This window comes from Centroberyx affinis, unplaced genomic scaffold (genome assembly GCF_046629955.1).
Source record: "Centroberyx affinis isolate AG114_WGS23_722 - 3 ecotype Tasmania unplaced genomic scaffold, CSIRO-AGI_Caff_v1 ptg002386l_1, whole genome shotgun sequence".
In the NCBI taxonomy this organism is placed as follows: domain Eukaryota; kingdom Metazoa; phylum Chordata; class Actinopteri; order Beryciformes; family Berycidae; genus Centroberyx; species Centroberyx affinis.
Genome location: NW_027280641.1, coordinates 18,639 through 162,063, shown reverse-complemented (window position 1 = coordinate 162,063; position 143,425 = coordinate 18,639). Strand labels below are relative to the sequence as shown.

General features: G+C 42.3%; 9 protein-coding genes across 13 annotated transcripts in view; 3 read left to right on the top strand and 6 right to left on the bottom strand.

Moving 5' to 3' along the window:
• Positions 1–51,088: 51,088 nt before the first annotated feature.
• LOC139656132 (DENN domain-containing protein 2A-like) lies at positions 51,089–62,584 on the bottom strand. Its single transcript, XM_071533634.1, has 19 exons — positions 62,526–62,584; positions 60,640–61,737; positions 60,041–60,141; positions 59,359–59,453; positions 58,949–59,158; positions 57,971–58,064; positions 57,722–57,772; positions 57,333–57,556; positions 56,854–56,963; positions 56,110–56,179; positions 55,423–55,500; positions 55,137–55,277; positions 54,467–54,615; positions 52,745–52,922; positions 52,252–52,293; positions 51,974–52,082; positions 51,419–51,688; positions 51,249–51,335; positions 51,089–51,120 (listed from the first exon to the last, which is right to left on the bottom strand). The coding sequence occupies exons 1-19, from the start codon at positions 62,582–62,584 to the stop codon at positions 51,089–51,091; spliced, it is 3,198 nt and encodes a 1,065-aa protein (XP_071389735.1).
• Positions 62,585–66,496: 3,912 nt separating this feature from the next.
• Positions 66,497–85,034, top strand: slc37a3 (solute carrier family 37 member 3). Its single transcript, XM_071533639.1, has 14 exons — positions 66,497–66,561; positions 67,930–68,172; positions 70,107–70,221; positions 71,462–71,554; positions 71,981–72,064; positions 72,187–72,332; positions 72,964–73,060; positions 73,176–73,260; positions 73,616–73,815; positions 74,245–74,386; positions 75,119–75,220; positions 81,055–81,254; positions 81,943–82,008; positions 82,507–85,034. Exons 2-14 carry the CDS (start codon positions 68,096–68,098, stop codon positions 82,597–82,599), a joined length of 1,500 nt encoding a protein of 499 aa, XP_071389740.1. The 5' UTR covers positions 66,497–66,561; positions 67,930–68,095; the 3' UTR covers positions 82,600–85,034.
• Positions 85,035–85,368: 334 nt separating this feature from the next.
• Positions 85,369–92,606, bottom strand: cdkn1d (cyclin-dependent kinase inhibitor 1D). Of its 2 annotated transcripts, none has more exons than XM_071533642.1 (3): positions 92,550–92,606; positions 89,168–89,673; positions 85,369–88,946 (listed from the first exon to the last, which is right to left on the bottom strand). In XM_071533642.1, the coding sequence occupies exons 2-3, from the start codon at positions 89,667–89,669 to the stop codon at positions 88,888–88,890; spliced, it is 561 nt and encodes a 186-aa protein (XP_071389743.1). In that variant the 5' UTR covers positions 89,670–89,673; positions 92,550–92,606; the 3' UTR covers positions 85,369–88,887. The 2 variants fall into 2 exon arrangements, with proteins under 2 accessions (XP_071389743.1, XP_071389742.1); XM_071533641.1 differs by lacking the exon at positions 92,550–92,606 and adding an exon at positions 92,080–92,244.
• An 11,348-nt stretch (positions 92,607–103,954) lies between these two features.
• Positions 103,955–108,028, top strand: LOC139656146 (suppressor APC domain-containing protein 1). The gene is made up of 4 exons (XM_071533651.1): positions 103,955–104,192; positions 105,999–106,169; positions 107,223–107,372; positions 107,871–108,028. The coding sequence occupies exons 1-4, from the start codon at positions 104,097–104,099 to the stop codon at positions 107,958–107,960; spliced, it is 507 nt and encodes a 168-aa protein (XP_071389752.1). The 5' UTR covers positions 103,955–104,096; the 3' UTR covers positions 107,961–108,028.
• A 3,501-nt stretch (positions 108,029–111,529) lies between these two features.
• On the bottom strand, positions 111,530–113,330 carry LOC139656144 (achaete-scute homolog 4-like). Its single transcript, XM_071533648.1, has 2 exons — positions 113,189–113,330; positions 111,530–113,085 (listed from the first exon to the last, which is right to left on the bottom strand). Exon 2 carries the CDS (start codon positions 113,079–113,081, stop codon positions 112,539–112,541), a length of 543 nt encoding a protein of 180 aa, XP_071389749.1. The 5' UTR covers positions 113,082–113,085; positions 113,189–113,330; the 3' UTR covers positions 111,530–112,538.
• A 1,731-nt stretch (positions 113,331–115,061) lies between these two features.
• On the bottom strand, positions 115,062–115,563 carry LOC139656131 (small lysine-rich protein 1). The gene has a single exon (XM_071533633.1). The coding sequence runs from the start codon at positions 115,561–115,563 to the stop codon at positions 115,285–115,287; it is 279 nt and encodes a 92-aa protein (XP_071389734.1). The 3' UTR covers positions 115,062–115,284.
• A 639-nt stretch (positions 115,564–116,202) lies between these two features.
• On the bottom strand, positions 116,203–128,530 carry dhx57 (DEAH (Asp-Glu-Ala-Asp/His) box polypeptide 57). Of its 4 annotated transcripts, none has more exons than XM_071533636.1 (22): positions 128,297–128,530; positions 127,860–128,081; positions 126,657–127,582; positions 126,278–126,468; positions 126,032–126,153; positions 125,484–125,679; positions 124,884–125,008; positions 124,248–124,381; positions 124,096–124,150; positions 123,760–123,974; positions 123,235–123,351; positions 122,876–122,972; positions 122,337–122,510; positions 121,731–121,931; positions 121,069–121,345; positions 120,675–120,770; positions 120,448–120,531; positions 119,897–120,034; positions 119,208–119,282; positions 118,953–119,087; positions 118,664–118,864; positions 116,203–118,052 (listed from the first exon to the last, which is right to left on the bottom strand). In XM_071533636.1, the coding sequence occupies exons 1-22, from the start codon at positions 128,437–128,439 to the stop codon at positions 117,909–117,911; spliced, it is 4,068 nt and encodes a 1,355-aa protein (XP_071389737.1). In that variant the 5' UTR covers positions 128,440–128,530; the 3' UTR covers positions 116,203–117,908. The 4 variants fall into 4 exon arrangements, with proteins under 4 accessions (XP_071389737.1, XP_071389736.1, XP_071389738.1 ...); XM_071533635.1 differs by having other exon boundaries at positions 126,278–126,453; XM_071533637.1 differs by having other exon boundaries at positions 126,278–126,453; positions 128,303–128,508.
• A 1,762-nt stretch (positions 128,531–130,292) lies between these two features.
• On the top strand, positions 130,293–131,741 carry morn2 (MORN repeat containing 2). The gene is made up of 5 exons (XM_071533630.1): positions 130,293–130,330; positions 130,523–130,585; positions 130,723–130,829; positions 131,124–131,260; positions 131,639–131,741. The coding sequence occupies exons 1-5, from the start codon at positions 130,324–130,326 to the stop codon at positions 131,739–131,741; spliced, it is 417 nt and encodes a 138-aa protein (XP_071389731.1). The 5' UTR covers positions 130,293–130,323.
• A 3,848-nt stretch (positions 131,742–135,589) lies between these two features.
• strip2 (striatin interacting protein 2) overlaps positions 135,590–143,425 on the bottom strand; it is a gene marked incomplete at its 5' end in the record, with an annotated part of 21,217 nt that continues 13,381 nt past the window's right edge. Inside the window, 9 exons of the mRNA XM_071533647.1 lie at positions 135,590–135,840; positions 137,710–137,914; positions 138,372–138,476; positions 138,622–138,688; positions 139,386–139,486; positions 141,320–141,446; positions 142,478–142,575; positions 143,052–143,126; positions 143,349–143,420. Coding sequence (XP_071389748.1) covers positions 135,590–135,840; positions 137,710–137,914; positions 138,372–138,476; positions 138,622–138,688; positions 139,386–139,486; positions 141,320–141,446; positions 142,478–142,575; positions 143,052–143,126; positions 143,349–143,420 — 1,101 coding nt within the window. The remainder of the gene's footprint in view (positions 135,841–137,709; positions 137,915–138,371; positions 138,477–138,621; positions 138,689–139,385; positions 139,487–141,319; positions 141,447–142,477; positions 142,576–143,051; positions 143,127–143,348; positions 143,421–143,425) is intronic.

Below are 143,425 nucleotides of genomic sequence, written 5' to 3'. Positions count from 1 at the left end.
TTAAAGTAATAACTTGTGACATTTTCATAGTAAATGTCCGTTTTGCTACTCTCTATCAGTAGTTGATATATCACAACAGTGATTCAACCTAGACTCAGTTCATGAAAGCTTTTACATTTGCTGTTCTAAAAAAAGCGCCACCTACAGAAACTCAAACTTCATCCACAGAAAAAGATGTCACAGTCCTGGACACACTGTTTGATTGACAGGTGATCTCTGGGAAGTGCAGTGCAGAAACACCAAAGCAATGAACGCTGAGCACCAAAGATGCCATCAAAATTACAAAAAAAACACAAACACAAATTTCATCAATTGTCACTTTAATTGTATTTTTAAATTACGTTTGGACTACAAATCTGCCACCCACTCAAGAGAAAAACTTGATGGTTCAAAACAAAACAAGCACATTTCCTGTACAGACCCACAGTGTGTTCAGTTCAATTCAATTCAATTCAATTCATTGAAGCACTGCGACACGGTTATCGGTTAAATAATTCCACTAACGTTACTTGGATACCACAAGGTAATAACGTTACCTACCGTTAAAAGTTTGTATGGCAGCAGAAAACGTGTTATTGGGTTACTGTTTACAAATCTCGTTGCTAACACAGGCGAGTTTGGAGCAAATGGTGGAATGTTAAGTTTCACTTTTGTTGTCACACCGGAGATTCTGTTGGATTGAGTTCAATTCTGCTGGTCTGCTCTTTGTACATCTCCAAATGACAGACATGGCGTGATGCGGACATCAGGCCCATTAGAGATCGATTTAGATCAATTTCTCTACACATTGACCAATTTGATTCTGTGCCTATCTATGGGAAACACTGCATCTCTTAGTCAAAGACACCCTCTAGAGGCCATCTGACGAAGCCACATCTCACTAAGCAACAGGTGACTGACTGACTGACTGACTGACTGACTGCCTAACCTGAATTTGGGAAAAATTTGGGAAAAATAAAGGGGTAAATCATTTTTGGCATGTAATTTTTATATTTTTGGGGCACAATTATTATGTTATTACCAGTTTTAGAAATTATTATGAGACCTATTTCCATCTGTTGCATCTAGAAGCCAAGAGGCTATGAGCGAGTGATGGAATCTGCACTGAATGACTGAAATGTCTTGAATCATTAATGGCTTCTTGATTCTGGTTGATGTTTTGCCCTCTAACATAGTAAAATCCAAGGCGATGGAGTCACTTGGGTTTCCCTACTCTTACGTGTGGAATTTGGGTGTAGATGAAAGTTCATTTAGTAGGAAAATTCTAAATTAAGACCCATAAAAAAAAGGAAGAGAAAAGTTTTTTTTTTTCTTCATGTTTGTTGACCATCCGTCAGAGTGCCATGGAAACCATGGGTGTTGTCGTTGGTAACCGCAGAGAAGTTTGTTCGGTTCACACAGATGAGACAGCTTCACTATCTCCTTTTCTACAGCAGAGTCCAGCCTCATTTCATCCCCAAATCATGTCTACTTTGTTGTAAATTTTCCCAATAGCAGTGCTGAAGGAAAGGTATGAGCGAAAAAATTTAAAGTGAGATATCTATTAAGGCTCTTTGCCCAGGTGTTGATATATTTGTTAAATCTGACTGGTTTAAAATAGAAACTGTGTGTGCTTAGGATAAAAACCCAGAAAAGGAAAAGCAGTAGCGGCCTAGTGGTTAGAGAGACTGTTCTGTAACTGAAACTTCACAGATTTGATCACTGTGACAGCCAAAGTGTCCGTCAACACCATGAGACAGTCTGCGTTTTCTCATTATAAACCTAAATGGAACTACAGTTGAACTTTACTCAGCGAAAATCTCTTCCACGCTACAGGGGAAGCTGACTTTGTGATTACGAATCAGCAGGAGACCATCCAGTCCAGAGACAAACTTGATAGCTCAGCTTTGCCAAAACGGCCAAGAAAAGGGCAAACTGCAGAATAATTTTAAGTGCTCCTGACTCCGGGGTAAGTCAGCCGACAAATTTATCCCTCATTAATGATAATAATACCCTTCCCGGTCTATTTTCAGCCAACGGTGGTTGCCATCAGATACATTTTTAGCCTGCTTAAATGCTCCGTGCTTTTTTCCAGCTCTTAGTTTCTGGGGGAAAATAGATGCTGGTGGAGCGACCTCAGACCGCAGCATGGAGCTACGTCAGGCCCATTAAAACGCCAGCAGTTCGCTAAGTATAGGGAGCACTCCTCACGTCGCACGCCGTTCCTCTCTCTCTCTCTCTCTCTCTCTCTCTCTGTACACGTATGTCTTTCCCTCTCTCTCTCACTCTCTTTGCATATCTCTCTATCTCTAGTTCTTTCTCTTCCGCCCTTTGTGTACACATATCTGTGTGTCGCTGTGTTTTTCTGTCTCTCTCTCTCTTTCTCTCTCTCCTTCTCTTCCCTCTCTCTCTCTCCAAGAGTCTCAGTCAGAGAGTGTGGCGGTTAGGAAATCCAGGTTTATTTGTCATGTTAACAGTCGGCCCAGTGGCCTTCTGTCTGAACACACAGTTTAGTGTGATGTCATTCATATGATATACCGTCCTTCAGCTTCTCCCAAACTGTCTATTTTGTGGTCTACATTAGCCTTGCTATGGATGTAGCCGTCCTGCTCCCACTTCCTAGATGTTTGCTGAACCTCTGTTGCACTTTTGCTCCAAGAGGATTTTTTTTTTTTTAAATCTCTTCTCTACAAATGCATAATACATTGGCTACCAGTACTTATACAGTACTTATGTAGGATTGATGCAGGATGGGAAAACCACTGTTTTTGCCAATACTAAATCAAAGACTGCTTCTCTCAAAGTTAGGTGTTTACATGCACATCGAATAACATGTAAAATCTGAATACTGAATTACACCTTTCTTGAGTTCCTATTTATCTCTATAACAGTATATCTCAGATATCCTGTTATCTCAAGGAGAGCACGATAGTTGGGGTTGGATGTCCTCAATGCTGGAAGCCTGTTAGAGTTTTGTTCTAAAATTAGATATCCACCATTTGTATCTTATACAAAATAGAAATTAAAGCAAAATTAAGGTACTTTTACAGTATAGTAAGTAACTGGAGTCTTTGGTTGATAAAATAATACATTTAATGATTGGATACTGTGTATTTTAGAGATATTGAAAGATGGACTTTAATGATTTCTCTTCACCATGGATCTTTACCATTTTGCAATCTAACCCTTCACATCTTACTGCATTTATTGTTTTTTTATTGTTTAAACCCTGCATAATATTCTGAACGCTCTGAATATTCATGTATGCAAGGTTTTTCATCAGCACGATAAGACTGAACACATACTGGCAGCTTAAGAAGTTGAACAGGTTATGAACTATTATGCACAATATAGGGTGTATACTTGTAAACATTGCAAGATTATGTTAGTGATCTCGGCATTTGCACTCTGCCACAACAAGCTATAAACTAAAGTGTAGGGAACTTTGCTGGCATGATTATCCATTGGCAACAGTTATTGGAACGAAGCAATGTGAACAGGAATTACCTGGACCAGTTCTTGCAGCGTATCTTTTAGTAAGTTTATAATGTGGATGCTGTTGCCAAGGGACTTTCCCTGTCAGGAATAACAAAGATCAATCGGTGCTTGAACTTGTGGTATGGATTCATATCAACTATGCTGTGGGAAAACTATCTCTTTTTATACACGTGATCGTGTGCTCCACTTTCTTTTGAACCGCCCATGTCACACAATTCAAGCATGGCGACGTGACATTGTTTTATCCTTTTAATGAACTGCACACAGAATAATTGCAATATGAAACTGGTTAAATAAGAGTCCCTGCCCTACAATGGGTGATAACAAGAAAGAATTAGGGTGGGTCTTAATGAAGGTAATTGACAAAGGGTGTTAAATACCACATGCGGCATTGCTGCCAGGGACAGTACAGGGCAGCGGTCACACACACACGCACACACTGGGATGACACAGCTATTTTAGCCTGATGAGTAATAAGAGTAATAGGTGCTTTCGGGGCTGGGCAGTGGGCAGGACAAAGTGGGGACTTTCCAAGATGAAAGATTGCGCTGTCTTGAGAAGGAGGGAGCTAATACTGCCATGGAGAAATGGATTGCTATCAGAAGAAATGAAAGGAAAACTGAACCCTCATTTCATTTACTTGTAAAATTAAAGGTGCGAGATGACTAACAGGGAACTACTATTATATGTTGAGAATGTTTTCTAGGTTGGAAAGGTGTGACAGCTATTTTGCATTCATTAGAGGGTGAGGGCATCAGGTGATGAAACACACCCTCTGGTGATGTCATCGAGGGCCACACCTCTTGGGCACAAATCGGGTTGCATTTAATAAATGTAATTCTTAACTTACTGTATGATGGCACATTAGTGAGGATTGTAGTAGTACAAATCGAAGGTGATGTTAGCACTGACTGCTGCTACAATTATGTTTGCTCACATTGTTGCTGTACGCTCTGTACTGTCGATGAGGCACTTTGATGTACTCTCCTTTGATGTACTCCTCCTTATTCTGTATGCTTTTTATCTGCTGGCTGCAAGACAAATTGCCCCTCGGCTATAATAAAGATTTCTCTACTCTACTCATTTCTAAATGTACGACTTGGCCATCTCAATAGAATTCGGTAAAATGGTCAATTTCTGTGCTGTTGACTGATCATATCCCCACTTAATTTTGTATTTACATAATGTCAGCTTGCTAACTAGCAAATCATAATATCTGGTCAGCTAACTTTCTCTGTCCTGTTGTTTGCACACTAGCCAACGCACTGTATCTAGTAGAAGCCAGTTAATAGTGGCTAGTAGTTGCATGTTAACATTAACATTGGTTACTTTGCTTAATTAGCTCACTGGCTAGTTAGCTATCTAACAAAGCCAAAAACCAACTGTCTGTTTAGATTAACCGAGCCACTCTTTTCAAGCTTCAACAGTAGAGACTCCTGCATCACAGTAACCTAAATTTGGAAGCAAATCAATCAGACTTTTACTTTTAACATTATTGCACTAACATACGACCACACCACAATCTTTTTTAGGTAGGCTTTCTCTCCTTTTCTAGCCAGGTTATTTATTTACACTGGACCTCCATGATGGCGCCAGGTTGCTAGGAGATACAGTATAATACAGTTTAATGGAATGAATCACTGAATTACATTTATCCAGCATAGTACAGTGTAATGGGGTGAGTATTGTACTGGATTATCTGGTTGTGCCAGATAGGGCAGTAAGATTCTTTCTGTAATATTTGGCGGCCACTTCAGTTCCATTCTCAGTCAAGTCGTCTTTCACCTCTACAAGGTGTGACCGTCAATTAATTTGTGACGGTGGATACAACATAGGCGAGGCTCTGTGCTTCAAGTCTGACTCTAATGACACAGTGCCAAAAAGTCTGGAAAGCTTTTTTGATATAGCAAGCAACCCAGTAGCTATCAGTAATAAGGAGGGTACATATTTTTTAATTAGTTAATGACATGTTGATATTGTTTGACTGTATTGAAGCTATTCATCAGCACATAAGCTATAAAAGCTCAAACGTTGAGCAGAATACAATTAGGCAAAATGATTCATCCACTGTCTTCTTGCAGAGACTCACTTTACGGGAAGTCTACCTTGCTCAGCTACTTTCATTCTTCTGACGTGGGAAGGCATTATTTTGCTGACTTCTCTCACTCTTTGCACACAAGACAGTTTTTTGTTTTTTTTTCATTTTTGTATTCCTGTTTACAATTACATGAATATACTCTCGCCCCAAATAGTAAAAACCCCAATAAGATATTTGTTGGACCAAGATTTGGGGATAGCTGGGAGACTGAGGCATTTATACATCTCATCCCATTTGTCTGCATAAGCTCTGCTTCCATGGTAATATCCACAATATTGTGGTCTATTCTGTTTATTCAAGCCAAACGCGAACTCAAAAACCAAATGGCAACAGCGGGTGAAAGGACATTAACCTTTATTCAGTTACTGCAGTCCACTGAAATCGCATCCTATGATCAGAGGTCAGGTTTACCACTAAACAATATCATCAAAGATTTTCCTTGCCCTTGAGAGACACTTTCCACAATAACAGCATATCCCGTGGCAAGAAAGTCCTTGGTTGCTACAAACTACACTTTGTTTACACACAGCTTAAAAAAAAAAGAAAACATTCTCTATTTTCTGAGAAGGTCTAGGGAGAAAAACAACATATATACCTTATACGGTCCGGGCGTTTGGGGCCTTTATGGTTGCATATAAAAATAAACAAGCGTACTGTCATCACAGAGGCTGTTATATTGTAAAGCCAGGCAATTAAAAATGTGCTGATAGTAGCAGGGCAGCAGCCGAGAGCTGAGACGGTGCCAGTGCTCCATATGTGCGAGGGAAGAATGAACTCGCAGCTGAGGTCACAGGAGAGAACAGCGCACGTGTGTGTGTGTGTGTGTGTGTGTGTGTGTGTGGTGGATTGTCTTCTGTTGTTTGTGCACGTTGGGTACGTGCATAGACCTGCACATTCATGACAGCAAGCCTGCCGCTGTGTTTGGATGTGTGTGTTTGCCTGTGTGTTTGCTTTATGTGTCCGTATGTAGAGGCTTAGCACTGTTTGCATACTATGTGTGTGTGTGTCTGTGTGTGTGTGAGTGAGTTTTAGCAGCACACCAATTACTGTAAAAAGACTGCCATTATGGTAAGGATTATGGGGTAAGTTCAATGGTTACACCATGACAGCATAATAGGGTGTGAGCAGTCCTGCATTGTTTGGTTTCTACCAGAGTTACTCAGGCAGTATGAATGGTGTCTTACACACACACACACACACACACACACACATACATGCATGCATGCTTGCTTGCTTGCTTGAGATGTGGCGTGCGAGCTGGCTTATGTTCTCAATCATTCATCAGCACCGATGACAGGTTGCACACACACACACACACACACACACACACACACACACACACACACACACACACTCTCTCTTGGGCTTAGAGCCTCTCACAAACAATCCCCATGGATCTGCAGCAGCCTTCCCCAGAAAGAGCAGATTTAATACCTCACACTCTGTATTACAAGACCTACCAGGCTCTGGATGAGAGGAAACTCTATTAAGTCTTACAGAGGGTTTGCCTTCCCACTGTCACACTTCCAACTGTTTTGAAACTAAATTTAGAGTTAGAGTTGAGGAAATGCTTCACGTGAAATTCTGTCCAACTGATTCACAGCGCAGGGCTTTTGATGAAGAGAGTCAGACAGCAAAACACACAAACGCACAGTAACTCCTGTTTATCCTGTAATCAAGGCAAGTAAAAACCTTGGTCAGATTTTTAGTGTGTCATTGGTTATGTCATGCTGGTCAGTGATAATACACTGTTTCAGGTTGGAAATTTAAGTTGTTCTGTAATTAGACTTAAACCACGATGAAAATGAGGCAGAAGAGAATAAAAATGACCACTAATGAATTAAATTGTACTTCTAGATATTATATGACATACTAGGAATGCTGATAGGTTGCACAAATTTACCCTTCCACATTTTATTTTTTGATATTTTGGTTTAAGACATTTCTCGATAGATTATCTGGTAAACTATGGACGCATTATTAAAATTAAATCAGTTTTTTTTATTTAATGTCTAACTCATCTAATAGTAATTCAGAGAGCTGATCAGTTGATTTCACGTTTGTACTGTAAAAAAACAACAACAAAACCCCCCCAAAAAACTAAACTTTACAACGTTTTAAATGTATAACGCTTTGTACTGTACAAAGGCTTCTTATTGTTCATGGGACGACTCCCTGAAAGCTCACAAACATCAGCAACCCTTGAAAATACAGTTTACAGGCACACTGCTCAAAGACACACACACACTCACACACACACACAGACACACACCGGCCCGCTGAAAGATCTCTCTAACAACCAGGGGTAAGTCTAGAGTCTGTAGCCCGCAGCGCTCATCCGAAGACAGGGAGTGAACTCATCCTCTCGCAAATACAGAGCAAACCAAACAGAAGACTATTGGTGTTTCTGAGTCCTGCGGTCTGAGAAAAAGAGTCCTGTTTGATAAATGATGTCACCGAAACTCAGCCTGAGGAAAGTACCAGGAGCAAACACTGATGTCGTGCAAAGGGAAGGAGTACACACACACACACACACACACACACACACACACACACACACACACACGCAGATAGGTCCGTGGCCCTCATGACTAATGCCTTCCATGTCGTAATGAGGTCATCAGGTATGGCAAACACCCTTTCTTGAATTCCTCCACCCTGTGCTGCATCCCAGTAGGCTGTAACTTCTCTGCTTATTTGACCTCTTCCTTTACCATCATTTGAAGAATTTTGCTCCAAAACAAGAGGTTCACCATTGAAAAAAAAAAGAAGAAAAATCACATGCTGGTATACAAAAGAATTGATTGTTTGACGGTGAAAAGTGTGGAATGTTATTAAAGTTAGTAATAATCTATGACATTTTCATATAAATAAATGTGAATTTTGCTACTCACTAATGCCGATTCGTATTACACAACAATGATTCAACTGATTCCTGTTTCTAGTTCATGAAAGCTTTGACATTTGTTGTGTCTGATCGTTCTTTCCTAAGAAAAATACTCTGATGCACAGGAAGAGATGCGCTTTGTGTCTCCAGTAGCAGCAACAGCAGTTTGTTTGGAATAAATAGAAGAAGAACTGGGTTGTTAGCATGAGAAGTGATAGCCACCATGACTGAACAGACAAAGAAAAGAGACAGAAACTCAAACTTCATCAACAGAAAATCCAAGGAAAGAGATGTCACAGTACTGGACAATTGTTGTGATGTGATCTGTGGGAAGTGCAGTGCAGAAACACCACAGCAGTGAGCGTGGAACAAAGATGTCGCCAAAATAAAAAAAAAAGAAAGAAAAACAAGGAACTCAAGGATTACCACTATTAGGCCTTTGCTTACAAAATAGTTAGCCAAACATTTTAAAATATTGAGTAATATAAATAATTCCCCCCCCCCCCAAAATGGATAGTGTATTGAGTTTTGGAAAGAAACCTTCTGCTTGTTTTTATTTCAGTACAGATGAAGGCAAAGAGGAGGTGAGCGGAGGAACCCACTTTGGACAAAGCCGGTCGTTTGTTATTGTAGGCGTCCCTGGCTCCCGGACCGTATAATCTGCAGGGTGGAGTGCCAGAGGGCTTCGCCAAGAGCCTCTGCCCTGTTTGTTATTTGATCTAAAAAGCAAATAAACAAGGATGACAGGGAGAAAACGTGGTGAGGAGAAGAGAGAGTTTTTCCCCTTGTGGTTTAGCACATTGTCGCTGAGGTAGTAGAGAACAGATTGGCTTAATTTATCTGTATAGTATTGGTTATTAGTAGCTGTGGTCTTGCCAAGAGACACAAAAGGCCTCATTTGCCTCGCAGTCCGTCTGCCTACAAGGGTCAGAAATTAACGGCTTGGGGAAAAATGCCCTTAAAAGATCATAAGATGCTTAGGAAATTACAAATGAAAAACTGCCCACAATAATTACAAGTATTGCTGCTTGCCCTGTTCTTATTTTATTCATTCAATTGTCATTTATTCATGTGTGAATGCGACTACTGACCCCAGAGGGCCATCGTAGCTCAGAGAAGTATGACTGGACGATTCTTTCCAGTGTGTTCTGCACAAGAAAAATTGAGCATTTTTTAAACAGAAAAAAAAAACAAGAACGCAGCCTGAAACAGTAGAAAATGTCTCTGGCTGTTACTCTGTTTATATGATTTAAAATAAAACAAATCTTAGTGGTACAAAGTGAATACTTATTTGTCGATATGCAATGTATTCTTTCATTGTTGAATAATTTTGGTAAAATTGGTCCTAAATGGACCCCATTGGCCATAAAAATGAGATTGAGGGTGAAAAGGGTTCATGTCTTACCTTGCTGCCTATCTACATGTATATGTGTGTCTTTCTGCCTAGTTGACTGTCTGTGTTTGACTGACAACCTGAGCTACTGAACCTAAGCTGTCATGCTGCTATGTCAAAATTGCCTTTGACAATGTTGGTGCCATGCCACCAATTACATGGTTTTTATGTCTCTCCACAGCCACAGCCAGCACCTAGACTGGCAAGGCTCCATGTTAAAGCAGCTAAATATGGATACGCTCGCGACAAGCCTAAATTTCATACACCAACGCAAGTCTTCCAGTTGGAGTTTGGAAAATCAATCATCGCTCACTCAAAGGACATGGAGGGGGAGAGGGAGGGAGTGTGACCACAGTTGGATCTTTGCAGAATACATTTACCTGAAGTAATTTCCAGATTTCCAAATTAGACGGGTAATTGATCCTACAAGTGGCTTGAGACATGATGAGAGGAGGAACGGAAGAGAGAGAGAGATTAGAGGATGAGGAGAGGAGGAGGGAGAAGGAGAAGGAACAGATGAGGTGGTTCAGTATTTCTGAACATCTACATCTGAATTTCTGTCTCTCAGTCGTTCTCCGTGTCTCTTTCTAGCTCTCATTCCTTCTTTCCACTGTATTTATTTTTACGTTTTAGCCATTTAGCTGATGCTCCTTTCCAGAGTGACTTGAATAAGCATAAATTCCTAGATTGCCAACATTACAAGTAGCCAGTATTGAAGAGTGCAAGGATTACAGCTACAGTGCCCTGACAACAGCAAAGAAATGAAAGCCAATGGAAAAGGGAGAAGAGTTTGAAAAATTCAAGATAGGAGCATTTTCAGATCAAACAGAGGAGATAATTGGTGTCAAAGAGAAAAAGTATTGGACAGATGAGTTTTCACTTCTGATTTCTTCCTCTACTTCTTGTTGAAATGTTAATATTGACTGATTGCCTGCCACTATTCCTCAGTCTGTCCTTGAATGACAGCTAGAGCAAAGGATGCAGAGACAATAGTGGATTTGTCTTGTGTCTAGTGACAAAAATCCCTAAGTTCCTCTTCTCTACACTCTCACCTTCACCCCTTCTTTCCTTCCATCCCTCTGTCTCTCTCTCGCTCCTTCTCTCTATCCTTCACTACTCTTGTTTTTACTGTATATGTCTACCTTTCTCTATCCTTTACTGCAGCCCTCCACCCACACCCACTGTCTCACCCTCTTCCCTCCCTCCCTCTCCCCCTCTTTGCATGCCCAGACCCATCTCTGCTTTAAAGGCCTGAGGAGAGGGGTGTCAGGGCTCTCTCTCTCTCTCTCTCTCTCTCTCTCTCTCTCTCCCTCTCTCTCTGAACCGCAGGCAGCACATGCGACCTCCACTCATCCATTAATGCCTGCGGATCGGGAACAGGTGGTTAATATAATTCCATCTGAAGGCTTTTCCAGCGCTTTGCCGCACGCTCTGTAAGGACGTCTAAAGTGGAAAAAAAAAAATTCTGGTAGTTATAAAGATTGTGTGAGCAAATGTTTTCGGTGCCTAAGTGGGCATTATGGCATTAAATGCCATAATGCCCACTTAGGCATGGCGTGTTAGACACAGTGTGTAGACACAGTGTAGACATAGTGTGGCTCTTTTGATTTTACATTGATGTTTCTAGTTATGGAGAATGGACATGTACTGACAGAACACACACACACACACACACACACACACACACACTGCATATCATGCCTGCATGACACTTACGCATCATCACTTCAGACCAAATCTGTCCTTGCCAAACAAGTACAACATGAATCTTGTTTGACTAGACAGCAGCATGCAGTGGCTTTAATCGCTTTAATCAGATTGTTTGTTGTTTTTCCAGTACATAACTCAGATAAAAAAAGATCTGTATCAGTTTGCTTCATGTTGTGTTGTGTTTCCTTGTGTTATGTCTATTATGTCTATACCAAATTGGTACAGTGCATATGAATCAGGAAGCAGACCTCTCTCTTCATCATGTCATCCATACCCAGTCATGAAAAATGTCTCAACCGCAGTGTCTGTGACTAAGCATCAGCAAATGAACCACAAAACTAAACTTAGCATATCAGTAATTACTGCAAAACAATGTTGGAGTTATGAGCATGAGCATGTTTTTCATATTGTTATGGTGACGCTAAAGCTGAGGTCGAATAAATGCCAACATACCTCAGGCTATCTTCTCACATTAGCATAAGCTATAAATTTGGAGAACTGCTGCATATTCAGTGAACAGGCATTTGCTGGAACATGAATTATTTTCCTGGGAGTTAGATAATAAGTCTGAGATGTGTTTCCAAATATTTCCAGCTGATGTGTGGTAGGGTGGCCTAGTGGTAAGAGAGCTTGAAAAAAATTTGAAAAAGTGGTACAACTTGGTACACTGACAAGGTGCATGGAACGGGCAGGTAACACTGGAAAAGAATAGATTCCAGCAACAGGTGCAGTACTGAGATCAGATATTTCTTAGTAAAACCACTAACCACTAACTATTAATAAAAAGTCACAGGTCTGAGCTATGTGTCCTGTTTGCAAAGTGTAAGTCACTTGTGACTTACACTTACATGTGAAAGTCCATTGTAATCACACTTTTATGGCACCCTGGCTGATGAAAACATATAATATTTATGAATACATATAATACTTGTGTGGACCCAAAAAAGATAGATCAGTGAACCATATTACCTGACACATAGTTTTAAAGGTAAGTAATCTTTGACCTTTTTTTTTGGCCTCTATCAGTGACCAGTAGGCATTGCAACAACATCGATAGAACATACCCAGTGACGGTGGCCTGTAAAAGACAAAAACAATTAAGTCACACTTTCACAATAGAGACGCATAAGCTAGCTAATTAAAGCAGAGATCCAACAGAAACGTTTAGTGCAGAGCCAATGTATCACAATGCAAAACAGTGTAATAATAATGATAAATAATAATGCTTTGTCTTTTTGTTGTTGTTTTTAGGCGGCTTGAGAGTTAGACTTATTAGCCTTCGAAGCTGAAATGTGTTGTGTCGACTGGGTGTGTCTTGAAACTCCAATGGGTGGGGCGACTTCGTTCCAAAACAGACACTACAGGCTGGAAAGTGAGTTTCTGAAAGCCAGAAATCACAGCAGTAATCTTTGAGTCATTGGTTTTGATCACGAAACCCTATCAAACCCCTGCAGTTCTATTATGGTCATTTTGTGCAATGGGAGGGGGGGGGGAGCACAAATCTTACTTTGTGCCTCTTCAAGATACCAGGGCTCCAGTGAATCTTGTCACAACAGACTTCCTACAGCGGAGTCACGGCACACTTCAAGTTGTAGCAACAGTGGAAACGCTGACACTAACTGTATTTAAATTCACTGTAACAGAAGCTGTTATACAGTTAATGCGTTATAGGCTCTTTGCAATGTAAACCTACTTCCCTTCCTGTAAGTCCACTATAGTCAAGGCTAAGACGTGGCACACTTCACCCACGTTCCCATAGTCCTGTGTGTGTGTGTGTGTGTGTGTGTGTGTCCCATGCAGGAGTGTGTGTACTACTACTACCCTTCACCCTGCTGGATAGATAGTTTCACAACCGCAACTCACCAGAAGCATTGAAGGCCTGTTCACCAACAACCCATGCATCACACCAAGAAAGAAAGAAAGTAAGAGGGTAAGGGTATAAGTAAGTAAGCGAGTAAGTAAATGATTGTAGAAGGTCACTCCTTGGGTCAGTAGGAGACATCAGACCGTGACCAGGCCCCAGTCACCAAATCAAACAGCAGCAGTGGTTGATTGAATTTACACAAATCAGTGGAAAAGCCTGTGCCCATGCCTTGATGTCTGGATTTATACAGGAACAAATAATGAGCTCAATGTGATCTATACATTGTAGGCTAAACATGGAAAAGCCATCAGACCTGGGTCAGTCAGGGGTGAATAAAATCAGGCTTTTGTTCCTGTGTGAATCCAGCCCATGTTGGCTCAGGGAAACCTCCAAAGTGAGTGAAGCGATGCCAAACACAGTGCAACAAAGCTGATGTAATAACCAATGGTCTTTGACTGTGTTATTAACAAAGGGGAAAAAACATGGTTTCTTTGTTTTACAAATTGAACAAAAAAAAATAAAGTTCAACCGTTCAATGTGTTATGAAAAGAAGCTTTCTTTTTCCCCCTTTGTCTCCGCAATATTCAGAGTATTTACGCACATTTTATCCCACATTTTTGGATTATTATGACCATGTTTTGACCCTGCGGACGGGACAGAGAGAAATGAGGCTGACAACAGAGAGGGATCCGAATGGTGAAGTGATAGTGATGGAAACGTGAAGGCAGCCAGAAAGAAAGACCCTGTGCTTTGGTTGGAGGCCGACCAAGACACTGAGCAGGGAAAACAGGGGCGGGGGAGCCGCTGTGAAGACGGTTGGGATATTATCCACACAGGACATGTATGGTGAGGCTGATTAATAACAGCAATGTGGAACTTGGCAAGCTTTATTTTTCAATGAATATCTGTTTTCTGCCTTCTTCCCTCCCCCCCCCGTACTCTAGATTTGTTTGCTGGATTGCGCAGACTGTGTGTGGACGTTCTTGGCACTCGTTTTGCAAGAAAGTAATATTTCTGACGTTGAATTGTTACGTCTACTTCCATTCAACAGGAAATTAAAATTCATTCACAAAGACATTTTGTCAGCATTACTAATGTGACTGTCAAATCAAAACTGCTTCAGAGAGCTCAGTGTGCGCTCCCCCTTCTTTCTGTGGTTTTGATGAGGCGTGCACTGACAGAGATAGCCACAAATGGAAACAAAACAGGTGCTGTTGGCAGGGGATGAAGCTGCACAGCCGAGCAAACAGCCCAACAACATGTTAAATAAAAATACATCGCTGAAGGCAACTTTCTCCACATACCAAAGACCACAGTGTGGTTACAGAGACCGCCCCGCCACCGTCAAACTGCAAGGTCACAGGTCACCGCAATACAAGCAGCAGCAAATACAGTCAATATGTCAATATGTCGATATGTCGATATGTGTCAATATGTCCAGATCAAATCAGAATAAGAATCAGAATCAGAATCATTTTATTGGCCAAGTTGCACATACAAGGAATTTAGCTTAATGGTTATGTACCTTGTTAAAATACAGAGAAGAATAAAATACAATATAAACCAATAAAAACAGTAATATAAAAAAGAAAACAATATAGAAACAGTAGAAGAAGAAGATAAAATCAGACTCAAATAGAGAATATAAGTATTGCACTGTATATATCCAACATTCATGTGTCCTTGAGCAAGACACTGGACTGAACCCCCTACCTGCTCACTCACAGTAAGTCAGATGTGCAATTTAAATGTAAAGACACTGTGAATGAGAGTGTGAAAATCTTTAGAAACACTTAGAAAACACTAGAAGGGCACTTGGGGAGCGCAGACCTCCGCCAAGGTTTGTGCTATTATTGCTCGTTCGTGAGTCGGATCCAGATCCGCTCCAAAATTTAATGGGTTCTTCCTTCGCCCGTGCTACACCCTTCCACGAAGTTTCATGAAAATCGATTAGGATTATGAAAAAAGTAGTTTTTTCGTAATCCTGCTAACAGACAAACAAACAAACGGCACCGAAAACATAACCTCCTTGGTGGAGGTAATAATGAAAGGTTTCCACAAAGTCTAGAAAAAAAGCATTTCTTCAAGGATAAGGCTGGTGTTATTTAATGCATTGCTTACCGTCAACAAATCCTATGAAAATAACAAAATCAACAATGCGTTTGCTCTACTCCTGTTACTTTCTGACTTCCCACATACCGTTTTTAGCCGTCAACCCAGAAGTCATTGGCTCCAATTGTAAGCTAAAAACCTTTAAATACAGCTCACAAAGACATAGTTTCAATTTTAAAAATCGCTGTTACCACGAAAAGTCAGGCTGTTGTAGTTATCACCAAATCAAATTCAAATGGGAACAAATTCTTCATTACGCCGGGGACTATTTTTGGTGCTACGGAACTACTTTCCTGAGATCGCAAAGTGTTTACAGCCGGCTTATTAAGTTGTTTGAGGAAAAAGTCGGCTGGCCCGGTGCATCACGATGATGAAATATGCTGCCCAGAGCAACGGCATGGCTCTTTGATGTGTTTTTAATCGTTTTTTTAATACAGTGGAGTTCTATGCCTGCTGGGACATGGCTTCATTGGGCACCGGCTACATGGGCGAGACTTGTTGGCAAAACAAAATCATTGCTGATTTTGTTATTTTCATAGGATTTGTTGATGGTACGAAATGCATTAAAAAACACCGGCCTTATCCTTTAAAAGTTTAGAAAAACTTTCTTTTTTTGTCCCATGCAAAGGTCACTGAGAGTGTAAAAGAGTTGCAGACTTTCTATTACATTTAGTGCATAAATGAGGCTTTTATCCAGAAAATCAGATTTTTTAAGAGGAAAAAAAAAAGAGTGGAAGGCCCTCTGTGTGCAACAGAGAGTGTTGTGGATATTTACGTTATCAGAGAAATAATTATCATGTGACTTATTTCCCATCCCCTAGATGCCATTCACTAAACCATATCAAAACCAGATTTCTGAGATAGCAAACTACGTGTAGTAGCTTAATCCATGGAGAAGATGTGTGTGTTTACAAATTTTTGATAGGCGTGTGTGAATGAAAATGAGCTCCCATCTAACTACATTTGAATGTATTTGAATGAATGTAAATGCAAACATTGGAACAAGGAAGTAGGAAAAACATCATAGCTGCATTGCTGTATCATTGGAGCAAAGATGGAAATAAAAAAATACTTCTCCAAATGCTAACATTGACTAAAGCTGAGGAAGTCTTTTTCCGCCTTCCTATGAAATGGATTAGGATAAGGTGCTGAATAAGAAAGGTTTATTGTTCGTCATGCAGACGCCCAAATGAGTCAGACCTAATGATAAGTAATAAAAAGCTTTATTTCTTCTCCGCTATGAGACACATTTCAAAATGTAGAAATTATAGGTAACACAAAAAACAGAGGGCACACAGGAAAATGGGCTTAACATTATTCACCATGGGCAAAATGATCCTTTAGGACGGGTCATTCAAAGAGCTGGAGATGAACGTCAAAACTCGTGATGGGTATGTTGTGTCCATGTACACACACACACACACACACACACACACACACAGATGACAGATTTTTAATGTAATTTTTAGAGGCTAGACGTCTCTCTCCCCCACCTTCCCCTCCAACGGGACAACAACTGCTCTACCTTGGAAAACTGAATAATCTAATTGAATCAGCAGATTTTCCTTAAATGTGAGAAAGGCCAACCGGTTTAATCACATTAAGTCCCTGGTCGGGTAAAGTAATTGGTTAATCATGTAGAGAAGTATAATGTGCAAGGCCTGTGAGCCAAAAGCAATGACTAACGGCTGATGAGTGGAAATATCTGTACAATAAACGCAGAGTCCAGCGCTGCGTGTTGCTTCCCTCCTCCTTCCCTCACTCCCTCCGTTTGTACTTCCCCTCCCTCCTTCCCTCCACCTCTCCCTTCCTCCCTTCCTCCTTTCCCGCCTGCTGAAGTTTTCTTGACTTCATTTAACAGGCATGTGCTCTCTCTCTCTCTAGATCTCTGTCCCGTCTCACTTTCTCTTTCTTTTACTCTCTATCTCTCTCTCTCTCTTCTCTTCTGACAAATAAACAGGTCTCACGTGAGCTCCTCTTCCAGTCAGTCTGCACGCGCTCAGAAGGGACCCCGCCCTGTCTGGCCTCCGCGGCGACCCGAGCCGTCCCGCGATTGGCTGAGGCCGAGGGCTGCGGGGAGAGGAACCGAGTGGCAGACGGGCCTGGCGTGTCTGAGACAAAAACACAGGGCGTCCTGCCAGCAGCTGGGCCTGAGGGCCGAACGCTGGAGATGGAGAACATGGACTGAGTGCCTGGCTGGCTGCTGGACAAGGAACTCTGAAAGGTTTCAGTCCAATACACTTTATATCTGTTTGGCATTTAAACAGTGTTAACCTCATGTTCAATATTTAAGTGCAGTTGATTACATCAAGTATTTTATATGCAAAGAGATAGTCAATATATATGATTCAGTAGGGAGTTAAACTTTCATTATGTGGAGAAGGCGTTAGAATTTTCAAATGGATATCTAATTTTGGAATTAAACCCTTCCCTGGTCGACCGGCTGGTGATGAAATGACTGGCTGTTTGTGAGTTCAGCTGAGCATCTGACCTGCGCGCTCACTGTCTGAGTGATTAAATGGCTGCTGATAGACTGGCCGCCTACCTGATGACTGACTGACTAACTCACTGAATAGCTGGTTAATTGGCTTGCTGACTGAATAACTAAGCGTCTGTCTGGCTGACCGGATGACCAGGTGGCTTTGTGTGGGCGGCTGCTGCTACTGAGGCAAGTAGCAGTAAACTGAGCAGTGGTTCTGTCATGCAGGGGTGCTGAGAGGGACGCGCCCAATTCTGTACTGGTGATTGACTAATTAAAGCTTTAAATGAATTTGATCTTTGAGTGATGGAGCAAAGATGTGAAGGAGCGCTGTGGAAAACCCACAGTAAGAAACACAACCAGATCAAAGTGTTCCTTTATCTATGATTAGATTAATTTGCTTTAAAACACACAACAATAGTATAGCGCTTTTATTAATAAAGTCACAAAGTGCTTCAAAACTGCCTATAATACAAGGAAGAAACTGCTGACTCCATTAACGCCATTAATCATTTTCAGCAAAAATCAGAAATGTTGCTAATTTGTTTATTGGACTCCCAATAAACAACAATCAGTTAAATGCAAGTTAATGAAAAAGACTTTTCAGTGGTGAAGGTGCAGAGTTTGCTAACTGTATTTCTTCTTCCAAAGCTTAGTAGCCATCATCACAAAAGCTTGATGACGCTTTAGTCTTTAATCTCGATTTTGAAACTGTCAAAAGAGCTTCGTCTAAGACTCCTAAATCTTCTGTACACTGGGAGTTAAAACCTCCATAATCTAAGCTGTCTTCATGTCTGATGTGTGTTTTTTTTCACAGCTCTTGTTTTAGGAAGGGGGAGTTATGGTGCGCCTGTTTTATGTTTTGCTTAAGAAAATATAGAAGCAATACAAGACACAAGAAAACAAAAATAAAACTATACTTGGAGACAAGCCAGGTTGGGTCGCCCGGAGGTTGATGGGAGAAAATTGGCTTGCAGGGTAGCAGAAGAGATGAGGCGGGCATCCAGACAGTCAGAACAGGACTGAACAGGAACAGAGAGAGAGAGAGAGAGAGAGAGAGAGAGAGAGAGAAAGAGAGAGAGTGATTTTGCAGACATCACCTTGTCTCAGCCAGTCTCTCCCTGCCGCACCCTGAATCTCTCTCTCTCTCTCTCTCTGTCTCCCCTGATAATTAGCATTTTCTTTTTTGTCTGAACCTGCCATGTTGGACCTGCTTTTTCTGATGTCAAAATTGTGTGTTATGCAAATACTCACCAGTGATTGGATCACTTCCTAGGCCAATAACACAGTATTTTATTTGGCGGCAAAGAGGCATAGTGGTTAGACAGACCTTCAACAAGCTGACCTGTGTTCAAGCCCTGAGTTGGCAAGCGTCCGTCCTGCTGAAGTGTCTTGGAGCAAATTGCTCTGTGTGTGTGTGTGTGTGTGTGTGTGTGTGTGTGTGTGTGTGTGTGGGAGAATCGATAAAGTATCATATTACATTAATCCTCTGTCCCTTAAAATTCAATTTTCATTTTCATCAAATCTCACACACTCTTAATTCAATTTATCTGTGCAGTGATGAAACACAGATAAAACACAATGATGAAACGCACTGGTAAAAAGAAAAAAAAACAAAAAACTAATTTATTGAGGTGAAATAAAAAAAATTCTCACCTCAAAACAAACAAACAAAAGACAAATCCAGGTGACAAGCAAAGGCACAGCTGAATGGCATAACAGAGACTAAATGATAAAACACAAGTAGGAGGGAAACAGTATAACAACATCTCTTCTCCCTCACTCTCACATTAAATCATCCCTGCAGTGTGTTCCTCCAGTTAGATGGGTGCCAGGGGAGACTCGCTCTTTCGCTACCTGCCAAGGTGCTGAACTGAGCGCCGTCTCCTCGTTTGATTAGCTAGCAGCTAGAAAAACAAACACCATCATCTCCCAGAGCATTACAGAATCACAAAATCATGTCTGGGGTTGGAGCCTGTAGGCCATTGAATTAAGGGGGATTTAGGGATGGTTGGTGTGTGTGAGTGAGTGGATTTTGTATGTAAATGTGTGTGTGTGTGTGTGTGTCTGTGTGTGTATGCGTGTGGGTGGGGAGGGCTGTGAAAGCTCAGGTAATGTTATACTGTAGCAAAAACTGAAGAAAAACTATATAGCCATTTTGGAAAACAATCATTACCTGTAGTTCATGATTTAATATCTCTAAATATAGACAATTGTTTGATAATGACATTGTGTAATAATTTCTGTTCATGTTGTGCTGTCAATCATTTTGTTAGGGTCACTTTGTTCAGATGTCAGACGTCTCATTTTGGAACCAAACTCTTCACTTCAAGGCCAAAGTATATGAAAAAGAATTATCTTTAATCACGGATGGTAACATGATCATATCAACATTACTACTCTATGTATGCTATGTATGTATATGTATTACTATATGCATAATGCAATGGTGAAGAAAAACAAATGCTCAACTCTGAAGCACCAAGATAAGGACTAATGACCACAGAAATCATTACTGCCAACATGGCCTGAGTTTAAAAGCCTGTCATTCAAAGAGATAGGGTGCTTTGTATCTATCAAACTTCCTGCGTTATTTTGGACTTCAAAAGACCCCCCCCCCCCACACACACACACACACACACACACACACACACACACACACACAGCCGCAACAGGATATGATGCGCGATGATGTCACCGAATTCCCAAAACGTTCCATAAACTGAACATTCCTGCCGCTGGAATGTGAGGAACGTTCGCCGTCAGCCGTTTCCCCGCAGGGTTATCAGGAGGTGACTAGAAATAGAACAAAGTCTTCACAACGGGGCAGAAAAAACCCCCCCAAAAAAACCATCCATCTATCTTGTCAGCGGCGCGTCTGTTTCAAAAAGGACCAGCCGGGGTCAAAGGGCGCCGGGGTCAGGTGCGACGTACATGACAAACGGCGGTTCGGAGACAATGGGAGGATCTGTAAGAAGGAAAGCTTGATCTGCTAAGTGTGGCCGGGTCGAGGCAGATGAAAGTGAGCGCTCTTGACCCTGAATATCGAGTAGCTCGGTGATCTCTGTGTGTCTCGTATTGCACGCGTGTGCTGTGTAAAAATGTCCAAAAATTTGTAGCTCCAAGTTGAGTAAGTTGAGTAAAACTAGTTTATTTTCCACCATGCAGTGCAGTTTCTATGGTGTGGCTAGATCACAGGGTCCTGCAAGATTTTTTGCACAAAGAAAACAATGTCAGCTCTCAATTACTATGAAATAAACTGAGAAAATAGAGGGGTATATTTTTAGTTCTTTAGTTGATTTACATTTTTAGCACATTGCTGTTGATGGACAAATTGGCTGTTGTGCGTTTCTGCAGGACATTAACAAAATATTTCTGATAACCACCAATGTTGTATTGAGCATATGAAACACAGTAACGCAGTATTTATTCATGTGGTACTTCTTGGAAATGCCGTAACACTGACAATGCGTCTGCTCTAAACAACAAACAAGATGCTATTTTCCATTTGCGCACATTTGGAAGGCAGAGGGGCGAACATGAAGTTTCCACAACTCCTCGCATGACTCACGACCGAATATGAGCCTCTTCCTCCTTCTCGTTCTCTTTGTTCTAATTTTAAAAGCCTGACATTGACAAATAAATAACCTCTCCTTGGGGTTTCAAATGAGTCAGCAGGGCCTTTCATCACACGCCGATGTGTCAATGGGTTCAGACGTCTGCAATGCGATCGCGGCTCAGAGAGAGCGCGCTCTGACCTTTGACCCCTAGCCGGGCTCTGCATCCTCTCATCTCTCCTGAGACGTGATGCAAAGCTACAGAGCTTAAACGCTGCCAGGCGTCCCGGACATCTGAACGCACTTGCCTCTGTCCTCGGTGTGCACCCTAGGGATACAGACGGGTCCCAAAAAGTGTCCTTTTGACTGACTGTTGGACTGCATCTCTGTTTAGCTCTTGTTCTGTTGTTTCTGTTTTTTAGCATGCCTTTCCTTCTGTCTATTTCTTTCTTTCTTTCTTCTTTCTTTCTTTCTTTCTTCTTTCTTTCTTTCTTTCTTCACTCTGCTTCTCCCTTCTGCCTCCCCCTCATCTCTTAGGTTAGGAGCAGCATGTTTATGATTAAGCCGTCGTCCTCAAACCCTTCTCCCCTCCTTCACTCCCTTTCACCACTGCCCTATCGCTCTCTCTCTCTCTCTCTCTCTCTCTCTCTCTCTCTCTCTCTCTCTCTCTCTCTCTCTGTCTGTCTCTCCCAGTTACATGTGTTTCCATGTTAGAAGACAACAGTGGACGGCTCAGCTAAACCTCACATAGATACCGCACACTCCAACACACACTAACTCACACACATTCAGACAGGCATAGAGGAAACATGCATGCACGCTAGTTAAAACATGGAGTTGCTGCATGCACACACACACACACACACACACACACACACTCACACACACACACACACACATCACTCATGATCAAAGACAGGCATTAATGAGTTACAGCCAGGAGAGGGACAGTGAAGAGGCCGCAGTAGAGAGCGACTGAGAACAGCTGTGACAGATTTATGTGGCTCATGCCTGTCATTGCCCAACACACTAATAACCATCGTTTTTACTTAAAGGGATACCTTGACATTTGGAATTGTACAGTTCACTAGTGGCTAGCCGAGGCCTTTGGTTAAATTAATGAATGTCGAGTGTGCTGACAAGGCATTTCTTAGGAAAACTGACAAAGCATTATTTGGAAAACTGCAGGAACAGAAGTTAACATTATGAATCATGCACATTATGAATCATGCACAATGTGTCCGATGAAGAGAAACAAGTAAAATCCCAAAATGTCAAGATAGCAATTAACGTGCAGAACATGTTTGCTGACACTCATGATATATGCATACAGTCTGGAGAGAAGCTGCACAAAATGCAACATGAGAGAGTTGTGTTTGGTTTGTATGTGTGAGAGCGAGAGACAGAGAGAGAGAGAGAGAGACAGAGAGAGAGAGAGAGAGAGAGAGAGAGAGAGAGAGACGGGTGATAACTGCTGTCTAGTTTTGCTAACCGCACAGGGCTGTGAAACCACTGCTGAGGTCTGAATAATGAGGAACTATAACTGTCAAGTAGAGACCCCCGCCACACACGCACGCACACACACACACACACACACTCACGCACACACCAAACCTACACTCTCTCTAAAACCCTAACCCTGACTCTAAAACCCTAACCCTGACCTTAACCCTCACAACTTACCAAGCCCAACCCTACCATATTTGTTAGGACCTTTTGAATTAAAGTGGTGATCCATGATATCCTCTTTTTTTATTTTAGAGACATCTTTGGTGCTAAGCGCTCATTGCTGTGGTGTTTCTGCACTGTACTTCATAGATCATCTCTCAATCAAACAGTGTGTGTGACTGACTGTGATGTCTTTTTCCTTGGATTTTTGTTGATGAAGTTTAAGTTTCTGTAGGTGGCGCTCTTTTCTTTGTCTGTTCAGCCATGGTGGCTATCGCCGCTCATGCTAACTACCCAGTTCTTCTTCTATTTATTCCAAATAAACCGCTGCTGCCGGAAAAGTACAATGCATCACTTCATGTGCACCAGAGGATTTTTCCCAGTCAAGACCTACCAGACACCGGGCAAAAGCAAATGTAAAAACTTCCATGAACTGGGTATGAATGTTGAGTCATTTGGCAGTAGAGAACAACAAAACAAACTTGTATTATTTACAGTATATGAAAATGCTGTGGATTATTACTTTACACCTGGTTTGTAAAGAGAAGCTGAAGACAGACAAAAAGGAGGAGAGTAGTAGAGCCAAAAAGAGAGAGAAGTAAACGAGCGTGTGGAGCGATTGCATCACTCAGACGTGTCCTGACCAGCCCTCCCTCCATCAGCCGCAGACACCTGATCGACAACACACACACACACACACACACACTGTACGCACGCCAATACACTCTCACACACAAAGTCCACTGATCAACACCACATACACAGGCACACACCCTTACCCATGCCAAGGCACTCTCGCACATGACTCAGTACACACACACACACACACACACACATTCTCTGGCCTATTATTAAAATTGGGAACATGGTAGACGTGGTGAAAGAAATGGCAAGAGAGGAGAAGAGGTGGAGAAGGAGGATAAGAGAGAGAGAGAGAGGTCGATGGGTTCATCCACGCTCTACTGACTGGCCATACCACAGTATCACTTCTAGCTTCTCATCCTCCTCTCTCTCTCCCTCTCTCTCTCTCTCTTTCTCTCCCTCTATCTCTTTCTCTCTCTCTCTCTCTCTCTCTCCAACAGACACGCAGCCTTACCACACACCAACGGTCTGACTCAGAGAGCGGGCCGGTTATGAAATCCAGGTTTGCCACACCGCCCCTCACTCCGCTAGATAAAAAGAGCCATAAGTCAGCTTCGTCTCTCCGCACTCATCCGAACTGCAGGACCAAGCTCATTCACTGCCATTACATCCCCTCCTGCCTGACAAAGAACAGAGACACTATGGGCATTGCACAAGACAGGTGACGTGTGTGTATGTGTGTATGTGCATGGACGTGGGCCTGTGTGCCTGCGTGCCTGCATGCTTGCGGCCCAGTTGTTGATATACGCTCCATTTAACTTTCATTGCTCAGCTTGGTCACAACAAGCTGGCCGAACAACTTGAAGCGCTTGGCGCCCGTTCAAAAGCAATATGGACTGACCTATATATCATAAACATAAATGGCGCGCACAGCAGATATTACCACTCAGATCAAATGTGAGGCCAAGAATTTACGGTGGGAGAGGGCATTGTTGGTTTCACTCCGTTATTCTTTCCGTGAAAAAAACACATGCCGGGTTCAGATCCAAGCGTTTTGCACGGAAACGTGCAAATAGTCCGTGCACAAAGTGGCGCGTGGGGGGATATCGGAGAACATAATCAAAAGCATGAAGGAACATAGCGCTGCTTTATACAAATAAAATAAACCGACCACACAATTAGAGTCGAGCTTTTTGGGTTTCCTTTCTGTTAAATAAACAAAGGAGAGTAACAGAGCAATGTAGCGGGCATAATTGCACACAGTTCTTCTCTTCAAAGTTTACATGGTGGTGTAGTAAAAGTTTCCCATCATTTTCTGCATTCACGTTTTCCTCTGGAAAACAAAATTGAAGCCTGAAATCTGCAGCGATGATGTAAAGAGATCGTTTGCAAATGAGCTGAATGAGATACCAATAATAAGACTTTGAATGCTTAGTCTACTGCGTTCCCCGACGTAGTTAGCAGCTAAGAACTATAATTAACCGATAATTACAGCCTATGTTCCAGTTATACAAGAGCACAATTGACAGTTATCACGCTTTATTTTTATTTTGCCCTGAAAACATGTTTTTGAGCAGCCTCTGCTTTACAGAGACTGTGAAGGTCACAGGTTCAATCCCCACAATAGCCGACATGTCCATCAACAGCTGTGTATCCTGTCAGAGTGTCCTGGAGCAAGACATCGAATCCCTCAATACCTGCTCACTAAGTTGTTCTGGATAGCAGCACCAGCTAAATGCCTAAAACATAAAGTAATGTTACAGGAAAGACACAGGAGAGAGAGAGAATGACACATGTGACATGCATGAAGAACCAGACTCACTTTTTCATGTACACATGGGACACGCCCTAACCCATATCATCCAATTACAGTAAATGCCCCTGCTCTTCTTCTCATGTACAGTCATATGTTGCTGTCACTGGAAACAACAAAAGGATCCAGTTGTCCTGTGAGTCCCCGACGCCCCTCAAACATCCCCCTTATTGATCTGTGTTATCTGCATCGCATCCAGCTGCTCCTTTGACCTTTGACCCCATAGACGACAACACACTAATGACAAATGACAGCAGTCATCAGTTACAGCTGTGTGTGAAAGGGTCACTCAAGTGTGCATGTGTATGTATGTAACTTATGGGTATGTGTGTGTCTGTGTATATGCATGCATGTGAATGTGCATGCATGTGTGTGCTTCTGATTGAGAAACAGCATGAAAAAAAATTAAAAAGCTTATTGTAACAAGTTATATAATTAATTGCATTCAGCTGCAAAATATAATTTTTCTCTGAAAAGTGTTTTTGGGTTCAGATGATTTCACTTGTTTCCAAAGCACTGTCACGCAAACAGATGACAATATCTTCAAATAAGGCAAAACACGACCACTCTTGTTTTCAAGCTAATTTAGCTTGATGCATGCAAATTGTTGAAACAAGTTACATGGGAAAGAAGTGAAATGAATGGCACTAAGGCCCAGACTTTGTACTTTTTTGAAAATTTTTGGTTACTTGCAGGTTTTGGTGATCCAGGATATAAAGTTTATTCCACTGTTGCATTTGCTGTAAGTCACTCTGGATAACAGCATCAGCTGGATGATAAAATATGAATATAAATGCTAAATTAACTCCCTCCACTAGCAGATGTTTTCACTTGTTTTAGGAAAAACAAACGTTTACGACTGACTGTGAAATTAAATGACTTGCACCTCGCGTGACCTCACCATCCTGTGGGGATGCTACTCTATATTCACTGCCAGCTTACTGACTGAAAGGAATCAGCAGAACAAGACAGGGAGAGTTAATGATGGGAGAACGCCTCAGGTTCGACACCGACAGCCCGCTGGGTACAGCAACCGCTGCCATCACAGCAAAGCTCAGGGTACAAACACCCAAACCAGAACTAGAAGTACAGACTGTCTCTCTCTCTTTCTCTAACTCTCCCTCTCTTCTTCCTCTCTTCCAATCTTTGATCAAAATATCAAAACAATATGCAAACCAAAAAACAAAGTTTCAGCTGAAACTTTGATCCCCAAATATATTATGCAAAATATATATGCAATATATGCACATATACATTTGCAATTATGTAAATAGTATGCAAAAAACCCGATCCATTATACACTTCCAAGGTCTTTACCCATGTGGGTTTACTGTACCCTAACCCATTAAACCCACAAAACGGTCCGAGTTCAGGTAAGCTCTCCCAGCACCCTCGGGTGATCAGGATCCCAGCTCCCCTTGAATCACAAGAAATACTGAAAAAACAAATGTGACTAATGGTCCTGGGAGCTGCGTGGTCTTTGGCAAACCCTCCACCCTCCTCCCTCTCCCCATGAAACCACTTCCCCCGCTTGAATAAGAGTGAGTTTATTATTATGCATCTCTTTTTAGAGATGTTGTCAGGATTGGCAGGCAGCAGACTGATGTGCTTCTCCGTTCTGACAGGTTTATAGACTCAGGGACACTGAGGATCGCTGGATAACAAGCACCACCCAGCCCCATCAAAACAACATGCAGCCCCACTGAGCACATACACAGCCACTTTTTGTCTAGGGAGGAAAGCAAGAAAACAAGGATCTTCTACCGCTGTCTCGCGCCCAGTAATTTTCCTTCAGGGCACCCGTGGGAGCCATACATTTTCGCATATGGCAAGCTGAGACTGACTTTTATGAGGTGAATTGTTTTGGGATTCTGTGAGAAGAGAATGAGTAAAAATTTTAAATGTCTGTGGTGAGAGAGAGAGAGTAGAAGAAGAAAGAGAGGGAGGGAGAGAAAGAGATGTTTTGAGCCTACAGCTTTTCTGTTGTGACATGAAGAATGGTTCCAAGCTCAAAGTGACGGCGAGTCTATTTTATCTATTTTATACACATTGAGATATTTGATTGTGAGAGTGGGGACTCAAAACTTTGCTGCTGATGCGTGTTTCCTGGAGATTCTCAGAGTGATTCTGCCTTTTGCAGAGAGCATATTAACCAAACATAACACCACCTCTGCACACACACACACACACACACACATAAAGGTTAAGCTCAGGTCAGGGCTGCTGTTTGCAGAGGAAATGACACAATGTCTCTTCATTACTGAGACTCCAGCTGGAGAATTTGATTCCAAAATTATAAAATTGAAATTAAAAAAGAAAAAAATAGTCAATCAATAGTCCAAGGATATATATGAGTCCAACGTTAACATTTTTAATATTGGAAAAGTCCTAAATTGACAGATAACATTTTTTCCTGAATGAGTTTTCTTTTCTTGGAGGTAGTACATTTCTGAGAGAAGGTGTCACTTCATTTCTCCTCAACTAGTTAGTTCAAGGCTTTAGAAATGTGGCTTTAGCAACTTAGCCGTGAGACAAGCAGACAGGCTTGAATGCACTGCCCCCTGCTGGACCTTCAAACAGAGGCTAAACCATTTGTCTGAGATTAACTGTGGTTGAAACGATCTCTACAAAAAAGAAAGAAATCTCTTAATTGCTCACACTTTCTCCTATTAGCTCATTCTCAATGTGCATTTGAAGAAAAATATTTTTTTTGCGTGTTGAGAAAGACATCTACAACATATCATGGTGGAATATCGATAAAGTTGAAACTGGAAGATTGGAAATGTCCATTTGTGTGTATTCATCTTTGGTAATCAATAACTGCAGAGTAAACACCACATCCAAGCATACACACTTTCATGCACAAAAATTATCTCTCTCTCTCTCTCTCTCACACACACACACACACACACACACACACACACACACACAGAGGAAGGGGGGGGGGGGGTTATGTAAGTTTGTTTGTCTTCACCTAGTATGACCTCACCTACTTAAGGTGATGAAACCCTACATGCATACTGTAGGGCAATTTGGGTAATGGCATATTTAAAGTGTGTGTGTGTGTGTGTGTGTGTGTGAGAGAGAGAGAGAGAGAGAGAGAGAATCTCACCTCTTACTAAACCATAAGAGGCATGAAGAAATAGAGTGACTTACTTTAGTAAACAGTCTCCCAGCCTTGGTGCCCAAAAAGTTCCCTATTTCTGTGGCAGGAAGAGTCAATGTTCAATTTTAGCTACAAATTCTTGATGTCACACATAATGACTCTGCAGATAGCTAATCTGTTCTCAATGTGATTGTTATTGTTTTATGGTGAATGTAAGTCATGTCACCTGCTTTGGCAATGGATGTGACCCCATGTCAAGCCAATAAAGCACCAGCTGACTTGAACTGAATCTAATTGAGTGTGTGTGTGTGTGTGTGTGTGTGTGTGTGTGTGTGTGTGTGTGTGTGTGTGTGTGTGTGAGAGAGAGAGAGAAAGAGAGAGAGAGAGGAATGGGCGTAGACCTTTCTTCCCATGGCGGTCATTTTGAGCTTATGTTGCACTTGGGGTGGGAAACTCTACCGGGAAAAGCAAGTCCAGCCCAGCTAAACAATTGGTATTGGTATTATTTCACAGATTCCCCACTGAAAAACGTATTAGAAAGGAATGGATCTGAAGAACCATTAGGCTCCATAGGTCATGCAGGTCATTAAAGGGGCATTACGTAATGTATGACCTTATTCGACCTCTCTCGGTGAACAGTAGGAATTTAAACATAATTTTGTCATTTGCTTTTTTGGCTTGAGAATGAGGCTTTTTAGTCCTTGTAGCTGAAATGTCTTGCAAGGACAGTCGTTCACCGTCCTCCACTGTTGAGCAATTGAAAATGCAAGTAGCTGGGCTGAGGTGGGATTGGGAGAGAACTTGAAATGCCAACTGAAGTGGAGCTTTTGTTCCAGGACGGTGTTGAAAGCCATAAATCTCAGCACTTGGCGAGGTAATCGTTGAGTCATTGGTACTGATCAACAACCTTATCAACAGCCGGTCATATTCTGGTCATTTTGTGCTATGGGGCAGTAAAAATCTTACTCAGCGGCCCTTTAAATTTCCTCCAGGATAAGGTACTATGAAGTGTGTCATTCTTCTCCAATAAAAACCCACCCGAGTCTGGGAAGAAAAGAGAACCCCCCCCCCTAGACACACACGCACACACACACACACTACTGTTTCTTCAATGTCACAATCACCACCGGCTCAGTCGCCCTCTGTCCATCTCTCTCTCTGCCCCTTCTGTCAGCTGTATTGTTGCTTAAGCACATTGTTATAGGCTGTTTCTCTGCAACTTTTGTGTTTGTCTTTAACTGCACTCTTTTCTCATGTGCATTGTTGTATGCTCTTTGTCTACAACTTTGATGTTTGTTTTTAGGTTGTTTTCTTAGCCAGGTCTCTTGAAAAGGAGACTCCTAATCTCAATGGCACCCGGTGAAATGAAGGTGAAATAATATAAAATTCCTCTCCCTCCTTCCTTCCATCCCTGCCTCCTTCCCCTCCGCCCTAAACAACCTGTAAACCTCTGATTTATTGTTATTACAGCTGAGTTGAATCGCAAAGTGGCAGGGGCAGAGGCAGGAAAGGCGGTGAGGAGGGAGGGACGCGGCCCGGGGCGACGAACCACAGACACTACAAGTGCTTTTTAATGGGAAAGGTTGATGTGACGCTTTAACGCGTCTGTCGCACTGACCCCCACTTCCTGGCATAAGCCTTTTGTTGTCTCCAACCTTCTGCCTCCCTGCCTTGCTCTGCTTCTGTTGGCTGCCTCAGTCAAAAAATACCAGAAAGCTTCAACATTTTGGACAATTTATGATTGGTTTTGTCAGAAAGTCAAGAGTCCTGAAGCCAAGACAAAAGCATCTTGAACTTATTACATATTCATGAGCATTATGTGCATATAACCATGCATTTTTGTCAATGCCAGCTTGCTGGAACCTTGGAGTAAGACAAGTCAGATGGCACAATGGTGTAGTTCAAAAGCCTGCAGCAATAATTGTCCAGATGTTTCATAGTTTCCCCCTCCTTTCAACATGATACAGCCTTGCTGATTGACTGACTAATTCACTTAACAAAAACCTGCTGACAATATGTTTGCAATCAAAATGCAAAATCTTTTCAATATGGTTAATAGCACTTCTCAGTTCTCGGTTCAGTGATGTTCTGGCTATCCGGGAAATTTGTATTTTGTTCACTGATGTGAAAGTCCATCAGTCAAGAGCCGTTAAGAATTTACGGAGTCCATGTGCGAAAGGCTCATGTTTTAGTCTCAGTGTGTGTGTGTGTGTGTGTGTGTGTGTGTGTGTGTGTGCACATGCCTTTTACAAAAAGCATATAATACATATACATATTCAATGCATTTATGACATTATCTGATGGGTTTTGAAAGGGTTTCATAAGGCCAAGAGGTCAGAGAATTTTCTCAACCCATAAAGGACCTGAAGGAATTGAAGTGAAAATATGAGAACCACCAAAATTTGAGCTATAAGGTTTTCACACGACAACAGCAATATAAAACCATCTATGACAAATATCATGATGCGATTCTGTAGCGAACATCTTCATTCGATTTCCGTAAGAATAGTGTTTGCCCCAGCATCCATCTGCTTGCCCCAGCAGTGCCACTCACAGGGGGGCAGGGTGGAGGCGCTTCTTTGGGGCCAAATTTCAGCAGAGTGGGGAAACACATAGCAATGCAAATCTCATGCCAGTAAAAGCACAAATTAATGAATCACCTCAGTTTATTTTTAAAATTCAGTTATTACATGTAGATTTGATCCTGTTTGAGGTTTCCCGTTTCCATTTCATAGCTTCAGTTAAATAATGCAATTGTTAAACATCATGCAGTGGCCCATAATTCACGGCTGTTCCACCATCTTGGACTGAGCCAGCTGAGCCATTCAGGATTGACCCTGTTGTTAATATAATACTTCTGGAGCTGACTACAGGCTCTTGGCTCACAAAACCAATATGGCTCAGGCTTATTCCTGAGCCACAACACAAGGCCGGTTCCAAAAAAAAAATAAAGGGAGATTTTAACAGGTGAAAACCTCTATTTCACATGTGGAACAGGGACTGGTTGGGATTGGAATGGGGAAGTTGATGAATTGTCTGATGAAAACTCTGTATCTCTCTAAGAAGTACGCTTTTGATGCACTGAGAAAGTTATAATTTTTTCATCTGACATTTGCATTTTGGACATTACAGCCTGTGTTTTAAATGGATTCCAAGAGTTATAGCATTTACTCAGCATACAGAAGACCGTGTAATCTTTCAATTCAAATGAGAGAATGAAAATCAGAGCAAACAGAGTCGTGAGGTTTTCTTCAACATCATGCCATATATAACCAGAACACATGGTTAGTGAGCGTAACACTGTTGCACTGTGTCCCCTCGACCTGCTGTTTCCTGCTCTCCTAACGCTTGGAGTTTCACACGCTATGTTCCCACCATCCACCCTCTCCTTTACTACTTTTCCTCTCCTCCATGCAACTGTCTCCTCTTGCCCTATCCACTTACTGCCTCCTTACACACCTAAATCCCTCCTTTCCGTCTCACCACCTCAACCTATCCCCCCTCTCGCTTCCTCAGCTCTCTGCTCCGTCCATCATTCCTACCTTTACCTCTCTTTCCCTCCTCTCTTCTTCCTTTCCCCCCCTTCTTTCCTTCCTCTCGCCTCTCTCCCTTCCTCAGGCGTTTCCCACCATGCATACTGTACACCAGATTCCCCCCCATGACTTCTCCCCTCTCTCCCACCATATCTACCTTCCGCCCTCCTCCTCAACCGTGAAATCCAAGTCCAGCTGAGTCCTGCTTAAAGCCAGAGCTACCAGATGGCACCAGGCGGGACCCAAACATCTGCGGCGACACGCTCGACCCAAAACGGGCTCCGAAGGATACGCAGCTGTACAAACAGCTTGTGTGTAAAAATGCAAGCTATGCAGCCGAGCACAAGGGTCCTCGCCGGTCGCTATGAAAAGAAATATTATTAATAATGATAATAATAACAAAGTGAATACCTTAGCTGGATACGTGACTGTGTGGCTGTGTGTTTGTGTGGCTGTGTGACAGTAGGGCCTGGGAAAAGATGACAGTGCCCTTGGGCTAAGATTATAGAGTTATACTTCATTGGAAGCATGCACGTACACATACGCACACACACACACACACACACACACACACACACACACACACACACACACACAAACAACCATGCTAGTGTGCAGGGTTGGGTAGGTTATATTAAAAATGTATTCCATTAGTTACTTTTTAACATAATCCCAACTCAGTGATATACTAATTACTTTAAGACTACTTTGCCATATTTCAAGTATAAAGGTATAGCTAAGTGAAAAAGTTCAGGAAATTTAATTCAGGGTTGCATACAAACACACATTTTCTTATGTGTCACATTTTATAAAGATGTAGAACATGTGCCACTATTTAAATAGCATTCTGAGTGTCTTGCTTTCACTTCACACTTGGTCCATTTCAGCCTCTCAATTGGACTCAGTCCAATGACTCAGCAATTTTTTGTGCATATGTGAACTCGCCAAATGAACTCAGACCCCTCTAAAGCAAATCAAACTCAGACCACCCCAGGAGGTGGTCTGAGTTTGATTTGTTCAGTTCGGTTGTGGTCAGTTTTGTGGTCCGATTGATTTGTGCAATGTGAAAACAAAGCGGCCCCGGGTCCGCTTTGAGGAAGAAAACTACCCACAATGCAACGTTATACAGGTGGGGTCTAAGTTCTCAAGGAGTTGTGGTGTGAAGAACAAGTGGTCTGAGATCTCATCAATGCTTGTGGACCAGAAAAGAGAGCTGAGTCCTTTTGTAAGTCCACTTACATTGTCAACACAAAGAGTTCATATGCAGCTGGTTCACGTTTTGGTTCAAACAAAATGTGAAAACACCCTTTAAGTATTCCCACAAGTAATCCTGTAATAAGATAAGATAAGATAAGATAAGATAAGATAAGATAAGATATAGACAGTTAGATTTTTTTGTATTTAGAATACATAACTCTGTTGCAAGCATCTTTTACTATTACTACTCAACCCATCTAATATGTATTACTATGTATCAGTGCTGACCGACACAGATAAGGATCCATACAGTCAACGTGTACGAACACAAATATTCACACAGACACACACAAACACACCGAGACCCCAAAAAGTCCCTTCGGGTCAAACTCATAGTGCACACAAATTCCAGGATATAGCGCAACAATGGGACGGCATATAGTACAACAATGACTAAACTAAGCTTGGCTAAACTCAGGCTAAACTAGGATTAGTTACATGTAGACCGTAACATAGTAAACTATTGACATATGCCCTATCAAAATTCAATAAACGCCCCATCAGTCTTGTGACCGTCCAGTCTGAGTTTTAACTTTTGAGGACAAGCAGCTTCAGTGTTTGTGTGTGTTGAGTGGATTATAATAGCTTATCTCACAGGGAGCCATTGGCCTATTCTCTCTCGCTTCAGACTCCAAAACAACACTCAGGCCCACTTGAGAGTACTCCGGTCTTGGACGAGCTCTGCCTTTGGCACGGAGTCACCGGCACAAGAACCTGGCCGCCTTCCAAAGACAATATTTGTCAGAGTAGCCTCATTTCAAACCTTTACTGTTTATTAGATTCTGCAGCCCTCTTTCTTTGTTTTTTGTTTTTTTTTTAATCGGTGATGGGGTTTCAGATTCAAACTCGAGATTCCAGTGAAAAGCCCTTTCATGTTTTTAATCACTCTAAAACGTTCAAAGGGTAAGTGTTTTTAATCAGTCTGCGCAGCTGCAGAGAGATTGAAAAAATCTATTAATTTTTCATTCGCATCATATGGTTCAAATCATTTTCATTCTGAGCTGCTCATAGCTTTAAAACCTTGACTTGAAGACTTACCCCTTCGCATGACAGCCCAGCGGAGAGTAAAGATGTAAGTAATCTGGACTTCAGTGCAATTATGGACGCTGCAAAAAAAAAGGAGCATCTCAGCCAGTCAGTAAATGTCGTTTTGAGGCTAGCGTTCTTATTTTTCTACAAAATCTGCCAGCTGGATGGGAGAATTTCACTCGATTCCAATGCAACTCAATTTATCTCAATCAGTTACTAAAGTGATATTATCTTGAAACAATTGGAGCAATCTAGCTTATTTTAAATTATTGCCACTTGCTTTTATCAAGAAAATTCTTGAGGCAAGTGAAACTGCATTGGCAAGCGGAATTAGACTATAAGTTAGACTATATTAAAGACTAAGATCTGTTGAGAAGAAGTTAGACATTTTTTGTTGTGCAACCATGGTCATTTTGGCCTGAAAAATCAAAAGGAAACGGTCTAAACGCTCTGACCCTTGCCTCTGTTTTGCTACAGAGAGAGCAGGCTTTCAAGTGGAAACCCCAGAGACATTTGGCTGGTGGAAGTAGTTGGCTCCCGTTCAATAGAATGCTTAACTGAATGCTCAAAAACATCACAGACAATGCAACAGGCCTTTTAAGTCAACACATTGGGTTGAGTATCAAAAAGCAGCATGTGAGTAGTGTTTAGCGCTGTCAGTTTCCTGCACCTGCAGACTCAGCTGCATGGCAGAAGTCTGGACCTCCCATGATATCTAGGTCAACCAACCAAGCTCACTCACTCCCCCCAAAATCTGTGTGTGCATGTGTGTGTGTGTATTTGTGGTTGTGTGTGTGTGTGTGTTTGTGTGTGTGTGTGTGTGTGTGTGTGTGTGTCCTCAGAAGTCATGTTCTCTGGTTAAATAGACTTATTCATTTCACTGCTCTTTGAGCTGCACTCATGAAACCACTTGACTGGAATCAACACGTCATCTCAAGAATCTCACCGCAAATTTCAAGAGAAATTTCACCAAATGGTTCACCTACTGTATATAGTAGCACCATGCTACTAAGATGCCAAAGCTTCTCTTGAAAATAAACCTTAGTGAACACTATTTTTTCCCCCAAGTTTTTCTATTTTGCTTTTTTAGCCTTCTTCTCTATATGGAAGTCGACTCACTGGCATTGTCCCTAATGGATAAAACACACCACAGGACCAGATTATTGTGTCTTTTCAGCAAAAACATCAAACTGCTTTGAAGATCAAAGCGGTGTGCGTGCCTTCGCGTCTGACTGTGTGCCCGCACGTTCATGCGTCTCGTGTTGTTCCAGGTCCTTCCTCTTAACTTTGTGCCTATACACTGTGGATGGCAGGCGGCCACGGCTCAGGTGCTCGATCATAAAGCAACGGAAACCCCTCTGTCCATTGTTTGAAAGCATTCCCGATGGCACGCCGACCGCAGCTCTCAACAGCGCGGCCTCGCAAATGTTCTGTGTAACGTTAATAGAAAACGAGTGCCGAGTTCTCCCTTGAATGACTTTCCAGCACATTAGCGCCAGGAAGCCGTTCATTTTAATGTCAGAGGTGTATTAGCGCTGCTATATAGTGTTTTGACTGTAACTATCCCAGCATTTACTCTAAATATACACACGGCATTCTTCTTCTGCGGAGCGTATCTTTAAGGCATAGTTAAGTAATTACTGCAGATCTTAAAATAAACACATCCGGTGCACAGACCCGGTTCTGTTAACAGGACAACGGTTACTAGCCTTTCATGGTGTAGATCCAGCACTGTATAACACTTGAGTCCGTGCCCAGAGATGGTGCAGCGGTCGGGACCCCGGAGGTGCATCAGTGCTCGCCAGTTTTGAGGTGGTTTTTTTCCTGCATCTCAGCTATAAAGCATATCCTTCATAATTCCTACTGTCTCAGTTAAAGGTAATGGTAAAGGCTAAGGCTTAAATGTAAAAGTAAAGGCTTTTCATTTTTATTGTCCTGGTGACTCTGGCATGCTACGTGTTCGCAATGTTGCGGGTTCAAATGCGGCCCATGTCACCCTCCTTGCACTGTCTGTCTCTATGCATGGTAAAACAGAAATGTCTTAAAAAATAATCTTTAAAGAAGATGAGCAGAGATGACTACCCAATTATAATGAAAAACAGGCCATAGAGTCAGAAAAGGCCAATGCATGGGAAGTCTTTGTAAATGTATTAAGATCCAGATCCAGTCAAAACCAGTAGTTCCCAGCAAAAAAGACTGTCCAAGGCACTCTGTCTCTTTGAAAAATGAAAACACCTTTCAGACCAGACAAACAGGAGTACTTACACACACACACACACACACACACACACACACACACACACACACACACACACACACACACATAGACACACATACACATACGCACTCGTTGATCCACAAGTCTTGCTGTCCCCCACGATGAAATGAGGGACTATGGATCAGCCTCCGTCCATCTGTCACAAACAATATCTTGGACACCACTGATCGGATTTTGACAAAACTTAAGGGAATGATGTGTCTCATTACTCAGTTCTGGCATTTTCAAAATTACACTGATTGCCCGAGGGGGGGACGCTACAACTTTTGTTTAATTGTCTGTACGTCACACACACACTATCTCAGACACCACTGATCGGATTTTCACAAAATGTAAGGGAATGATGCAACTCATTGCGGGGCGCCACAGCGTTTAATTGTCTGTGTATCACGCACAATATCTCAGACACCACTGATCGCATTTTGATGAAACTTAGTGGAATGATGCATCAAATTGCTGTGTTCCCATATTTTCAAAATTGCACTGATTAACCTAAAGGGAGCACCACAACGTTTAATTGTCTGTACATCACGCGTAATGTCTTGGACGGCAATGAATGGCTCCTCCTTTTCCCCTTTCCCTACTGCATACAATCAAGAAACATGAGGGAACATATTTTCTACTTATTGCACCACTGGGGACGATGTTTACTGTCGTCCCCACTGTATAACACTTGAGTCCGTGCCCAGAGATGGTACAGCGGTCGGGACCCCGGAGGTGCATCAGTGCTCGCCAGTTTTGAGGTGGTTTTTTTCCTGCATCTCAGCTATAAAGCATATCCTTCATAATTCCTACTGTCTCAGTTAAAGGTAATGGTAAAGGCTAAGGCTTAAATGTAAAAGTAAAGGCTTTTCATTTTTATTGTCCTGGTGACTCTGGCATGCTACGTGCTCGCAATGTTGCGGGTTCAAATGCGGCCCATGTCACCCTCCTTGCACTGTCTGTCTCTATGCATGGTAAAACAGAAATGTCTTAAAAAATAATCTTTAAAGAAGATGAGCAGAGATGACTACCCAATTATAATGAAAAACAGGCCATAGAGTCAGAAAAGGCCAATGCATGGGAAGTCTTTGTAAATGTATTAAGATCCAGATCCAGTCAAAACCAGTAGTTCCCAGCAAAAAAGACTGTCCAAGGCACTCTGTCTCTTTGAAAAATGAAAACACCTTTATTTCACATGACATGAATAGGTCAAAAACATTGCACCAATGCAGCCTAGTCTGGTCTTCATCAGGACAAAGGCATATAGGTCTATAGGAAGCACTATAGGAGTCAGACCTACTGTCAGGTCACATGACCTTTTTTTTTTTTTTTATTGCTGGGAACTACTGGATCTTAATGCATATTTACAAAGATTTCCCATGCATTGTCCTATTCTGACAAAGAAAAAAATGATTGACCCTGAGCTAAGGAAAGTTTACCTAATTAAAGTTTAATTACAGTTAGTCCTAACAGCATGAGTTGGTGGATACCCTCCATTGAGAAACAACTTTTAAGGCCTCATTGGTATTTGTTAAAAGCATTGCCTCCTCAGTCAGCATCGTCTGTAAATTCATTGTCTTGGTATTTGGCCTGGCATCCACCACACACAGCTATCACAGGCCGATCCCCCCAGCTTGGCACCAGTCAAAGGTATTAACATCCTGTCCTTTTTTCACAAGGAATGCTTGTTTTGGCATAACGCTGGCTGTGCTCTGTGTAAGAACATATTAGAGGCTATAACACACTCAGTCATTGTACTATCTGCCCTCATTAATGACTGTCAAAACAAGGGAGGAGAGCTACACTGCCAGATGTAGAGCAACATACTTGCCATCCCTTCTCAACTTCCCTTGCTTGAAGTGCCCAACAGAAGTAGACAAACAGGAGTACTTACACACACACACACACACACAGACACACATAGACACACATACACATACGCACTCGTTGATCCACAAGTCTTGCTGTCCCCCACGATGAAATGAGGGACTATGGATCAGCCTCCGTCCATCTGTCACAAACAATATCTTGGACACCACTGATCGGATTTTGACAAAACTTAAGGGAATGATGTGTCTCATTACTCAGTTCTGGCATTTTCAAAATTACACTGATTGCCCGAGGGGGGGACGCTACAACTTTTGTTTACTTGTCTGTACGTCACACACACACTATCTCAGACACCACTGATCGGATTTTCACAAAATGTAAGGGAATGATGCAACTCATTGCGGGGCGCCACAGCGTTTAATTGTCTGTATATCATGCACAATATCTCAGACACCACTGATCGCATTTTGATGAAACTTAGTGGAATGATGCATCAAATTGCTGTGTTCCCATATTTTCAAAATTGCACTGATTAACCTAAAGGGAGCACCACAACCTTTAATTGTCTGTACATCACGCATAATGTCTTGGACGGCAATGAATGGCTCCTCCTTTTCCCCTTTCCCTACTGCATACAATCAAGAAACATGAGGGAACATATTTTCTACTTATTGCACCACTGGGGACGATGTTTACTGTTTACTTGTTATTATTGTTTAGTAGTTACAAACCAATACGAAAAGGTGGTGTGTTTTCTGAAGTACCTGTTCTTACTGAATTACCTTAATAGACTGGAGGGCCAGGGAGTGTAATTATTGCCTAGAAGTGGTGAAGTACCATTGATTAAAAGACTCAAGGAAATCTGAGGACTAGACCTCCCAGGCATTTCCTCTCAAGCACCTGCGTTTGAAAACAGTTCTTTATCGGGTCAGGTTAATTTGACCTGACACCCCCCTCACATGTGGTGCAGGTCCCACCAGCTCCCCTAACTGCCTGTGACGGCGGAGGGGTGGAGCACGCCATTAGCTCGGAAGTGGGGTGGTGGGGGGGTGTGGGGTGGGCAAACCACTAATTCTGCTGGTAATAGGTAGCCTATAGGTCCATAAATCATGCATGGGGCTGTACTTAAATGTGGCTTCTCTTTAATTATTGTCCTTTGTTCTTTGATTGCAGATTTCATTCCTACTTTTCTCACAAAAGACGCTTTTAGACTGAAATTTTCCAATCGGAAAATGAATAACCCTTATATAATGATGAAATAAAGATCTTCAACTGCGATGTGCTCACATGTAATTATTTAGCTATTTTGTCATTCAGTACTCTCATACCACGCCCTAAGACTGTAGCACCCTATGGCTGATTCTACCATAAAACCGCATTATAAGTTTCTTTTTTTTAGCTAAAACCTTGGCTTCCCACTGCAAAGCTCACAAGAGATTCTTAAAAGACAATCCAATGTGAAACTCATTGTTTTAAGACATAAACTACCAGATAATATTGATTCAAGATACACCACATTTTTGCAATTCATTCTCTCAGCTCTGTTTTCTATTGCCATTATAATGAGCTGGTCCAGGGCCCAAACCCTTGGGAGCGGTATAATCAATGTTTAATGAGCTGTATCAGGACCAGCGCTAAGAGCTGGGGGACTTGGAGAGTTCCTTATGAGGCTGCAGGCCTTACCTGTTACCCCAAATGCTCCCTTAACCAACATCTGGATTTAATGGCAATAAAACACAGTTTGTATGACTGTTACTTAAGCCTGTATTACCTTTGGCCAAGTCAGCTCCTATTTATCAGCAAATTGATTCCAAAATAAAAAGGACCACAGTGTTCAATTGCTTCATTTACCTAACGATGAGTGTATATTACCAGAGTTTTGTTTCTAGATGAGTCATACTATATTGAAAGAGTTTTGTTTAAAAAATATGACATCTTCTCTGGCAAAATGATCGCTAGCATTCAAGTAAAACTATTCATTATCACTCAAATCATTACCTATCTTGAGCCAGGAGCAATGAAAAACAGGTGGTATTTTTATTTCTAAAGTAGATATACTGTATAGTATTTTGGAATGAAACCCTTAATTTTTACCCTCTAAAAGGATACACAGTTCACCTAAATTCACACTAAATTCTCTCCAGGTCTTTGTGCATCTCTCTCTCTGTTACGTACACAGAGTCTGAAATGGGTCAGGATGTTATATGGTTCCTCCTGACTGGAAACTGACTGGAAGGAGACCCTTCCCTGGAGGCAACTCTCCGAGAGACGGACGGCCGAGACGTATTTAAAGGACAGTCTGTGTTTGTACAAGTGTTTCACATAGGGCCTGTCCCAGACATATTTCTGAATGAGTGTAAGTGACGGACGGTTTTCGGAATCGCCACTTTTTCCTCCCTCAGGATCCAGGCTCCGGTCAGATTCCAAGGTCTAGAAACGCCTGCCTCACTTCCCAGGAATTCCCCTGCAGGCCCTGCTGTGCTACACCTGTTTCTTTGCAATACAGCTACTTTCTGTGTTTACATTTGAGGCATTTAGTTGATGCTCTTATCCTCGCAAAGAGTGAGCAGGTAGGGTTTGACAGGACACATGTCTGCTGATGGACACATATAGAGGGTGAGGTAATACACTCTCTGGCGGCCATATTGGAGATCCTCAACTCTTGGGCAACAGTAGCTAAGAACAGCTAAACTTTCGTCTTGGCCGACTCAACAGACTTCGATATACATCCGCCAACAATATTGCAAGGAGAGTATCGTTTTTTTTTTCCTGTCAGTTTCTCTGTTGCTTAGCAAGATATCTGAAAATGGATTTAGCTGGAATTTGGATGAGAGATAACCCTCAGCCCAAGGATTAGTTAGATTTTGGTGGTGATCTGGATCTGAGATTGCTGCCATTAAACATTTTTTGTTTTGTAGCCTTTATGCTTGTTGGTGGTGGGAAAGTCCGACATCTGGGACTTCCAAGTTGGCTGCTAAACAGCGTTGCATTCAGGTGCTATTTTGTCAAATCAAACCCGGAAGACATATGGAAGAAACCTCTACGTTGGTGGAGGTTTGCGATCTACAGTAACGAGTGCTCTCGACTTTCTGTGCCGTTTTTGACCGGAGACTGATCATTTCGCCACTGATACGCATCTTGCCAATGTTGTGTTTAGATAATCTCAGCTTGTTAACCACTAGCAAACACCTGTAGCAGAAGTTAGTGTAGTAGTTTATGGTATTGCTTTGCTAAATTAGCCTGCTGGCTAGTTAGGTAGCTGACAAAGCCAAAAAACAACTGTTTGTTTAGTTTAACTGAGCTGATGCTTGTCAAGCTACATCTTGTACTGCTTTGAACTAGTGACTATAGGACCAAATTAGGGAAATGGCTAAAGACAAGACAGGTTACTTTGTCACAATAACCACAATAATTTGGAAACATCTACCTCAGACTATTCACTTTTCTGAATACACCCACACCACATTTTTTTTTCCCGGTATCTCTCTTTTTCAGGCCTGGTTGTTATGTATTTAGACATTATTTATGCACAGCTAATTCACCAAGGACCTCCATGTGCCAACCATGGTTGCTAGGAGATTTATGACGCAACTGCTCCAACCACTAGGCCACCCACTCACAGGTCTACATCGCAAACTGCGATAGCTAATTGATTATAAAAGTTGTTGACATGTAAACTACATTTTGTAGGTCCATTCTGTTGTTTACTACTGTTACTCTCTGTTCACATGTCTTTGGGTTTCACTTGTCATGGAAGAGAGAAGACAGGACGGAGCAGAAGGGAGAGAAAAATGATGAGCAGTCAGCTCCACCACATTGCAGATCTATACTAATTGATAGCATGTGTATGAGAGGTAACATGATACCAGGCTAGCTTATGACCCAAACACAGGCCACCTGCTGCGGTTTTGGAGAGAGCACAGCGTATCTCCCGCCACAGCGGAGGCCTATCTGAGTCAGAGGGTTCACATGAGGACACGCTGGCAAGAGTCCATGAGTCAATCAATCAGTTGGTTTAGTCTAAAGTCCGAAATTGAAGGGGTTCGGCCAGAGTTGGAATGCTGCCTTCCCAGCGATAGAAAATGCAGAGTAGGCTACACTTCCAAAATGCTATATATTTATTTTCAGGGAAAAAAGGCCTTTGGGGAAAGTCATTACTCAATATTTCTAAAATATAGAGGATCTGTAAGTGTTTTGTCAACCAAAGATTTAAGTGCATTCCAACTATCCTTTAAAAAGTACCATTATTTGTTTTAATTGTGTGCTGTCAACCATTTGGTAAGATGAGGTTTCACCTTTTTAATGATGGATATTTCATTTTGGAATATAACTCCTCTAATACTCGAGGGTCAGTGCAGCCAAGTTGACCCATACATCACCATAATTATTTCATTAAATGCCTCTGGCCTCTAGTCATTAAATGTCTCTGGTTTGCTCTTTGGCCAAATATGATCTTATGAGCAAAATTAAATTACGCTACAGCATTTTTTTTCTCTGTCCGGCCAGTTTTGTACATATCAACACGTAGCGCAGTGGAACATCCTGGGGAGAATTAGCTAAGACCTCTGCGCTGTCTCTCAGACTCCCTGTTTCGCGCTGAGAGTCGGGCCTGAGCGCGCTGCCAGCTACCACACACACAACTGTTCTTGTCACTCCCAGGACATAGCACAGTCGGTGGCTTGGACGGTACACAGATAAGATAAAACAGCCCAGCCACTTCCCCTTTTCCCACATTTATCAAAACGACGTCCAGCTACCTCATGTGAACCGTGCATACATCTTCCATGATGTCTGTCATAGGACAAAAATGATGGTGTCTTTTTTTTTCTTTTTTTTGAGAGTTTCATGCCAAAATTAGATTAGAGCCACCATTTGAAATACAGTTTGTGACAGCAACTATTCTAAAATCATAGCAAAAAGTTAAAGCAATTTTTGAAACTTTTTGCACTTGAGTTGACAAAATCCTAACAATGTTATGCACCGGATTCTCTCTATTTTAAAGATCTATTTATTGAATGATGATCTTCCAAAATGGATATATAACACTTTGGAAGGGAACTCTTCATTTCCAAGTGGTGACCCTTCCCTCCGCTGTCCATCATCTCTTGTGGTCTGGCAGAACACAGCTAGCTGGAGAGCACACAGACAAACTGCCAGATGCTTGTTATTCTATATATGAAGTGGATAGTCTACATTTTCCACCGCATAAGATTATGTTCCAAAAATGTTTTACAACAGGAAAGAAAACAAATATGTCCTCTACAATGGTATTTGTTCCAGGCCCACTGCGCCTGTTAAAGTCTTATTGCTGCAGCTGAGTTTTATGAAAGCTTGCTAACATTTTTTTGCACTTTCAGATGGATCCTGATGCTGCGTAGTGTCTCCCTTCTCTGGAATAACTTGAATTTTTCCATTCACGCCGAGACTAAAACCTTGGAATATGGACATGCAAAATCAAGTATAAACTCAACTCCTTTATGGAAGTTGTTTGAATCTCATTACAATAAGGACTTATATATGTTCAAATATCTGTGATGGTATTATTGGTTGTAATTTTCAGTGTGCACCTAGTGGTACACCATGAAGTAAATACTAAAAATACAGTTTTCCAGGAAGTAAAAGTAATGTGATTTTGATATAAAAACACAAGAAAGTAAAAATTGCCATTATTTTTTGGCATGTGTTGTTAAATAGGTGTACGTTTTGATATTGAGAATTAACTAATGAGGTGAAATTCTACTGCTGCACACATTGTAAGTCGCTCTGGATGAGAGTTTCAGCTAAATGCCTAAAATGTATGAATGGGTGTCATGGGGAGGCAGAGGGGCAGCAGGGTGGGGAGTGGAGAGCAGGAAGGATGGCAGGTTTAACAAGTGACTGATGTCTGCCAGGATCTTACTGTATAACGCTTAACTGAGCACAGACAGTACTGTCAGCACATCCACTATGGATGTGTGTATGTGTGTGTGTGTGTGTGTGTGTGTGTGTGTGTGTGTGTGTGTGTGTGTGTGTGTGTGTGTGTCGTATGATTATGTCTATTACAATAAACTCAAAAGTTCACTAGTAGATGAAACCTGATATTTTAGCAGAACTGCACTCAGAAGGGGTCCAATTACAATCCTCTCTCTCCACAGACACACACACACACACACACACACACACACCTCCCCTTTATTACTGTACTCTGAAATCTATTTGCCATGTGCTCAGGAACCCTCCGTGCCAAAGTTTTACTGTTCCTCCCTCTCTCTTTCTCTAACTTGTCAAATCATATAAGTGAAAACACGTCGCATATATTTAAGTCCTTCGTTTTTACAATAATGGATTTTCAATGCTTAAAGCATTGGTCCGAATGACATCATGGTGGGGTATTAAAAATCTATTCTTTCACCAGCTCCAACAGACAATAACTGATTCAATACCATCCATAATCTGCACCGGTGGAAAATGTTCCCCCATAACTTCTCCAGAACTTTCCAGACGTGCGCTGGTTAAAAACATATAGGAGCACAAATCACTGCTGAGGTGGAAAATGAAGAGGACCAGAATATAGCAGAACCATGCTTTTTTTTTTTTTTTTTTTTTTGAAGCAGCATGTTTTCAATTACTGTCATCTTAAGTGGAGAGCAACAAGAGCCAAAGTATTACAGTAAAGATACAATGTTTGGAGCAAAGCAATATACTGCATATCTTCAGTGGTTTGATAGTATCTTGGCAGGATGTGCAAGGAAACCTGTGGAAAGTCTCAAGGTCCCTCGGACAAAATGTACAGGAGCTATCTCATATTCATTTTGTGCTATTGTTCTACATAGGCTGTTTACTTTTGGGACTGTGAGGTCAAAAAAGAGGTTTGCCCAAAAAATGCAAGTCAAATACGGTACAAAAGAAGCCTTTTTACACGTCTCTCATTTATACAATCTGAAATCAGAGAAGAAGACAGATGTTGAAAGCTGAGTTTTGTTGAGACATAGGGCCAATGCAGGCTAATGATGGAAATCCTCCACCTAAGTAGAGGTGTAGATCACCCTGTATGCACACAGAGACGGGGGCTAAAAGCCCTCATGTGACAGCTCTAGAGGAAAATAAACACGGCCACTAAGAGATAAGCATTTCTAATCCCGGGGAATAAATACGCAGGGTGATGAATGACTGAGTGACAGCTTAAAGACAGAGCGTATTTGTATGGGCGTACTTCCTCACGGCAACATTACTCACACACAGCGTACAGTTGTCAGGCAATTTTCTCTCTCTCTGCAAATAGCGCTATTCTCTCAACACGCTCAGTACGCTCTGCATGCCCGCACGCCGGTCATGCTTTTTAAAATGCCCTCAATTACTGCAGTTGACATCAGCTCAAAAGCTCAAGTTACACTCAGTGTAAAAGTGGGGAAAATGAATGAATGGCATCATATTTATTCGATGCCCAGCAGTGGCTGAAGATATAGTCTGCCAAGCTAGGGTGCATTACTACAAGTAGCAGTCTAATCCCCACTTTCCCCTGTCGCATACACATATAAACACGCACGCTCAAACATATGCCTGATGCTAATGTGAAAACCACATGTTTCTGTATATTCTCCGTCTTTATAGCGAGAAGTAATTGTCAGTCAAGCTGTTTTATGTCACGCTGGCCACTGTAAAATCAGCAGAGCGCTGCAGTGAGCACCTTCACAGGTATGAGAGGATCGGGTTTCATATCAATATCATTTTAGCAGATGGTAGACTTTACAGGAAATGGTATTATGATTGCTGTGGATCCTGATTTGCAGCCACTGTGTTGATACTGGCAAGTGTGCAGAATGCTGAGAGTAAAGGTGAAAGGTGAAAAGGGGAGAGTGCTCACAATGAAACTTGCACAACCATGTAGGCACGTGAACATGCCTGTGTGCACGCATGCATTCACATACAGTATGCATGCACACACGCAGGCACCTACAAATGTTAATATGTATGTCAACTTTTTGTAATGTGACCTTTTTCAAGAGCTGCTCTGACAAAACATCAGGTCCCATCCTAGTAATAAACTACATTTTGAATGTGCTTGCTTCCTTCAAAGTGGATAATAATAGTAGGATGATACATTAGTAGGACACACACAGACTTGCTCATGTCCACAGACCCCCCAACACACACACACACACACACACACACAAACCACACGGAGAGATATGAGTGTACATGCTGACACTTACAGACCAGACCACCCTGGAACTATTCTGACAAAGAATCCCCTGCAACTGGTGTATAAGTGCAGGTCTGTGCGTGTGTGTGTGTGTGTGTGTGTGTGTGTGTGTGTGTGTGTGTGTGTGTGTGTGTCCATTCCTCAGGCTCCAGACAGACTCCTACCCTCCTCGCCCTCCACACAGACAAAAAGTGAGACAAAGTAAGGTGAGACAGGAAAATGTTGAAAATTGGGGGTATGACCCCTTTAAAAGGCCCTTTGAGCAGAGAGAGAGAGACACACACACAAAGAGAGACACGCAGAGAGAGAGAGAGAGAGAGAGAGAGAGGGATTTGAACCCTTGTCATCAAGTCCCATGACTAACGCTGGTATAATAGTGGTGTGGATAAACTTGGACACATACAGTAGACCACATACAGACAGAGGCCTGACTGACGCACCCTCAGGCCTGGAAATCTATGTGTGTGGCCTGATCTCTCTTTCTCTGCCCCCCCCCCCCTCTCTCTCTATCTCTCTCTCCCGCCCTTTCTCTTCCTCTCAAACTATGTGACTAAAAGGCAGAGAACACAGGAACACAGACAGTACAGTGAGGGTCAAACTCACGAGCCACAGTGGTTTTGCTCTCCTCAAACCACCCTCACTTTGCATTCGCAACACCCGCCTCTGTCCCCCCCTCTCCCTCCCTCTCTCTTTCTCTCTTTCCCCTCCCTCCCCCCTCTCCCCCTGTCTCTTTCCCGCCCTCCCTCCTTATTTTTCCTCCACGCTTCTGGTCTGTGTCTGCCTTTTTTCAGGCTTTCCGTAACACGGTTTGGCAGCGGGGGAGATGGGAAGCCTGCAGATTAAAAAAAAAGAGAGAAAAAAAGAAAAAAGTAAACCCCTTCCTCCTCCCTTTTTTTTCCCTCCACTCCCTTCCCACCGCTCCGTTGCCCCCTCTCCTGTCCTTCTCACCCCTCTGCTCCTCGTCCGTCCCCTGTTCACCTCTCTCCTTCTCTCCTCCCCTCTTATCTAACCCCCCCCACACACCCCCCACCCGTCCCCTCTTCTCCCCTTCTCCACCGCTCTCCTCTCCCACCCCCTCCTGCATAGCTGTTATGTTCTCCATATGCTTTGATGGCTCCTCCACTGAAAGGGGGAAATGATTCAGGCCGCTGGCATGCATGGCAGGGTTGCAGCTGGACACTGCACCTGCAGCTCCCAAAAACAAGCTGACGGGTGCATGTCAGGGAACGTTTGTGTGTGTGTGTGTGTGAGTGTGTGTGTGTGTATGTGTCTCTATATATGTGCATGCATATTTGCGTGTGCACAGACAAACATTCATTGCCCAACCGCACCCGCCCACCCACCCCTGCGCTTTTTTCTCACCATCCGTACAGCTCCCTCCCTTTCTGGCACTCTTCCTCTCCGTTTCCCTCCCTCTTCCAACTCCTTTTCTACTTCTCTTTCCTTTGTTACTCCCACACTCTTTTCTTTGCCGCTCTCAGACGGGGAGCGCCGGCCTAATTGATTTCTGTAGACTGTTCTGAGACTGTATATAGGAAATCAAGCTCACAGCAGCCAGGCAGAGAAGGTCTCTACAGGAGCCTTTAGGGACTGTACTCTTTATATGTGTGTGTGATGGGAAAAGTACCCAAGGCACACAACAATAAGTTATATGAAATCACATAGGGCACCTGGGAGCCGTAACCTCCATGACCCCAAAGCTTGTTAGCAGATTCAAATCAGTCTAGAACCTGACACCTTTGACGGAAGGATGTGAGAGGGAAGGTGAGAAAGTCATTGTGGAATGACATTACACTTTTCATTTTGATTGATGGCGGTTGCTGCTCAGTTGCCGCACCTCCCTGCCTCCATAAATTACTCCATAAATCATGTAATTAGCAGCAGCATCCCCCAGAGAGTTTCGAATGCGGTTTGCACGACTTGAAATTGGGTCAGTAAATCTCTGGCGAGATATTCAGATAATTAAATTGGCGTTTTATTTTAATGGGCTGTGATGTTGGTATGATTTTACTTCTACACAGGAAGTGGAACTGTATGCATACGTTGGACTCTTTAAATTCACTATAAAGTGTCTCTAGAGGTGGATTCCAATCAGCCAATAGACCTTTGAAGGGGACTTTGCAGGGAAGATTAGAGTTTAAACAAGCTATTGTTGTCTCTAAGTGGCAGATAAGTACTGTATGCTCTCTGTCTGACTGAAAACACTGACATTTGTGCAGAGAGATGTTCCATCGGCAGGTTTTCCATGAAAATACACCCGTGCAGGATGCAAGGCATTAGGGTCAACCCTGTTGACTGGAATTTATCGAAACCATACTGTAATTAGCTCCACACTAACAAGCCAGTTGTGTTGAGCTGCAGCCAGGATTATTTAGGAGGAAATAGTATGTGACAATTTGGGTTTGGTGTACAACCATCTACGCACACATACACACACACACACACACACACACACACACATACACAGCACCAAGAAGTTGAGTAAGTAAGTAAACATTTCAGCAGCCGTCAGTGCTCTTCTCTCACCACATCCATTCATCTTCCTGGGACGCCTCCTGTCCCGCAGCACAGCAGCTCTCCCACCTTGGGAGCGAGACAAGAAGCTGAGGTGGAATTTTCACATTTGTTACTCTTTGACAGCTTTACTATGCGTGTGTGTGTGTGTGTGTGTTTGTGTGTGCGTGTGTATGCATGAGTGTGTACATGTTAATCTGTATCTGTTTGTGTATATATGTGTATACAAACTGAATTTGTATGTGTGCATGCATGTAGTATATATGCATGTGTGTATGTGCGTGCATATGTGTCTACTATGTGATGTGTGTATGTGCATCAACATCTGTGTTGGCGTGCATATAGGTGTGTGAACTTGCCACTAACTGGGTGACAGGTTGGGTGCTGCGTGACGCCCTGGGGCCCTCAGGCTCGCTCAGCAGGCACAAGCCGAACACACTATTCCTAACACAATGTACTACTATGCTCTGCTCTGCACCTGTGTTATGTTTTCATGCTGACAAAGATGTGCTTTCCTTTTTCGGGGTGAAGATCTGTGTTTTGTTTCCGTGACTCAGAGACTAAAATAGTAAGGCTGCCACCAGCTCTAAACCAACGTTCTTTGTAGTGAAAAGGGCAAATAACTTATAACACACAAACACAGTGGTGCATGGTTAGCAAATGGGTGGAATGGGTATTACTCACTGGGTAGAACTGGTACTCACATGATGAGGATGCTTAATTCCCGTTCATTCCCCTTTGATTTGCCAATAAAAACACAGGCTTTCAAAGAAGTGAATCTCTAGTGTGTAATAAAAACCACACTGTAAAATATACACCGCATTACTGGACAGTGAAATACCAATTATGTGTTTTCATCAATCATAATCTGCAGTGTAATTACATGTAATTTCACAAAACAAAGTGTTAAGAAAATGAAATCCTAAGTTTAAGGTGGAATCAAAAGATTGTATGAGACCAGAGATGCACAAGATAAGGCTGTTCTCTCCCATGAACACTACACAAGATAATAACACACAGTCACAAAACAGAGAGAATATTTATTTATTCATTCAGCACTCAAAGCACTCGTGACATTCTGACTGTTATGAGTAAAATACAGTTGAAGCGTGGAAAACAGTCCTATATCCGGTTTGGTCAATCATTGTCAGTACCAGGAATGTCCAACCTGTGAAAATATACTACTGCCCCCTAGTGGATTGAGGAATTACTACAACCAAGAGGTTTTGAGGTCACTTGTACTCAGAACTGCTGGTTAGAAAAAAAAACAGAATTGATTTGTAATACTACTACTTATGCACAACAAAATACCTAAGATCATCATCAGCTGGTGTTGTTGTACTTGTGACCAGTGTTCTCTGTAGAATATTGTTTGAAGCGCAATGCTGCAACCAGCATCTCAGTCTCTTGAACATTTCCTACATTAATTAAGTCTGATGTGTCTCCACAGTCCCAAGGCTCTTTTGAGATGTGGGATACAGTAACATCTCTCTCTGGTAGGGAAAATAAGTGGTTAGAGAATTTGTCCCATAACTGAAAGATCGCAAGTTTGACCCCCACAACAGCCACAAGTCCTCGCAAAGTGTCCTTGAGCAAGACACTGAATCTTTCCCTGCTCATTGTCAGTCGCTCTAGTGTCAGCAAAATGCCTAAAATGTTGATATTCTATAGTCCTATTTCTTCAGTCCCTGGAGTCTTATTCCGTTTCTTGTCTCTTCTTGTGATGTTGTAGTGACATCACTTCTTCGAGAGAAATTTCATTTTGTTTCCTAGAGATAATGGAACAGGAACAAAAGTTGTTTAACATGAGACTGAGCCTAGGCCATCTGCAGAAAGCTTGCCTCACGAAAATGAAGATATTCTAATAGAGAACAGCTGAGAAACAGCAGTTCCTTACCCAAGCCTTTGAGGAACCTGTTGACCCTCCGGTGTTCATTGTCGTGGATGGAGTCTAGATATTCCTGCACCCTCACTTCAAAGAGTCCTGGGGAGAGAGAAAGAATCATGAACCATCGGATCAACTCCCTCCCAACAGCTCACCCTCGGCTTACTGCTGCACCTCTGTACCTCGCAGGGCCTGCCTGTGGAGCTCTCGTTCCTGGATGAACCAGCCAAACATCTGGGTCTCCATGAACACCTCCAGGAAGCGACGCATGCTCTTCGACGGGACCGCTTTACGGAAACCCTCCCGCTGGAAGGAGCAGGGGACCGGGGAGGAGGATGAGGAGGAGTAGCCGTCCTCCCGTTCGCTGCTGATGAAGAGCGGATAGTGGCCTACCAGCTCCACGAAGAAACGAACAAAGGCCTCGGACACAACGGTGCTGAGATGGCCAGAGTCTGGAGAGAAGTTGGACGGACATTGTAACATACAGTATGTACAACAAAACACTATTCCAATGTACTACTGATCAAATGGCTCAATTGCATGACTAAATGCATGACTAAAAGTGTTACTACCAATTTTCACAGAGCATTTCAAAGAGCTGAAATGAGAGTCCTAGATCTTTGTGGCTCTAAAAAATGTGGATGGTTTAGACTTCTGTTCTTGATAGGAACTCCTCTACGCTCTTCCCTGTTCATCTCCCATAGTATACTATTGTCAAACACCATGTCATGTCTCACCATTAGCTGTGTCTCCTCCTCTCTCGCTAGCTAGCTCTCTTCTCCTCTCCAGAACATTCTCCAGGGCTGACTGGAGCTTAGAGGGCAGGATGGAGTCCTCATCATCCAACTGCAAGGGACGGGACAGGAGAATAAGCCTATATAAATTATGTACATGTGTGTGTTGAAATAAATCCTTGCACACCTGCACATGTGCGCATGTGTGTGGTTACACATGCAGAAGGACACACACAAACAAGCATAGAAAAGATACACACACAGATCTATGAAGGGCCCACCTGTCTGAGGAAACGACTGTTTCCAAGATCCACAACCAGAACCTGTGTAAGGGAAAATTAAGGTAAGTTACTGTGATGTACATTGTTTTTGGATTTATGTTCTTTGATCTCTGTGAAGCACTTTGTGATGAAGCCCACTGAGCGTCTAGGCTAAAAATAGGCTATATGGATAAGTAAAAGTTTAATAGACATCTATGTCTTACACTACGTCTTCTGGGGTATATGACAAAAAAAAATTAAGCATTATTTTGTGCATAATGTATTAACTGGTCTAAAACTGGGCTATAGCCAAAAAGATCCATGGCTATATGAGAGCTAAAGCATAGACACAACATTGAAATCACATCTAGTGGGGTCTGTTAAAAGCACTTTATGAGTAAATCTGCACTGACTTGACCTAACTGTAAGTAGGTAAAGCAGGTCACTGGGTCCAGTTACAACCCAACACTGCTAAGTATTAGCGTCTAACCCCCCTGTCTATGTCCTGCCTGACCTCCTCCAGGGGCAGCTCAGTGAGCTGGGGCAGGGAGCTGGACAGCAGGCCGACGATGAAGGGGGTCGGGGTGCAGACGATGTCCAGCATGGCCGAGGGCAGCACAGGGATGTAGGTGTGCTGCCATACAAACGGGTAGAGCAACGCCACCACCGCATGGCAGCACTGGGACAGGGTGCTGCAAGGAGGGACGCAGGGAGAATGATGTAATGAGAGGAGGAAATAGACAAGGAGTGGTGAAGGACTAGTCATTGGTTACACAGGAGTCAGATGTGTTTTTATGATGAACAAACAAGCAAAAAGTGTGTATGTTTGAAATAGGGAGATACAGAAATGGAAAGAAAGAGAAAGAGATGGAAAGAAAAGAGACAGAGATGGGGAAAAAAGAGAAAGATACAGATATGGGAAAAAATAGGCAGACAGAGATGGAAAGAAAGAGAAAGAGACAGAGATGGAAAGAAGGAGAGAGAGACAGAAGGAAAGAAAAAAGAAGAGACAGACATGGAAAGAAAGAGGGAGAGACATATGGAAAGAAATAGAAAGACAGAGATGGAAAGAAGGAAACAGAGACAGGTGGAAATACAGAAGAGACAGAGATGGAAAGAAAGGAGAAGAGAAATGGAAAGAAAGAGAAAGAGATGGAAAGAAAAGAGATGGGGAAAAAAGAGAAAGATATAGATATGGGAAAAAAGAGGGAGACAGATATGGAAAGAAAGAGAAAAAGACAGAGATGGAAAAGAGAGAAAGAGATAGATGGAAAGAAGGAGAGAAAGAGACAGATTGAAAGAACGTGGAAGAGACAGAGATGGAAAGGAGAGAAAGAAACAGATGGAAAGAAAGAGGGACAGATGGAAAAATGAGAAAGAGAGAGAGATGGAAAGAAAGCCGAAGAGACAGAGATGGAAAGAAAGAGGAAGAGACAGAGATGGGAAGAAAGAGGAAGAGACAGAGATGGGAAGAAAGAGGAAGAGACAGAGATGGGAAGAAAGGGGAAAAGACAGAGATGGAAAGAAAGAAGAAGGCAGTCCAACAAAGGTGTATCAACTGTGCTGCAAAATAACCAGCCGGCAATATAATACAACAATATAGGAATTGTACTATGACACTGTGTTTGAAAATGAAGATCGGCTTGGCTTATTGGTAGTCTAATTGGATTGATGAGAATATCCAATGGGGACAAAAGCTTCAACACAACCAATTGCTTATCCTCACCACCTGAGGGCGCTACGGTCTCAGATATGTGTTAATACCATGGTTAATACACGCCGGGTGACTATTCCCCACAGTACCAATATTTCCCAGAGAGGAACACAGCGCTACATAATTCCTTTCACACACGTCACTCGACTTCGCATTCCGGTCCTCTACTACTGCGACCTCTCTATCTGGCTCCCACTGGCTTTTCCCTGAAGAAAAAACAAACTGGCCTTTCAGCACAACAGCTCAACAGCAGGCCGCCCTCAAAATATCTCTCAGGCATGTTCCCTGCTTGGACAAAACTGGGACGGCCTTCAAGTCTATTTCAGCAAGGAGATAAAAGAATGCACCCGCGTCTGGACCACCCGCATTTATAATAACTTCATAATAAAAACATTCCTGACATTTTCATCTAACATATGATTTCTCCATATGTAAATAAACAGGGGAAAAAAATAGCTTTCAGATTTTTTTTCCAGATTTTTTTCAGTGCAATTTCACATTTCAAGAGCAACGACCGCCGACCTGAGTTTGTCGGCGGTGAAGATGACCCGGCGCTCCAGCAGCAGAGATCCGAGCACCCTAAGGAGCAGCCGCAGGCTCAGACAGGAGAACAGACACTCAAAGTCCACATGCTCCAGGCGCGAGTCAGAGGGCCGGCAGAGCTCCATCACCTGGGAACGGAGAGGGCAGACAGAGGGAAAATATGTTAAAAATCTATGACCTTAAAGGGGCATCAAGTAATCTATGATCTTTATCGACCTCTATTGGCGACCAGCAGGAATTGCAGCAACCTCAGTAGAACTCATCTCCTCCTACACAAGTCTCTGGCACAGCCCCCATCCCTCTCATCCCCTAACAATAAAGTCACATTTTCACAATAGAGACGAGTAAGCTAGCTAATTTGAGCACAGATCCAACAGAAATGTCATGTGATGAGGTGATATATCAGGATGCAAAATACTGTAATAGTAATAGTTCTTTGTCATTTGCTATTTTTGGTTTGAGATTGAAGCTTTTGTGAATGGGTGAAGAGACTAAGAGACAAAACAGAGTACAGGCCAGTCAGTGAGTTTTGAAAGCCAGAAACCTCAGCATCTGCGGAAGTAATCGTTGAGTCATTGCTACTGATCAACAACCGATATATAATGATATATAATGACATAAACTACAGATCGCTTCCAGTGTCACTAACTTCGGTGCCTGAACCAGGGAGGAAGGTTTTGATGGTGATGGTTCTGCCTGGAGCTGGAAACTGGGCCTCCATGATGGCTCTCATGAAGGGCTGGACCAGGGCCGGAGACAGAGCCCTCCGCCTCTCCACCTCGTCCAGCACCTACAGTACACACACACACACACACACACACACACACACACACACATTAAGTGAATGGGTGTATGTGTCTGGCTTCATCTGGCATCCCTATGAATTTGCTTTCATGTGAATATCATTTATCATCAAGAAGAAGAGAGTGGTTTACCTTGGAGAACAGGTTGAAACAGCCAAGGTGACTAACGATACAGTAGACTTCTGGGAGACGTTTGCCTTTTCCACTAGGCTGAGAAGAAAAGGAGGAGGAGGAGGTTCATACATCACTCCTTTTGGGATAAAAACCTTGTATCGTCAACTTTTCAGAAACTACGAAAATCAGCTTTGGTTTCAGCTTCTCGGCCATACATTTTTTTGAGTTTATCTAATCAGTTTCGAAAGGATTTCATAAGTCTGAGGGCTCTTGAATGTTTGTGCAGTCTTTCAGTGAAAAACGTGAAAATGCCCAAAATTGGAGTTTTCGCATGGCAGCAGCAATATACAGTAATTCTTTGCTCAACAAAATAGGTCTTGCCGTGTGAAACTTTGAAATATGAGACTATGAAACATTCATCTACACACCAACAGAATTAAACACACACACAGAAACACATACTACATAGAAACACATGCAGACATACGCACACACACACACACACACACACACACTTTCTCAGTCTCACACACTTCCTCCCAGACTCTGAGATTGACTGTTTTCCCACAGGCACGCTGACTATTTTGGCACGGTTATTTACTCAGCTGACATCATGGTATTTAGCCACTTCCTGTTCAGTAGCTCTACCGAATGTCACTAAATAAATGTACAGCACATGTATTTATTCTGCTGGTTTCTATTTACCAGTAAACGCCGGCAGTATCCAAACCTCCTGCTGCCGTCCTCGCCAGTCAAAACAAAGGAGAACATCTCACTGCGAGGGATGAGCCAAAACAAACACACAAATAAACATCTGATGGGCATATTTTGGTACTGTTATTAATTATTATGGACTATTATGGACTGTACATAATACATATGAACAGTGAGACCCTCATGGATATTTATACCCATACACACATTCACACACCTATAATACTCATGATGTTGACATTTATTTTTATTCAGCTGTCCAGCCCACATGGATTTACAAGATGCATCTATACATCACACTGCAGTCATGTATAACATAAACAGAGCAAAAAGTGTTAATGTGTTGAATTTTGATATTGATATTTGATTTGGATATTGCGGCTGTTATAAACACTATTGTTGATTTTTACATTCTTAGAGTTAAATTAGTACTGACTATTTTGCTGTGAAGATACACTGAATGTACAAAATATTGTCTCAAAGTTTAAAAATCCTTCTCTAACTTGTCAGCTTCTCTAAATCTACATCTCCTCCTTTGTGATTGGTATAGATAGGGAAATCAATAAGGGATAATGGCTTTTACCTGGATTCACCTCATCAGAGTAGCCTACTTCATGAAAAGAGTAAGTGTCACTAATGTTTTGTGCATTCAGTGTATTTTGAAACATGTAGTCACACATATTCAAACACACACACCTTCACACAGAGGATCCTAGTGTGTGATGTGGGTCTCACCTTGGGTAGTTCTCTACTGGCTCCCAGTCTTTAGCATCAGGGAAACAGAACTGAGGAATGATCCTCAGCTGATCCTCCGTCTCCCTCATGAACTTGAAGCTCCGCTCCAGCTGCACCACAGGTAAAGAAGGGACACTAGTTTGCCAATCCTAAAACTTTTGCCTCTTACATGCGTTCTCATTAACTTTGTTTTTATTCCAGTTATTAATCGATGTTTAGCAAATTAAATCTTAATCAGCTGGCAGAAGTTTGCACATCAATATGTCTGTTTATAAATAAATATTATCAGGTTGCAGTTATGAATTAGGTAGAGTTGAATTCCTGCTGCATAGAGCCATAATCAGATTTCCCTGGTTTAAAGCATTTCAGCTCCTTGGTATGCACAGGATATTGTATGGAACAGACGTGGGATCAGTTACTAAATTACATTCTTTGAATTGTTTTGGATGTTTACTTTTAACTGCTTCTCTGCTCCTTACCTTGGGAGGAAACTGCTGTGTGACCTCTGGCAGATAGGTGGCGCCGGCCTTGGCCTTCTGCAGCGACACAACCAGGAAGTACTCAAACAGCTGGCGCTGGTGCAGCTCCTGCCTCGCTCCCTGGTCCAGAGAGCTGTTTCTGGTATTGGTACCGTTGTAGTGGACCTGAGTCTGGCTTGGCTGGCTCAGTATGGACTGGACCGACACGAGACGCTGACGGTGAGCTGGGAGAGAAGAAGAAAGATGCAATGCTGGTAGAAATTGGAGGTGCTCAGTTAAAAAGCTAAAGAAAGACAAAGTGAGGGGCACACGGATCAAGAACTTGCAATAACTAGAAGAATATCCAGCACAAAAATTATTAAGGCCATTATTCCATTGTGATACTCTACCTTTGGCTCTGTCTTCAACTTCACTTTCAGAGTCACTGTTTTCATCTGTAACTGCAGACAGAAGTAGGGTTTATTAAGTCAAAAGATCCACCAAACGTTTATTTAGATAGTTTGCATGATGAAGTGTTCTCGCATTTACATTTCAGGTATTTCGCTGACACTCTTATCCAAAGGGACTTGACTACAATAACTGCAGCTACAGCAGAATAAGCTTTCCTTATAAGATCACCAACATCACAGCAACCTCACCTCTCCCTGAGCTGGTCTCAGCATAATGATAGACCCTTCTCAGGTGTTTCTTCCCAATCCGAGCCTCAAAGATACTGTTGATCTTCAGTACAACCTGTTGATAAAATGTAATGCATGTGACTCATCAACTCATGATGAATATCTGTTCTGATTTGTGCATATCTGTTGTTTTTAATTTCTATAGCACTGTTTATACACACACACACACACACACACACACACACAAACTAATATACAAAGCCTGGGTACAGAAATACTACAGTGTGATATGTTTCCCTTTAGGTGAAACAAAACCCCCAATAATGATGTTTTGGTCGCTACAGTGGAACTTGGCAGCCATAATGAATTCAGGTTCAAGTTGAATGAGATTGAATAAATCTTTCCTCTGCAAGTGATTAAATAATCATTAACCAATGTTTTGGCAGTCATAAAGCGATGTGGCAGGCATTGTAGGTGTAGGATGAAATCCAGCATGACTTTTTTTCTGAATATTATTTTTTTTCTTTTAGTAATTCAGTTTGAATAAAAGGAAACATTTTCTCCAATATGCAACATGATTTCTTGGACAGGGATTCTGCACAACTCCAGAAAACACCTTTGCTTTCTAAAAAAAACAAAAAAACAAAACACATTCTCCTTGGGAAATCGCTATCATCAGTGTTGCAATTCTGAATTTTGTTGGATTAAATGTCCTGCCCTAACACATGCACAGCCACACACACACACACACACACACACACACACACACACACACACACACACACACACACACACACACACACACACACACAGTATGTTTTGTGTGTATTGTTTTGTTCTGATTTTTGGAAACAAGTGTTATGTTTTTATATGTTATCCTCTGGCTTGTACTGTTGTTTGTACCTTTTTATACCCATTCAATCAATCAAGCAATCAAGCTATCAACCTATCAAGCAAGCAATCAATCAATCAATCAGTCAATCAATCAATCACACACACCGTTGGTATCCTGCGGCAGGTGCGGCTGTAGGGATCCCCAGGCAGCCAGGCGGTCTGTTCAGGCCCGGTGGGGGTGGAGGGAGGGCTCAGCTGGGGTGGAGATGAAACCCCCCCGCTGCCGGTGCTGTGGGTCTGCTGGTTGGATCTCCGCAGGTCCAGCAGCTTAAAACTCCTGCCTGAATTCTGCCTGAAGAAGCCCGGCCTCGACGCCTATAGTGAGGGAAAAGACCAGATCCAGATCTCAAGCAGGGTGGAAGTGTGCCGCACAGAATCCATATTTCTGAAATAGCACAAGCCTTTCATAGTCTTCTAAAGTAACAGAAATAGATGTGTTTTCACTATAAAGCACACATCTCAGAGCAGGATAATACAGTGGTGATTGCATTATGTGTAGCATGTATTGCAGGAACCTTGGTGGTGTCGGCACCAGGAGAGGAGGGCAGAGACTGCTGGGAACACTGACTGTCCACCTCAATGTCCTCATATGGGTTCTCCTTTGACGAGTCTGCAGGAAGAACGAAGATGGCAACATTCAACTCATGGTTATTAGTGTTTTTCCAATTACTGTTTTTATGCATTAAAAAGTATATAGTAGGGTTCAACCGAAATGGGTTTGTGAAAACCAATACTTCCACCATTTCTTTTGCTTTTTTGCATTAGCCTTTAGATCATGTGACACTGCACCGAATGTACAAAATAATTGGGACATCCTCCATGGAGTTGTACAATCCACATCTCAGTTGTCTCAAAGCTTAAAAATTCTTCTCTAACTCGTCTGCTTCTCTGTATCTACAGCTCCTCCTTTGTGATTGCTATAGTTTTAATAAGGGAAATCAATAAGGGGCAATGGCTTTAACCTGGATTCACCTCATTAGTGTACTTCATGAAAGAGAGTAAGTGTCCCTAATAATTTGTATAAAAGTCTCCCACCCCACCTATTCAATGCTAGGGAACGCTCTGGAATAGATTACTATGTTTAAGTGAAAAATTAATTTACAATGGTAAAAAACTTAGAAAAAAACCCCCTGTTTATTAGAGACATGGGCACATGAATAGAATAGAATAGAATAGAATAGAATAGAGGTTTCTAACCCAGGATGTCCTCATAGTGATGTTCTTGAGACAGCGTACGAGAGAAGAGGGAACTAGTCGACTGACTGTGAGACTCTCTGTCTTCAGACTCAGAGGATTTCCTGACATAGTGAGGAGAAAAGTACAAGTTAATATGTACAGTATAATTAATTTGTGTACATATAGAGTTGTATACATATAACCATAATACAAAAGCCTAACAATATTTTTGCTACATTTACTATTATTAGAGTTTGATACCAATGTTTTTGTATTGAATCTGCCTCTATTCAATATCTTTATATTTTTCCATTTTCATGACAAAACATGTTTTCGTTTTGATATTCGTTTAGGGTTAGTAGCTATTTAAGGCAGGGTGACTGAACTCCCATATGCAATGGTAGGGGAAACTGGGATACCTTACTACCCATCAAGGAAGAATTCATTCACAAAAAACATTATTGGCCAATTAAATGAACAAATAAAATGTCTTTGAAGGATTTTATGTGGCAGTAGTCAAGGAGGAATCATCATATCCATCATATCGGCAGTGGATCACATGACAGGCCAATATCCGATATTTAATAAAACGGCCAGTATCGGCAAATGGATATCCATACCTGTTGATGTTGTCTCGGAGCCTGTCACCCCTGGGTCTCCTGTAGGTGCCCGGGGGAGGCTGGGGGGAGGCGGAGGGCAGCGGGGGGAGGTTCCTGCGCCCTCTCCCCTGCCTCTGGCTCTTCCCTGCGGGGGCGGTGTTGGTTGGGTGCTGGAAGGTGCGCTGGGGCTTGGGGACCGGGTTGATGGGTGGCGCCCCCGGCTCTGTGTACACGTTCTCTTGGGGTTCTTTCCCTTCTCCGGTCCCAAAGGACTTGGCAGCACCCATCACCGCGTCGGACTCCACCTGCTTGTCCTTGCCGGGCGGGCTGAAGTAGTTCCCGAGCTCTGCAGGGGTTTTACCGTGGCTTTCTCCCATCGCCTGCTCCAGCTTTCGAAACAGAGTGAATACAGCTCTCTTTTCCTGCGTAGTTTGTTCCGCTGTTTTCCTGTCTTTGCTTTTCCTCAGCGTCCCTACCTGCTGCTTCACAGCCTCCATGGGTGAACAAGGCCTTGAATCCCCAAGCTCTCCTGCATTCTCCTTCCCATTGCTCTGCTTCTCCTTGTGGGCTGCTCTCCTACACTCCTCCCCTCTTTGGATCTCACTTTTACCATCACTGCTCTTGAGCGTCCCTCTTTGGTGTTTCGCAGGCTCAACCGGTGAACAAGGCCTCGAATCCCCAAGCTTTCCTACATTCTCTTTCCCAAGGTCCTGCTTCTCCTTGTGGGCTGCTCTCCTGCAACCCTCCACGTTCTGCTCATCAGTAGGTTTACCATTGTTTTTAGTTAGGGATTCTGTCCTTTTTACACCGGTGCATGGGACTGGAGAGGAGGAGGTTGGCGGCGTCTGAGTGGACTCTTTCCCCTCCCACTGTGAGATCTTCTCCTTGATGTTTCCTCCGTGGGTCCTGGGGAGCTTGCCGCCCACCAGTGGGGCGTTTTCGTTACCCTGAGGGTCGAAGGTCGGCCTCCTGTGAGCCATCATGGGTGATCCTCGGTTGCTCAGGTTGTCCAGAGGGGTGAAGGGGAGTTTCAGCGTCCCCTCTCTTCCCTGCTCAGCTCCCTTGTTTTGCACAGAGGCAAAGTCACCACTCGTCCCACCAAGATAGCTCTTCTTGAACCTAAAACACAAAAAAATTAGCATCATTTTTACAAAAGGGTGATGTGAACATTGATATGGACACAAAGTCAACACATGAAATAGCACAAAGTGATAACAGACTGCTAATAAACATGATAAAAACTAAAAATGATCCAAATAAAATAGATAAGAATAAAATGGTGACACCTTGTGATACCTTACTCATTGAAGGCCATATTTTGACCATATTTTACAAAATTCCTCAGTAATACACATCATCATCTTACCCAATGATATGAACATGCACTACCTTTATAGTCATAGCTCATTGATTATCTGCATTTGACTAGGGAAACCACTGACTACGCTAACACCAGGCTAAGGAACTGACCGCTACCAGATCTTCCTGAACTCCCAGTGCGCTCGTTGTGACTGCCAGTGAGGGGACAGTCAGTCTTTTTCTGGCGACAGTGGGAAAATCCAGCCCTGGTCTCCAGTCTGGGAGTAAATGCCAGAGGACAAGCCTATGACCGAGCATCTTCTTCTCATCAGCCACGCTAAATAAACACATACTTGGACCAGGGCCCACTTCATCAAACATTATGTTTTAATAAATAAACCGGAGGAAATGGGAACCCTAAGTTGAAAGACCTTTTGTGACTTTTCCTTAATGGACACAATGAGTAAAGGCTTTTTGGGACCAACCTATAAATCTTGTTACTTATTTCTCAAGCTCAGAGGGAATTTGAGAGATACGATGGCTGATTTCTTAAGCAAAAAAAAAAAAAAGTTCAGTTATCCCACAGAAAAGCCCATTCTGATGCAAACCTGTTGACAGTGGAGTAGATGCAGTCTGGCCCTGCAGTCATTCTCTTAGCAGCCGCCATGATCACTGTACACCTGAGAGAGAGAGGGGTGGGGGTGGGGGGGGGGTGAACACAGAAAAAGAGTAAAGCATCTTTAGCCAATTCTTCCATCAGTTCTGGCATTCAGAGCTTGGATTTGAACTTCACATAACTTTTATTGACATCCTGTCTGGCTCGGTTTCAATGGAGGGCTTAAGTGTCAAGTGACCCTAAATGCTTTTTCATTGGCTTCTCGCCCCACCAAGAAACAATTCTGGAGAAACTGCTGGTGTGAAGGAATCTAATGACAGCAAGACTGGATGAGACTTTGAGTGGTTTTGTTCCTACTTACCAAGTAGTTACCAAAAACGCCCATTTTAAGTTATTTTATCTAGAATTGAGAATCATGATTTGGTAACGTTTTACAATATGGTACACAAAATCTTAGTAGTTATCAAGGAACGAGTAAGGAACGAATAGCAATGCATCATTACTTCATGATTACCGTCCCATGATTACCTTTAAGTTGAAAAAATGAAATGGTAACTAATGGAAAGGTAATCACGAAGTAATGATGCATTACCAGTAACCACTCAGTATGGTGCTCTACTTTACTTGAGGGGACACAAAAATCGTAACTAATATGGAGGTAATGAGGAAGTAATGATTTATTATTGTTTGCGTGCCATTTAGCACCTTATTCAGAACTAATCAGGAACAATTCATTAAGTACGTGTTCATTATGCGGATTTACAGGTATCCAGGAACTAATCATGAGATACTGGTTCATTAACATGGTATCTAACAATCCGATCTTAGGTAACTTATCATTATCTACTACTACTACTTGATTCAGAGTTATTCAGGAACTACTATTTGTTAACTAGCAGTTCGTTCCTGATTTGATCCTTACTCTAGATTTTTTCTAGATTTTGTACACCGTATTGTAAAGTGTTACCCAGGATTTTCTTAATAGAAGTGAGGAAATCTGCTAATTAATGAGATAATTTCCCTAAACATAGATTCCAATGCAAATCAACTTGTTTTAAACATTTTCTTGAGTCAGGTGACATCTTGAAACAGGTGTAAGCGGTCAGACTCTGAAAATATTGTCACTTTTTTTAAGAATTTGTTTGAAACTGACTGCATTAGAAAAAAGAGGGAAGCTATCTCACCACTCTGGCAGATTTTTTCACACAAGAATCAATCTGAGATTAAGTGATTTATTAAGATTGACGTTTTATGCAGCGTGACTGTTCTGTTTACTCACAGCTGGTAATGTGCAGCAGTCAGGAGCCAGCTGGGCAGACTCAAGGAAAAAGCATGACAGCCAGGGGATTCAGTGTGACTCCCAAGAGGAGTTCATCACACAAATCAACATTTCAAGTCCACACTCATCACTCTTCTCTCCCTATTATTTCCTTTCAGATATTCTCTCCTGTTTCCTCCTCTCCTCTCCTCTCCTCTCCTCTCCTCTCCTCTCCTCTCCTCTCCTCTCCTCTCCTCCACATCTCTCAGGCCAATGTTTCAAAGTTCAGTGGCCTCTGAGATAATCCTTTGTATTTTCCAGCTCTGGGACTGTTGTCATCATTTGTTTAGTTGATACGAAGCCCAAGTGGCAGTGTGAATAAGCAGAGGGACAGCGTATGTCTCCTAAAGCAGCAGAGTAGCTGATAAGCTGAGAAACAGACATTCAGATACACAATTATGTACGATAAGGAAGGAGAACATACCATCCAGAGCTGCGTGATTAATCAAAAAACTAAAAGGCTGTTGCAGTTTACATTTTTTCTCAAAGGGAAAGATGTTCAAGACGGCTTCCTAAACAAGATACTGGTGTTGTGTAGAATTTCTATTTTATTTTTGTCTTCAAACGGAGCAGATTAAAACCATAAGCATCTTATTTTCTCCCCTGTAGATGTTTCATTACAATTATTTAAGTGCTGAAAAAGAAACTGTGTCGTAGTAAATGCTCTGCCCTCATGTAGTGTAATTCATATTCAGCAACAAAATCTCAGTATGATTTTTTTTTTATCAGTATCATCCAATCTTATCAGCATCCATATCTTAATGGGCCGACCCAAAGTGACTAGAGAAATTTGTTCATCCACAGGCAAAGACAAATGTAGAGAAAGTGAGCAGATTAATACAGCCGACTAAAATCCCACTGTAAGTACACACAATTTTATATATCAAATGGCATATCATTAAATCTCTATGCCTTACCTCCCTCTGTTGTACAGGTTCCATGCATGCACTAGTGGAACAGGAGCATACTGCCACAGATGCTATCTCAGCTAAAACAGTATCCATTGGTATGACTTCCAAACCGCCTTGATGTACCGTTTATCCAGGATAGCTAAAGTCGGCAAACGCAGTTTTCTAACTTACTGATTTAATATAAAGTGTGCTGCCTGGAAGTGATGCGTCAGACAATTGAATGAGTGTAGAGAAGGGACATAAAAGTCCCACCTCAAAGTACTGTACATCCCTTTTCCCTGCCCCCTTTTCCCAATCTGCAACTCTCACTCACTCTGAATTGACTTCCTCTCTCTCTCTCTCTCTCTCTCTCTCTCTCTCTCTCCCTCTCTTTCTCTTTCTGTTCATCTCTCTGTCTGCTGTCTCTTTCTCTCTCTCTCTCTCTCTCTCTCTCTCTCTCTCTCTCTCTCTCTCTCTCTCTCTCTCGCTGATGAATTTTATGAACATGCTATATTTTCTAATAGGAATGAATGAATGAAACTTATAATAGATCTAAACTGATTGTAATAATCTAGTCCAGTAGCTGCAGGGGAAGGAGTGGTATATCCAGAGGTCATCGTGTTACATCATTTCCCTCCAAATCCCAAGTTCGTTGGAATCCACATTGCAGCAACTGCCTCTAGACCACAGTTGCAATGACAGCTGTAGCAAAATGTCCCATCCCCTTTGCCCCTAGTGTATTTTCACATCATTAAAAAAAAGCATTTAAGAAAGCCCAGATAAAAAAATAAAAACTGTGGGTGACACAAAGAAACACCAGGGGGATTATAAAAACTGTCTCACCCAAAAGAGAATAAAAAAAATAAAAAAAATTAAGATGATAAACAAAAACACAAGTGAATTCCCTTACAATTCACATCTGTAGACCTCGGCTAATTACAAACACTATTTTGTCTACATTATGCATAAAAGCATCCTTTAACTGACATGTAAGGAAATCACATGAGCATCAAGTAATAGCCTGAAATTTCTAAAATGTGTAAATGAGTATGGAATACATGTAAAGGAATATATAGTATATATTTTTTTAACCAAGTCCTGAAGTTTCTTAGCTTAATTCTAGACATAATCTATGTCCATATAACTACTCTAAATGCTGAATGGAAAAATATGCATATGAAAATTAGAAAATCAGGTAATGTTTTGTGATAGTTTGTAATATTATTCATACATTAAACCAGAAAGTAAACCAGACGAATCTCTCTAATGGTTACTATTACCTTTTTGTCAGCATGGCAAATTCAGATCAGTTTCAAATCATTTGTAACAGTAGTCTATCCTAACATATACAGCACTTTATAATTGTACACCCAGTTTACTTCAGCATAAACACAAAACACACCAACAGTATTTTTATGTTAACATGCCCTACCTGAGTTCAAATCCTGGCCAAGATCAATGCTGGATCTCTTTCGACGTGTCAGACAGTAGACTGAATGCAAGTATTGGCGGCGCAGTTTTTTAAAAGCACGTAGAAATCAGCCTGCAGCCAATAGTAGGGTGACTATAACCCACAGTGGCACGGTGACAGGTGAGAGTTGAACAGCTGCCCCCTCTAGTAAGCTGCTGTCACTCTCAGCTGTTTTCTTTGCGCCTGTCGTTCCACTTTTCACCTGTAATTCCACTCCTGTCCTGTTGGTGGCAGTAGAGCAGCGCCGTATTCTGCGAGCAGTGACGTGAAACAAGAATCCGCATAGCGCCACAGTAAACAGAGATGGTCGCCACTCCAAGAACAAGCTAACGTTTACCTGAACAGAAAGGTAAGACTGCTGTTTTGGGTGTTTAATTTATTCTCCGTTTGAAACTGTAACTGCCGGCAGTTTGTTCGCGGTGTTATACATTGACTTGTAGGTGTAATAGACGCGGAATTGGGTAATTTGCTACTCGATGTGTCCCCTTGTTATGTGCCTTGTCACTTCTTGGTTGCAATCAGAGATGGGCAAAAATAAAATACGTCCTCTTACATGTCACTCCTTTGAGGAAACCACAAAACGCTGGTCAGAAGGACTGTAGCGTTAAGTCAGTAATTAGAATACACGTATTACGTATTCTTAAAATATGCAACATTTATAAATAAAACATAAGTCGTCCCCATCCGTTAACAAACAAACTCCTGCGCTTGGAAACAGACATTTCTAAACATCCACAAACAAACGAACTAGCATCTTAACCCATTGCTTCGTGTTGTGTTAAAAAGAAGAAATTGCCAAAAGATAAAGATTAAAAGTTATGTAAGACTTAGACGTTATGTAAAATGTTAAGTATCTGATTACCAGTCAGGTTGTTTGTCTGTATTTGTATGGGATATGCTGTTTGACCTCATTTTCTAGGTTGATACTCCAGGATTTGAATGGGTTTCAGTCCTGGGCAAACTGTAACAGCATGTTTGTCCTGTGATCTAACGTTACAAATACAGTTGATATCCTTTGAAAAGGACATCCTGCTGCCATTTGCACTTTGAGTGTGATGTGGCATACAGTGTATAACACATGAGGTGAAACCCTGTTTGCATTTGATTCAAAGGAGTGTTTGAAGTTGATTCAGAGCTTGTTATATCCTTTACTTGAGTGGACAGTGTGCACCACCAGATAAATGGTGCTGGGCTAGTATCCAAGACATACGCCTACTGGGTGGGACCACACTCATTGAAATAATATCAGTTATGATTATGAAGTGATTTGTCAATGAAATGAAAGGCAAGTGGCTTTTGTATTGGTGTATATATTGATTTTCATGTGTGGTAAGCCTAAGTGATAATCATACATTCTACACTCTAAACAGATGAACTAAGTAGACTGATTGATATTGGATATCATGTGTTCGATTCAAAAACACTATAGATTTGTTCAATTTTCACTCATATATGAGGCATCCAGTCTGTAAAAGTGTTCTCCTTTAGTCAGCTAAGGACTTAGGTTACTGACTATCCTTTAAAATATGCCATAATTTGTTTTATTTTTGCACTCTCAATCATTTCATATGAGTAGGTGTCACTGTCAAATTGTGAATGTCTCACTTTGAAACAAAAATCTTCATATAGGCCTAAATATAGAATATAGTAATCTAGTAAACTAGACTTATAATATTAGTACAGCTCAGCATTTTGATATCCCCTTCCTTCTTTTCAGAGCTTTGCCATTGCTGTAGGCCAGTGTTTGTCCCATCTGGTGTAGTGGATGACATTAGCTGAGCCCCCTCCCTGTCCCGTGGCCGTCCCCTGAAGACCTCCACCAACACCAACACCACCTCCTCCTCGTCCTCCACCTCCTCTTCCTCCCTCCGGCCGCCCCTGTGATGCCTCCCTCGTGCTGTGGCTGCCTGTCACAGTACACCCATCATCATCTGGTTGCCTTCCTCCTCACCTTCTTTAGGTAAACTAGACCCGCCCCGCCTTAATAGTTTTCATCACACTGGAGTTGTTCACCAAACCTGCTACAGCTGTTTTTGGAAATGTTCTCCTGGTTTAGTTTCTAGACAAAGCAGCATAGTGGGCCTGCGATATTAGACTTGTCCTCTGGGTAACTGGAAAACTAATGAGGTATAGATTGTTCACTGTTATGGTTGGGAAACAATGCTTTTGTTTTGATTTTGCTTTGTTTCTAAGATTATTTTATGAGCTTTTTGCTTTATTAGATATTTACAGTGGAGAGAGATAAGAAAGATGGAAGAAAGACTATATGAGACTCTGCAAACTAAGTCCACGAGCTGAATTCAAACCCATATAATTGTTGCAACATTGTTTGTTCCTTCGCCGTTGAGCTATAAGGGTGCTTGAAACACTGCTTTTGTATACAAAACAGAGTTTTAAAATATAAAGCCACACCTGCTTCACTGGATAGCGTACAGTTGACACAAAAACCTGTTATGCACTTTCGCCTGCTGAGCCACAAAAAGAGCCCACATACAACATTTTTGGAGTTATATAACTTGAGACATGGCAAAGTGAAAAGGAGAGCTCAGTGTAGCTAGAGTATAAAAGCACAATTAAATGGCTTGGGTTATCAAATTCCAGAGTAGGTCAGAGATCTATGGTGCAAGGTTAAGATAGGTCAAACACTGTTAAGATAGCATGTGTGTATAATGATTTCCAAGAGGCAGTGTTCCTGGATGTGAAAAATATGGGAAATGAATTATTTTCAGGTCTCAGAAACTTTAGGAATGTCACAAAATGTGCAAAAATATGGAACATATTCTTAAGTCCTGATGCATAAGACTCAATATTTGTGTAATTGTTCATTGTCTTCTCATATATATTGTGGTGAAGATTAGTCTTCAGCTATATTGTAGCGGTCTAGTTGGCAGTCCCATAGGCCGCCCACAGTCGGCATACATCACATTTAACATTGACTAAAATCATAGTATCCTGTCAAGAAATTAAGGTCTTGAAAAAAATGAATGTTGAAATGGAGAGTGTGCAGCGACAGTAAACACAGCAGGGCTTCAATAATTTTTTAAAGCCAGTTCGTAAATCCCTTGCCATATGTTTCTTTAATTCAGGCCCAGTCAGTAGTCAGCGTAGTTAATCTTTGACTACAGTAGCTGTGGTATCACAAGTCTGCGTCCATTTCAGACGCTCTTATCAGAAAGGTAATGCAAAATGCCGTCTGCAGCAGTTAGTAGCAGACAATGGGTACCGCAGTTCAGCACAATTACTAAAACAGTTGGGTTTGACTTTTTGGCCATTTCCCATTTCTCAGATAATGACGTTGCATTCCAGTGTTTCCCCTAACTGTGTTCAGCAGCGGTGGACTCCCTGCTACTGGGAAATTGACCCTTCTGCTAGAAAAAGAAAATGAGCATTCATCATCCGGCGTTATTGTTTAGCCCAAAACAAAACAAACAAATAAGGGAGAATTATGGCCCAGTTAGTTAATAGATTATGAAGAGGTACTGTTACTGATACTGGTAATAGGATCGCAAACAAACCCAGTTCCGACAACAAAAATGATCCCCTTTGCATTTTTCTATGATCCTTGTTTGGCTTGTCAGGCCTACTGCTTTAGAAGAAGCAAGATGAAAAAATGGACAGTCAAGCAAGACTGAAAACCAGTTTAAGAAGCTGTTTATTAAGGTCTAACAAGACAGTTGTAAACCTCCTATACCTCTTACATTCCCTTTCCATTTGCTAGCCAGTAGCCAAAAAGTGATACTTTGTTTTGATCTAGCCAAGTAATCAGTACTTGTCCCTTTACAGCTTAAGGATGAACTTTGGCCTGGTTATTCCACGTGGGTGTCTTGAATAAGTCTCTATCAAATTCCTGTCGCTTTGCTTGCTGAGTTGCCCCCTCTTCTTCTGTCTCTCCAGCTATGTGCTGCTGCATGCATCCAGGAAGACGTTCAGCAATGTGAAAGTGAGCATCTCTGCTCAGTGGACGCCGTCTGTCCAGAATGACAGCGTGCCGGCCTTCTCCCCTGCCGAGGTACTGAGCGCCGCAATCACAAGTAGAGTAGAGCAGAGCAGAAGTGTAGAGAAACCAGCTGGAGAGGAACTCTATTAGCTCGATCACAATAGAATAGAATATAACTGAGCTCAATACAATACAATATAATCCTTCCCTCCTTTTATATTAGTTTTTTTTGTACAGTTCTGAATCTGTCCATGCAGTATTTTGTGAAACTGTATATGCATATTTGTATGTTTTGTTTGTGTGCTGTCTGCAAGTTTTATTGGTGTCTTTATGATTTTTAAAAAAATTTAAAATATGTTTTTTTTATGTAAAAGAAGAGTAGCCTATTTGAGCTAAAAGAGATCCTAATAAGCAATCTTCCCCTGCAGCGGTATTGTTTATGGCCCAATCACAGTAGAATAGAGTAGAAAGGAATAGGATGAAATTAATGCCTTCTGTACAGGTTGGGGTTTGCGCTCAATCAGTAGGTATGCTGAGCTGAATAGAACAGAGTAGAATGGAATAGACATCCTCTGTCTAGGGAAGGTACTGTATGTGCTCAATGAGTAGAGACACACTGGGTTGAGAAGAAGAGAATGCAGGTTTCTCCTGTTTCTTTTTTTTTGTTTTTTTTTTTGTTCCATTGCTCAGCCTCCAAGCCCCCCAGCTCCCCTCCTGTTTTTTTCTGACCTCTTGCCACAGCCACTTATAGAATACTTCCCCTAAACAGGATGTTAGCCCTTTGGCCTCGGACTTCTAATTATGTGGTATTGAATTTCCTTCGGCCTCAGTGTGTGAGAGAGTCACAGTGCGTGGAGAGGCTTATCAAGTGACCAGTGACGTAATGATTTTGGCTACCCTTGCCTCTGAGATCAATTGTAAAGGCTAGATTCCATTCACTCAAGTGTTAGCTTATAGTGTAACATAACCATATAATATCATGCAGGATGGGCCACTTTTTTGCTATTTATTTTATTAATTAATGTAGTTCAGTGGGTGTCAAAGTGAGATCTGGGCACACTCAAAATGAGAAATATTTTAATTTCACTATCATTTAATTCATTCATGTGTAAAAATGACTTTTGTAATAATAGCTTTCACTCTCACCACTATAATCTCCCAATGTACAGTTACACAATTCAATACAAAATCAACAAATTGTTTCCCATAAGGGGGGTTCTGGGACAAAATCCTATCATGTGTGTCTATTTGGACATGAAAAGGAGAACCCCTGATGTAGTTAATTAAACTGTGTATAATTAATTTTGCTCAGACATGGGAGGACAGTCGTCTGTTTGCAAATAAAGAGGAGGCCACGCTGTTCCTGGGAGCGCTGGACACCATCTTCCTCTTCTCCTACGCTGTGGTGAGTAGCGAACACGGTTTCCTGTGTTTAACAAGCTTCTGAGAGAAGCGGGGTCTGCCACAAGTATCGGCCGAATTGGCAGCAGCTGCGGGCGCCACGCATTCACAGTGTGCCAAGTAGGACTGGGGAGAAAAGTTGATTCATGTCTTTCACTTGCATTCCTTCAGCAACGTTGGCCTCCAACAGCAGGAAAATTGCTCCTGCTGCTAGAAAAATGCATCATCCCTCCAGGTTTTTGTCAAAATCAGACCTGTAGGAGCTGATGTAAGAGTTATGGTCTTTCAAAGTCTGAAATTTTGACTTTTGTTTATAGTATCCCCATTAGGCCAATCAGTGTAACAGTAGCATATTCCCCCTATAGTGAAATGTAGTGACGACATAGTTTTCTGTGTCATTTCTGTTGTTTTTCTTGTCCTGCCCACACAGGGTCTGTATGTTAGCGGTGTGATTGGGGACAGACTGAACCTACGCTACGTTCTCTGCTTCGGCCTGTGTGGCTCCGCTGCAGTGGTGAGTATTCACACATTACGGTGTGTTGTGTGTCTAATCCTACAGATTTTATCTTTTGTTGGGGGTTTTAAACTCTGAGAAATGTTGAGATACAACTCTTGCAACTGTCTGTGTGTTTGCAGGAGTTCGTGTTTGGCACTCTGACCGAATGGCTCCACTTCTACAACATCTACCTGTACTGTGGCCTGTGGGTGCTGAACGGCCTGCTGCAGTCGGCCGTCTGGCCCTGCGTGGTGGCCGTCATGGGCAACTGGTTCGGCAAGTCAGGGTGTGTGACACTTTCTCTCTGTCTGACCGTTTAGAGCAATGTTGGATAAATACAGTTTTTGTGTATGCATTGCAAGTGAATATGTTTAGAACTTGGTTGCAACTGGTAAGATCTATCCAGCATATAAACATAAGTGTCATTTACACAAACTTGAGTCTGTCAAGTCGAGCTTTATGATATACACCCACACAAGGACACACACTCTCGCACACGGCTCACACACGCTCACACTCACACAATGACATCCATTCACGTAGGGCTCCTGTCAAAACATAGACACCATTCAGGCCGAAAGTTTTCCGCAGCTGCAGAACTTGTAAATATAATTCGCTGAATATAAAAATAGCAAGTCAGCTAGCTCTCTGTGAAGTTGCATTTAAGAAAGCATATGAAGAGTTTTGTTCTAAAATGAGATATCCGCCATCTGAAAAAAGTGGCACATCATCTTAAAAAAAGGACTGATGGCGAAATTAAAACAAATTATTGTGGTTGATAAATTGGGAAAAAGCTTTTATAGATTGCATCTGCCATATTTGAGAGATATTGAAAGATGAACCTGAGATAATTAGTTTTTTTTTTAATGGATTCATAGTGTTTTGGAGATTAACTCCTCATAACTGTGCTCCTCCAGGCGAGGCTTTGTGTTCGGCCTCTGGAGTGCCTGTGCCTCTGTAGGCAACATCCTGGGTGCCTTCCTGGCTTCTAGCGTGCTCAAGTATGGCTACGAGGTGAGACACGCACCAAACACACACACACACACACACACACACACACACGTAATTGATGCCTTTTACTATAGCGTTCTCAGCCTCTAAATGTTAATATGTGTTGTGGTGAGTGCAGTATGCCTTCCTGGTGACTTCTGTGGTGCAGTTTGCTGGTGGGGTGGTGGTGTTCTTTGGCCTGCTCACTTCCCCAAAAGAAGTCGGTAAGCATTACACTAAACATCTTGGAAAAAATGTGTATTCTTTGTTTACTTTGAATGTATTTAGGTATATCTTGACATTATCTAAAATGCTGTGAGGATGCCAGTATTCTACATCTACAATATTGTTGCTTGAGACTGTATTTAATGTGTGTGTGTGAGTGTGTGTGTGTGTGTGTGCATGACTACTGTACATGGGACATATCACTGGTTTTTCAGTTGCACCCCCCAACTCAGTGTATACTTTAAATTGACCTTATTCCCAGTAAAGTAAATCTTGATATTATCTAAAAAGCTGATTGAATGTAAGTATCCTACATAGCTTTGGTGTGTGTGGTTCTATGTGTGTGTGTGTCAGGTCTGAGTTTGGATCTCGGGCCGGTGGAGACGGACACCGACAGCCACAGGCCTCTGATGAGCGATGAGGAGGATGAGGAGGTGGAAGTGGAGGTGTGTGACGGAGGATACTACTCCGTTCAGGAGCCGGACGAACCGCAGGCCGAGTCTCCTCAAGCTATCGGCTTCTGCCAGGCTTTCTGTCTACCCGGTGTGCTACCTGTGAGTCTATATTTTCAACAAGTCGAGTCAAATTTACTTAGAAAGCGCTTTTAACAAACCAGTTTGCCGTAAAGTGCTTTACAGAGATCAAAGGGCACGAATGCAGTTAAAAACAAGAGATAAAAAAATAAGGAAGAAACTCCAAGATATGGAGTTAGAGTATGTGCATGTATTCTCTGTCTCACTCTTTTTTTCTCTCAATCTGGCCTTCTTTGTTGTTGTTTTTCTTATCTTTGTTTCTCTCTGTCTTTAACTTCTACCATTCCTACCATTCCTCATTCCTACCATACCATTTCTTATTATCTAAAAAGGCTATAAAACCACTTACACACTCGAGACATTTCCTATTCGTTTAGTTGGACTTAATTCCAATTCCAATTTGTTTTTTTATTCCACATTATCTTGACTCTGTCCCTGTTTATATTGCAGTACTCCCTGGCTTATGCATGTCTGAAGTTGGTCAACTACTCTTTCTTCTTCTGGCTTCCTTTCTACCTGAGCAACAACTACGGCTGGAAGGAGGCCCAGGCCGACCGCCTGTCTGTCTGGTACGATGTGGGAGGAATCATCGGTGAGTGGCAGCGCTGTCCCATGAAATAATGTCAGATTTATTCATCTTTTTTTTCATCCTTTATTCAGTAATCAGGTAGCGTCATTGTGATTGAGATCTTTTTTTTCCAAGTAGACAAGAGAGAACAAAAACATTACAGTTGTTTAGATATGAGACCAGAGTTTTTGTGAGAGTGCCAGGCTAGCAAGGCTCGGATATTGGCTTAAAATAAAAAGATAGTTTACACAAATTGTAAATTGCAAACTCATAAATCATTGCAGTCATTCTCATGCAGAGTTACTATCCACAATCTTGCTCGAGGGAACTGGAAAAAATTACTAAGAATGCATAATTTTAAGTAATTCCTTACAGTGCGTTTGGTTTGAATTATAGAAAATTATATCTTTGCTTATTCTCTCTCTATCCCCCCTGCAGGAAACTAACTGTTTTTTCCAGCAGCACAGTAGCTGTTACAGTCCAAAGTTCACTAGCCACATTCACAATTTTACAGGTCAAATACACTTTTACAATAAAATAAGACATCCAAATGAGGTGTGTTTACCAGCCACAGTTTACCAGCATTTGGCTGGTGGCTGGTGTTCATTTCCCTTTCCTGCTTTCCTGCCCTTGTCTCTTTCATAAATCAATAAACATCCTTGCAGTTACTGTGATTAACTGTCATTACCCATAACACTGCCGGAAAGAACAGAAATAAGTGTGGGTTAACTCTCTTCATCCTTCCCTCTCTGTCAGGAGGAACAGTTCAGGGTCTGATCTCTGACTTCATGGGGAAGAGAGCCCCGGTGTTGGCGATCAGTCTGCTGCTGGCCATGGGAGCGCTGGTGGGCTACAGCCGTGAGTACACACACATTATCAAACACCTTGTTGTCTCGTCATGTTGGGGCTATCCACCCGCACATCTTACAGGCGGACGTTCGCAATCACACCAACACAATCCATACACATGAGGGGAAACTTAATGTAATGCTGTGAAACATATCACTGAACTTGAAGACTATACTCGGCGATCCAAGACTGGTTGTACTACCTGAGGTGGAAGAGGGGAATGATGCCGCGTCGTTCCTTCAACGCCATCTCCCACTCTGGCTTCCCAAACTCTCATCCCGAGGGGTTATTGAAATAGAAAGAGCCCATCGGATCTACCCCGGCACAAGACCTGCCAAACCGATCTCCCACAGGACTATGATTTTCCGACTGCTGCGTTACGGAGATCGACAGGTCATTATGGATGCCTACCGCGCCAACGGATCCACTATCACCCACGGCACCCACAAGCTACGGCTTTTTGCCGACTACTCTCCCGCTACCTCGGACAGGAGGATGGCCTTCTTCCCGGTCATGCAAGTGCTCTGCGAGAAGGGTCTTGAGAACTCTATCCTGCCAAATTGAGGGTCATTTGTGGCAAAGAGAAACACTTATTCGGAACCCCGGCTGCTGCAGAAGATTTTTTTTTTCTTTCAATGACCCCCAAGAGCTCATTCCGGACTGACCTCCTGCTCTACCTGGCGGTGAGCTCATCCCCTCCCGAACACACACACACACACACCCGCACACACACACACACACACACTCTAACATTATGGACTCTGCTCCACAAGATCTGCCTAATTCCATGTCTGACCGTACTATGGACAGAATTAGCCTATTATTATCATTTTCTCTCTCTTCTCTCAGAGAAACATAAACCTGGAAACCACAACATTTTTCTTTTTCCTTATGTCTTTTTAAACTGTCATCTTTTCATATTTATTGCAACTGGTCACCGGGTTTCTAAACATTCTAAGTTGCGTATTTGACTGGCTTAATAGGCTGTATGTGCTTTTGCTGCCTCTAGTTTTTGTCCCCCACCAAGGGGGGACTATGGATCGGTCTCCGTCCGTTAGTTCATTTGTTTGTTAGTTAGTCACACTGTAACGTTGACTTTGTGCCGCTAGGGGGCGGCATTGACAATGAATGGGGACTCCGTGCCCGTGGTAAAGCAGGTCATACAGTTAAATTATCATAGTCTACACACGCTACACACTTGGAGACATCAGACTGGGTTGATGTGTTGAAGTGAGAGTCAATTGAGAATTTTTGGGACACTGTAGTTATTGTACAGTTGTTGGACTGTTGTACTGTTATTGCACTCATCACTGCACTACCACTGTGCCATCAGTGTTGACTACTTATATTACCACTTACCTTTTATATTACCACTTATCATTTAGCATTTATATTATTCATAACACTCACACTCCTGGTGTTGTATGTTATATTGTATATTGTATTATAATAGTCCTTTTTTCTCATGCCGACCTAACAGGAGTAGGCTATGTAATTGAATTATTAATTAAAATGCACTACTTAAGGTCATACTTAAGGTTAATGCCTCCCCATTTCCTCCCCTTTTTTTTTTTTTTTTGTATTGCTCTCCTATGCACAAATCTACTCCTATAACATGGTAAGGTTTTATTCATTTGAGATTTTGGAATACTTATTAATTTTTCTCTTTATACTCAGGGTCCAGCAGTATTCCCTCCATGTTGTGTCTGTGACTCAGGAACACTGCTATGTACTTTTTGCCAGTGACCCTTCAGGGGTTATCTAATTCATGCCCCTGGCATACTGGCTCCTTCATTTTAATTTATTTTCCTTTCTTTTTATTGCACATAATGCACACTCTGTACACTTTGCAACAGCGTATAGGTATACTACCCACTATAACCACCCCAAGTACTGATAGACCCCCCCCTTCTGCCTATTCTTCCACACACCCATCTGATATTCGGTCACTTGTGACGGCCTTTGCTATCTGTTTCTCTCACCTTGACCGATGGCTACCTATAATTTTTTAACATTAAATATACGTGGACTCAACTCACCTGTGAAAAGAATTAAATGCCTGGAGCTGTTGAGGGAAAAAAATATTGATGTAGCACTTCTGCAAGAAACTCACCTAAAATTTAATGACATTGGCAGGTTTCAGAACAAACTTTACAAGGTAATTTCCTCTTCTTGTGCCTCCAATAAATCCAAAGGTGCTTTAATTGCGGTTCAAAGAAATTTACCTGTTAAACTTGGAGTGTCTGGTGGCGACTATGAAGGTAGATTCTGCTTTGCTGTTGTATTTTTAAACAACTCCGAATTCTGCTTTTCTTCAGTATATGCCCCAAACGTGTTCAGCCATTCCTTTTTTGATGATATAAAGTGTAGACAGCTGGAATTTTCAGACTCTGTGCTGGTCATAGGTGGTGACTTTAATCTTTTAGTTGACCCTTCAATTGATAGTACCAACCCCAAGCTCATTGTTAAAACATTTTCATCTTGTTATTTCAAGTCCTCCACTGACAGAGTCAGTGTATGGTTTATGGCCCCCCAAGATAACAAGAATATGCTCTCTTTCTTTGACTCCTTAAAACTTCCTATACTCTCTCATGAGCAGACTGTCATACTAGATAACCCAATCTCCATATCAGAACTCAAAGAAGCCCTAGCCTCTATGCCAAAATCCAAATCTCCTGGGCCTGATGGCATTCCCCTTGAGCGGCTTTTACTTCTTTGGGATTTGGTTGGCCCCTCTATACTAGCATCCATAAATTACTCACTTGAAACTGGGGCATTCCACAGAGACCAAAAATCAGCCATTATCTCTCTCCTTCTGAAAAAGGATAAAGATCCCCTGGAATGCTCCAGTTACAGACCATTATCAATTTTAAACTGTGATTTCAAACTGTTTGCTAAGGTGTTATCAAGGAGATTGGACACCTGTATCGCCTCACTCATCCATGCAGATCAATCAGGGTTTATAAAGGGCCGGCTTGCTTCCGATAACATCCGCCGCTTACTTCACATCATCGATGCAGCCGCAACTCAGAGTCAATAATGTGCTATCCTATCACTAGACGCAGAAAAGGCCTTTGCCCGGGTGGAATGGAATTACTTATGGGAGGTCTTGAAACGCTTTGGCTACGGCCAAACATTTATAAATATGATCTGCACTCTTTACTCAAGCCCTTCTGCCTGCATCCAAACTGGCCATCCTGGTGCACCTGAGTTTCTGTTGCATCGATCGACCCGACAGGGGTGCCCTCTCTCCCCAGGCCTTTTTGCGCTGTTTCTTGTACCTCTCGCTCAGGCTGTCAGACATCATCCCAATATTTCACCCATAGTGATAAAACAAACATTCCACCTAATCTCTCTGTATGCTCATGACATTCTACTATATTTATCCAACCCATCTAGTTCACTCCCACATGTACTTAGACTAATTGGAGAATTTGGCTCCTTCTCTGGTTATAAAATCAACTTGACAATGTCTACTCTTATGCCTTTGAACTCAGCATCCAAGATAGATATTTTACCTCCTCTTCCACTTGCTATTGACCATAATGGGCTTACTTATCTTGGCATTCAGATCAGACAATCCCTTCCCTTAAAATCACAGACTAATTTCAACTCAGCACTAGATAAAATACAAAAAGATTTGAGTAATTGGTCTCCTTTACAAATGACCCTCCATGGTCGCATCTCATTGATTAAAATGAGTATCTTGCCCCGTATCAACTTCCTTTTTTCAATGCTTCCTCTTTCTCCCCCACCATCGTTCTTTAAACACTTTGACACTATCTGCAGAAGTTTCTTATGGAAGGACAAGCAGCCCAAGATCAGCTTTTCCACCTTAACTCTCCCCAAAAAATTAGGTGGCCTGTCCTTCCCAAATTTCAAATTCTATTGCTGGGCATTTCAGCTGAGGTCACTCAGAGTCTGACTAGATCCGCTTTTAAATCCCCCCTGGTGCGCTATAGAATCCGCATTATCCCATCCAGTTAGAATTCAAGACCTCCCTTTCTCTGGCATAAAACCTAGGACCGCATCCCTCCATATGGGGTCCATCATGACTAACACCCTTTCGGTTTGGCGACAAGTAGAGAAATATTTATCAGTTCCACAATCGGTCCCCTGTATGGAATAATAATAATCTACTTTCTGGCTCAACACCTTTTCAAATTTCCTCAATGGTCCTCATGCGGTATCTTTAACTTTCTTTATCTTTAATATTACTCTGTATATTGTACATAGTGTTCTTTGGATATTTATTATTATTCTCTCTTATCTCTACTTTTTTTATACCTTGTGTTTCTTGATAAATGACATTCAGAGTGGAAGGCAAAGGAAGAATTTCATTGTACGGGGAAACTTTTTTTAACTGTGCATTTGACAATAAACGCTTTGACTTTGACTTCACTTAACTTAGGTGATATCTACAATATGGATGGACTTCGCTCCTTCCAAGATCTAAAAAATTCATATTCCATCCCTGGCTCTTCCTGGTTTTTCTACCTCAAACTCCGATCAGCCCTTAAAGCATATGGAGTACCGTGGAGTGCTTACCTTGGCTCACATCCGCTTGGTAAATTGATTACCTCTGGGAAAACAGCAGACCTTGTATCACTACTTTATGGAAAGCTCTCCATTCATAACTCCCCTACCCTACCCATTACTAGCAAATGGGAAACTGACCGTAGGGCTTTCAACATTACGTGTGACTGGACTTCAGTATGGGACAACATCTTCTCTTCCTCCAAAAATCTTGCCCATCAACTGAGCCACTATAGATTTGTGCACAGATCACATCTCACTCCATCACGCAGATTTAAAGCAAAACTGTCTGTTTCTGATCGATGCGACAGGCGCCCTGATTTTAAAATTGGTGACTTCATGCAAATGTTTTTGTATTGCCAACCTGTTAATGCACTATGGCACCGTATTGCTGCCACATTAAGTAGACTATTACAAAGGCCCAAACCAAACTGTCCAGGTCTCTTGTTCTTTGGTCACACCTCAAGCATCCCCCTGTCTTTTCAAGAGAAGCGCCTAATACTTGCGACAGCTGCCAAAAAAAACATCCTTAATTGTTGATTTGACTCTATGATTGTTATGAGTAATATTTGGCTGCCACTATTTCACAATATCTGTCTCCTTGAAAGGTCAACTGCAAAAATCAACGGTGCAAAAACAACAACAATTGATAATTGGTCACAGGTGATCATGTCCACACAAGATCTTATTCAGAACCAGAACCCTCTTTAACTCTCAGTAACACTCAGTAAAATCATTCTAGAAATAGGTCAGTAATTCCAAAGGCTAGATTTAGGTTAGTCTTCACACTTTAATTTTCTTCACATGTTTTAGTCAGTATTCATAGACATATGTCCATATGCGTATGCTCTTGCACACATTCTATGTGTACTAAGTATGTAATACTGTGTATTTATGCGTGTATGTGTACATATGTACTTGTAGGTATGCACACATGTTGTTAGTATGTATATATGCATGTGTGTATGTATGTAGGTATGTATGTATACATATGTAAGTGTAATTGTACATATGTATACATTGCCAAATCCCTACCTACCACCCCTTTTCCTCTTACTCAGGAAATACAACATTTCCTAATCCACACTGTTGCAAGATGTGCTATTTTAAACACACCCAATAAAAAATTGATCACAAAAAAAATGTTGGGGCTCACAAGAATGCCTGTGACCCATTTTATGTTTCAACTCAGAGTGTCAGAAACCGGACCAAGAGCTCAATATGTCAGATTGATGCCGCTCTTGTCTACAATCCCAGCCTTAGTGTTTTTTTCTCTCTCTCTCCCCTTTCCCTCTCTCCTCCCTCAGACTCGCCGAACGACCAGGTGGTGAACTCGGTGCTGCTGGCCACTACCGGCTTCTTCATCGGCGGTCCATCCAATATGATCAGCTCGGCCATTTCTGCCGACCTGGGGAGACAGGAGGCTCTCCGGGGCAGTCAGGAGGCTCTGGCTACAGTCACCGGCATAGTGGATGGCACTGGGAGTATAGGGGCCGCCGGGGGACAGGTAGAGTATAGATGATAATATACACATATACTGCACAATGTCTTAAACACACACAGAATCAGTCAGTCCCTCAGAATCAAAGAGCAAGGGCTTCTTTCTAGACTCAACATTTTGCACCGATGTTCAACAATCAAACAGGGAGAAATCCATTGTAGAAGCGGCAGAAAGACCAATTTCTTCACTGACAGTTACCTCAATAGACCAGAATGTAATGCAACCACAAGCCATGTTGCATTTTGAGTAAGGGGCGAGACTCTTGCTTTTTCTCAACTGGAAAAACTCCCCCTCTCTTTGCTATCACTCTCTGTGCACCTTCATGTGTAACCCAAAGCCGAATGCAACAAGTTCAGGCCAGTTCTGTGGGGGTTGTCGAAAGTCATTTTGGGAAATGTAAGAAGTCTCTAACTGAAGCAGAAGTAGACAAGGCAGGTTGAGGGGAAAGTGGGTACACCAAAAAGGTAAATTATGTCACAAAATAACTCCTAGAATGCGTTGAACATCACAGTTTGCTGATATCTAACATCCAAGGGTGGAGTTTTCCTTGAAGACTTTTGGAAATCACAGCTATGGTTATACCTGCCAACAGAGAGACGGACGGACACACACACACACACACACACAAACACAAAGTACTTTCATATCTCTATCATCCTCTTAATATGTGCTTTCGTTTCTCTATAATCTGTAGTACCTGGTGTCCCTGATTGAGAGCAAGCTGGGCTGGATGTGTGTTTTCTACTTCTTCATAGTCATGGTAAGATGACTCCATATAAGATCTGTATTCGGTCTTATAGATGTGTGTTTCCACAACTACAGATGCACTAATACCACTTTTTAACTGCCTTTACTGACTTGGTGTGTTTACTTATCACTTGATGGACATGTGTATCCAAAGCCATTTTGCTTCTGACATGTTACACAAGGCAGTTTAGCATTTTGATATTGTAGACTGCCACACACATAGACATACACACACTTGCCTTTTGTAGCATGTTTTTATCTATATAAATGTCATTTTTTTCCACTGTTAATTGCCCTGTTTATTAAAATCACTTTATGAATTGATTCGAGTTCACTGTTGCAGAGATTTCCAGTCACTGATACTATAATTCAGCCTGGTATTGGCCCAATAACTGCAGTGGAATTTGTGCATCCTTACCCACTGCAACACCTGTATTCCATGAAAATGTAGCATTAAATTAACAGCGCATTAATCATTACACTAACTTTGTTTCTTGTGTGTGTGTTCCAGACAGGGGGCAGCATTGTGTTCATCACCCCCCTGATCTTCAGGGAGTTGCGCGCCATGTGGAGAGAGAGACAAGCGCTCAGCTACCAGCTGTGAAAGCCTTAACATCTGTCGGCCGTATCGTTTCTACTCTCATAAAGGGGATGATACGCCTCGGCTGCCCAGAAGCAACTCCTTAGGTGAGTTTAGGGATGTGGAAAGATGAGCTGGATCCTGTTTCTCACAGTCAGGACAGTTAGGGTGGTTAGAGACCCCGTCCTGTAGCCAGAGGGCCACAGGTTTCATCCCCACACCAGCCAACGCATGTAAATGTAAAATGTAAATGTAGACTTCCACTCGTGCAAAGACAAGGTTTTAGATGGTGAGATGGAGTTGAAGTGCCTGATTGAAAGAAGCGAGGGGTCGGTTTTTAAAAATCAGACCAGTCTGTAGATTCAGTCCTTACAGGGCCATCACAGAATGTACTATTGTGTATATTTTAGAGATGTAATGGATGTAAATATTTAACTTTTTAGATGTGGATGTACTTGAGTAGAGTTGAGTGAAGTTGACCTTCTAAACCAGCGGTTCTCAACCTAAGGGACAGCACCCCCAGGGGAGGTCACAGGGGAAGTTTTGGGGGTCATGTTGACCTAAGGAATGTGAAAAATAATAATTGTACTATACAAATATATTATTAGCTTTTATACATATATGTAGTCTTTTTTTGTTGAAATAATGAATATTGCACTCTCTAGCCTTCCTGCAGTAATTAGGTCTAAAATGAGGAAATCACAATCTACCACTTTGAATGTGGGGACCTGCATCGATGAGTAGTCGTTGATTTGTTTTTAGGGTTCATCTGCAGGGAAGTGATGACAAAACACAAACAAATCAGGAAAACTACAATCTCAAATTAGGAATGGATGGATGTTTTAGCCTCAAAAAATGAAGTCCTTAAAACAAAACTGAAAAATCACGTCCATGCTAAAGGTTGAGAACCACTGTGGTGGAGGGGCTTAGATCCGAACTGGGTTTCCCAAGGAGTTAATGCAATTATTTGAACGAAAATAAAGAGATGGTTCAGGTTTTAAAGTAGCCTCATTTATCTGATTTATTTATTTATGATCACTTTGTTGAAGACAAGGAAGGATTGTGGGAGTTTAACAGAAACTCCAGTAAGGTTGTGTGAAAATTCATGATCGTTTTCAATGTTCACAAAAAAATGAACCGTTACTTACTTTTATCTTGATTGGATACTACTCAATAAACCAAAGAAAACTGAAAAATAATTACAATTATTTTCATAAATACTGCAAATCAGTGATGCCCTAAAGCACCAAGACACCGCGTGTTTTTTTTTGGCTGGAATGAAGGGACTCAGAGTTCATGATCAGTCAGATAAGTCTCTTAAAAACTGAACCATCCTTTAAAGATGCTTTTGGGTAAACCTTCGCCTAGGAGCCACTTGAGAGCTTTTCTCTTACAGTTGTGAATAGTGTGCTGTAATCCGGGTGAGAGATGGCACTATACAGTCTTTTCATTGGGGAGGGGGGGGGGGCGGGGTCCTCTCTGCCGACTTAATGTTTGTTAGTCATTCCAATTCCACTTCTTGATGACTGGAATGTTTACAACGACCGAAGCTCTTTTAGTCACAAGAGATCCTTATGAACACACTCGCACACGCTCACAGACACACACACACACACACACTGTTAAAACTCCGCCTCATCTTGATTTCTCACTCGTCCGTCTGCACTTTTGGTTTACACCGAAGCGCACACACAGTACATCTCATCGTATAAACTGTACAGTTGCATTTCACGTCTTTATAAAAGTTTTGCCAGTCTGTAGCAGAAACTGCACACCTGTTTACTTGTTCCTTCAGGGTAGGTGCAGTATGTCTGAGAAGAACACTTCACTGTAAATCTGTGTCAAAACATCTGTGTCAATCATTCAGTTGGGTTAGATAAAGGCTATTAAGGGAAATGCTGGTCCTTTCATGTTATATCTAGTGACATAGACAGGGTGGGAAATTACCGCTAACCACCTGCCATATTTTTTTATATTTTTTGCCTAGTTTTGTCTACTTTACCAGCTGCTTTGGTAGGTAAGCAACCATCATTCAGAGTTCCTATCCTATTCTTAAAATCTAGTATTCTGCTAAAATAGTGAAAGTGACCGGTGAATTGGGGGATTTTCCAGCCTCCGTGGCCGGTGGAGACAAGAAGTAATTTCCTGCCCTGGATTTAGATACACAAATCATCATGTCAAGTGCTTTCAGCATCTGGGAAAGGTGATATAAGTGCATTTCATCATGATCATTGGTATGAGACAAGTTCCTCATGCTAAACGGCATCTTTTAAAACTGGAGCGATGGGACTTGCACCTCAGCTGTCTCTGGACTTGCCAAGCTAATGGTTAACAGATTGTATATTGAAATGTATGTTGAATGTATAACTCAATCTGTGGTGTATATATTTAAATTCGGTTTTTATTTAAGTGCACTCTTCAAGTTTTAACTAATGTAAATGTAATTCATGTTTTGAATAAAAGCAAATTACCTTTTTGCAAATTCCTGTTTGTTGTTATCTGTCTTTTAACGCTCCCATAAACTGTTTTATTAGGCCGATAAGAGATTGTTATTGTATGGGTGGAAACCTTGTGTTCGTTTTGTGCTTGGCAACATGTCCTCACTCTTTCAATTCCTTATAGCTCAAGAACTGCATATGAAAAGGACTACTTATTATTGTGGTGATTTAAGATGTGCAATGTTAATTCAAAACCACCAGGGGGGGCTCTTGACTTTCAGCCTTTCTGGTTTTGCCTCTCCTGACAGTTTTAAGCACAGTGGAAACATTGACATCAAACCAGTATTGTGTAGTTTATATCAATATCATTTATTAATGTGAAAGGCAACAGTGCACCAACAAACCAGTAATGGAATCTCTTACATGTTCTATACAAATATGACCAAATCAAAAGGATATGATTCTGTTCCCATACAATTACACTTCTTACTTGTTGCAAAGATACATTATCGCAAACTGTATACAAAGATTACCATCCATTCATGCATATACAAAATATAGAACAATACACTTTGATACAGCTGCAACAGGTGATTTAGGAAAGCAAAGTTTGTTTCGGGGCGGTGAGACACCGACTGTAGGCTAGTTTTGAAACTAACAGATCTTAATCAAGGGATACATCTTGACACTTATCCTTTAGTCTTTACTTTATCATAATTTTCCCTCATCAGAGACTTGTCACATTGTGGTGGAATCTTTCTTTAATGAGGAATGCTACAAATAATCCTAAGGACGAATGTATGAACTTTTTCCCACAATGTGACTTTGGTGTCTCTGGTGGAAAAAACAACCAAGTAAAATGAATTCAAAATGTCAAGATATGCCTTTGATGGCTTTGAGATTGATGGATTTTGATGGGATCAGATGTATTCTGTTTACAACAGATGCTAAGATAAGGATTAACGTATTAACTTGGTAATGTTTCGCTATGAAGCATAAAAACCAAAATGTATTGACTATTTTTATTCATCAAAACAGTAGCCCAGTCTATGCCTCAGCCTATTGGGGTTTGTATGTTTTTTTTAAGAACACTTTAAAAAATTATAGAATTCTCTTGTCAATAATGTTCAAAGTAGTGCAAAGATATAGTTTCAGAATTAACACAATCAGTTAGTTATAGCAAAAAAAGGGCATTTATAAGTATTTCCCTACAAACAAATAAGATACAAACTCAAAATAAGTTAATATAGACTTTGAAAGTTTCGTCTCAAACACGCTGAGAAGACAGACACACGCAAAGGCTGACACACACACGGATAAGCACATATAAACAAACGAATAAAGCACTCTTGACAAATTTAAAACAGTCATTTTTGCTATTTTTTTTTTTACGTTTTAAATTAGTGAAGAGTGTAACCTTGTAGAACCATGAAAAAACCCAGCATTGTGTTAACATGATCATGAACAAATAAGTTTCATGCCAGTTTTTTTTTTTTTTTTTTTTGCACAGACTGAGGCGGTTGTTTTGCGAGAGAGAGCTGGAGAGACTTTTGAGGGTTTTTTTTTAGGGAGCAGACAAAAGGCGTCTGGATCACGGGCCACTTGTCTGGCCGCTGAAATCCTTTGATTCAAGAGGTCTGAGATGGTTCTCTATTAAAATACGTCCCTTTTCCCCCCACATTCTCCTTCTCTGTGTATTTCTGGGAAAGCTGCGAGTCGGAGAGAGCTGGAGACAACAAAGCCCTTTGGCTCCCCCGAGGGACCGGAGTTTCCTCCTCCGCACGGCGCTGCCTGGGCCCCCGCTCTGACACACTGACTCCTTTACCTGATGTGAAACCCTAAACGCTTTTAACCACAACAGAATAATAACATCTCCTCTTGTTTCTGTCTCTCCGTCTCTCCCTCCTGCCTGTAGACGCTAACAACAACTGCTGAGCCCGATTGAGTTTGTTTGTTTTTTCTGTTTTTTCTGCCTTTTTTTTTATTAACTTGCTTCTTTTTGTTTCTTTAATCACTTAATGAGGTAGAGGTAGTAGATTAATCCTGGTTATTTATCCAAATAAGAAATAGAATTACTGTCGGTAAAAAAAAAGTAGATGCTTCCTTATTTGAGTCACCTAAGCTGCTGGTTGAGCAGGTATGGGGTCACTTCAAACTGGAAAACTAGTCTTTAAAAATACTGTCACATCTCCAATGTCTTTCCGGTGTAGGTGTTAATCTTTATAGTGTATTTGCATCAGATAAACTTGAAGATCCTGGTGGGTTTGAGACCCTCTGTGGTCCATAACTGATCACTCAAGCAGCAGCCAGTGACTCACTTAGCAATGATGTCTTTTCTATTTGAATGGCGTAGTTATTTCCTCTTTGGTTCAACTGCCTCAGCTGCCACAACAGTTCATTTACAACTTGTGAAAAACCTCAAAATACACACAAACCGACGCACCCGCACACAAACACATGCACACCAACTCTATATACACAATGCAAATGTGCACTAATACAACTGCACAGCACCTAGAACTGACGCAGCTCAACTCTTCATTTAAAAAGAAAATCATAAAATATAAAAATCACCAAAAATGGAACCAGCTTCGATTCCTTTGAGCCGCAGCACAGTGATAATAGCCACTCCTTAAAAAAATCCAACGCTACATTCCCTTCATAGAGAAAATAGGCGTGTCCAAAAGTTTGACATCATATACAGACAAGACAAGAGTGGAAAATGCTACATTGTTAAAAGCATTAAGCTGATAATAACATAAAACTACATAAGGTATGTTCTGGTCTGTTACCCAAAAAAAAACCTAGATAGATTTTTTTTTTACAACCCCATTATGCAAATAATACAAAGCAAAAAAGGAATAAAGTATAGTTTGGGCGCAATGCAGAATTTGCACTTTCTAAATTACTTTGCTTCATTGTAATGGTGGAATGGACAGAGAAGCCAATATTTTATCTTATTAAAGAGATAAAGTGGCAACGGTGGAGTGTATATGAGCCACAATGACTCAAGTTTTTTAGTCCATAATTTTGGGGCAATGGCACAGGTTTCCACAAACACCTTATCTTACCTCGTTTTACACATTGCTTATCTATTTTTTTATTTTTTTATTTTATTCTGACAATGACCTAGCATCGTGAAAAATAAATAAATAGCCATATAGTCACATTTGAAACATATTATTACTCAGAATTTAGGTCCCTGTTGTACAGGCACGGCCACATTACCTCATCGTTGAACCTCCACCGTTGACCTTTAACCTGGAACTAATCACAGTCGCGCTGCCAAATTTGACCCTGGGTGATGTTTTGACCCCGGCCTCCACGCACGCGGCTGAAAAGCTCTTGGAGCCATGGGGTGAGACTAAAGCCTGTGTGTGGTGCGAGGCCAGGAATAGCAATCTAATCAAAACCTCTTATGAGTTTGGCAAGAGGGAGAAAGAGGGCCAAGGACTGAGGTCGGGACCTAGAAAAATACTAACCGCGGCCCTGCCAGAAGAAAATTAACCTCATACGGCTAGGGCCCGTTTCTGTTTTTTTCCTGAAAGAGTGCATTAAAATCATTTCACAGTATAATCAAAAAGCTGAGAAAACAATACAAGCTCAGAAAGACAGTATATAAAATGTAGAATTAAACATATAGAAACCGTTTCAAAGGTTTGTCAGCTGGGGTAACGGTAGCTTCCTTGTGCTGAAAAAATCAGGTATGTGGTGTCAGAGGAGTTTTTAAGCCCATGCTGCATGAGCTTTTGGACAGTCAGTTACAAATTGCTACATATATACATGATATGAGAAGTATTTGTTTATATGAGGTGACTTGCAGAGGGATATCGACCACTAAGTGATCCTCCGCTGGGTGTGTGTGTGTGCTTCTCTACTGCCGAGAAGATCCTTTATAATGCAGAAGCCTCCTCTTCTTCACTTTGAAGAAATCTGCAGACAAGGAGGACAGGAGTTACAACATATATATAACAAGTCAGTATACAATTAATCAGGACAATTGCTGGCACACTAATAACTTACAACTTTATATTAGAACTTCACATCTCCAAAACATGTTTCGACAATATAATCATGATTGAACTCAACACATCACCTACAGTCTAACTGGTTTGTGCATCAGTTTTAACGGAGAGGTTTGGCGGCTGACTGACCTGTGATGGAGGGCTGTCTGCGTTTGCCCAGCCGCTGCAGCCGATAGCACCCCTTGGTGGTCACCTCCAGGTACTCGTCCCCAGACCCGGACGACGAGCTTTTGGACGACGGGGAGCTCCCGCCCGACGAGGGCGACGGCCGCCTGGGGGCTTTCGTCTTCATTGTCCCGCCCGCGGGCCGGACCGCGCGCCTCACCGTGCAGCTGCGGTAGAACGCCGGCACGTCCTGGCACCTCAGCTCCTCCCACTCCACGGCGGAGCCCTGCGCCGGCCGGTCACTCTGGAAGTCGAAGTTCCAGCGCTTGTTGGCGACCTCCACGCTCATGCAGAGCAGCCGCTGGAAGTCCCGCTGCAGCTGGCGGTGGTCGACCGGCCCGAACAGGTTCCTCCGCACCGGCCCCACCTTCAGCTTCAGGTCCTCGATGCCTCCCAGACGGCGGGGCTCCGATTCAGACGCTGCCGCCGTAACTGCTGTCGATGTGGATGGTGAAGCCATCGCCATGTCCCTGTTACACACACACACACAAAGAGAGAGAAAAGGCCGAGGTTTAGTGGGTCTGCTGGGCCTGCAGAGTTTCAATGAGGTGTGATCCGGGGGTTTATTGGCATAGATTACATGCACACATACAAGCCATTAAAGTGCTCAAACACACACGCTCACACCTACGAACACACACATCAGTATTTGCCCTATTGGGCGCCTTTGTGTTATATGTGATCAAACACACGTGTGCCCTCGCCCGCTGAGTAATTAACTTCAGGAACAGGTTAACTGAGCGAACACCAAATAAATCTCCCACGACACTCGCTGCACTGCCGTGTCAGAGTGAACCCGAGTCTCCACCTGCTCTGGTGTCCAGCAGGCAGAGGTCAACAGTAAGGGTCAAGTGGAGAGAAACACTGTGTACTTGTGAGGAATGTTTCCCCTCAGCTGGGAAAACTCCTATCTGCTGCACTCTGACACTTTCAATTAGAGGGACACTGCTTGAATTCTGATAATGTTCCCTCTACAGTTTATTTCAACTGCAATTATTCCATCCTAATTGATATTATTCTACATTAACTAGGTCTTGTTTCAAAGTGGTAAGGTTTCTCCTTCAATAGCTCAGCTTCACTGTATCACAAACCTCTAGTAGCTCCACCATGAGTCACAAAATCATTTTACCTTGCAGTGGATAATAAGCTGATCCCTTGCTGACGCTCTACAGTCTCCGAGCCTCTGTTCGACTCCAACCTTCCCTTTTCTCGCCCGTTTATGAAACTTAGAAACGTCTAGATTCCCCCCCCCCCCCTCCTCCTCCTCATATTTTGCCTCCTAGAAATAACATTTTCCCCGCCAGACTAACTGTTAGGCTCTCTCAAGGTGTGCCCAACTGCTGATCGCAGTTACAGAATACATTATTTCACAGAATAAAACTCCTCATTAAACAGTTTCTGGTCTAGAGTCACTTTCCAATTCGCTGTAAAATACCCATAAACACCTCTGACCACGTATCGGTAATTAATAATAATAGTAATCGAACAACCAAAAACTCTAGCCTAGTTCGCTTAGCAACCAATTCATTTGATTGCTATTCAAAAACTGCATTTCTGATCGAAATAAATAAATAAAATCATTATAATTGATTAAAAAGTAAAAGTTTATTCAACATTTGTGTCCTTCTGTATTACTACAATGGTATTTTAGTAGTAAACCACTTATTGCTTAATTAGTTTTATTAATGTAACTTAATTTTGTACTTGTGAGAAATGTCATGTAGGCTAAATGTTCTTGTAGGCTAAGCTTCATAGCCTTTTATTGATCCCTGGTGACTGCAGGTCTCAGAAATGTGGGGAATGACCTGTGAGATGCCAGCACATCTTTCCCGGGTTACAGACAGAAATGAAATGAAGCTCTACAGGCCGAGTTGAAAAACAGCGCAGAGGGGGGCTGGTGGGGGCTGCCGCGCCGCGAAGACAGTTGCGCAATTGCTTGACATCTACAGAATATAGCGCTGGTGGGAACTTTCACCAGACATTTACAATTTTATGATGTCTGACTATTCGTGTATCCAAGATGATGTCATTAGACTGATGTTGGAAACCACCGCAAGCAACACAAGTCAGAACAAATTTCACTTTCACAATTTCTCACTCCAGATAATTAGAGTCGAATCAGCGGTTCACTTTAGATTTAATCAACACGACTTCAATTTTCTCGTTCCATTTTCTATAAAAAGCAGGATAAAAAAAACAAAACGTATTAGGGCAACAACAACCCTGAACTGGCCTATATTCTTCCCCGCCAGCAGGACTACCGACGTCTCTGAGTGAAAGTTGTTTGCGTCGAAAATAAAGTGGGCGCGGTATGCAGATCAGATCAGGTTTCCACTGCGGAAAACACCCCCCTACCCCCACCCAAGTTCTCCCAAATTAACTTAAATTAAACAAAAAACACTACCAACAGCAACATCTTAGAGCAGCATGTAGTGTTAAGCCTCAGAAAGTTGACCAATCTGCAACATAGTGTATGAAGAAAAAGCCTCATATGACGCAGTTACATTGACTAGAGTCACTGCCTGGGATGTGGGTCAATGAGATGCGACACAGAAACAGCGCACATCTTGTCAAAGTACAGTAACCTTCAAATCACACACTTAACGACAGCCAAATCCTATTCATTTTGACAAAAACAGATAGGCTACCCAAATTCTCCCAAATGTGCAATCGTTAATTTACGAATGGCAATACGATGCACTCTGCATCTTCTTAATGTGCATTAACATGACTTTTCACCACATAAATAAGCAGACTAAATGCAAAAGAAAAAGAAAACCAACACAAAACAAATAAAACTACATAAAAAAAAGAAAACGTTATAAAAATACTAACATCAAGCCAGGAAAGGAAAAAGTACTAGATTTGCCTCTTACCATCAGCGTCCGTAACTCAAAGCACAGCGTTGGAAAAGTAAAGATTAAGTTTCACAGCTCTGCTTTTCGTGGAAAACTAATGCGCACCTATGTCAAAGAGAGTGAACGGTGTTCCTGACAGCCGAGAGGAGACAAACAAAGTCGCGTTGAAAACTCCTAGCCTTGTCCCTTATCTGCGGCTTGTTTGTTATGGCCCTGCAAGACGGGCAGGGGGACGTCCTATAGAGCCTGTCTGTCACGTGGTTCCATTAAAACAGTCAGTGTGTGTTGGACCTCAGCAGGGAGGCAAACAACATTATCTTCATTATCATTTCACATAAAACGCAGTTGGAATGGCATTGCTGCAGCCAAAAGTGCGTGGAAAAATATCCAAAATGCAACAAAGGGGAAAAAAAGTAAACTAAATTGCAAATATGTGTTTTTGAGGCATTATTAAATGCTTTATTAATGATGATAAATAGTTTTCTTACCCTGTTATGATGCTACAAATCTCCAGTGAAACTTTCTGCAGGCTCTGCTCTCCCACTTGTTGCTGCTGTGCTCACTGCGCCCTAGTGCCGCCTTTTCTCCACTGCAGCTAGAAGTAGGTCAAATATCTTGGCCGCGGCGGCCATTTCCCCTCTCTCTCAAATGTGACACACATTCTCGTGTAGTGCTTGCATCACGTTTTCGCCTGGCACCGCGCCCACCGCCCCAGTCACGTTGAGCTGCAACGTGAGCGGCAAAACCACTCCATTTTGACTTCTTCTCCCTCAATTTTACCACTTCACCAGAAAAAAAAAAAAAACTTTTCCTGAGCATGAACTTATACTTAGACTCAAAAGTAGGTCATTTTTTGAATAGGAGACCAGCTATTTCTCCATGACAGCATAAACCAGTTTATGACTTATTGACCATGTAAATTATTTATCTCCTTATAATTTCAGTAGGTGACAATTTAGAATCAAATAGAGCAACCTGGATAAATAAAATAGCATCTAGTGGCCAAAGGGGCAGTCTGATAGGCTACTTCTGTCCAAAGTTATGGGACAAGAATGGATTTGCCTATTTTTTTCAGTATAAATATGACACACTTATGAAAAATAGAACATTGGCACACACAGTTTCTGACTTTTTGACCTACTGAAACACTTTATAAATAGTTAAATTAGAAGATAAATCTTGGCTTATGATTTAACTTTGTGGTCATTTAGAATCAAATAAACCATCCATTGGCTTTCATCCAAAGTTAGAGGGACAAGAGAGGATTTGTTTGAGGCCTAATTGTATCTTGAACAGTATAATCATGACAGCATCGATTAAGAAAAGTACTATGTTGACCTTTTAACATTCACACATCCTCCCTTTATTGCATCTTTTTGCTTAATTTCTCCAAACTCTATTGTAACATCATTTTTTTTCCTTTTTTTGAATGACTGCTCAAAGGCCTTCGCTTGTTACATCGCTCTTACTTCCCTTTCTCTTCCTATTCCTATTGCGACACAGACTCTTTCTCTCTATTTCAATATGACATTGTGTCTCTCTTTTCCTATTATTACACAGAGTCTCAGTGTTACAGGTTATTCCTCATTTATTACATGGGCAGTAGCCTTATTGTTGCACAGTTTTCCAGTGACATCATGTAGGAGTCATCTGAGAGGCCTGTAGGCCGGCCAACGCCCCGCACTAAGAAAGGTTATTCCAGGTTTCACACACAGACACACACACACACACACACATTTGCTATTTATATACACTTGTCAGTGGCTGGACTGTCTCATACGAATAATGTTTTCCCTGCCCAGACACTGCAGATGAAGGCAACATTGCTGCTCAGGTTTATGAGATGCTTTGCTTGATTTTACAGAAGCGACTGCTGTCAAAGCAGGTAGCAATGTGGACCGGCCATTGTGTGTGTGTGTGTGTGTGTGTGTGACAGTAATTACATCACAACTATGGAATGTTTCTTAGAAAACGCTATTTTCACATGGGGCTTAGCAAAGTTCAAGGCAGTTCAGCTGAAGGCTCAAATAGATCAAAACACTTTCCCCAGATGGACTCACATGTCCACTTGTGCTTTCTCTACTGAAAAATAAAGTTTAGTTTTTAAGCTTTTCAGCGATCAAAGCGGACTTCTGAGTTTCAACGGAATCCATCCAAGTTAAAGCTCAATCTCTGATATTTTTTTCTTCATATACATTTTCAGCATATCCACTTAGTTTCTTGGACAAAGTGAATAGCAGATGAAAAATAAGCATTTTTCCGAATATTTCTATAGTCTGATTTACTTGTGTTTCCAAACATTCAAACCATTTCAATTATGTTCATATCTTAAAAAAAATCATGTGACTAAAAATCAACACACCGGAGCAAATAATTGTTCCTCTAAAGAAATATTAAAGACATGAAAACAACAAAAGTGGTGTGAAGCCTCTCGGTGTGTTGTAGAATACTTTCATTGCTGCATGGAAAATGTTTCCCGCTCTTTACCGGCACTTGGAAAAAACATTAGCTACAGCAAATATTCAGTTGTCTCAGACTGTTTGCATTTGGATCAAGAGCTTTGATGATCAATTTGAGAATGGAAAAACATCTCCTATGTCTATATTTGAGTTTTGGAAGCAGGTCTATTGATTCATTCAAAGTCCTATAGTCCCAAACGGTTGCATGTTCTGCCCATCCACTGACACCAGATCTTTTGCATCTTCTGCTAAACAGAAACACAGCAAGCGCTCTGATTGTTATTCTATATACTGGGTATACGGTAATTGTTTGTCTCTCCCACCGTGATTCATAATAGTTTTGGATTCCCTCAATTAGCATGGTGGCCCAGATCCCTAATCCGCTCCTAATCTGTGTGTCAAGTGGCCTGTTTACATTGTCATATTTGAAGGGTCGTCAGCAGACAATGAGGCCTCTGCAGCATGATCCCTCGTTGTTTTGTCACCACCCTTTGCCTGTATTTACAGTCCGCCTATTGTTCTACAGTAAATTCCTAATCCTCATCTTGTTGTCTACTCTGTGTGTGTGTGTGTGTGTGTGTGTGTGTGAGTGTGTGTGTTTGCTCCAGCCCGCCTAACCTTAATCCCAGTGGTTCTCCTGTTTTCAGCGCAGCACTGTTAATAAGCATGTTACAATTGGCTATGCAGTCATTGGCCCCATTGTCTCCAGTTCACAGTCCATGCCCTTTGAATACATTAACACCCGTTTAAAACAACGGTCACACAGTGCAGTGTGACTCGGGTCAGAAGACAGTGAGCTGGTCATGAAGGGGGTCTTGTGCTCCTGAAAAAAATCAGTTCACCTCTTTCCATTCTAATTTATGACTCCAACCATGTTACTAATTAAACCCCAAAAGGATCCACTGTGGAATAAGGCCAAAAGAAGCACAATAGAGACTTGTGCATCAGTGGCATAATCTTATATCCTAAAACGGTGGCAGTCTTGCACAACGTCATTTACTTTTAGTGTTAATGAGTTTGAATTTATCTTTAAAGCGGCGACATTAGGGGGACATGTATAGCCTATCCCAGCTCAGTGAAAGGATGTAAATTTAAGAAGAATAGACTGGCCTAAAGGCTGAAACTGAGGGTCGCTGCTGGACAAATAAAGTTTTCTACTGAGTAATATGTTTCATGTAATCCGGGGAAAAGAGCTTATTAGGAATTCACATCGAAATAACAAGCATCCGCTCTGCTGAAGTGTCCTAGAGCAAGACAGTGAACACCTACCACTGCTAGGGGGCGCTGTTCTGTAGCTGACCTCTGACCTCTGACCTCCATGTGAAGGGGGGCAAGTGAAAAGACAAATTTCTCCTGTGGGAGATCAGTAGAAAATCATAAATGTATGGAACAAAATGGATTTCTAGATGTATTATGGGTTTGCTTTAATGATTATTATAGTATTACAGCTTCTCTCAACATATATTTTCCTTTTTGTTAGGCTAATTACAGCATCACAACACAGCTTGGAAAGTAAAATCATGTTAGGTTTCACACAGGATGAGGCAGAGATTGCAGAAAGGAACCGGATGGAGGGCAAAGACTAGACCAGAACCTTGAAACCGGGATTGCGGTGGTGCTGAGGATGCTCTGCAACAAAACATCTGTGAGACTCTGAGACTAGAAACTGGAAACTGAAAAGATGGTGGTGATGATTGGCTGTAGTTTCAGTTCAACAGGAAATCTCTCTGGTAAAAAGGAAGTTGTGATACACAGAGAGAGAGAGAGAGAGAGAGAGAGAGAGGAAGTTCTTGGTGTACAGGTGCAGTACGGGGTTTTCCATGGCCTTCTTCTGCCCTTCAGTTGCGGAAACAACCGCAAGAGGCTTACCACAGACAGTAGTTTGTTTATGCTGACGATAAATTACTGACATGCCACAACCAATTATGGGCGAGGAGAGAGAGAGAGAGAGAGAGAGAGAGAGAGAGAGAGAGTGAATACAGAAACAAAGGAAACATAGAGGAGGTACAGTCTTGTAGAAGTAGAGTTTTTCTTCTCTTTTTTCCTAGTTTCTTCTCTTCTTCTTCTCTTTTCGGTTTTCTTCCAAATGCCGGAAAGATGATATATCACATTCAAGCACCTCACACACATACGTTTACACACACACACACACACACACACACACACACACACAAACACTCCGTAACACAAACATGTTAGAGTCAAAGATAGAGATCTAACACAGTTTATCTCCAAATGGTTTGCGATGGAATTTGCGTGTAAAGTGTAAACAAAATTTGGATCTGTGTGTTTTTTTTTAGGAGGGACATGGAGTATACACAGAGGAATACAAAAAAGCAGTGAACCCAAAAATGAAGGCCCCAGGGACACACACATACACACACGCACACACACACACACAAACGCTCCGTATCTAAGTGGGAGGAGTTTCCATGGGAGTATTCGCCCAGCTGTGGAAGCCACAGGTGGGGGTGTGGGAAGGATTTCGTGGGGAGGAGTGGGGTGTGTTGTGATTTTGGGGGTTGGTGGGTGCGGGTGGGGAGGAGTTGGGGTGCAGCGTGGGGGGCGGAGGGGTGCAGGGACAGCCAAGCAGCTCGTTGGCAGCTGGATATTGTCAGGGCTTCACCGGGGGGAGCTTGCGTGTCGGGGTGAACGGGTTTAAGATGAAATGTGCCTGAGGAAACCCTGGCTCCCTGTTTGTTTTGGGGGTCCTGAGGGGCTATGGTGGGGGGTGCTGGGCTGGTGTACAGAATGGCGTCTCAAATTTATTTTCTTTGAGCAGTGGGCTATGTGTGTGTGCGTGCGTATGTTCACCTATTTACCTGTGAATTCAAAGCACTGCCTGTTCTTTTTAAAGCATAGCCAGTGCTTCGAGGTGATAACATCACGCTCTTTGAAATATTGTTTTTACAGAGTGTGTTTTGGGGGCGTGGAGAGAGAGGAAGGGGGGGGGGGGGGGGGGGGGGGCGCCCAGGGCGGGGCGAGGCGGGTGTAAATCGATCCTTTGTTTTCGTCTCAACATATGTGTCTGAGAGGGGCTTGTTTTGGTCTCGCTGAGCAGCGCAGAGCGGTGACTTTGAGGCTCGCTCAATGTCAACACTAGAGGAGAAAGCCACCGCCAAACCAAGAAACATCTGAGAAATCATTCATTATGCAATTCAATGAAACCAATGCATCTGTAAGCTTATGTTAAACAATTTTTTGTTCCATTTTATGGTAAACAAAAGGGCAAATATCATCTTTATGTGAAGTTGAAGAGTAAAATTCCTGGAAAAAAGTTACACCTACTCTTACAAATTGATTGCTGGCTTGAAAGTAAAAAAGTTGTTTTTTTAAGGGAACAGGTAACATTTTATTCCCCAAAATGGATACACAGTGTTTTAGAATGAAACCCCTCAGTTGCTTTTAGGCAACCAGTCCCTGGCCAATGTCTCAGCACTGATAACATACATACTTGCATTCAATATGGACAGCCAAGTAACTGCTCAAATAATACTAATAAACTTAACTCTCTGGAAAATATACTGTATCTGCCATTCATGACTGCAGGAGGGTTTGTGCACCACGTCTGGTTCTGCTCTGCGGAGCTGAGGTGAAAAGGTGGTGTACTTCAGCTGATGTGTTTTTGCCCTTATCTCCATCTGGGAAACATCTGGTTTGCATCTGGCCCTCGACCCGGTCCTGTAGTATGAGGCTGTGTGTGAGCGTGACAATATGTGTGTTTGAGAGAGAGAGAGAGAGAGAGAGAGAGAGAGAGAGAGAGAGAGAGAAAGAGTGTGGAATATATTTGCAAGCATGGATATGAGTGCGTGACTGGTTGACTGACTGGATGAATGAGGGAGGGAGTGAACGAAAAGCGAAAATCTTGCACCTCCAAAATGTCAACTTTTCAGGAACCACGAAAAACAGCCTTGTTTTTTGGTTGATGACGATGCATTTTGGAGTTTATCCAATGAGTTTTGAAAAGGTTTCATAGGACAAAGAGTCATAGAATTTCCTCAACACATAGAGGAGCATTTGATACTTCAGCTGAAGTTAAAACATGGAAATCACCAGGATTGGAATTACAAGGTTTCCACATGACAACAGAGATATCCACTTTGCTAAAACTCTGACAGCCAGCAGCGAGGCCTGATGGTGCGGGGCAGACCGCCAGATGTGGAAACGTCTCCTTGAAAAGGAGGGAGGGAGGGAGGAGAGAGGGGAGAGATGGAACAGGAGAGGAGGAATGGAGAGGCCTCCAAGTTTCGCGGGGTTCAGTGTTTGGAGCCCCTGCGTTTGGGGCCCATGGTATTGATGGTAACTGGGGCAGCTGGACTTAGCCACGTTAGCCATGGTATGCAGGACTGAGCTTCGGCTGACTGTATCAACCTGTCTAAGAGGAGCGGTCTGTGAAAGAGTGAGCAGAGATATGGGGATGATAGAAAGATAAAGAACAATTGGTGAAAGACAGAAACAGGGAGGGAGAGATAGAGAGAATGAAATAAAAGATAAGAGAAGGAAAGCCAAGGAGAGCTCACGTGCCTCACTGATAGTAATGCTCTATGACTTTATACTGTGCATTATGAAGGCAGGTTCACACGTTGGCAGCTCCAAACAGCAGGTACCCGGAAAACGTTGAACTTCAGTACCCAGAAATCATGTAACATAACATCAGTAAACTGCACACAGCGGCACGCTCATGTTTACCAAGCTGTCCAGTCTGCGATCACTTAGGACACCAAAAGGACCAGAGAGGCCAAAGATCTAATGTTGGTGAGTCCAACTTTCTCTGTACGTAGCTGCTTAGAAACAGTTTTGCTCTTCAGTTTTGATTCGTCACCTCCTGTGAGCAGAGATATGTACATACTCCGGAATTTGATTTGAGCAAATTTGGCAAATCCACTGCATCTAAATTAGTGGAGGTGGGACACTCTTCTCTGTTGCAGCCCCACTGTGTCATTTAGCCTTTAGCTTTAAAAAAAAAACAAACGAAAATCTGTGGCATTCATACCTCGGAAAATGATTCAGCATTAGTTTTAACTTAAAATCACAGATAATTGGCGAAAATAAACGTAACCGCTTATTTTGGCATTAAGATCGGTCTTTCCTAAATCCATTGCTTGGATTTGATCCTAAGGACAAAAGTATCTTCTATAAATGAGGCGCCATGAGAGACCAGGGAGAGGCGCGGCTCTTTCGTTCCTGATGGAAGTGTGTGTGTGTATGTGTATGTGTGTGTGTGTTGAGGGGGTTATAGGTCTGGGTGAGATTCCTTGGAGCTATGATCTGGAACAGTGAGCCCTGAGTGGCCGGTGCTGGCGTGGGCTGGAGAGGCGAAGGCAGCGCCCGGCTTCTCTGGCCCAGAATAAAGTCTCAGTTCTGCCTGGCTCCGACTCCGCTGCTCTGCTGCACACGCTCAGTAGAGAGAGCTGCGATCAGAGAGGCTCCGCTGTTTACTTACATGGCTTTGGGGTTTTGAAGAAATGTATGTGTTGATGTGTGTGCATGCCACTCCAGCTGCTTGTGTGTGTGTGTGTGTGTGTGTGTGTGTGTGTGTGTGCGTGTGCGTTTGTGTGTTATTTTCATTCTAAGTGGTTTTGAAAGTATGTATGAAAGCAGTGGTGATAGAGAGCGAGCGAGTGAGTGAGCAAGTGTGTGTGTGTGTGTGTGAGGGAGTGAGACAGGAAGCAACTAGGGGCCCACTCTCAGCCACAAAGTAGTAGTAGTGACTAAAAGAAGTCAGGAAAGTGGGAAACTAGGTTAGTGCAGTGTGCAGTGTGTGTGTGTGTGTGTGTGTGTGTGTGTGTGTGTGTGTGTGTGTTATAAACTTAGAGTAAACATTAACGGCTCACCAACATGATCAAATGTGTGAAATACTTTCCCCCATGTAGCTTTCATGGGTGCATTTACAACTGTGATGCATTTAGACTCCGCTTCCTCTTAGGGGGGCCTCAATCGAAACTTTCATCATGATGTATGTATCGCTATGGTGACAGTGACAAGGCTGCTGACATGAAGTGAGGTTACTATACCTTCAAGTCAATAGGCCACTGTGTAGCGCATATCAATAATACAATTAAATCGACAAACAAATGGGATCACAAACAAATAAAAGTAAGGCTAGTTTTACTATATATGCCCTGGGCATATATCTTCTGGGTAGTTTCCCAACTTGAGTGTTCAAAATGGCCACTATGTGAATAAGGCCAATGGACTTGATGCAAAAGGATTATTTTAAGATCATAATGAGCAATACTTTTCGCTCCATGGCCGTTGTGTGGATATGTGTCATTTTTTCCCCCTCTGATGATGTTTTTCTCGCTGTTTCCAGCACTTCTCGACTGATTCACCGCGCAAGGTTTTTCCTCTTTTTTTCTCACCGCAACTTCTCCCTCACAGACTCTCTTTACCTTATTTGCATGGAGCCCTATGGGGTTGTGATCAGCACTCGAAAAGGAACCAAAGTTGAAAACATATCATCTGTTGATCGTCATGATCTCATGTGCTCATGCCGAGCGGCTCCATTCAGGCGAGAACCAGGCAACTCATGATATAACAGAAGGTCATGGGTTCCCTTCGGTCTCGCGTCTCAGAGATGCTGGAGCGCTGTGGCAGCTTAGTCCCATGTTCTGCTGTTTTTGAAACCTCAAGGTTGACTGGCTTCAGCTTGTGACCTGTGCCCAGTGAGATGTAAACACCCCGCGTCGCTCTCTGTGGCGGTCTGAAGCCTTGTTGTTGCTGCTGCTGTTGTGTACAGGTCTATTCTGTACCTCAGACTTGAATGCTTTAAGACTATTGTGGCTTTTATGTATGTATATGTGTAAGTAAAAATAAAACATAGAATATATTTGTTGGAGGATTACATGATCCTCTATCGGTTGAGAAAATCCTACGACCCCTTGGTCTTATGAAACCCTCTCAAAAGCCATTGGAAACTCAAATATACATGGTGGTCAGTCTGAAAATAAGGCTGTTTTTCTTCGTTCCTGAAAAGCTGACATTTGGAAGATACAAGATTTTCACCGGTGTAGGTCTATGTATGTAATTAATCAAGCTTGAATCATTTCTCTGTGTATTGTAAGCTGTATAAATGTGTGAGGAATAAATGTAGGCTAAACAAATCACTATAATTGGAACATATATATTTTCCTTTTTCTAGGGAAAACAACAAAAGCAGCATTCATGGCCCAGCCACATGAAGTCGATAAGGTGCAGGGGGCTGAAAATATTTGACATACTTTTGAGGAACTCCTAGAGGTCTGGATCTTCATTGTATTACGCCATCTGGTGTTTTGGAAACGCTACAGCATCTTTCTCCGACTGAGGCATGAGGATATGAGAGTGACAAAATGTCAGCTCTGAATATGATCCACAGCTGCAGCAGGCGGTGCATAGTTACAGCTCTCTCTGCTGGCGATCAGGCAGGACTGCAAGTCAAGTCAAGTCAAGCCAAGTCAAATTTCATTTAAATAGCACATTTCATACCAGGGCAGTTCAGAGTGTTTTACAGACAAAAAACAGAGACTTAATAAGATAAGATAAGATAGCACTTTATTAATCCCCTTGGGGAAATTCAGGTGCCACAACAGCAACTGTCAGACAGTACCAAGGAAAACAAGTACAGTAAGTTAGATAGAAAATTAGAAAAAGTAGCGAAAAAGTAGAAAAAGTGGAAGCTGCTGTGACTGGCTCCCGCTCTCAATGACAGCACCACTACCTAATAATTAAAAGCATGAAAGTACACGTGCATGATATATAGCCTACATGCACATACAAAGGTATAAGCCAGAGACAGTGATAGAGGGAGAAATGCAGTGAGGGGCATGGACAGTTACTCCTGATGTTGTTGTCAAATAAACACCACACATAGCATATCGTATTTTTATTTTCAGGACTGATGAAAATAATGCTTGTTTTCTCATTTGCCAATGTATTTTAGAGCTTTCACAATGATGTTTCAACAGGCTTCAAGGGCCCAGTGGTCATGAGATTATCTCATAACTTGAATGACCATGTTAGTAGTAAGTAACACTGCTTGGTGTTTGGTGGTTTTTACAGTACAACAGATCTACACTCCAGTGGGAGGGACCTATGGGAGGGCCCCATATTGACAGTGTCAAGCAGGGAGGGTCTGTTAAGCTGTCTGTTGTCAGGACAGACAGGCTCAACCACTCCCTCTGAATAATCAAACCACAGTAATCAGTAATCATATGTATCCTCCGCCACGTCGTCATATGGAGTTTTTCAATCCAAAATACTGTCGGCTTAAAACGTTTCTCAGGCGGGGAAATTTATTTATATTAGGTGTTTGTTACTCAATACAGATGATCCTCTAAAATGTTACCATTTGTAACTTTGATAATATTCAACAATGTGAACTTTTACTTCAGTCATTTCTCCAGAGAAGGTGCCACATGTTTCAACCTTTTGCAAATGATGGAAATCTCATTTGTGGGGTGAAACTCCTCATATTCTCCCCATTTTTTTTAAAGTCACAATACACTAAGGCACTAAAATGTGAGAGTTGCCTTTTCACCAGCGTTACCATGGATTTCCATCCATCTTGTGTGACCCCATCCATTGAGCTAGTTTGGCCAGAGGCTTTAATCTGTGCTGGGATTGACCAACCAAGCAGCTGAGCGGTGATGGTAATGATGTTCCAGTCAATACACTACGCTTAGGCTGTAATCCATGTGCGCTCCACCCTGTATTCATGCTAACATAACCCCGCATTCATAAACAAAGTGGCACTGAGAACCAGTAAAACTTTATTCTCTGTGTCTCTTAACAGCCACAGTCAATGAAACGTCCACAGGCACGCCACGCAACACACACCTGTGTGTTTGTGGGGATTGCGTGCGCCCTCTTCCCCGCGTTATGTCGCATTCCAGTGAACATGTTGGGACAGAGCGCCGCTTCACCTGAAACTAGGGAGGAAAACATCACACGCTCTCTCATTCAGCTGCTCCATCAGAGGAATGTCAAAGGAAGATATTGCCGCTGTCTGTGTGAAAACCTTGTAACTGTAATTTTGGTTATTTTCATGTTTTATCTTCCCTTTCCAAACCCCATTGGATGAGCTCAAAAATGCATGGTGCTCGATCTGTTCGTTCCATTCGTTCCTGACAAGTTGACATTTGGGATAATATGGATGAACAAATATGAAGTGGTTACTGTCTTATCACACCTGCATCCCCCTGTCAAATCTGCCAGTCCCAGCCTCACTTTCCCATTTCCTGGTTCATGCCAGTCAGTTTGTTTTCCGTTCTGTTCTGTTTTGTCAGGTTCACCCCCCCCTTCCCTCTTTCTCTCTCTCTCTCACTGTATGTCGATTAACCAGTCATGGCAGTGACATGTGGAATTTTTCATTCCCTCGCCCCAGGGACAACATGCTGCCTTAGCGCACAGCTTTTTTTCCCCCACTATACTGCTCTCTCTCTCTCTCTCTCTCTCTCTCTCTCTCTCTCTCTCATTCTCTCTGTGGTATTATTCTGACTCAGCCAGTAGCAAGCGGTGTGCTGCCAGCTGTCTGTTTGTTGTTTGTTGTTGAGCCAGCTGTATGGGGCAGTAGCAGCTGTCAGTGTGTCTCCTCCCATGGCCTGCCGTCCTCCCTCCACCTCCTACACCGTGGTCATCATCCCGCTCAGGACCGGCCTCTACAGCCTGGACGGCCTGCGCTTCTACCTATGGGTGAGGACAGATGGATGAGGTCCACTTGAATGTATAGGGGTGGTGTGTGTGTGTGTGTGTGTGTGTGTGTGTGTAGGGTGGTGAAGAGGGGTGATATGAGCGTGTGTGTGTGTGTGTATGTTTTGAAAGATAAAGTGGGTAGAGTTCTTATCAGTTACAGCTTATCAGGCCTTTATGACGTGTGTGTGTGTATGTGTGCATGTGTGCGTGTGTGTGTTTGTTTATGTTTCTCCTGAGTAGATGATTCTTTTCAGCTGTACATATAGTATGTACACAGTTATGCTTTGTTTTCCTATTGTGAGAGCCCAGTTTGGATGTACAGTAAGCAAATGACTAACGTACAGCAACGAACGAGTGTTTCACGTCATATTGCTTCAAAACTAGCTGTACATATTCTGTTGAAGAAATGAAGAGTTCTATTCCAAAATAAAAAAATACAAAGATGTCAAAGTTTAGAATCTGTAAAATAAAGATGATCACTTTTCAGCCAAGGATTTACATTCTCTACTCTCTTTAAAAACTGCAATGATTGGTTTAATACTTTATAATTTCCTAGTAGATGTCACATTTTTCAAATTTTCGATACCTCATTTTGAAAGAAAATTCTTAAACATTATTGTAAATGTTTAAAAGATAAACAAAAGGGAGTTACTGAGAGGTTTTTGTCACCATTTGGTAATGGTGATGCTAATTAAGACCTTGCTTGACAAAACACTGGATATTTTAGAGATATTGAATAATTAATGTCAGGTAATGATATTGAATAATTCAAATGGAAATTAACTCTTTAATTAAAATGCTTGTAGATTTATTCATAGAGTCAGTCAGTTTTTCCATCTTTGATGCAGATCCACATGATATTTTGGCTGGATGGACTACAGTCATCCCAGTGACACATTCCCACATGTCAGGTCCGCCCCTCACAGCTTCCTGTCAAAGGCCCAATATAACTGCATATAACCGGTATTCCAATAACTGCCACTATGAGTAATCTATGATCACATAAACAATTATCTGTTGTAAACATGGATGGCCTCAACAAATAGCAACTTATGAACAATAAATCCTAAATAACTTTTGTTGATTATCTCTACTATGTCCGACATACCTCTGTAACATATTAAAAAAAGCAGTTTTGCATTTCTTGTTTTGATTAATCAAATGCAACTAAAATGAATATTTTGCCAGGTCTTTGGGTTACATGATGTAATTGTATGGTGTGCCACAAGTCTCAAATGTTCTCCTGTCCACCTCAGCTAATGTGGCTCATTATTGATTGTCTGTTGAGTGACACTGTAGACAATGTGACCGCGATGTCCTGAACTCATGATACCAGCAGCGGATCATCACCACCATATGATTCCCTGGTCGTTGTACATGTGTTTCCCCTGTTTGAGCCCGTTTGAAATGCTTGTTATCCAACCGAGAGTTGACAATGGCACTAAAATGGCCTCCCGCTGCTCTGCAGATTGGCTCTGCTGATAGACAAAGCCTTGGGGCCGCTGGAAGACAACAGACAGTGCTGCGCTGCTCACGCTCCTGTACAGCAGGCTGCAGGCCGGTGGTCAGGCTTGTTAGTCAAGCCTGACCCTCCTGCCACCACAACACACATTTACACACACACACAAATAAACACGCCCACACCCAATAAATAGGCTTTATTATGTAGCTTAGACTAGTGTTGCAAGCCTGTTCCTGGTCCTTTCCATTAAACACGGTCGCAAGGCAAATTTATAATTCTAAACTTTGGGTTATAGTGTGAAACAAGTTGAAGGACCGGATCTAACTGTGTCCCTCTTGTTTCAGATTAAGCGTCTGAAGGATCTGGAAAGGGAGAAGGACTCTCTGTGGTCCGGTCTGGAGGTTCTGGAGAAGGCCCGTCTCTGGTACCACCAGCGGCTGGAGGAGAACCGGGTCCAGCAGGCCAGCATCGAGGCCCAGACTGGGGCTGGGTCCAGGCAGGAAGGAGCAGCAGAGGTATGGAGCTGAGGAACCAGGCTGGGGTTGGGTATTGTAGTGATAACTAATATTAATCCTATATTTGTATACTAATTTTCTTGACAAAGTTATAAAGTGCTGAAAAATAAAAAGAACAAAACAAATATAGCAACCAAATATCAGACCTAATAAAGAGAAGAGGGAGAAATCCGTCGTAGAAGAGGCAGAGAGACCAATTTCTCAACTGTCAGTAGCCTCAATATGCAACACAGCCACAAAACATGTTGCGTTTCAAGTAAAGGGTGTGGCTGCAATAATAGACATGACCCAATATTCAAAAACTTTGCTAGCTAGCTATATTCATATACCCAACTTTGAAAGCAACAAGTTCCCGCCTGTTCTGTGGGAGTTGTTGAAAGTCATCCTGGGAAATGTAGAAAATCACTAACTGAAGCAGAAGTAGATGAGGAAGGTTGAGGGAAAGAGTAAATTACAACACTTCTTCACAGAGAATACAGAGTGGAGTTTTCCTGTAAGATTATATTGAAATTTCAACCACCAAAATAATAATACTAGTGCAGCACAATCAGAGCAAAAACAAGTTAAATGCAAGTTAATAAAACTGAGTTAGAAAACAAATAAAGCTGAGGCTGGAATAGTGGTATGGAAGAGATCTGGGTCACAGTTGGTCGGCTTAGAACCTGGAGCTGGAGGCAGAGGTGTGTGGAGTCTGGGAACCAAGGTATAGCTGGGGCTGGAAGCTGGGTTGGCCCTTAGGCAAGGAGTCTGGGACAGAGGTTAAAATGCAGTTGGAGCAGGCTATAGGTATGGGACTTGGAGGGATATTTGTTGGGACACTTGGGATTGGGTGTGGAAATGGAGGTGGAGCTGAGGAATTCAGCCATACAGAGAACAGGAGCCTAAACAATGGCTATATTCCCAGAAGAGTTTCAGTAACAATATTTATATTAGGACTCATGGCCGCTGGAGTTATATATCAGAAGATCAAACTTGTGACCCGTCAGTTACGGGACGGTCCCTCTGACCACTCCTCCACCCTGCCTCTCTCCTTGTCTTCTTCTCTGTCTCTAGGCGTGGTCTTGCCTCCTGAGGTCTCGTATCCAGCGGGTGAACGGCTCCCTGGGCAGCGTGATGAGCGAGCCCAACGTCAGCAGCACCCCCTCTCTGCCTGACGCGGTGGCAGACAGCGACCTCCGCTGGCACAACACAGTACTGACTCAGGTGAGAAGAGCAGGACATGAGGTTTCCAATAGCAAGTCCAGAGCATTTTTGTGAATTGATGTACTGCAAGCATAATGTAGTTATAGAGCTTTTTAATGATTGATATACCAGTAATCCCAATAAAATGGATCATCTTAGACTTTTAAATCTTTTGGAGGATCACTCCGTTCTGAAATAAAGTCTCTTAGTGTTGAGATCACCATTAATTTAATTGATAATTCCAGGACTAAGATGCTTTTGAGAAACCCATCCTAGTTTTTTTCCTCTTCCTCACACTGTATGTGAACTCATCACAAGCTGAAAGGCCTCAAACCTCAATCCTTTACACTCCTATCTTTCATTCATTTCTTTTGAGATACTGGAGTGAACAATGTGTTTTGCCCTCTCTCATTCAGAGGAGGCTTTTGCTTCAGTTTTATTCCATTACTTCCTAATCAATTAGTCTGTTACATCCAGATGAGATATGATCACGGTTTCTTTTTGTTTTGTCTTTCTCAGGAAGTGAGCGACAAGAATCGACAGATCTCCATGTTAGAGTTGGAAAGAGACGCTCTCCTGCAACAGCTTGGTAAACTACAGGCCTGCTGACTGCCAACACACACGTGCACATTCACACACAGAAACACACGTGCACTGTACAGCAAATTTACATTTCACTGAATGTTGTGGTTTTGTTGATTTTCTAACCAATTGTAAATATGTATTTAAATAAAGAAATTATATAACGTATGCAACATCTGTGGCTGTGTTTTCTTTCCATTACTGTGAGCCAGTTTTGTTGAATGGCTATTGAATAACCTGACTGACTTGTTGCCTTTGCAGTAATGAGTCACTGAACAAATTAGGCCTGTAACAACTGGTAATGTAATAACTTCCCATTAAACTAATAAAGCATTAGCATAATAACAATTTGCAATGAGTAGTGTAATAATCCTGTTAATGTAATAAATTCCCCATTTATGTGTTAATGGTTGCCTACCATTAATGTAATAACTTTTTTCCTCTTTATGTAATAATTATTACATTACTGGGATTTATTACATTACCCAGAAGACTGAAATTGTCAGTTTTCAGATATATAATAGCTGGACTGATTATCTAATAATTGTCAAAGTTCAGTACACAACTGTCACCCATTCACACATTTGGTTATCAACTTGTACTACATCTGAAAAAGGTATGAATATGTACGAGGAGGTCTGGTTATTACTGTAAATGGCCGTCCTCTTAATGTAATAAAACCCAATAGTGTAATAATTCTAATGTTAACAGGAAAGTTATTACATTAATGGGACAGTTATCATGTTAACAGAGTTATGTATTATATATTAATTAATGATTAATATTTGTACAAATTGCCTGCACTAGCAACCCCACAAACATAAATCTACCTGTAAAAGCTGTCTTGAAGACTCATTACCTGGTTTCTTCAATAAAATCCATAAGGAGATTTCTGATGCTTCTTGGTTTCCCTAAAGCAGTATCTCTATGGTTCCTTTTACATCTTTTTGCAAACAAAGATGTCAGCCGGGATATGCCAACACACAAAAAGAATAATGCATCCCACTTAGTTGTGCCATGGAAAAGTGACTACTAGTTAGGGTTTGCACTCCTGGCTAGACTGTAGTGCTTTTAGGCCCAAGACCTGGTTAGTGGCTGACTGACGATCCAGCAGCTTCCTGAATCCTGTAACCCGTCATCCATCCGTCCATTTCCATCCCTGCATGTGGGCCGTGTGTCTCAACACGTCGCTCCCTCCCCGGTGGTCCCGCACCTCAACTGATAAACTTTATCTAGCCTGCCCATCATACATGCTTTCAGACTTGCTCTCTCCTTTTCTTACACACACACACACACTACATTGCACACATTTGTAGCCTTGCACACATGCAAACACATCAGTAGGCTTGAAAATACAACTTAGCTCCCTTGCACATACATGTGCGCTTACACACACACACACACACACACACACACACACACACACATAATACCATCTCTGATTATAGTTTTAGTTTTTCTCTCACCAAAAAAGCAAAATTCATCAAGATTCTCTATTTCCATATTGACCTCAAAACCAATATTTTCTTCACCCTGCTTCATTATTCTACTTTTTCCTCTGTCTTGTTTTCATTTTTCATGCTTTACATATCTTTATGTGGAATCTGGTGGTGCGTGACCGTCCTCACATGAGGTGAATGGTGCAGTCTTTGTCCCCAAGTGTGTGTTTACTCCGGGGCCCATGGTGGCCCTCTGTCTCTGCCTGCCTGTTTGGCTCATAGAGGAGGGGATGTTGTTGTTGTTGGTCTGTGTTTGCCCAGCCAAGGACTTACAGTAACATGGGAGAAGGAACATAGGACTGATAAAACAGAATAGACAGTAAGAGGGCATTTTGTCATGCTTGTTGGGTTAAGACAACATGGTTTTGTACAGTTTTGTGTGGTATTTTTTTGTGAAAGGTTCACAGCATTGCTTAATGAACCTATAGTCTCAAAATGTCTCTAGAGCGGACACATATTCAAGTGGTATAATGTGGTAATTGGTGTTGTGCTTGCACTGTAAACTCAGATAGTGGCTGGGATTGAATTCTGGAGCAGAAAAAATCCCCCAGAAACAATAAAAAGCAGTTTTGTTTTGCTTTCCAAAGTTTAAAATCTCGCGTTAGCAACAACTTTTCCGGTATAAACTAGCACAGCACCACATGCCTGCAAGGACTCTGTGCAGGAGTCTGATTAGGATCAGCGTGTGTGCATCAGGAAAGAAAACATCCATTATGGCAGAGGCTTTCATTTAAGTAGCTCCATGTTCCCTATCTTCAGAGTGCCACTGAACCATCAAGCCCAGGGTACCAGCACTTGTCTAATTATTGGGTCTAATTCACATACACAGCCAAACACCTTTTTGTCGAGGGCACGTCATGCTTATGTGGCAGTGAACGCCATTCTTCCATACTGGCAAGGTTCACTTGCACTCAACTCTGCTGGTCTCTCCAATTCCTGTCTACTAGTATACAATATCATGTTTTTCTTTCAATCTGTGGTTTTGGTAGGCTATTAAAGAAAATTAGGAAATGTGTGCAGTTTCCGTGCAGGTCTGCGGAGGTGGGAAGCATAAACAGATAAATAGATGGGCAGAAGGTGTTTTCGGAGGTTCACCGCAGAGTTTCCTCTTGCGGGGCTGAGGGCTCCCTGATGTATGCATTCCTCAAGCTATTAGGACAGAAAACTTCCTGATGCCCTGAGATGGTACAGTAAGTAGGTGGGCTTTGAAGAGCACTCAGGTAGCTAAAGTGAAAACACTGCGAAAGACTTGATTAGGAACTGAAATTTGAGTTTTTAGATGCTGTTTCTCTGCCCTGGGGATCAGTTCAATCTGTATTAGTGTCAAGTTCACCTCTATTTCCCATAGTCAGAAACAAGAGACAAGAGTTTGACATGATCTCTTAATCTGTGATGCCACACCAATGTACAGCTCCATAAAGAATTAATTGGTACAGATGTAAAAGGTGACTGTGACAATATCCAATTGTTTTTCTAGTGATCATGGTGGATTTTCTGGTTTTACACTGAAAACACTATTACACAATAAACCTGGTTTGGATTGAAGAGCTAAAACACTATGAGTTCACAAAAGTCATTCTCTGAAGCAATGCCATGGTTCATCAATATATCACAGATTAACTAGAAAAACCAAGAGATTTTGAGCCTCTATAAGGCCAAAAGTCATCAATTGAAAGGGGTAAATGCAATTATAAACACTATTTCCTTGTATGGTTTTGAAAATCTAACAACACTAGTTGGTTTGAAAGCTGAGATATTTCAATTCTAAAACTCAAAACAAAACTGCACCTTTCCAGTGTTAAAGTCCTGGTTCTGTCATTTAGAGCTTTGGGAAAGTCATTCAGGTTGAAAACTCCTGATTAGATTGTCCCATATTTAAATTCTTAAATGTTGGTATTGGCCCTTAAAATTAGTTTTCTTATTGACTTTTTATAGACAGAGGAACAGGGCATTGTAATGCACAAACAGCAGCTGTTTTTGTTGAGATCTTTTCTTGGATTTCACACTACTTGCTGTGATTAATTCTCAAAAACCCACCCCTTCTTCAAAAGCCAAACGTGTCTGTCTCAGCGAAAATGATGTTGCAGCAAACTATACTGAGAAAGCCAGCACAACTTTATTGACAAAAATACAATGAAACATTTCACAACGCAGTAAAATAGCACACAAATAATGACTTGTTTTATCCCTGACAAATAACAAAGGATATGTTGATCTGCAGACTAGATTCACTTTTAGACTTGTGCCAGGTACACAGACATGAAATAGACAGCTTGGATTCTTTCAGAAAATTTTGTGATAAATCCTCTGATAAAATAGATGAGATCAATCAATTGTATCAAAGAACAGGATTATCCATAATCCTTCTTTTGACATTAATCTGTCAAACAGCATGACCAGTTCTCCAGTGTTATAGTCAGACAAACAAAATGAAAGTCTATATCAGGTAGTCAGTGGTTTATATGGAAAACAATTGACTTTGGTCATTGAATTGTTCACTTAAAGTGTTTTAAACTCACTTCCAATGATTTAGTGGTAAAAAAAAAATGTGGGTACCTGCATCACCTCCAGTTGATCATCACCTCCAGTTGGTGATGATCATAAGGGAAAACATAAATGAATGTGTTCTGAAAATATATTTTTTGTTCATATTCGTGTAATCACCACCAATATTAACAAAAATCAATTCTATTTTCAGAATACATTCATTTATGTTTTCCCTTAAAGATCCTATCCTCAGATAACTTGCATCCACTTGATACTATAACTACTTACTATGATGTATAGGTTTAGGTGCGTTTACCTTCCACTATCCCTGATCGTGTCAAAGGTGAACAAGCCTAACACACCATTGATGACTGATGCTCCATTTACGTGTTGTATTAAATAACATCTGTCTCTGGAAAATTTTATAAATATGGCACTTTGACAGTTTTCATTTTCTATGCATATCCATAGTGTAAAAAGTCATTTTTACAAGCGTTTTCACCTCAAGTTGTAGGTTTGTAGGTTGCCTTTGCATTATTCATTCGGATCTTTGCATTGTTCATTCAGACGGGTTAGAAAGAGAGCAGAGAGTCTTTTGCTACAGTTTTGTGAAGTTCTACTAAACAATCTCCCCACTGTCGCTGAGGCTGGTTTTGGATTCTCCATCACTGTTGCAGTCTGTCCTCTGTGGCACTGGCGCACGGTTGCGCGCATCTCCAAGTGACATCTCCATCCCGGACACGTTGAACTCCAACAGGCTCTGCAGGTGTTTGATATAGTCAATGGCCGCACGCAGGGTCTCCACCTTGCTGAGCCTCTTGTCCTCCAACTCCTGCGGCAGATGCTCTCTGAGCCGCGCGTAACCTTCGTTTACGCAGCGCACCCGATGCCGCTCCCTCTCGTTCCTCTTCCGGATGAACGCAGGCTCGAAGGCGTAATCGTACACACCGAGATGTCCGTGGAAGGGGAAATATGATAAGCGTCTGTAGGATAGCCTCTGGCCGTGCACAGGGTCCAGGTATGCCGCATCTAGATGGAAGGGCAGTCCAAGTCCAAGCGCATCCTTGTAGCGCGCTCCTGCGTTTTCCATGGAGATCCCGTGGAGAGCCAGTGGAGGGACATATGAAACGTGCTCCATTAACTCCTTACTGTGATGAGACATCTTCCTAAAAATCAAATGGAGACATTTGAAATGGCTAGGAAGCAGCAAAATGTATCAAACAACTTGCAAATGCTGTAAAAAAAAAAAAAAAAATCACTGAAACTCACCCTCTCACAGTCTCTTCATAATCATCTCGTAGCTTTGTGCAAGAGTTTACTCTGGAATTAAATGTCTTGATTGTGATGATGTTGTTGAGTTGATCAGCCTTGATCAGGACTTCGCCATGCTCCAGGCTCTATGACAACCCAAGCTGAAGTTCGTTGTGGTTATGGGACTAGTGGGTGTGATCTGGGGGCGGAGATGTAACCATAGACTATGGCCCTATCTCGTTTCAAGATAAAACTGCTTACTTGATTTGTCTACTGCATGCAACTTGCATTGATAAGACGGGTCTGGCAGTAACCTAAAACAAGTTTCAACGACAACTGATTAATTTTTACCAATGTGTTTATGACATGAAGAGTGTATTAATATTATCATCAATATGTTAATCGGATGTGTCTAAAGCAATGGTTCCAAAAGCGTGGTCCGGGGACCTCCAGGAGTCCTGCAGGTGGCTCCAGGGCGTCCTGCAGCAACATGAGGAAATACTTCAGTTACACTATTATTTTTCTCTCCTGGCATTTGCACAAGGACAGAATGTTGGCTGATTTGCTATTAGGTTTCACTCTCCCCACTAGTTCAACACTCTGTCGGTCGGTCGCTCTGTTCGCCACTTTATGGGTCACGTGGCCCGCAGACTGCAGACTCTAAAGCTGGAGACTGAGGTTCGATTCCCGGTAGAGACGCTTCCACAAAATTCAGCGTCGCAAAATACAACGTCTCTAGGAACAGAAACACTCTCATTTTAATCAATGCTGCTGTTTACATAGCTGTCTACACCGGCCGCGTACAGGCGCTTGTTCCCGCTCCGACCCACGCGCGTCACCGCGACCTGCTGCGTCAGGACATGGACTGGTTGTTACTGAAACACTGGAAATATGGTCTCATTCCTCCATTACTTTTTCCAAATATTTGGGCTTTAAATGCCCGCGTTTTCAGAATAACAAAACTAGGATTGTAAATACATTTTTTTTGTGCAATTTTCTTCCTGCAACATACCTCCAGTTTACAGCAGTACAACGGGTTACAGTGCGTTGACAGACAGGGGAAAGTCTCTCCTTCTCCTTTTTGATCAAGTCAGCGTCATCAAAACTCCACGTAAAGTAATTTCACACATATCATATGATTACTGGCATAGATCAACAGTGTGATGAGGTGAACAGAGCTCCTGCACATGTCTACTAGTCCATGTCTACACAGGGCAGCCTGTCTGTGGATAAAGTGAAAGCATTCATTGCGCAATATTGCGCTCCTGTGTTTCCATGGAATATCCAAACATGAATATCAGCTAGTCGTCAGAAACACTTTTCAGACAAACCAGCCAAGGAGCCGCTTCAGAGAAATCCAGTGAGTGTGGAGGAATAGAGGAGAGGAGAGAAAGTGCGTGCATAAAACGTTCCCAAATGGATTTAATGGACAGAGCTCATTATACATGTAGGCTATTTGACATTTAACGAATGTTATCCATACTGGTTATTTCTTAATATTTAATACTATAGACCTATAACACTGTAAGGTAGGCTATAGGAGCCTGTCATGATTTTTTTTTTATACTTTATATTAAATACTTTTATCATTTAATTGCACAGTTATTTTCGCCGTTTGCGTACTCCAGTGCGTTTGGCGACGTGCCTATATTATATATAACAAAGTAATGGCTACGCCTCAGTTTCCCCCTGTATATATTGTATTTTAGAAATAAAGAAATAAAGACAAACACTTATTTGGTTGCGTTGCTTTTATTACAAATAAGAGGTTTTGAATTATGTGTTTTCTACATCATTAGATTTGCTGTGGATGCAGACAAGCTGTTGCTCATGCAGTCTGTTGGGTGGCAAAGCCTATAGTCTAGACAATAACTGAGAATAATGGTCTCCTTATTCCTTTTGGTGTCAATTATAAGTATTGATATGTTGATATAGCCTACATATAGGCTTATTTACCCATATCAATGATGTATTTCAGTTTCTGCTAGTGTATTTTGAGGCTTTGTTCCTGTTTTCACGCTTTTGAATGCGCGGCTAAAACGTAACTAAAACGGAACCAGTGTAGACACAAACGCAGGACTCACGCGTGCTGCTGACGCGTCCAGTGTAGACTCTTAAGTCTTGTTATTCTTCCGTTTCGTGCCCTTTTTCCTTTTCTTCTTCTTGTTTGAATTTGGCCACCCAAAGCCTCTGAACTCCAGACAGTCTACTGCATTGTGGGAAATGTAGTAAGCGTTCTCCATGGCTGCTGGGCTGAGGATGTCTACGTCTGTCTTGGTGGATTTGGCACTGGAGGACCTCTTCTTGGAAGACCTGCGCCTCTCAGTCTTCTTGGCAGGTCTAGCACTGTGGGACCTGGATCTCCTGGCTTTTGTGGGCTTTGAATGAAACATTGGTAATAATTAAAATTTAAATAATTGGTTTACTCAGTCTTTGTGCGATTCCTGAATTTTATCACATATTAAATCTTGTGCAACCGTATTCTAGAGGCTTACTAGTCTACAATGGAACAAAGTTCAGTGTTAATAAGTCTATAAATTACTTTACCATTATGAGAGAGGTCACTTCCTATATGTGATGAGATAGATCATCTTTCCACATCTGTAAAATGAATCACATATATAATAGTATGAAATGAATAGATCAATGTAGAGCAATAGGGATTCTTTCAGATGAACATGTTCAGCTGTCAGTCCAAATTCCTCACATGGCAGACCTCCCTCAGACTGACCCCACCATAGGAGTTAACTTTCTTTAAAGGCTAATTACGGAATGTAGCATTTGAAATAAGGATATATGCCACCAATATAAAAAAAAAATCTTTAAACTTACCAGCCCTGGACTTGGCACTCTTAACTGGCAGCGGATTGGTTTCGACTGGGACAGTGATACCCCATTTGTTTATGTCCTGTTGTCGTAGAGACCGAGCCGGCTCTCATTGTGTGAATGAATGGGGCAGCCTGTCCCACAGCAAGCCTGTAAATTCTCACTGCCTTTTGTTGCATCTGAGACGCAACTAGGCTACCACTAATTACATTTAATGCAAAGCTTAAAAAGAAATGTGAGTACAAAGAGAAGTAAGAGCTTCATGGGGAAAGGAACTCAAACCAACTGTCAGCCATCATCTTTTTTTATTGGAAGTGCAGTGTGTCAGAGGCATTAATCACTTGTTAAGACAATGGTTTTCAAATTCTTTGGCAACTCCCACCAAACTGTCTACATTTAAAAAGCCCTTGCATTCACATTGTGAAAGTGTGATTTTGACATAGGGCTGGGCGATAATTCAATATTATCGCTTATCGTCTTTCAGTGGAATCATATCGTGATGATATGAAGATATTTACTTAGAAACTCTTTTAAAATGGAGGTCTGCTAGGAATATTATTTTAATATTTCTGTTTTGTTTAACATTCGGTTCAATGAGATGAACATTCATTTGATTATTTAATGTGATTTTGCATACATGAACCATATCGTGATATATATTGATATTGAGAAAAATCCTTATGATTATCGTGATATTGACTTCAACCATATCGCCCAGCCCTATTTTGACATCATTGTAACATCTAAATACATTCTATAAATGTAAAGCAACTGAATACCATGCATAAGCTCTTGGAGCTCTCAATCATGCATTAGTTAAATACAAATATTCACAACCATAACAAGTGTGCAGTCACTTTCAGTATAGGAAATCCAATATGGACTCAAAAACACTCCTCAGTTGTGAGCAGGGACACACAACCCATAACAATATAAACGCAACGAGTGTCCCAGACTAAAGGAAATGTGTCAAAAGGTGTACAAGTTACAATTTCAACATCTTGTCCAAATTAAACAATCAACTTTGTGCCCATTGAGTGCACGTAATATGACATCAAAAGAGGAAACTCTCTGTTGTAGCATTACAGAGGTACCGAAATTAAGACCTAAGAATATAGTGGATCACCTGCATAGAGCCATAAGATTCTTTCTTTCAAGAGGAAATTTGCTTTAAGAGCCTCTGGGGCAGCAAGGCAATAACAGCTTGGTTTATGGTGTGGATTGATTCTTATGGTTAAAGGATAAGGCTGGTGTTTTTTAATGCATTTCTTACCATCAACAAATCCTATGAAAATAAGAAAAGCAATGAATTTGTTTTGCTAACAAGTCTCGTCCATGTAGCCAATGCCTATCGAGTTTTTCCTCAAACAACTTAAGAAGCCGACCGTAAATACGTTTTCCCTCTCAAGAAAGTAGTTCCGTAGCACCGAAAATAGTCCCCATCGTAATTAACAATTTGTTCCCATTTGAATTTGATTTGGTAATAACTACCAAACTAGCCTGACTTTTCGTGGTAACAGTTAGTGATTTTAAAAATTTAAACTATGTCTTTGTGAGCTGTATTTAAAGGTTTTTAGCTTACAATTGGAGCCAATGACTTCCGGTTTGAAGGCTAAAAACGGTACATGGGAAATCGGAAAGTAACAGGAGTAGAGCAAACGCATTGTTGATTTTGTTATTTTCATAGGATTTGTTGACGATACCAAATGTATTTGAAAACACCAGCCGTATCCTTTAAGTATTATGAGGTGGCAGGGTGACCTCTGACCTCATGGGAAAGGGGAGCAAGTAAAGGTGATTTTTACTGAAGTATCACATTACTATTATTATAATTACTGTGGCAGTGATGCAAGAGCAGAAAGACGTTTTGACTGCGGAGCTCCATGCAGCTGTGGCTGTGTGACTAGCAGTGTTACTGCGTGGAGACGAGCTGGACGATCATGTGGATGATGCGGGAGCCGCGCGGGCAGCTGCACAGGTCCATGCTCGGGTTCCTGATCTTGTCCTCCAGCAGCTGGTCCAGCTCCCAGCGCAGCTCCTTCACCAGCTCAGCAACCTGGAGAACACACACACACACACACACACACACACACACAAGCAGGTTAGCAGAGCTTCCCACACACTCACTCCGCACAAAATTTAATTTTCTATATCAGGGTATTTTCTACATTTTGTAGTTACAGTAATTACAACATTTTCCCCCTGTGGTCATTTTTTTCCTCATTCTGAAGGGAGATTTTTCCCCACTAGTTTTTTTTCTTCTTCTTTTAAAATCTAACCTGCACAAATTGGTTTTATTATTGTGAAAACACACTAATTAGCAGCACATGTATGATGTAGCCTATATCACACACATTTTACCTTATGTACAAATGCATTCCACATCTGACCAATTTAAAAAAACAGGACAATTTCACCAATATTTGACCTAAATGTCATTTTGTCTCACTTTGATTGCAATTAATTTGCCCATAATTAATTTCTGTAGGATTTGCACCTCATTAGATATGTGGCTGTAATGCTATATTTTCATTTGAATCCATACAAAACCCTATTCACTCTGAAACCCTCATTCAAATATATAAAACAACAGCTTCCTAAAATATATCAGCTTTGCTTTAAGTGCTTCTTAAGTCACTAAACGCCCCATTCATTTATCCCGCTGACCTGGTGTGAGGCGGCAGCAAATCGGATCCACCCATCGTCGAGGGAGATGATGAACTCTCCCTTGTGCAGCTCCACGTTGACCTGGCCGCCTCCGAACAGCACCAGGGGGTAGACGGACACCATGCTGCAGTCCCTGATGAAGATGCGGCTGGTCTTCACCTTCTCGTGGTACACCAGGTAGGGGCTGTCGTAGTGGCGAACCTGCGGCACAGAAGAGAGAGTCGCAGGGTTCGTCTCTCTCTTACCGACTGTTGAATAGAGGCTACATCTAGATATTTCATCATCTCACCGTGTAGTTGACAGAGGACGGGTGCACGTGGACGCAACCGTCGTTCTTGGTCACGAAGCGGAGCTCGTCTGCTTTGGGCTGCATCTTCACCGCTCCCTTGCTGGTAAGCTTGTATTTCCCCTGAGGAGCGCGCACCTGCACACCCAATCACACACAGAATACACAGTGTAAAGGGAAAAGCCAAGTAGACCGATAAACGGCATGAGACAGTTTTATCTTTAGCACTGGCCCACTAAGGAATGCATGAATGCGCACCTGGACCACGTTGGGATAGAGGGCAGCACATAGCATGGCAGACATCAGCCGAATGTTGTCCGAGTTCAGGTTGGCCTGGGAAGGAAAGGAGGTGGTTATCTGTTTGCCTGTGCCCATGTTAGTATGCAAAATGTGTGTGTGTAGGGCTGGATATAAAAACAATGCCCATCAGTACCATACCAGTGTCTTCAAGACCAAAAGTTAAAGTGTTTGAGTAAATAATAACACTTTATTGGACTTTATTTATACAGCACTTATCTAACAGCAGAATTTCTTAAGTGCTTTAAAAAAAAAGGTGTTAGAACAGGAATAGCAAAATATGTAAAGTGAGAAAAAATGGGCCACATTACAAAGAAAAGTGGTTAAAATACTACTACTACTACTACTACTACTACTACCACTACTACTACTACTAAGTGTAGTCTGATTCTATTTAGAAAAACAAATATGTACAAAATCTACACAGAAAATAATTCTCTCTCTATCACATAACTATCACATACGGAATTGTGATTTCATAAGCCAAAGAAAGGTATTGAAAAAATGTATGGTGTAGAGCTGATATAAAAATTGTACATATCTTTACCAGTATTGGTATAGAAAAATTCCAACGGTACCCAGTGCTATAGTGCGTGTGTGTGTGTGTGTGTGTGTGTGTGTGTGTGTGTGTGTGTGTGTGTGTCTCTCACCTCATGGCCGGTAGCCTCCAGAACGCCGTCAGTGCCTTTAGAGCACATCCGCTCTATGATCCTGGCCCTCAGCCCCTCCTTGACAAAGCCAATGTCAGACAGCAGCTCAGCAAACTGCCTCTTCAGACTGGCGATCTCCTGCATGGGCCACAACACAAAGGTCAAACTACTGTCTGTATACTGAATAAGGTCAAAGCCGTGACATAAAGATCAAGTGTCATTTCAACTTCCAATGTGAAAAGTGGACCAACACTGGAGTTTAAAAAAAAAAAAAAATTCTGCTGAGACCAGTTGAACCATTTCAGACATCAAAGCAGTAAAACAGAAAGAAACGCATTGCAAGTGAATTGAACTGGACTCATATCAGCTGTTTACAAACTGAACCTTGTATCCTCAACCTAGGTCACATGCTACTAAACTATGCTACTGTATGTAGGTTACACTTTAAGCAGTACATAAGTAGTTTCGTGCACTATAAAAAGAAGACACATAAACTTGAAACTGCCATGCTGCCCAGGAACTGTACTGAAACTTGAAACAAATTGCATTACCTGTAAGCCACGTCCAGACAGGAAGTTCTCCCTGCAGTACTGGAAGCCGGCCTGGTTTCCATTCTTAGCCGCATTGCACCATCCCTGCAACCCATCACATGAAAATGTGCCATCATTTCAATATTCATTGAGTTCAGCATATACTAGACACGTAGGCTCCAACACTGTTACATGTAGTAATTATTGTTTCTGAATTAATGTTCAGCAAACATACGCCCAGCCAGTACCTTGTATGCCTGTAACAGAGCTAGATGGTCACTATTGGCCAGCGCATAACTCAGCTTCTTCTCATTGGCTTCCTCCCTCTTATCCCATGGAGAGACCTGGAGAAAGAAGAGGGTGGAGAAGGAGAAGGGAGAGAGGGGAGGAAGCAGGTTTGTCTATTGTACCAGCCACTTTGTTAGGTAACCAACCATCACATGCAGGTGCTTTTCTATTTCTATGACTGGTTAAACAAGAGTGAATTTGGAAGCACCAGCCACTATGGCCAGTGAACAAAAAAGGCATTTTCCTGCCTGACTGTGATGTATATACTGGATGGACATGTGGGATCCTAAAATCAGCACTGCTATTCAGGATTGATGCATGTGATCTCTCTGTGGTGACAAGCAGTTGCCTTACAAATGGCGATTTGAAGGCCAGGCTGGCAGCGATGGTGAGGGCCGGGTCGAGGCAGCGGAAGATGGCGCCGAACAGCATGAGTTTTCCTATGCGCACGTCGACGGGCAGACAGGCCAGGTGGTAGCCCAGCGGGGTCAGTTTCTCATCTGCAGTCAGAGCGCCCAGGTCCTGCAGGCGCTGCTTGGCCGCTTCCAAGCTCTCCATGGCCGGGGGTTCAATGAGCCGAGAGAAGACCGACTCCAGCGTCCGCTCGGAAAACACGTCCAGGATCTTGATTCTGAGGGAGAGATGAGAAAAGGTGAATACTAAATAGCCTAGGAAATAATTGTTTTGTATTTTTTTAATGCCACAGAAAAATAAAAAGCTTGGTAGTCCACTCGGCACATGAGTGTCAACTAAAAGCTGGCCTTGTTGGAGCACATATATTATAAACATTTATACATATATATTAGAAACGTAAAATGAGCTACAGGCAAGGCTTGGCCAGAGATGGAGCCTTGAATGACCCTGGCAATTTCTCTCAGGTGGCAAACCAGTTAACCCTATACTCAAGCGAAAACCCCAACAGCAACACAACACATGAATTTCCATAATTCTCATTTACAGAGACAAATAAGCTAGTCACAATTCTACAGAGACAAAGAGAATACAGATGGATGTACCGGAGACAGAGCTGCTCCAGGGGAACTCTCTGGATCTCTGGCAGCTGCTGCTCAGCCAGCTGGTGTTGGAAGCAGTGGCTGGTGAAGAGGTGGAAGCAGACACCCGAGGCCACGCGACCCGCTCGGCCCCTCCTCTGCAGTGCGTTGGCCCGAGACACCCACGAGTCCTCCAGGCTCTCCATGCTTTTAGACGCATCGTACCTGAAAATACAACAGAGAAAGATTGACATGGATTTCAACATTACAAGTACTGCTGCACTCAATCTATGGTTACCCCAGGTCAAGTCTGCATTTAAGCGGCATTTAATGATGTGCTTGTTGGGTCATGTGCGGCAAGCTAAATAAAATTCTCTCTTTCATTGTAGTATTATTTCCATTCATTGTATGCAAAGGCATACATTTACATATATCTAAAGAAGCAGCACATTGCACACAGCCTGTTTTATTTGGGGAAAATAATAAATTAGGCAGACAGACTAGTTTTGAACAAGGGTGTTCCACATGAGAATTGTTCCAGTCAGCAAAAGGCAAAATTCCCCCAGGCTAATGAAGCTATTTAGGCATACAAACTAATGACCATTGTTTGTCAGTTATGTGTAAGATTACCTCTTCTCCTTCATCTTGCCAGAGTCGATGACGTAGACCACGTCGTCGATGGTTACCGAGGTCTCGGCGATGTTGGTGGAGATGATGATTTTTGTGACACCCTCCGGCGGCCGGTTGAAAACCGCCTGCTGCTCCTCGTTGGACAGAGACGAGTGGAGCGGGTACACCACACACCTGATGTGGGGGACGCACAGAGAAAGAGAGAATGTCAAAAACCCTGTAGCCAGCCGCTTTAAAGATCCTAAGCATCCTATGGCTACTTTCTTCTTTTAAAAGGCATCCAGGAAGTCTCTCTTGGCCCAAGAGGAAGCAAATTAAATTTTCTTAGAAGACAACTTTTGGATCTTTCATTCAAGTCTTTACCCAAATGGAATGAATGAGGGATTTAATTTCCTCTAGGTGTTTGAATGTGTTGTAATGTTCTTGACTGTAAGATTGGTCTATGGGTCCTGACGTGGCCAGCTTGGATGTCATTGAATCTATTGTAAACTGACAGGAGCTGGGGTTGGTGCAAACACATACACATTTAAAACACAGACCTGTTTCTGTTCCTGTTGTTGAACATTCTGTTGGACTGGAGCTGTTCATAGAGCATCTTGATCTCAGCGAGGCCCGGCATGAACACCAGCACTGCACCTGGACACAGAAACCAGAAGGTTAAATCCGGCACTGAAACTCTCCAAGTTATCCCAAAAGCCTCCAATGAGAACACACACACACACACACACTCTAATTTACCATGCTTGTAAACCTTGTTAAAATAAATTATTCATCATAAACACACCCTATTCACCTGATATGCTATTATGCACATGCTTTTAAACCCCCCGTTAAATAAACTTAATCCACTTTGCTGATAATGTGCCCATGGGAATCAGTATGCTTGAGTGTTTCTAACCTGGCGGATAGTTGTGGCCTCCATCTACGATCCACTCCAGCAGGCTCTCCACCAGGTCCATGTTGATCTTGTCCAGGTCCATTGCAGCTATGGTCTTCAGCACAGACTTCTTAGTGTCTGCACCAACATAAACAAAACAAAAAGTGTCACTTGTGCATTGACAGGCACGAACACTATAGCTACTTAATAGCTAGTATGCTAAAGACAAACCAACAGGACTTTGTAGATGATGTTGCCTTGGAAACGAGCCCCCAGCATAGCACATCAACCTTCCTGAGAGATTTCATTTAAAACTTTACAACCACAAGTGAACTCAGAAATAAATATTTTAGTTTTTAGGTTGTTTTCTCCTTGCACTACCTTATAGAGGAAACCCCATTTCATAGGGTCTTTAAGGGTCAAGAGATGGTTAGTGAATAATTAATAGAACATTTATTGATACTTTTTAATACATCGATTGAATATTTACGTCCTACCATGGGGCATCTCGTCCACCAGGCTGAAACAAACTTGCTCATAACTCACCTTTGTATCGGACCGTGAGGTCCTGCAGGCTGAGCTGCTGGTCTGGGATGGAGTCTTTGACAAAGTCCTTCTTACAGAAAGACATGAAGTTCCACATGTCGTCACCCAAGTTGTCCACCACGTCCTTTGGCCCCCCTCTGCCTCCTCGTCCACTTGTGGAAGAAGAATTCTGTTTTCCTGAGCGCATGTAAGGGCTGCCATCCTCAATCACATAGCTGGGAAAGTGAGTGAAAAGACAGTATACCATGTTATTTGGCATATGTAGAGACACAGAACTGAAGAACAGTGGAGGGAGTTTGGTTAAATGTGTGTGGGAGCGGAGCTTGATGTTCTTACCGGGTTTTGGCGATGGCATCTTCGAGAAAAAACTGGTCAACAGGAAAAGTACGGCCTGGAACGAGAGAGATTCATTGAGAGGGGGGAAAAAAAATCAAGTTGAGTGTGTCATATCCATATTGTGTGTACAGCGGATATATGTGGCTGGTTACCTGGTATGTGGATGGTGTGACAGTTGTAGAAGTATTCAGAGAAGAGGTTGGCGTTAAGTGTGGCGCTCATTAGAATGATCTTCAGGTCTGGCCTCTGCACCATCAGGTCCTTCAGCACCAACAGCAAGAAATCACTGACAAAAATATTTTGCAATATAATTAATATATACCAACTATTATTAGTAGTAGTAATAGCAGTAGTAGTAGGAGTAGCAGTAGTATTGCACATTTCAAAATAGAGTCACAAAGTATTTTACAGTTTAACAAAGCCAAAGAAAACAAATTAAGGCACAGAAAGACAAACAAAAATTTTATATTGAGTCAGAAAGTAATAAAAAAGGCAAAGACAACTGTAATAAAAAGGGAAAAAAGAAACCAACATGTCAATTAAAATGTGCATCAATACCAACTCTTATGAAACACTATAGGTAGAACATGATACATCAAAAATAAGATCCATAAAAATAAATGAAGATACATGGCTGCCATCACCTGAGGGAGTAAGTATTTGCCAATTTGAGAAGTCCACATCTGGGACTAAGTAACACATGAGAGCTTAAGTAAAAGCTCAACATGCATGATGAAGAGCATTGAATGCACGCTTTCTGTGCTGTGTCTGGTGAGGCACAATCTCACCTCTCCTCTGTGCGCTCGTGCACCTCGTCCACAATGATGTGTGTGACACCTTTGAGGTCTGTCTCACCCTCCAGTCTCCTCAGTAACACGCCTGTGGTGCAGTACAGCAGTCTGGTGGCTGACGACTGACAGAGGAGAGACACAAGAAATGGAGAGAGAGAATGGGAGTTAGTCCAAGATGGTTCAAGACAGAGGGAGTTTTTTTTTTCTAAAAAAGGTCAAAGCTTGGCTACACATGCTGCAAGATTACTTTAGCTGTGCAAGTCAAGTTTTCAAGTTTAGGATGCTCTGAAATAGTCACTGAGAATAATCAGGACATAGGATTCAGAGCCGGTTCAAAATTTGTGGGTGACAACTAAATGGACCAGGTGTATAAAGATGGTGGCTGCCTTGATCAGCATCATTATGTCCTACCAGCTCATCCCATAGTACAACTTACATTCCCCTCTCCAACCTGGCAGGAGCCAGTATTGCTACTCAGACACTTTGCATTGTAAAATGGGTTATAACCTCAAACCAGGAGCTGGCCATCTTAAAAAAACTGCTCCATTTGGACTACATTCTGCTCAAAATACTGCTACTTATTGAATGTGCCCATACCCTAACAGTCTCCAGGCGGATCTGGTATCCCACGGAGTTGCCCAGGTGCTCTGCCCGCTCCTGTGCCACCCTCTGGGCCACGGAGATGGCAGAGATGCGGCGTGGCTGGGTACAGATGATGTTGGCTACCTGCTCCGCCGGACCGGTTAATGACGCATCCAGAATGAACTGAGGGATCTGGGTGGTCTTACCACACCTTCAGAGAAGTCAACAGAAAAAAAAGACATGAAGCAGCACTGGATAGAAAGTCATAGAGAGGTAGTGAGAGGCTGAGCAAAGAAATGTATACACATAAAAACTTAATCAATGTCATTTTAAGTTGTGGCCGAAGTGTCTCTTTTAAAATATTCCCCCATTTTCTGTACCCCCAGAAAATGAACAAAACTAAACACCATACTGCTGAACAATTGTTAACCCAGTTTCTCCATGAGAATCATTAAAGTTTCAATCAAATCAAATATATGGCACATTTCTCCCCATACGGCACTTCTGAGTGACTTGATCTCACTGCAGTACAATGTACTGCACTGTACTGTGCTGTGACCCACCCAGTCATTCCGCTGACCACCAGCACCTGACACTGGTCTAGCAGGTCCAGGATGTTGTCTCTCTCTTGCCAGGCCGGCAGCTTCTGTCTCTGCTGCAGCATGGAGCCGAAACGCCTGGATGACTGGGTTGATAGAAAGATGGAAGAACAACATTAGGTTAAATACATTAGATTCAATACATATACCCTGATGAAGTAGCATGAAATAGCATGTTTTTGCAGGTCAATCACAGCAGTCCTCTCTTACCTTTTTCCTCCGAAACTCTTGGCACAGTTTGCCGTTTTCTTGCAGTAGGTTGTCCATCTTCAGCTCATGCCTTTTCACCATCCTCTTCCTCAGATTGACGTAACTCTCGCTCTCAACTGGGACAGCTTCATCGTCATCTTCCTCATCCTCGTCCCTCTCATCCAGCTCCTCTGCGTCTCCCGTATCTTTCACTACACAAACATATTGATACCGCCATGTGAACACAGATACGTATACATACAGTTCTCAGCTCTATTTAAAGAAACATCTGCCACAGAGAGGCTTTTATAATCTACAGAATTAAACATTTATGTTTACATTAACACAATAATATAATATAAAGTCAATTTTCTAAACAAGAGACAAGTTGTTCCCTCACCATCAATCCGTCTCTGGTTGTTTATGCTGCTGTTAGGCGGAGTAATCCTTGTGCTGCTGGTATGATTACTACTACTGGTACTACTACTCCTGCTCTCCTGGGACGACACGTTGCTCCTCGTACTCCTACTCTTTGCTATGGTAAGAGAGGGGGGAGCCGCCACTATCACAGGAGGAGGGGTGCTGTATTTGTGATGACTGACAGCCAGCAGTTCCCTCATGGTGGCTTCATCCTCACAGCAGGTGATCAGGGTGTAAATAACAGGTTCTCCACTCTTGGCTGCGGCTAAGGCCTCTCTGAACAATCTCTCAGTCACACTGAGTCTCCCCGCAGCTCCAATAGCCTCATCGTTGGTGCTGAAGGCTACTACTGGGGCCTGAAACGGGTAGCGGTTACCCTTGGGGAAACGGATCTCTAGTTCGTACTCAGGAGGGGAATAGCTGCTGAACCCGGGCTGGCTGGGGCCCGCCAGGTCTAGGGAACCAGCCCCGGACCTCCCTTCGGTGGGAAGTTGGTGTTTGAACTTGCACTTGTTCCCGAACCTGCAGCCTTGCCCTTTCAGGTAGAATCGGCAGACATCACGGATGTTAACGGATTTGGTCCCGGGTCCATTTCGACTCCCGGCTTTCCCGCCATTCTTGACAGCCATGTCTGACAGGAACAAGAGGTCCAGGGTCACCGTCCACACGGAATTGGCAATGCGCTCATTGAAGCGCTCGCCGTAAATGGCAGTGAGGGCCAGGGCTTCTTCCTGCCTCTGGGTCAGGCACTCGTCCATGGGCACCGCCTGGAGGTTGTCAGGCGAAACTGCTTCCTGGCCGTAGCGCTCAGAGAAAACCTGGTGGAGGAGCTGTTCTAATGTTGCCCCAAATTCACCTCCACCTGACTCCAGTGCCTGCTTGCTGCGCTCCCTGTCAAACCCAAACCTGCAGTGAACCAAGGGAAAGGAACAGACAAGAAAAAGGAAGGGTCAAGACAAGTTAACCTACATATTCACAAAAGAACAAAATATTGTAAGCATTCCGCAATTAGAAATATAGTTAATGATGTTATTGACTGCGTTCCTATGTCCCAGAATGCCCAGAAATAAAAAACACTGGGTCCAGAGTGTAAAGGTTCTTCAGAGGCATGCCAATTGTCACTACCTACAACATCCAAGATGGGCGACAAAAGAGAAAGATAGATCACAGCTCAATACATCACCTGCAGAGTTTGCCTATGGCAAATAAGGAGATAACAGGTTCAGGAGTGGGCCGTTCATTTTCAGAGTCCAGCTCACACACAGGGCTGTCTGCTCTCTCCACAGGCTCATCATGAGTGGCCCAAAACTGGCCTTCATCACGGTGGTCCAACTCATCATACTCCTCCTCCTCCTCCTCCTCCTCTTCCTCCTCCTCTTCTCCCAAATAATCTGAACCAGATTCACTGAGACAGAGAAGGTGGGATCAGTTCAAGTGGGCTCATTGGAGAATCAAGTGAAATAAGGTCTTTATCAACAAAATCAGCTATTCTCCACTTTAATAACAAAATTATATTTTATAGTATTTCAACTAGTCTCCTAGAACCACAGATAAAAGGATGTAGCCTATTCCATGTACAACCCTGTATTCACTTCAAGGTGCTGTACAGAATGTACTCACTCGTACGGCTCATCAAAGCCCTGAGCCTGCAGCTCCCTCAGCAGCTCCTTGACTTGTTCCTGGTTCTCATTAGTCATGAAGATCTTCTGCAAGGGCATGGTGCTCATCGTCTCCGGCCTGATCCGAGGTGCGTTTTCATCCATCCTTGGACGTGGTCTGTCCCCCACCAGGGACCTGGGGAGACCCCTGCTTCTTCCACCTCCCCTGCCTTCCCTGTCTCGATCCCTACCTCCCCCTCCTCTACTGCCACCCCTTCCTCCACGACTTGCACCCCTGCCACTGCCACGGCTACTGCCACGGCTGCCCCCACGGCTGCCCCCGCGGCTGCCCCCGCGGCTGCCCCCACCTCGGCCTTTGCCCGAGGCAGACCTGGAGACAAAGACAGAGACAGGGAAAGAGAGACAGAAGGGCACAAGAAAGACAAGAGAGTGAATGAGAAATAAAGAGGGGAGCAGGGGGAAGTCACTACAGTGTGAGAGAAACTTTAAATTAATCTGTCACTGCATCTGATTGATAATTTATTCATTTATCATAAAATGTATACCTATTAGAGTGGCTGGGTCCAAAATCAAGGCTGAAATCATCACCATCATCCCAACCACCACTTGCTCCCTTTCTGCCACCTCCTCCTCCTCCTCCACCTCCACCACCTCCTCTTGGCTTGTTAAATCTCCCTCCTCCTCTGTTAGGCTTCCCACCTCTCCTCCTCGCACTCATTTCTCTATCGACAGCAGCACCTGGACAATTTGATCACAGACAATGGAAAAAAAAAAAACAACGCTGCTGAGCAACAGAGACGCCACCCACAAATCATGGCATGGACGCAATGTTGACAGACCAAGCTACTCACCTTCAATCAGTTTCCATTCATACCAGCAAATAATCTGTGAAGAGAGAAATAAGCGATGTGAATTAATTTTCTCAGCGCTGAAGATATGCAATAATCCAGGAAACACTAGAGAGAATTGCCGACACGGGCAGAGCAGGCAGCTACTGTACATCCACTGCAGTGCACGGAGTCACATGTAGCTGTGGGGTTTGTTCGCTGTGGCACTTCAGTTCAAGTGCAAGCAATGAGATGGTGGCTGACACACAGCGCTGGTGGCTATAATTATGCAATCAACTGAGCATGCCGACTAACAACCAACCAAAGTTATGACCATTAATTCACTGTCTGGATGACAACACGCTTTGTTAGCTACAAAGGAATAGGATATAAACTGTCTCACATAAAATAATGTGGTGTTTTGTCGTATAATCTGTCTAATAATAATAATGTCTAGCTTCAACTGACTAGCTAACAAGGCTAACAGCTAGCAGGCTCACTCCTTGATGCAACAAGCTAGCTAAACTGGTAGGGAAGCTTTCTCACAAGTTAAGTTGAGGAGTTCAAGTGCTTGAGATGTAAACAGACGAATATCTCAGCATATAAATAGAGGAACATATGTAACTGCCAAAGTTGAAGTTCTCAACGTACTAAACTTACTGGTAAGTAAGAACAAACCTGAGATAGTGCAGCTGTTCAGACCACCGGCAAGCCTGCGTCTCTTTCATTGGTTGAAAATCAGAGGTCAAAGTTTCTTTTCCGGTAACGTTTCAGAAATAATAAATAGCATATTTTGTCGATATATTTTGTTAACAATATTTTGAGGTTATTGGACTAAGTTAAAAGTGAATAAGCGCATGCTGAGCTAAAACCTATAATTTTGTAAAAAGAGTGTTGAGAATACCACTTTTCTCATGTCTCTACCAGTCCAGTCACCATGGTAACGGCTGTTGGCGTGGAGCTGCTAGCAAACACTCAGGAGGCTGCTTTCAGTAGTTATTTGGGGGGTGATTACATGAACAAAGATAATAGATGTCCTTGCGACTTTCCAGCTTGTTTCATTGTCCACAACTTTTCATTAGTTTACGTTTTATCGTTAGTCTGACTTTTCACATCAGAGAAATTGGCCGGTGCAGCTCATCCTGTTGGATTTGACAGCTATCTGCTAGCTGAGAGAAGCTGTCACAAACACATTTCAAAGATGTCTGGTGAGGTGTGATGGTGATCTCTCTCTCTCTCTCTCTCTCTCTCTCTCTCTCTCTCTCTCTCTCTCTCACATACACACACACACACACACACACACACACACACACAATTCCTTCTGCCCCCCTTTCCCTTTTCCCACATTTACATTGCCAGACTGCTATCTAATTCTATGGATTTTTTTTTTTCATTTTCAGACAAGAAAGAAGGGGAAGGACCTTTGAAAGTATCCTACATTTTCCCAAATGGGGACAGATATGGTGAGTGATAGTAATTGATGAGGATACATCTTTCCATTTTTACAACACAAATGAATAGGCCTGTGCCACCCTCTTCTCTTCTCTTCTCTTCTCTTCTCTTCTCTTCTCTTCTCTTCTCTTCTCTCCTTCACTCACAGAGGGGGAGTGCAGCAGGTCTGCATCAGGAGTGGTGATGAGGAGTGGTACTGGTAAACAGATCACAGCCAGTGGCATCATATACACTGGAGAGTGGCATGAGGACAAAGTACATATTTGAGTGTGTGTGTGTGTGTGTGTGTGTGTGTGTGTGTGTGTATGAGAGAGAGGGAGAGAGAGAGAGAGAGAGAGAGAGAGAGAGAGAAATAGTGATTAGATGGTCCATGTTGTATTCGTAGTTAACTAACAGCATAGGTTGCTTTGACTTAAATAAGAACTACTAAAGACTGGATGTTTTTCTTGTGGCTGTTCACATCCTTAGTTCTCTCTCTCTCTCTCTCTCTCTCTCTCTCTCTCTCTCTCTCTCTCTCTCTCTCTCTCTCTCTCTCCCTCTCTCTAACAGATGAATGGCAGAGGGACCCTGCAGCATCCCTCTGGAGCGGTATACGAAGGAGATTTCAAAGACAACATGTACCACGGCACGGGGACGTACACCTTCGCTGACGCCTCGGAGTACACAGGCAACTTCTGCAAGAACAGGTGAGAACAGCACACAAAGATTCAAAATGACTGTCTACTGTTTTCATTGGTAAGAGATACTGTAGATGGCGGTAAGCCCATTAGGAGTTTCCATTATACTGTAGTGCTGTCATCCACTATTGGTGTGCGTAAGAGCTTTTTTGGGCATAATAGTAGGCCTCTTTTTGCACTTGTATTTCCAATTTTGTTCACTTTCAAATTACATATTCCACTTAAATGTGCTGTGGCAGAAAATGGCATAAAAGAGACATGGCTATATGGTACTGTACTAGCCACATTTCTGATAATAGACATATACTACCAGCTATACAGTATTCTATATATATATTAATGTGTAGTGTGTGTTGCTGCCTGACTGCTTCTGATCATGTGTTGTAGGTTGGAAGGAGACGGGGCGTTCACCGACACACAGGGACTGGTTTGGACCGGAGATTTCCACGGCAAAGCGGCTCTAGGCCTAAAACTGCAGCACAACATTTAGAGCAATACAAGCATTATTGTATATTGTAATGTATAAAGCACGTGATGCTAAATTGTACATTAAGATTGCATTGATAGAGACTCATCATCTCAAAGTGGACATACTGTACTTTGTATCATCTCGTCTTTACACATCTTACGGCGTTCCTTCTGTGCATATGATAAATGTATTTACTACATAGTGACTCTTTGACCTGTATTTCCGCCTGCAGCCCAAATAACTCATTGCGTGTATTTCAGTGTACTGCTGGTGGTAAAACGTCTGTGCAACTGTGCAGTGAGTGAGTCACGTCTCTGGCTCGGAGTCACTCTTTCAGCAGCGTCTCCTGCTCCGACGCGGCTCCGAAGTGCCTCTTTGCGTTAAGCCTCATTTCACTCATGAAACATCACACTGGAGGTTCCTTTTCTGGCCCGATTGCATGTCACTCTCCTTTTGTGTAGTTTTTATAGAACGCCACAATGATTTTTCTTGTGGGATTAATGTCACAGGTGTGTTGCACTGCATGTACTGTACAGTGTTCAGTGTGTACTGTGTCGACAGTAGGAGAGGAGAGAGGTATATTACATGCTACTCTTGATTTAAAATAAATCTTTGAATCGTATTGTCATGTCTGCCCCAGTAATTTCCCCTTACACTTTTAGGTATACATTTTTATTTTCTATTTATATTTTACAAGCCTGTGAATGTGTATTCTATCTTTGAAAAGTGATGTTTATTTATGACTAAAACAAACTGATTTTATGAGGATAGCTGAAGTTGGTTTGGGATTACAAACAAAACCCCAAACATTGTCCATACCTCCCTGGATGTGCATCCGCCCTGTCAGTGCTAAGGACAAGTACAGAACATTTTTACATCATTACCCCGCTAGCCAATCAGAGGAGAGGAGCTTATGCTCACGTCTCCATTCACAACAGCTGGACCCTAACTGTTGGTACATTGGCCTGAGGCGCGTGATGTGAGATGTGATGTGAGTGTGTGGTCAGTTTGACCTTCAATGTGTGTGTGTGTGTGTGTGTGTGTGTGTGCACAGGTTTGTGTATGAACCAGCTTTTCACCTTCTGTATCCGTGTGTCATTGTCTAAACTGATAAAAGTTACAACTTCTAACATAATTCATAACAGAATCAACCAAGAAACAAGCACAAATGTTCTAACATTGTTTAATAAGCAACTCTGATATTGTAATTTGTCATTCTATTGAATAATGCCTCTATGGATCAGTAATTGCACATACCCCTGAACAAATTCAATGAGTATTTATCTAGACTGTACAGATGTGGAAACATGTATAACAAAAACACGCATATAGTAACATCCATACAATGCTAAACACTTCTGGTAAAATACTGTACCAGAATACAACAGACAGTATTTCCAATGATTGTACAATTTTCAGATAGAAAATAATAATTTGTATTGCAAAACTTCAATGGTGGTTTGAATGTGAAGCCTTGAATAAGGCATACAACGATAACCATGACTCGATGGAGGCAGAACAGTAAAGAAATAAAAAAAATGGCACTCAACTTTGGCACAAGATGAAAAAAAATATATATATCTGAACTTGAAATGTAACTTACATAAATACAAACTCACACTGAGTTATTGTGTTCAGTGACTGTATGAATATGTGCCAGTAATCCAACAACAGCCTACGCAGTAAAATGTGCTGCAGTATAAGAATGTGACAACAATATGTGTATTTATTACCACAGGTAGTCAGCTAGAGGATGGCGAAGAAGCCTTTAAAACTCTCACAATATATTATCTCCATAAACCTGAGAATCTAGAAAGTATACAGTATTATTTTCAAAGATTTCGCCTTCCAGAAAAACAGAGCTACCGGCAAAAAACCCTTGTAATGAACAACACTATGACAACGCTGACAGGGGGAGAGAGAAAAGCGTACATCTCTAATTGTGCTAGAAACATCATTAGACAAAAAAAAAAAAAAAAAGTTTCCAAATATAAAAGTGTGAGCACAGGTATTCCAAAACAGAACAGACTGCCGCCATGCACATTTCCACAGAGAAGCACAATTCAAGATCTGAATGTCAAAATCATCGTTCTATACAAAGATAACAGATGACACCTCTTGATAATAATTTGAGCGAAGCGGTGATATGAAAATAAGTGACCGTGCCGTCTGTCTTCTGTGCTTATTTGTGTGCTTCAGTAGAGAAATTTCCAGAAAACCAAGAGCAAACTCCGGCGCCGTGTTTAGGTAGTAGAGGGTGAAGGAACGATAAGGTTACAGTGAAGACATCCTAGAAAAACAGCACCGTTTTTTGTGACAACTGTGTTCTTCCTAGCAAGGGTGGCAAAGTGCTCACCAAGGCCACATGGAGCTCAGTGTTTATTGTGCTGTTGTTGTCGGGCAGACGGAGAGAGAGAAGCGGCCTGTGTGGGTATAAAGACGGTGGGGTCGAAGCAGGGAGCCACCTTCAAGTGAAAATTAACCGTCAGACAGAATTCCTCTATGTTATTCTTATCATTGCTTAGGTGGGATTTGTGTACATGGACAAGTCTCGCGTGAAAGTGTCTCGGATGACATCAATGATTACAGTTTTGGTTTTTTTGTGGGTTCTGGCTTTTATGTTCAGAGATATGAAGTGAAATCTTCCAAGATCTTTGTTGGAATAATGAGAATTCTGCTGCAGGGTAAATTTTCCTCTTAAAGAAAACAAATAAGGTAATTTCTGACTCCTAAAACCGGCCTCTCCTGGTCTGCCCAGTTTCAGATGACCATCCACCATTTTTTTCTTTCTCCCATTGGGTTCCATACGTTTTACAGCCATGAACAAACCACACGCTTACAACTGGAATATATCTTTTTTTTTTTTTTTTGGTGACATACGTGACGCCACTGAGCTCCCACTTCCACATTTGGATTATCAAACAACCCTGGGTAATGCCCAGCGGTTTGTTTCTTCTAGAAAATACATAAGAAAAAATTCCAAATCCATCCCCGGAAAACTAAAACCCAGTAGCTTCAATAAAATAAATAGACCCGTAACATATATTCAAAGATAAACTGATAAACAAACAAAAAAGATTTCAATTTACAGCTTTATAAATCATTTCTCATAAAACATTTGACCACATACATCGACACAAGTAAATAAATTATTCGAGAGGAAGTATGTGAACATCGCTGAGGAGTCAAACCAGCTCCAACATTTTGAAAAGAGGGACGTATAAATGGACAAAATGGTTACTACAGGTTAGCTGTGTAACAAGGGGGGGCAGTATTAACCAGAGCTGGCCACAGTAGTCTCCTGCTACAGTGCTGCCAGACTCTTCAGATTTGCTGCTACCTCTGCCTGTCATGTTCATGTGTGTTCACAGTTGTCATAGGCACATGTTAGTGTCGTGTGTGTGTGTGTGTGAGTGTGTGTGTGTGTGTGTGTGTGTGTGTGTGTGTGTGGCATCTGTGTTTGTGCGTCTGCGTTTGCGAGCTAAAGCCGAGCTCACAGTAGGATCGCCCCCTTTTTCTTGTCAACCTCACCCCACTTCTCTCTCTCTCTCTCTCTCTCATCTGCCTCCCTCCCTCGCTCCCTCCATCTCTCCCACTACTGGACAGACTGGGAGACGACCCCTCTTCTTCCACTCCTTTTCTTTCCGCTCCCTTCCTCCCATCCTCCTTTCCCTCCATCACCGATCTGCAGCAGAACCCCTGCTACGCTCCCGACTCTTCCCCCTCTGTTCCTCCATCCCCTCTGTCGCCGCTTCTGCCGCAGAAACACTCCCCGACTGCGACAACGGACTGGTACATGACCTCTTTTACTGCCATTCCCCATCCCATCCTCCATTCCCTCCCTCTCTCCCCTCCCTCCTCCCCCGAGATCACGGCTTCTGCAGCAGTCCCTCCCACTGGATGGGCTGGGAGAAGACCTCTCTCTCCAGCCACATCTCGTAGCTGTAGTGGAAGTCCTCGGGCAGCTCGACGCGCTGTCCCAGCACGCTCTGCAGGCAGTTGTCCACGGGGGCAAACTCCCCGTTCTGGTTCTTGTCGTAGCGGCGGCTGTTGAACTTCTCGATGCTCTCCCGCAGGGCGCACTCCTCCGCCTGGAAGTCCCACGGCCGCGCGTCGATGTCTGGGAGGAGAGGAGGGGGGAGAGAGGGGGAGAATCAAACTCACTGACGCTTCTCTTGAGGAACGCTTTAATATTCATGCATTGTGCATTATAGATATATATATATATATATGTTAACATAAGGGTGCAGTGTCCAACAGCTAGGTGACCTATCAGTGTCCTTGAGCTGAAGTCTGCATAGGAGCGTCAGCAAAATGCCTAAAATGTAAATGTAAAATTCTGATATTAACTTTTTCTTACTGATGGCACAAAATGCAAAACACATTCAGGAAACATATCCCCGAGGAATGCTGAAGTAAAACTGTTTTTGCATTAATTATATGGATATATAATTGGTTCTCTGCAGTGAATAGCTGTTGCTTCAGTGGGGAATGCGTATGGAGGAGGAAACACTTAACAAAATTGGGTTTGTGATCAATGATTAAATAGATATTACAACATCCAGCTATATCCTAATTTTCTTCGATATCCAAACATTTTTCCCCTCTCCCTCTCTCTCTCTCTCTCTTTCTGCCTCTATCCATCTCTCTCTCTAACACTCGTGGTGACAGATCGCTTGCTCTCCCGCAAGGGACCGTGACCCTGAGTGTCCCCTTTCTCTGTTGCTATGGCAACACATCCCCGACTGTTCACCAATGACTGCACGGGCATTTCATTTCACACACACACATATGCACATAATCCCACACAGACAGATACATAAACCTACACGCACACACACGCACACACACACACTATTAGCTATAAAACATCCTGTAAATCAGGCAATTAGCATTTATTAACCCGACATGTCATGTTCACACAGTCACCTTGGGTAAATGTATTCTTTTTTCCACCTTCAATAATAGAGTCAGTGGCTTCTATTTATCAACCCTGTGTGAGTGCAGAGTGGGACTGCTGGGACCAGTGAACTTCATGATGATTTCATCTATTAAGATCTGAAAAGCCAAACTAAGTTAGGGCTCCAGGAGGATAACAAATTAGGGCCGGTGTGTATTCTGGGCATTACTGTACTCACTATTTCCCAAATCTAGGCTGAGCTCCAAAGCTTCTGAAGACATTAGGCTGGCAGACGCTGTACAAGCCTTTGAGACTCTTTTTTAAAGCTGTTTTTCATTAAGGCTGCGCTAGGCAAGAGTTTTATGTAACAATGCACCTGTCTCATCACCATAAATCACAGCAATAGAGCGTCCCATCCCTACTAATTGAGACGTCATAAATTTGCTCTATTTGCCCTAATGAAATTCTGCTGTCAGGTCTGGACACTGGCTGGAAATGTTCTTTGTGCACAGAAAGTGACGAATCGAATCTTAAGATCAAAATCCTAAACTTTATGCTAAACAGCAGCCAGCGAGTTCTCTGTCTCTCTGAGAAAAATCAACTCACCAGCGATGGCTGAACTGCAGCCAAATAACTTTTTTCACCGTCTCCACCAGCAGAAACAAATCTAGGTCCCTGGAGTGTGCAGCTTACTGATGTCATGTTAAATGATTTCTGGGTAAAGAAGTACTTCAAACCTTCAAAAATTCAAACAATTATCTCTTGCTGAGACTTTGAGTCGCCAAAGTGTGCAGTTGCCTAGTGCGGCTTTAAGTTGGAGCTTTATTATATAACATGTTTGCATTGTATTTGCACTGATTTTGAGTTGCTGAGATTTGAATTGTCCTCCTTCATTAGATTATTATTTAAGTTTTCAATACCCTTCATTTTAATAGGTATTCTGTAGATATGTAGCTTATTGCTGTTACTTTGTAGTGTTTTATCAATGTTGATGTAATCGATTTCAAATGTTGTTAGATTTCTTTATTTCTTAATGACACAGTGTAACTTGTGTTCTTCATGAATCCGGTTCCTCTGGCTGATTCTCACCATTTCCGTATGCCCAGTCGTCATTGAGCCTGTGGCGGACCTTCTGGTAGATGGCTGACATGGTCTTCATGTTGCTCTTCCTCCACTGGCGGCCCAGGTACTTGGTCTGGATCTTGAGCAGCTTCAGGACGTAGAGCTGCATCATGGCCTGCTTCACCTTCAGAGCTCTCTTCAGAATGGGGGCAGACTTGAACACCACCAGCATCTGATGGGGAACAGGGAAGGGGAGCATGTTTGACTGGATGTGATATTAACTGGAAAGACTGATGGGGAGAAAAAGGAAGGGCAGGAGTGAGGGATTGAGGAAGACTGGGGAAAGCTGTGGACAAAACAGAGGCACAACGCAAAAAATGTCTTCTTAACAAGACATTTAATCGAGTAGTCTTAAAATCTTGATTTCCTTAAAACAAATGCAAAAATTCTGCCAGTGGGGTGAGATAATTTCACTTGTTTCCAATGCAGTTTAATCTGTTTTGAGATTTTTCTTGAAACAAGTACCAATATCTTGAAATAAGGCAGATCCATCCACTAGTTTCACTTGTTTTAAGAAAAAACTCAACACTTGACAAAATGACATATAAGATATATATATTTTTTTTTTTGCAGTGGATGAAAATGTGTTTCCCAAGGCTCTACTGCTGTGTGAGAGCAGATTTACTCACCATGGTCCTGGAGTGTTTCCACTTGGTCAGCTTGTTAAGGATCCTCAGCAGGTTGATGCAGGAGAACAGATTCCTCCAGCAGAATTGGTTGCTGTCTCCCGCTTCCTAGAGGCACACACACACACACACACACACACACACACACACACACATACATACAGGTCAAATTGACACGGGAAGGGAACTTTCCAAGTTGACCTTCATCTAGTGCGGACCAAGCGGATGTCAAGCCAGCAGCATTTTGACTCACCAGGCTTTCAGCTGTGAGCTCAGGCATCTCATGGACCACACAGTGGGGGAAGTCCAGCACACATATACTGCAATGAGAACACACACACACACACACACACACACACACACACACACACACACACACACACACACATATATAAGAAGCAGTAGACAGGTTACCTCACATACCAACATACTGCTGTATATCACTCTCCTTGACTTTCTGTACATTATTTTGTGCCACAAAAGGATTCAAATGCAGACATAGGCTCAGTTCTTTCATCAGCAGGGGAAGATTTCTGCCATCTAGAGTGTGGCATAAGGATTTTTTTTCCCCATTCACAACTGAACCCCCTATCTTGGGATTGCCACGGCGATGCCATCTGTGCCATCTTCCACAGCCTGCTGATACACATTAATGTGGCCTAGCAGTCACGCCCCTATTTAGTTATCTTGTACTGTAATTCCTGCAGGTCGTGCAAGACAAAGCCTCCACTACTGTTGCTATGAGAATATTGAAATTGGAAGGACTGTGCTGTTTTGCCACAATGTGACATATTTTTTACTTTTCGCTCTCGATGCTCTGAGTGCTCTCAGTGCTGATGGGAACATGCAGCACTCTTTCCTGTTGGAAATACTGCCAGAAGGTGTCAGTACTGTGTGGAGAGGTTCCTGATGTACACACAGTCCTGAGTCGTGAGTGTTAGAGCTTAGTTTGTCTCCAAACAACTGACAGCAGTGCAAGGAGTTGGATGTGATATTGAGAGAAAATGAGGATCCTACCTGTTTTTGGCACTGATATAGGACATGATGTTCTGGTTGAAGAACTTGAGGATGAGTGGGATGCAGTTGGCAAACACCAGGTGCTGGGAGACGATCTCAAACTGCAGGAAAGGAGGAGGCAGCAGGGAGGAACAGTGGTTAGGGAGACTGTCCTGTAACCGGAAGATCATAGGTTTGATCCCTGCAACACCCAAAGTGTCCACCAGCTGCCAAGTGTCCCGGAGCAAGACATTCAACCCTTCACTCATTGTAAGTCAGTGTGGATAGGAGCATCAGCTAACTGTCTGAAAATGTAAATGTACTTTCCTCACAAAGCTCCAAGCACGACTCTGTCTCTTCTTGTGTCTCTCTCTCTCTCTCTAACTATCAAATGAAGAAGAAATACCATAAAAATAACTGTTATCCTTGCTGTTCGTGGTTATAATTCTTCTCTGGCCATAAAGCAATTATTTATTTTTTTAGGCCGTGTTAAGGACATTTCTCATAGACGATGATGTTACTGAGATATCATCTTAAAAACCCTGGCAGAGGAAAATCCATAGCTTTCAAAAGAATAGAAGAAAAGAATAATGCTCTGGCCTATTAGACTCCCGTATTATTGATGAGCTTTCTGTGTGGGGCAAAGGTCAAGGGAAGGGGGATTTCTATTCGAATGTGGCAGCAATGCAAATCCTTCCCCTCGTCCAAGAAACGCCAAGATTTAAAAACAAGAGCGATTATACTGCTGAATCTGTCATCAGTTCAAATTTCAGTATTTTAATTGACTGCGGTAGTGAAAAATGTATTATAGATGCCAGTGTATTGTCCTGTTGTCTGCGTGTAAAGATTCCTTGGTGGGCTCAGGAGGTTTATAAAGGAGGATTCATCCAATGTATTCACCCTTCAAGGCGAACAACACAATGCCTGTGTGGCAGTCAATCAAGTCAAGGGACTGATTGACACGACTGATCTTTTCGGCTGCATTCTGCCTCTGTATTTGATGCTATATGCTAATGCACCTGTCTGTTCTTCTGTGTGTATTCTCTTCTGTGTGTATTCTCTTCTGTGTGTATTCTCCTTTTCTGGCAACAGAGGGCGCTACCACTATAACTGTACAGTACAGCCAGTTCAGAGAGTGTGAAAGCATCTACCTTCCTAGCAACAGAAAACACCCCGTCCCCATCCTGTACTGAAGCCATTCCACAACATGGTGGGTTATTTGATTTGGGCATATAGCCAATATTGACTAAAGCACTCCATACTGAATAATGTTTGTTTTGAGAGAGCGAGAGAGAGAGAGAGAGAGAGAGAGAGAGAGAGAGAGGGAGAGAGGGAGAGAGGGAGGGAGAGAGAGAGCAAGAGAGAGGGAGAGAGAGAGAGAGAGAGAGAGAGAGAGAGAGAGACTATTTTCTTACAGCTGAGGACAAGTACTGCTGATATGCTGGGGAAATATAACAGGATATTAACTCCTTGAAATAGGACCTAAATCCTCTTTAAATTTGATATATCTTAGAAGGTGATGCTCTCTCTCTCTCTCTCTCTCTCTCTCTCTCTCTCTCTTTCTCTCTCTCTCTCTCTCCCTCTCTCTCTCTCTCTCTCTCTTACTGTCTATATGGAGATAAATAGAGCACAAACTGTGTCTATCAGTCTAGCGCAGGAAGATTCAATGTAATGGGGGTCTGAAGGTGGGGGGTGGGGAGGAGGATGAAAGAGGGGGAAAGCAATGGAACGGTTGACCTGGTAATCGCAGAGGTGGAGGATGGCGGAGGTAGCATGGGGGGAGGTGAACAGCTTATAGAAGGGGAGGGGGCGGGGCAAGATGGAGAAGGAGGAGAAAAGGGGGATAAATGGAAGAGAGGCTGAGGCAGAATAAAGATGCTGATGTGAAGTGCCTGTTGCAGGCAGAGATGGAGATGTGTGTGTGTGTGTGTGTGTGTGTGTGTGTGTGTGCTAACCTGATAGATGTGGTTGAGTTTGAAGTGTTTGAGCAGCAGCAGCAGCAGAGCAGAGATGGCCTTGACGATGATTTCCTTGTGACGGTTCACATCGATGCCCAGCTTCATGCTCTGCAGGACGGTGATACTGCAGAGACACACAGACATTCATTTTCGGCTGTAATTTGTCAAATGGAAAATTCAAAGGTGTTCATGTCTGTAAAAAGACAGCCTTGCTACAAATGAGGAAATAGTATAGCTGGTGTCAGTTATAGTATATTAATCATACATTTGTTGTCAATATAAGAATATTTCATTAGGTTTCCAGAGTACTAGTGTTCAGAGATTGTATAGTGCTTAATTAAGACCTCCACTTTTGGAATAACATGTACTCAGCTGGCCTAGGATCAAATCCCAACAAATCACACCTTTTCTCCAGTGTCTTCCCTACTTTGTCTCTCTCTCAGCCTTGCTACTGTGTCAATAAGAGGAAATAAATAAATATAGCAATACAAAAATACCAAAAGGAGAGGACTGTCCACTCTTCTTTTAAAAACAAGCAGATTTAGTCCCCTAGTGCATATTGAACATTTTGCTAGCTAATGGTAGAGCTAGCTAAAAATTTCAAAACATGATGAAAAAGTCAAAATTTCAGCCATAAACCATGTTAGACAGGGTTTTGACTTGTGACCAAATATAATTTATTAATCTAGCAGGAAATTCTCTTTTGACCCTCTGGTTGAGAGCGAGGGGGAGCTAGCTAATCTAGCACCCCATTGCATCCCATTGCCCAAAAATAAAATAGGATATGTATTTCCAATTGTATTCCAATAGTAAAAATCTTTCCTCAGATGTTGATATGAATAGTCAGAGGAGAGAATATTTCTCTCTGAATACAAGAGGATTGCAGGAGTTGTGTGAAAACTTGCAGCTTAAGGTGTGAAAATTCATAGAAGGTTAAATTACAAAACTATTACTTCCTATTATGAACTAAATACTGCCCAATAAACACCAGACATGATTTGTAGAGAATGATGTTTTAAGTGTAGTAAACGGTGATGAAGTTTGATAGCGTACAGGTGTCTCAGCCCCTGAATTTGGCTCTTGATGTCAGCTGCACCATATAACAGCAGCGCCATGGGAGAAAGATTTATAGAGTACTCTAGTCTTTCTACTTACGGCATCTCCTCAGGCAGTACATCAGCCAAGATGTTAATAGAGTCGGTTTTGGCTTTGGAGGTTGGGGCCGCGGCCAGCAGCAGCTTCAGAAGGGCAATCTGAGACAGGACAGAATACAACACGCTAAAGCAAAATAATGACACTTCACTATCTGTTTGGCTAGAGTTGTTTAGCCCACAGAGATATATCTTGTCGAGTAAACTGTGGGATCTGCTTCAACAACATTTCAAGACCTGAGACTATCCAAATTCTTTTTTTTTCCAGACTTGCATAAGAAACCTGTTTCCAATCTAATTTCATTCCACTGTCCTTGAAGATATTGCACCAAAAGCTACATTTGAAGCCAGATTCAAAGTCATGTTTAGCGAGAGCTCTCTTTGAAGCAGGATGAAAACACACATTTTATATTGTATAATGTGTTTAAAGGGCTGAAAAACACTAGGAAGGATTATGGAAAATGCCAGATGGTGGTTTGATTGGTGACCATATCAAACAAGCAATATTGCCAATCATTAGACGATAAATAGTATCAGGAAAAACAGCGGTCTTGTCGTCGATCAGTCGAGCCACTCACCACATACTGGGAGAGGTTAGGAAGCATGCCCAGGTACAGCATCTCCGCCGGCGTCTCCTCCACCTCCTCCTCACCCTACACAACACAACACACACAAACCGTCACACACACACAAACACACACACACACACAAATACACACATGAATTCAACACTTAATGGAAACTTCACGCTTTGCAAGGATACAGTTTACAGCTTGTTGGTATGTATTTTTATGGCTTGTCATGCATGAGAAGCCATATTTTCAAAGAGGGAAGTCATACAAATAAAAAAATCTATGCATGGTGGCATTACTGACCAGAGTCATTGGACACTGTTGTAGATCCTCCTCTCTCTTGATCTGGACCTCAGCAATGGAGACATATTTGTGCTGGA

Bases quoted from the DNA above. Each gene is read 5' to 3' on its own strand.
- LOC139656132 (XM_071533634.1), bottom strand. From the start codon at position 62,584: ATGGCGGCTGCTAAGAGAATGACTGCAGGGCCAGACTGCATCTACTCC. The intron at 61,738-62,525 runs GTTTGCATCAGA...TTTGTGTTTTAG, and splicing joins ATCTACTCCACTGTCAACAG to GTTCAAGAAGAGCTATCTTG. The intron at 51,336-51,418 runs GTACAGAGGTGC...CTCTCTCCCCAG, and splicing joins CCACAGGCAGGCCCTGCGAG to GACTCTTTGAAGTGAGGGTG.
- slc37a3 (XM_071533639.1), top strand. From the start codon at position 68,096: ATGCCTCCCTCGTGCTGTGGCTGCCTGTCACAGTACACCCATCATCAT. The intron at 70,222-71,461 runs GTACTGAGCGCC...AATTTTGCTCAG, and splicing joins CGGCCTTCTCCCCTGCCGAG to ACATGGGAGGACAGTCGTCT. The intron at 72,333-72,963 runs GTGTGTGACACT...GTGCTCCTCCAG, and splicing joins AACTGGTTCGGCAAGTCAGG to GCGAGGCTTTGTGTTCGGCC.
- cdkn1d (XM_071533642.1), bottom strand. From the start codon at position 89,669: ATGGCGATGGCTTCACCATCCACATCGACAGCAGTTACGGCGGCAGCG. The intron at 88,947-89,167 runs GTCAGTCAGCCG...CCTTGTCTGCAG, and splicing joins CAGACAGCCCTCCATCACAG to ATTTCTTCAAAGTGAAGAAG.
- LOC139656146 (XM_071533651.1), top strand. From the start codon at position 104,097: ATGGCCTGCCGTCCTCCCTCCACCTCCTACACCGTGGTCATCATCCCG. The intron at 104,193-105,998 runs GTGAGGACAGAT...CTCTTGTTTCAG, and splicing joins GCCTGCGCTTCTACCTATGG to ATTAAGCGTCTGAAGGATCT. The intron at 107,373-107,870 runs GTGAGAAGAGCA...TGTCTTTCTCAG, and splicing joins ACAACACAGTACTGACTCAG to GAAGTGAGCGACAAGAATCG.
- LOC139656144 (XM_071533648.1), bottom strand. From the start codon at position 113,081: ATGTCTCATCACAGTAAGGAGTTAATGGAGCACGTTTCATATGTCCCT.
- LOC139656131 (XM_071533633.1), bottom strand. From the start codon at position 115,563: ATGTTTCATTCAAAGCCCACAAAAGCCAGGAGATCCAGGTCCCACAGT.
- dhx57 (XM_071533636.1), bottom strand. From the start codon at position 128,439: ATGGATGAAAACGCACCTCGGATCAGGCCGGAGACGATGAGCACCATG. The intron at 128,082-128,296 runs GTGAGTACATTC...TCTCTGTCTCAG, and splicing joins GGCTTTGATGAGCCGTACGA to TGAATCTGGTTCAGATTATT. The intron at 125,009-125,483 runs GTATGGGCACAT...CTCCTCTGTCAG, and splicing joins TCCGCCTGGAGACTGTTAGG to TCGTCAGCCACCAGACTGCT.
- morn2 (XM_071533630.1), top strand. The intron at 130,586-130,722 runs GTGAGTGATAGT...CTTCACTCACAG, and splicing joins CCCAAATGGGGACAGATATG to AGGGGGAGTGCAGCAGGTCT. The intron at 130,830-131,123 runs GTACATATTTGA...TCTCTCTAACAG, and splicing joins GAGAGTGGCATGAGGACAAA to ATGAATGGCAGAGGGACCCT.